We start from the raw sequence: 144,179 nt of genomic DNA on the forward strand, positions 1-144,179 counted from the left end.
ACGGATTTTACTTAAAATTAATAACAGTAAAGAAATTGGTATTTTCCCGAAAATCGCAAAATTTAAATCGTAGTTACGGAAAAACTGTATGATGTATTGATGTATGTATTTTTTGTATTGATGTATTTTTATTCTCTATTATGATCTTAATAAAACCCTTGATTATCACAAAAAATTCTGAAATTTGTTTAACAAAATTTTTAAAAATTTTAAAATAGAGATTGGAAACAGCCGTTAAAAAAATAAATTTTTTTGGTCATACCTGCGAATAGGTTAACGGTATCCTATAAAGACAAAAACTCATGCACAAGTAAATACGAATATATTTTAAATAAAAACTAGCTTTTATTTTAATTTTTCTGAAAATATGTACATTTTTTTCCTAAATTTCTTGTTGAATTGGCCTGAGACACGTTAATGGTCTATGGAATTTGTAATATCTTTAACATTTTTAACCAATTTTAGTCATTTATATCTTATTACAACGACAATTACGTACACATTTACATTATTTTGCATTCAATTGCGAAACTATTTATCTAGTAACAAAATTTTTTATAAATTTGCATTTTTTCCGAATTTTAACGTTATTACAGTTTTTGGGTCTTTTTGACCGAAAGGAGATACAGGGTTAATCTCCAAAAGATTTTTTTAATGTAATTTTCATTTGTATAAATAAAGCTACATATTTCTGTAACATAATACATTTCGATTATTTTCGAAAAAGAATCGAAATGTGTACATAAATTTCGTTATAATGAGATATAAAGGACAAAAAATGTTAAAGTTATTAAAAATTCCGCAGACCATTAACTCTTAGGGGTTAATTTCCATTTTTGCACTGTTATTGTAAATGATGAACTTTATGTTATATTTTTCTCAAGTTTCATTAAAATCGGCCCATTGATGATTTTTGGAAAAACAATTTTTTTTTAAATTTTTCTTTAGTAAGATTGAAGAAATATCTATCTATACTATTTGGGACACATTTTGCTAAAAACAATAGGTAATAAGTTACATGAACGAGAAAAAAACACCTGTTTGGAGAAAATGTAAAATTTTTACCCCCTCTAACTCAGAGAGTTCTTGACCGTTCTTATTGGAAAATTGTGTCAGAATTACTATCCAATAGGACCTTTGTGCAAATTTCATACCGATCGGAAGACATAGACTTCATGACATGAAATCCCTCTCATATCCCATACATCAAACACAAAAAAATTGCACCTACCTATGTCCGTTATAGACTTTGAAACCATCCAACGGATGTGCCCCAAACCGGTTTCATTAGAAAGGCAATTTTGTTAATATAGTTTTAGACACCTAAAACACTGCATTAGGTCCATTCGATCCATTTTCGAATTTTCCCATACAAAAATGTTTAACAATTTTGAACTTTTGAAAAGTTGAAAATTTGTATGTCTTCTAATTTTGGTTGTAGGCAACTCTCTCGATGTGAAGATTCACTAAGAAGGGATTTTTGGAAATTCGATTGTTAATGGGGCGAAATCGGTATCTCTACATATCCGGAACTAACACTTAATCTGATTTTATGCAAAAAATAAGTTGACAGGTGTGTGGTACTTTTTGATTTTTATACTTTTAAGGGAATAAAATGTTCGAAAACCGAGTCTGGGTACTTTTGGATTTTGCCACTTTTTTGGTACTTTTTGTTTAAAAAGTGAATTAATAAAGATATGTTACTTTTCTACAGACGGACAAAAATATGTACAAAAACGGATCAATTACGCATAGTGCGGTAATTTTTAGAAATATAATTGTTCCTACACTAATTTTCCTTGCTAATTCGAAAATGGTTTTATTTTAAACTGTCGAATGCGAAATTCGTCATATTAGTTTCGGTTTCAACTCAGACAAGTATATTTTTAATTTAGTAAAAGCTTAATTATGAAAATACGAAAACTTTAACTTTAATAGTATTTTTTTATTAAAAAATTTGACAATTTAGGATGGTTTGTTCATGATCTTTTGTTTACGAATATGACTTTGTTCGTATTTCTGTAAAAAAAATTAGAATTTCCCAGTTCCTATCAGTTAAATTATTCCAAAAAATTTCAAGTTTCAAGTCATTTTTTGCTTGAAAAAAAATCACTTTCCTTTAACATAGTAACAAAAAAATAAACAGAATTTAATTTTGTCCAACAATTAAACAAATGTGTTTATTTTTTTGAGCGTAGTAGTACATGCCATGTATCTGCTAATTTTAAATAAAAAACTTAAACGCTTTTTCTAAAAACATTAAAAATTAAATTCTTTTGAAGTAAATATTAACAACATCAATATTTACATTCGCTTTCGAATAGTAATATCTAAATCTCTTCGCTTTTTAAGGTTTTTTTATTGGATATTTAATTTTAAGTTTATAATTCATATGTACACATGTAAGTTTTTAAAGCAATATCATTATCAAACTCTATTATGAATTATTTCTTATTATTACCTTGAAAAACTCCTTCCAAAACTCCTTCCTTTATATTAACCAAACTGTCAAATTTGAATTTCTTATATTTGAGCAAAAAAACAGAAAGATGTATAATTTAATTTAGCTAATGTGTTTTTTAAGAAAATATTTACTATTTGTTTTTTAATTTGAATTATTTACAACAGGTTGTCCTGTCCGTTGGTCGTATTATCATATTTTATGCCACTTGTCACAAATAATAAAGTGCTTTTGAATGTAAAATAAAATAAAATCTTCATTATTACTTCCATGTTAGACAGACGACACACTTAAAGTGCGCATCAATTGCTTGTTTTTATTTGCCATAAAATGTTGCACTCTAATAAATCCAACTAAAACAAATGTGAAATGTGGACATTCATGAGTAAGTAGTAGTTCATTTGAATTCAGTTTAACACCTTTACATATGAATCATTTGGGGGGATTCAAACGGTCTGCTATTAAGTCATAATGTCCTAATATATTATGATAGTTTAAACAAATTGTTATTGTGCTTCAAACAAAAAAAGTGTTATTTTATGACAAAACAATAAACATATTTCAAAATGTCATATTAGTTTAGAACTTTTTTATTTGAAACACAACAAAAAATTTGTTTAAACTATCATAATATATTAGGACATTATGACAATATGACTTAATAGCAGAACGCATATTTTTCTCCTGCTGCATTAAGTTTGTGAATACAATGTCGCTTTTTTATTTAATTTTGAGTGAAATATATTAGCCTTTTCTTCGCTATTAATCCAGAAATTGTAGTACCTTTAAATCTTTCCTTCCGGAACCACTCATAAACAGCAAAATCTACTTTTGTATATGCTTCCGAATCATCGTATGCAATAGAGGGAATTCCCCTTTTTCGTTTTATTCACATTGTTCTTTTCCGGTTAATTGATGTTGCCGGTTAAACGAATCACGGATAATAGAGGCCTCACTGTAACTGTAATAAATGTTCAACTGAACACGACTGCAACCCCATTAAAAATTTCGTATTTGCGAAAAAGAATACCAGAATAAAAGACTTGTTTTACTAAAAATCTATATTTAACTGCATTTGTCAATGTATAACAAAAATACCTCAAACATGTTGAAGTCAAAATGTTATTAAAAGGGCAATTTTATTGTACTAGACTTCATAGTTTAACTACTTTCGGATAGAACTAAACTTGGATTTTAATAACATCAGTAGTCTCCACTTTATATCATAACATTTTTATGCTTAAGTTTCTGAACTTTTGGCTTCTTGTTTCTCTCATTATTGTTGTTAAGGCTTGTCGTCATTTGTCCCTAAAGATGGGGAATCAACGACTTTTGAGAAGCAGTCAGATCAATGTCTTCTATAATGATTTGTCCTACTTGGTTACTGTATAATATTTTATATCAGAATTTTCTGTCATTAGTCTATGCATTTGTTTAACATAAAATTATAGTAGAAAGAGAGATAAATTTAGATTTTTTTGTATCCCTAAAAATCTGTCATAAAATCTTATATCAATGTTAAGGAGTAAATAAATGCTAAGGAGTAATAAATGTACATATGTATGTACCTTTAAAAAAAGTTTTACAAAATAGTACAATAGGTGTCAATAATATGTATAAGAAATCAATCAATCATCAATCCATCGTTCATTGCTTTATAAACAGATTAAGTTTATGATGACAGAGAAAAAAGTACATATTTGTAATCTGTCAAAAATAAACCAAGAAATTTATTCATATATTAGAAATTGATTTTTTTAAAACAATATTTGGTAACTTGGTAACATGATATGATATAGAAATACAAATTTTAGTTACAGTTTTCAAATTAAAAGAAGTAAGTGCTGGTTCACACATATAGATGAGAGAGGATAGGAGGTTGGAAAGATTTTCCTCTTTTTCTTCCTCTCTCTTCTATAAAGTCAATATTTGATCAAGTAAACTTGACGTGTGGGAACCAGCATTAAGAGTATTATATTCGGCTGTGCGGCGAGGTACGGGGATGAATAGGTACGTCAACAAACAAAATTGTCGAATTTGGAACGATACCAATCCACATGAGATCCAAGAGCGTCCAATGCATCCCGAAAAAGTTACTGTATGCTGTGGTTTTGGGTCTGGCAGCGACATCGGTACATATTTCTTTGAGAACGACGTTGGTCAAGTCATCATCGTCAACGGCGAACGCTATAGGTCGATGATTACCAACTTTTTTGGCCTGAATTGGATGATATGGACATCAATGTGGTTTTAACAGGATGCTGCTACGTGCTACACAGCTCATGACACATTGGGCATTCTGCATGTGCTATTTGAGGGTATGGTCATCTCGAGTAAGGCATTGTGAATTGACCACCGAGATCATGTCATTTGATCTTGTTAGACTTTTTCTTAAGTCACAGGTCTATGCGAATAAGCCGCAGCGGCCCTCAAAGCCGACATAACCATGTCATCGGCAAATTCAGTCTGATTTATTCGCCAGTCATGGAAAATTGGACGATGTTATATTCCATAAATTATGGAATACAGTTTTTAAAAAGTTTCCATTGTATTGTCACTCACTGTTTGTTTATTATTTAAACTTGATAACCAATTTCCTTAAACAAATAACCATATTATTTAAAGAATTATTGTTGCTATAAATCAATGAATTTGAAAATTATCCAAAATGACATCTCAATATTAGTCATGTTATTTGATTTTATGTAAAAAAATAAATAAAAGAAAAAAGATAATTTAGAATTAATTTTACTTTTATGTTTCAGTTTTGTTTTTTTTTTATTTTGTGGCCATACGTTGTGATCCGATCTGATGTCGATGTGTATATGGATGTGGATGACAAATAAAAATGATTGTTAAATTATATGTTTTCATTTTATTTAGATTAAAAAGCCAACAAACAGCACTTTTGCACTTCATATACTTGATGGCAATTTGTCAACGCAATTTAATTTTTAATCAATAAGGACAGAAAAACAGCAAATGACAAATAAAAAAGCGTAAACATTTACACACCCAACTTTGACCATCATCGCCATGTAGTATATTTAAGTATAAAAATATTCTTACTGGCGCATATTCCCGGTTACACGGAGACAAAAAAATTTGATGAATGTATTAAATTACATTTATTTAATAATATATATTACGCGTATTTGTACACGTGAGAGAATTGTTTTGAAAATGGCTTAAAAATAGCACACATCATTACTACTGTGTCATCATAAAAATAAAGTTGTTACGTGTTAAAATTATTTTAAAATAGTTTACACTTTAAATTATGTTAAATACTTACGTAAATGCATAAAGCTTACTTTCATAGAAGGGTTAAAGATTCCCCTGGATTGTTTAAATGTAGACCATCAAAAATTTCTTATTTACAAAAGAAAAATAGAATATTAAATCAGTAGTTTCAAAAATTATAAAAAAAGTCGTGAGGCAGATAGGAAACTGCCTCGTGAAACTACTCGAAGATACATTAATAGCAAGAGAGTTTAAAAAAATTGACTACCAGGGATGTTATCAATAATCTAAAATTGGAAATCAATTCTATACCAGAGCAAATGAAGCTGGCATTTTTGGCTATCACCCAAGGCGAATTTATACCAGATGGTGGCAGTGGCGAATTCAGCAAATACGTGCGAATTCATTAAAAAAAAATTTCATTTCTAAACAAGTAAGAGAGCTGTGCCGAATCTTATATATCCTTCACCAAATTATACTTCAAAATAAAAATTTTAAATATTTTTAGATAAACATTTTTTTTTGAATTTTTTTTTGGAAACAAATTTTTCGAATTGTTTTTAAACATTTTTTTATTTTTTTTAAATTTTAATTTTTTTAAATTTAAAATTTTTTTTTTTGTTTTTTTCATTTTTTTTTAATATTTAGCGAAAAAAAGTTGGTAAAAAAAATTTGGGTTAAAAAATATTTTTTCCGATCTTGACCCATTGTAGGTCCAACTTATATACGTCGTTGCTAATATCTATCATTAGATATCCATATTGTCTATATTAATGACTTAGTAATCAAGATATATGTCAAAAATCGAGGTAGTCCTGCTTTTTTCCTTATATCTCAGCCATTTGTAGATCGATTTTCTCGATATTGATAGCAAAAATAGATATTGATGTATGAATCGTGTATGTAAGTAATTTGGAGGCTTCGGAAAATTGATTTCAACAGACAGACAGACGGACATGGCGTAATCGACTCCGCTATCTATAAGGATCCACAAATATATATACTTTATAGGGTCGGAAAATTATATTGTGGAAATTACAAACGGAATGACAAGCTTATACATTTATACCCTTTTCACGAAGGTGAAGGATATAAAAACCGTAGTGTTCGTATACAATTTGTCGAAAAACATTTGAACTAGACAAAATAGAATCTTTTCGGATAGGATAGGACATTTTTAAGACGGCCGAATGAAATGACACTTGACCCCAAGTACACATATAAGAAAGACAAGTTTGGCAAAGGCAATATTTTAGTATGCGGCTGTTTTTCAGGGACCAATTCATATCGTAAAAGTTACTATGACTGGAATCGGCAACAGATCCATTTTAAACGATGTTATGTATCCATACGCTAAGTAAAATATACCCCTAATTTGGTGATTCCGGCACCAGACAATGACCCCCAACACTCCTTTAGGGTTGTAACCGAGAGGTTCTGTATATAATACATTACATTTTTATACCAACCAGCAAAAATATGGGTGTATATTGATTTTGTCGAAATATTGGACGTAGTCGCACACAAGTATATACATACATATATCCTGGGTCCTTATAAAATTCTAAGACGATCCAGCTATGTCCTTTCAACAGTCAATTTAAAGGAGATGTAATGTTCCCCAAATATTCTCAGTTAACCAGAAAGTCTTGGTATTTTTATGTTTTTCTTTCTTGGACCATCACTCAGGGGATGACTCATACAATGCATTGTTTTGGAACTAGGAGAATTGGTTATGGGAGGGAGGAAAGTGAGAGTAGTGTTTGTAGACATTCGACTTGAACCTTCCTATATTGAAAATGACAGCAAAGACTTCAGCGGGAAGTTTGTTTCACATACGGACAGTAGGGCTAAAGAACGAGTTTAGCTGAGAACGAATCTTGATGAGAACGTGTATTGCGTAAAAATCTGCGGGTATCAAGAACAAGTTCCCTAATTCATCAGAACACATTCCATTGTCGTACCGATAGAACAGTGAAACGCAACCTACATTGAGAAAGTTCTCCAGAAAATAAATAGAGAGGTCGAAAATAGAAAATATACTTTGAAGTACCGGCCTATATATGGGATTTGTAGTCCATTTTCGGTCGGATATAAGAGGTGTAAATAGTGAGGAGATCAAATAGAGTCAAGTAATTCCTACAACGTTTCAGAAAACCGAAGCACTTGAATGCTTCTTTCTACACTTGAAAAATGTGTTTAGTCCAGCGGACATTGTATTCTTATGCCCAGAACATCAAGAGCGTCTGATTCCGCAATATTAACCCTTAAATGCATGATTTTTACTTTTATTTTTCTATAAAGTATCAAATATTTAGTTGATTTTAATTTATTATATTTCATTTAGCTTTAGTTTGATTTAGAATTTCGTTAGCTGAAACTTTTCGTATTCCATTTGATTTTTCTGAATTAGAATCTGAATTAGTATCAAGCTTATATTCGTCTAAAATTAAGTGGAACTGGAATGTAGACAATTGGCAACAATATGCATTAAAGGGTTAACACCACCAGTAGCGGATCCACATGCAATACTAAGTTTTGCGAACTGATTTTCGCACGACCCCATTCAGATATTGTCACAGTGGAAAATGTTGGTAAATTTCGGATCAAAAATCTGTAACATTTGAATGGATGTGGATTTTTGTAAGATTTTTTCTTTTGTTAAATAGTTGGGACTTTAAGCTTTAATATGCATTTTTATAACAAAAATCGAATTATTAAAAAAAAACGTTATGAACGGTTAAAAATACATTTTAGATTTTTTTGAGTTTTTGTATAAAAGTAATAGTACTCTAACTCACATATTTTTAGACCGATTTAAAAATTTTAAACAATTATGGAGAGACATCGAATTAATCTTTCATAAATGTCTGAATAGTTCATGAAATTATGTAAGTTTTTATAAAAAGTTTAGCATTTTTTTTTATTTTTTTCGTAATTTTTCAAATTCTACAATAGTTATTTTAATTTTTTCTATGAAAACCTATTTTTTTGCACATTGTTTTAAAGATAATGTTATATAGACAAAAATGAGCCATTACTTGTTAAAATCGGTTTATATTTCCAAAAGTTATTAAACATTTTCGAAAAAATTTACCTCGTAAATTAAAAATTGTACATATGCGATAAGGGTACAAATACTATAAAAGGTATTAATGAAAACTTTTACAATTTTCATCCGGTTAAAAAAATTAAAACACTGTTTTGTTAAGAACTAAATTTACTTTATATATAGTTATAAATTTGTATAACCTATCATAGCAAAATAAGCTATGAAAAGCAACTAAAATCAAAAGAAATTGATAATTTTTTTCTTAAATTTCTGAGTTGCTCAACATTTTTGAATGCCAGTTGTTTATAGGCAGCAAAAGGCAGCTAATTTTGATATATATTTTAGATAATAAGTTAAACTTTAATTCTATGTTTAAACTAGATCGGCTGCAAACGGCGCCAATAGTTTAAATCCTAGTCAAAGTTGCGTAGGTAAGCCCAAAAACATTATCAGCCCAATTATGAATAAAAAATTCCGCGGGAGTTTTTTCCCATTGAATTTGAATAGGAAAAATGAAGAAAGGGAAAAATTCCCGGGGAATTTTTATTTATAATTGGGCTGTATATATTTTAAATTAATAAATTTCAAATCCGCTAACAATATAAACAAAACTCTTTACAAATATAGAATCTGGACAAGATACACTTTCTAATAAGGTATAAAAATTCTGAAAAAAATAATTACAAATATTAAAAATACGCCCTTGCATAAGGTATAATTTTAACTCCCCAAATCTTTAAACTGGAAAGTAGCGTATTCTGTCGCCATTTTCCAATACTTCTGTTGACATAATAACTATAATTTCTGTAAATAATTATTGCTTGACATCTTAACTTTACGATACAAGTTGTTTTATGGTTAATTTCAATCATTTGCAAAAATCATTTATGAGATGCCCGATTTAGGGAATCATTAATTTTTTGCCTCATTGGCCCAATCTCCGACAGGATTGTTCTATAACTGAATGAATATGAATGCCAAATGTTGCTGTCATATGCAAGAGAATAGATAGGGTTAGAAGTTTAACGTAAAAGGTAGTTTACGAAAGTTAAGGCTGTAGTAATCTATGAGTTCCTAGGAGGCACTAGAACTTTATGTGAAACTTTATCAAATTTGTAACCATATGACATGAAAACTTGTCAGGGAAATGTAATTTAGTGTAATCCAACAATTGTACTACATAATTTAAAATTAAAATAAAAAAAGTCAACAAACTAAATTAATGACCCAATGAATATTTATTGCTAGGCATCATATAAATTTAGGCGCCTCAATAAAACTGTAAATAGCATCATTATTGGAAAACTTTGGCATTTGAACTGTTTTTTGGAAACTTTTAATAAGTAAAATCAATAAATCATCATAGTATTCATCACAATAGTGTATTTGTTTTTCACCAACCCAAAAATCCTATATTATTTATTTGTAATTTTCCTGAATATGGCAGACTCACAAATGAGTGAGTGATAAAAAACCAAATAAAATAAAAATTGTCTTTATGTTAATATGACATTTAAGTGTATGTTACCATGTTTTCAATCTAATACTTTTTGAACAGAAATAACGAATAATAACAATAACTACAGTAATAGTTTTTTTGTGTGTTTATTTTGCACTTCACTGGTAATAACACATATGTGCGCTTTTCCAATCATTGTTATTATTATCCCCGCCGAATCGGTCATTGAACACAGGGATGTCTTTGTTTACAGATGTAAACAAATGAATGACATCGACCAATATATGTTAGTACATAAGTACTCATATGCATACCCAACAAACAGGGAGGTCTGATGTGAAAATGAGAATTATTTTAAAACAAACTTCTGCTCAAATGTTGAGAATTATAGCATTCTCATCTCATTCATTTCCAATTTGGAAAATGTCTTGAAAACAATGTTTCGAAAACAAACACAAATTGCGATTCGTTTTGCTTGTCTGCAGATAATCCCAGAGTCTATCGTGGGAATCGAACCCGCTACCATCAAATTAATAGTCCAGCACACTATCGACTAGTCTATCGGAGCATCCAATTCACTAACATTTTCTGATTTTTACATGACGGAAAACAGTTGAAAATCACAAAAGCGTAAAATAAGAGCCACCCTAATCTACATAGATGTAAATGTTTACAACTTGTTATTGCCAGTCATGTGAAGATTAGTTTTACTAAATTGTATTTAATTGTTATTCTTTTATTAATGAATATAAAAGCTGCAATTATATGAATAAAAAGAGTGTCATTTGAAGGATATCAATTTACATACTTGAATAAAATCATTTATACAATTTAAATTAGTTTAAACTTGTAAAACATTTAACTGGCTCTCACCTTATACAAATATTCATAGTTTTATAAAAGATATCTTACTGATAATTAGCAAATGTGCTAAGTCCACAAAAAACTTTTTAAAATCCATTGTTTTAAATCTGTTAATACAGTTTTTTTACTTATTTGTTACGATTAATGGGTTTATGACTTAAAACTGCGGGGAATATTTCAAAATTTTAGCTTTTATTTTGAAACATTTGTATAATATAAATTTATTCAAAGTATTGGCCATTGTTAGCAATGACATTTTCCCATCTTTCTGGTAACATATGTATTCAGAGCCAAAAGAACTGCTAATCTTTTGAGGCCAAGAACGAATCAAGCCAATTTTGGATACTTTTTTCTGAAGTGAAGCGTATCTCAGAAAAAGTATTCTTCATCAATTGAAACGGTTTCATGTCTGAAGGCATATTTTGATAGTTTTTGGACATTGATCGCTTTTGGTACAGTAATGGTCTGGCCAAGTTTCAGCAGATCATAATAAGTAGGACGCTTTTTGAGGTGCATTTACAAGGGGAAAATATGCAATTTTTTAAAATTTTGCCATTAAATAATGACTTTTACAATTTAATTTAAAAGAATCGAAATGTGTACGTAATTGTCGTTATAATAAGATATAAAAGATAAAAATTGGTGAAAAAATTTTAAAGTTATTAAAAAATCGCCAGGCCATTAACGTGTCTCAGGCCACTAGAACAAGAAATTTATGAACAAAATTAACATATTTTGAGAAAAATTAAAATAAAAGCCTATTTTTACTTAAAATATATCCATATTTACTTGTATATGAGTTTTTGTCCTCGTAGGATACCGTTATCCTCGTAGGATACTTTAACCCTTACATCGTGAAGGCCAAAGGTCAATTTTTTCAATATTTGGAATTTCTTATGGAAAGATAGCGAAATATTATATATTTTTGGGCCGATTTTGATGAAACTTAAGAAAAATATAAAATGAAGTCTAGTATTCACAATAACAGTACAAAAATGGAAATTAACCCTTAATAGCACTTGGGGTCCAAATGACCCTCAACTTTTAAAATCACGAAAAACACATTAATTTTGACCCCAAGTACTCTTAAGGGTTAATTTCCATTTTTGTACTGTTATTGTTAATACTAGACTTCATTTTATATTTTTCTTAAGTTTCATCAAAATCGGCCCAAAAATATATAATATTTCGCTATCTTTCCATGAGAAATTCCAAATATTGAAAAAATTGACCTTTGACCTTTACGATTTAAGGGTTAAAGTTTTCCGATTTTAGTAAAACTTTCAGACTATATTTAAAATTACCTGGACTATATTATTGAATAGCTTTTACTTAAAAATCATTACAGTAAGTAAATTCTGGTCATTCCCCAAAATATGGCCAAAAAATTAGTTTTTCTCGAAAATCGCAAAATTTATATCGCAGGTACGGAAAAACTATAGAAGGTATTGACATACTTTTTTCACATTTTTATTCCCTATTATGTTGTCAATAAATCCCCATGTGATGATCAAAAAATTCTGAAATTTGTTTAAAAAAATTTTTAAAAATTTAAAATTGGAGTTTTGAAACTGCCGTTAAAAAAATTTAATTTTTTTAGTCATACCTGCGAATAGGTTAACGGTATCCTACGAGGACAAAAACTCATATACAAGTAAATATGGATATATTTTAAGGTAAAATAAGCTTTTAATTTAATATTTCTCAAAATATGTTAATTTTGTTCATAAATATCTTGTTCTAGTGGCCTGAGACACATTAATGGCCTGGCGATTTTTTAATAACTTTAACATTTTTTCACCAATTTTTGTTTTTTATATCTTATTATAACGACAATTACGTACACATTTCGATTCTTTTAAATTAAATTGTAAAAGTCATTATTTAATGGCAAAATTTTTACAAAAACTGAAAAAATTGCATATTTTCCCCTTGTAAATGCACCTCACAACTTCAGCGTCGTTGCGCCACCAGTTAACGTTATCCTATCATCCTAATATTTTACACAACGTGTTTCTACAATACATAGAACAATTCTAGAGGGGGGACGGCCTGTACCTAGAAAGTTTTTTTCGTCCATACAATCTTGGAGCACTCTACTGCACAATCAACTTTGCACGATATTTTGTGCAGGTAAGTTAAAAATGCAGTTAACCTCAATGCACTTACCTGCTCATTGATGCTGGTAAGTGCATTTACAGTTTATTGCCCAAAAAAGCAGCTAAAGGCAAATAATTTACATGAAGCTTTGTGATTTTTCCGTCTAAAAATAACATCAAATTGATATTTTAGCTACTTTTAAAATTATTAAGAAGTTTACAACATATTTTTTCATTCAAAATCGTATTTTTCTTATTTGTTTTGATTTAATTTTGTATTAGGCAGCTAAATTAATTTTTTTTCATGAAAACCAGTTATAGCTTCCAAAAGTATTATGCACTTATCTTAAATGTGCAGGTATGAACAATGCACTTAAATTAACGAATTTATATGGAGTTTGATAAATAAATATACAAAACACAAGTTTTGTGCACTTATATGCAAAATGCTGTATAGGAATTTTCCTGAACAAAAATATAAAATTTCAATCAATGTTTTGTTACGTTGGTTTATTTCCTTTAAATAAACCGGATACTTTTGATGGCAAATAAAAGCCGTTTAGTTGTTTGAAAATTGTAACAACTCTTTATTTATTTAAAATGTACAACAACAGAATTAAATAGTCACTCAATGTTTTTTATACACGTTTATAAATTCGCAGAAATACAGACACACTTTATAATGTACACGAATTCACTTGAAAAATACAGCACACTTTAAGGCACTCAGTTGATGTTTATTCGAAAAGCGTCTCTGATAAACTCACTAACGACTGCAACCTCTGCCACTATTTATAACACTGCCATCTGCATTCTAGATTGCTAAGATAAAGGGTTATACAAATATGGAGCTTTTTGGAGGATCGGTTTTTAGAATTTTTTTTAAATTGGCAAAGTTTGGAAAGGTCTGGGGACGACTAGGTTCGCTTAAGTGAGCAATTTTGTACTTTAAACGCTTTTGCTTTAAGTTATCCTTTCGGATCATATACAAATTTTATATAGTTCCGAAGAAAATTTTTTTCTACAAAAGAAAAAATAAATTAAAAACAAAGGAAAAAAGTTAAAAAATTAGTTTTTTTACATTTTCCAAATTTTGATGCATGAAACTTTTTCTACGTACAAGATAACTATTAGCAAATTATTTTGATTTTATTCAGGATTTTATAGCAAATATAGCTGATATTTTTGAAAAGAATTTCGACCCTCCATACGCCATAACTAAAAAACAAAAAATATAAATAGTTCTTCTAAGGACTATTTATATTTTAAATTTCAGCTCATTCGGATCATACTTGGATTTTTGGCGACTTTTTTAAAAATCGTGAGACCCGAGGTGGCGTGTAATTTTGCTAATGAAGCGTAAAGAGCTTTATTTACAACTTTGATCTCTTTAGTGACCTACACTGAAATTTTTCGTCAAAAATTTTCGTAGAATATTTTAGTCCTCAAATGTCCCTTTTGAAAGGACTTTTTTTGATTGTCTTGAAAAAAATGGCTCCCCTAAAGAGAGGAGCTAGAGGATTAATATCTTCCACAAAAATGATCCCCATAAAATTCGACAATATATTCTCTCAGACATTAACTTACAACACTTTTTGAAATAACTTATCAAAAAGTTTTAATGATGATCTTTGATTTTTTTGAGAAATTTCAGATCACTATTCTCACATGGCCAATTTTACCCAAATAATGTCCATAATCAAAACAAAGAATTCACAGTTCAAACTGAAAATTAATCAAAAATGTAAGAAATTGATATGAATTTTCTCAAAAAATTAGTGAAATCAATGATAGACCGTTTTTTATATTAATAAAAATTTGATCATCAATTCATTATTAAAAATAAGGGGCGTTTTCCTATAAATCATTCATGATTACAAAAACAATAAATGTACAACTGAAGTTTTAGTTAATAATTTTCAATGGGAATTCAACAAAGATTTATTAAACTAATTCGTAGCTCCTTAAATATTATTTAAACCAATTTTCATAAGTTGTTTCAAAATAGTGATGTGCGTTTTTAGAAATATTTAGCAGTGTATTACAATACAAATAAAATCAAACGACAAGCATTTACATACATACATATGTGTTTAATGATCGAATGAATGAATAATAAACACTCCATTTTAAATTATACTTTTACATATTTAATAACAATTTAATTGTTATCGATATGTTTGCTAAATGATTTGACAGTTGATCCATTAACACCTTAACACATTGACAATGAAAACATCAACAATGAAAACTACGTCAACGGCCACAACAGCCCCTACGACGACAACAGCAACAACAACGACAACTACAACTACAAAACGAGGAGACAATATAAATAAATCGAATGATACAAACACTCACACTAAATGCAATAATATGACAGCAAGCACTGCAAATAATTGCAAGGACATGATGATACAAAATGAACTTAATATGACAACAGCAACAATAGCACGAAATCATCATTATCACCATCATCATCATCTACAATTGCCACACCATCATCAGCACCAACAACAACAACACCATCAACAACAGCAACACCTGCAATTGCCTCAGCAGCAACAACATTGTCAACTAGATAAAATGTCGGTTCATTCGATTAGTTCAGAGGATATATCGACAACAGTTGGTGGTAAATGTTGCAGTGCCGCAGCACGTAATCCGGCCATAAAAACTGGACGTCGCATACAATTGATGCAGGTAATTATTCCACTATTTTTCAGCATAACACACAATAACAACAACAACATTATGCAAATGACTACGACAAAGACGATATGCGAACATTTGTAAGTTAGTTTTGAGGCAGGCACATATTGCTGTCATCATGTAGTTAATGCATACAAGTATTTTGCAAATTTCCATGCATCTTAGGAGAATTGTGAATAACAACAAGTAATTGGAAATTTATAGCTTAAATACAATATAATAATTCCAATATATTCTAAATAAATAGAGCAAACAGTTTGAATCATAAAGTATTTATTAGTGGTGAGTAAAGACTAGTTATTTTACTTACGTCAAGTAATCTAGAATCCGTCAACCATACCACAGTTTATATTATTAAATTATTAGAACTAGCATAACCCGGTGCACTTCGCTACCCCTAACCTAGTAAAATTAAAAAAAAATATGAATGGAAATACGAAAATAAGTATCTCTCAGTTCACTTGATATTCGAAAATAACTAACTAATTTTGTATGGGAGATACCACTCCACTGCTCTGATCGCACCGATTTTTAAACCTTTTATGTAAATATCAAGCTTAGCTAAACTTCGAACAGGGAATAAATTCGTTTTTAGCTAACCTCCGTAGAATGGATAAATTGATTGATACAGAGTTTAAATTCTTTTAGAATTATAAATAGTTCTCCAGATATTCAAAATTAATTATTTACTTTGTGCCACAACCACTAATGCAATCCCGACCATTTTCAGCCAATCTGTGTAAAATGGTAAGAGAGCTATGCGGACAAAGTTTGAAGAACCTTTCCTTTTCCGACCCCTCCTATTTTGGGTGCTATGCCCTCTAATCTAATTCCGTCTATATTCAGCTAAACTCCGCGCAGTAATAAGAAATTAATTCGCTAAAAGTTTAAACACTTTTACAATTATAGTTCTACAGATATTCGAAAGTAATTATATACTTTGTATATAATTCCAATCCCGAACAATTTCAATAGCCAAATAGCCTTTTAGACTAAGTTTGAAGAATCATGCAATTATAGTTCACAAAATATTTAGAAATAACTACTATGTACTTTGTATGGCAGACCACTCACCATTTTTTCCGACCCGTCCCATTTTCGATTAAAATTCATGCAGTGAGAAGTAATTGATTCGTATAAAGTTTGAAATCCGTCACAATTAAATATAGTTCTGCACATATTATAAAATAACTATGTATTTACTTGTATGTACAATTACATATTTAACCCCATATGCATAAACAGTTTTTAAATTTGTCAAAGGTTTATAAAACAAATTTTGAATGGAAATTTTGTTTTATAAACCTTTGATAGTTAGAAAATACAAAAAACACCTTCAAAATATATTTTTTAAGGCGACTTTAAATTACTAAGGTCTTCTTCTTTGTTTTCTATAACGACTCTCACTTAAAACAGAGCGAAATCAATCAACTGTTAAATTGTTTCTCTTATTTATTTACAACAACAAATTGGACAAACATGCATTGCTTTGTTTACTTTTTAGCTTAAGGTTCACATGTACACGTTTTTGCATATGTGTTAGTAACTTCTTTAAACGCTTATAACTCCTAAAAAACTGAACCGATTTCAATAAAATATATATTCTGCACTTCTGTGAATAAATCCCTTTAAAATGGTATATATCTTGCCGAAATTTAATGTATAATGTGAGCGTAAAAGGGGTCTAAAGAAATCGACTTGCCTATTAATATTATGATGATAACTGGTATTAACTCGAATAATAATAAAAACTATAAACATTTATTCGTAGACTATTTGATACCGGTTATTTGAATGTCATATTGTAGCTAATATATGGAAGATTGAAGCTAATCAAGTAACCAGTTAGGTGAGGCTAGTAAGGTAACTGAATCTATGTAAGCGGTAGGTATATTCCATGCTATGACTACTTTGGACCAGCTATCAGACAGACTCTTTGTAATTTAGGTTGGGTCACATACATGTTAAATGAACTAGTGCTGTTCCTAACTGATAGGTAAAATCACAAGTTCAGAACAGTCACCCAGAACTCCTAGGATGTATTTGGCACATATTTCATTACATTGATTTTTTTCTCTTTTTCATTATTTTTTATTTCAGATGATAATTCTACCTTTTATACCGATATTGGCATTAATCGTACAAACGTCCGTAATACTGCAGGAAATTCTTGACTATAGAGCTGAAGTGGCTGATATTGAAACACAGGTAAGTGTTTTTGGGGGCAGCATAATTCTGTTCATATAGTAGAACATATTTAAGTTAAATTACCTTTAGATGTCAATACTTCTCAGAAAGAGATGATAGTGCTGGCTCACACACGCAAAGTTTACTTGCACAAGTCTTTAGATGAGAGAGGTGAGGAGATTGAAAAGATGTTCCAGTCTCTTCTATAAACTCAAGACTAGCTCAAGTAAACTTGACGTGTGTGAACCAGCACTACACAGAAAAAAGAAATTCATAATTGGAATGAATTTTATAATAATTATTATTAATCGAACTTGAATTTTTTTTTTCCAAACTTTTTTCATTCAGTTTAAGAACATGTTCATAAATATTATAAAATTGTTCATGACGGAAATTTTTGCTTTTTTTTCATAAATTTAATTATATTTTATAATAAATTGCATTATAGTTGGATTATCTAATGAATTAATGTAAAAATATTTGCTTAGTAGCCATATATTGGCCAATATTTTAAGATGAATCAACAATATCTGAAACTTAAAAAATAATATCCATAAACATTAAGCATATCATCCCCTTAAAAAAATTTAATCAATTTCGCGCATATTTGCTCATTTTGTGGCTTAAAATCATAAAAATAAATAAAATATTTTCCAAGGAAAATTTCAAACATTTTTCAAAAACAAAAAAATATAAATGAAAATGAAATTATATTTTTCAAGCCTTCTAGATTTAATTTGAAAACATAAAATATGAAAAAATCTTAATATTTAAGAAATTATTTATAAATGTTAGGAATTGAAATCAATGAAATCAAATCATACTATTTATGTTGAAACTTTTTTCTGTGCATGCACGAGAGGTAAAACAGAACAAAATAGCAAGGTTGGCTACCGATCCGAAACGGTAATTCTAATTTGGATTATTTCGGTAACCATAGCTTAGTGGTAAAAGCAATTTCTCTCTGACATAAATGATTAATAAAGTTCATAATAGAAATGAACCTTTTGGTGCCACCAAATAAAGAGAATTGCCATAGCTGCATGGATATTTGGCTTTGGTGTCGATTCGGCTGGTTGGCCAGGCTTCACATACGATCTCTTACACTTCGGTTTATTGTAATGGATCAATTGGTCATCGCAATTAATTATTTGTTGCAAAAATAATTTTCTTTTATAGCATTCAAGCAGTATTACAAACATACAAAATCGCCTTTTAATTTCTCTCAGCTTCCATTCGTATGGTAACTAAGGTTTTTATCCCGGGAATTCTCGGTACAAATTTCCCGGGAATTTTGCCAATTTTTCATTACCCGATTCCCGGGACTTTTAGTCAGGGATCCCGGGAATTAAAAACTGACGAAAATACATAGAAAACAAGTTAGAACTCTATTTTTTCGTATGAAAATTTAAGAAGTGAATTTATTATTTATAGAATTTATTTCTTATTGAATCATTCTAATTTCTTTTTCAAATCCATAACAAAATAGCTTCAAAACTTTATTACAGTTTAAACAATGGCTTTGGAATGAATATAAAAAATTAAATATTAGGAATGGATTTATGGAATTAAGGCTGACATTCTTTAATTACGGATTAAGATTTTAGTGAATTAAGCTCAAATTTTATTAATTAATTCGAAGCTCTGATATTTAATAATTATAATACTAAGTTTATATATAAAATATTCCTAATTTACAGTAACATTATATATTTCGGGAATAGCCGGGTACCCGGGAATGTAGAAAAAAATTTCCCGATTCCCGGGAATCAAAAAAGGTCGGGAAATTAAAAACCCTAATGGTAACCAATGCTTTTGGATAAATCCTGCTGCTTGCAAATGTTTTGAAATTGCAGATTGAGTAGCTGCCAATGATTTTGCAAGCTCTAGTTGAGTTTGACAACAATCTTCATGGAGTAATGCCTCCAATTTTAGGTTTTCAGACCTTTTTGTCTGGCATGGGAGATCTTTGTCTTCCGTGTCAAAATCACCACTTCTGAACCGCCCAAACCTTCTCTTATACGTTTAAACCGATGAAACACATTCACCATAAGCTTCGGTGAGCAATCGTTGAGCTTCAGCGGCACTTTTTCCAATTTAAAGAAGTAAAGAAAAACTTCCCGCATATGACGCTTTGTTGGCACAAAATTTCGACATTTTCGAAGCAAAAAAACTTAGTTGTTTACACTATAATGTTCAATGATTAAGTAAGAATAAATGACAGATATGTACCCTTCAAAGTGACATATTAGTTATTAAAAACAAAAGCCGCGTTCAAAAGATACGCCATCTATTGTAAATCCTTCATTTTTAAGTCATTCACCCAATAAAATCAAAAATTTGTCTTTTTATAATTTAAAATTATTTACATAATAGCGGTAGGGGTATATAGAGGTAACGATATTTACGATTTTATCGGTAACAGTATTTTAGCGGTAACCGTATTTGCAGTTATCGAGTTGAAAGGGTATTTTAGGGGTAACGATAGGCAACCATAAAAAATAGTTACATACTAAGATTTAACTAGAATTCTAACAATGTAAATTCCTGACACTTGTGTTCAACGTAAGTAATTTAATAAAGTTTATTTAACAGGAACAATAAACGTATAATTAAGTATTTATGTAGTATGTTGTTTGTTGGTATTGCTGTCATTATAATCGTTCTTCTCTTTAACTCTTGCGATATATAGTAAACAGACCAGAGATAATAATAAACCCAATTAAAAGGTGTAAAGGATATCAACTAATATAAGTGCAAGTATCTATAGGATATCAACAACTCCAACCTATAGCTATTGTTGTTGATACAGTTAGTTAGTTAGTGGGTAATTAAAATATACCGCAGCAATTCAATCATATTAAACATACGCCTTAGGTGTCAATGAAAAGTTCAATGTAATAACTATTTTCTCATTCTTTTCTTTATCGGTTTCTTAAAGACTTGCAACACACACAATATATAAATATGTATGTTTCTAGGTATCTGTAGTTTATTTGGTTCGCTGAGTAGTAATTGTTCATTTTGTATTTTTCCCCTTCTAAGTAAATATTAACTAAGTGCAAAAAAAAAAGAGGAAAACTTCATAGCAAGTATCTATAAATATTTACACACACAGCGAATGAACAACATTCAGCAGTGAAAAGGTTGATGGTATGGAAAAGTAACAAAAGGTGTTCAAAAATGGACAATTTAAACACGTTTGTCCAATAAAACACAGCAGGCAACATACAATGTATCAAGTGTTGGACACTAGCAACAAACAAAAAAAGAAAAATAACATATTATGGAAAAGTCACAGGTTAGATCAACACATTTCTTTTAAAGGCTTTATTTGCACTTGCCATGGCCATATTTATGTACGTACGAGGAGTATAACAAATACATTTTAAAGTGTTGAAGAATTTGTCAATGTGTTTCTGAATTTTATGTATGTAAATGTTCATTATAGTGATGAGTTTTATAAAATATGTTCAGATCTTTTAACATAGCAATATATTGCAGTATTACATAGTTGGGAATATGTAGATAAGGGCGGCTCCAATAGAAAAGTTGTGGATGTTGCCAACTCAAATAAAATTTTGAAGGTTTTTAGGATATCTTTTAATATTTCTCTCAAAGGAAACATATCGTAGCTTAGTATGCAAAAATGTGCATACAAAATTTACAGGAGCTACAAAAAAAGTTCTAAAACTCTTGGTTTTAATTATTTTTGACATCTGTCAATGCAGTTTTATAACTTATTTAACCATTTAACCATAGAGAATTATACATAGAGACGAGACACTCCAATTTGTCAAACAAAACTACAACAAATTAAATGTTTGATACAACAACAAAATACATTGACTAGCATGTATTTTGTTGTTGCAAGAGTTAGGTTTGAAGACCTCTTGGTCTTCATACTTTTTTGGCATTACTTTGGAGGCATTACTCCATGAAAATTGTTTTCAAACTCAACAAAAACTTGCTAAATCATCAGGAGCTAGCTATTCAAGCAGCAATTGTTTGCGAGCAGCAGGATTCATCCAGAAGCAGGAAAATTAGGTACCATACGAATGGTCGAATTTTGTGTCATATGCGGAAAGTTTTGCTTTACTTCTTTAATTTGAAAAAAAGTGCTGCTGAAGCACACCATCACTTTGGAAGTGGTGTTTTTGACACCGAAGAATTGCAGGCATTACTCCATGAAGATTGTTGTCAAACTCTACAAGAACTTGCTAAATCATTGACAAAATCAATCAGCAATTTAAAAACGTTTGCAAGCAGTAGGATTCATACAAAAGCAGGGAAATTGGGTACCATACGAATTCAAACTGAGAGACTTTTAAAGACGATTTTTGTATGTCTGAAATGCTGCTTGAACACTATAAAAGAACACTATAAAATATACATTACAATAGCCCGATGCGTAAGAGATCGTATGTGAAGCCCGGCCAACCAGCCGAGTCGATACCAAAGCCATGGCGCAAAGGTAATTATCTGTATTTGGTGGGAGCAAAAGCTATCTATATAAGCTGCTGAAATCTGGCCAGATCATCACAGACCAACCTGCGCCGTACGGAACTGTTTCGTTTGAATTGAGAATTGGCCGAAAAACGCCCAAAATATGCGGCCAGACATGAAAACGGGATAACCTTCCATTTGGAACAGAGTATCCGAAATTTGCTTTATTCATTCTTGGCCTCAAAACATGAGCAGTTTTTTTGGCTCGGAATTCATATGTTGCCAGAAATATGGGAAAAGGTCATAGCTAAATTGTACAAATGTTTCAAAATAAAAGCTAAACAAATTTATTTACTACTGAATGTACCTTATATTTTTGTGTCATGTTTATATCCATATTGTTATATGGGAGAGAAAATAGGTTTCGAAAAATTCAAATAAAATTCGAAATAGATTCAATTTTAAAAGATAACATTTAAAGCGCCTTGAAAACCCTTTCACATGATATCAAAATTTCATATGTTGAGAAATGGTGTCCTCAAACTAAACATTCATTTTAGTTGGAAACATTGACACTTTATTTTGCCTACCTAATGTATATTAACTATATGTATGTATGTAGTATGTAGGTGGGGGTAAAGGTCAATAACATTATTGATTCGATTCTATAAATACTGATTGGAGTGGGCAATGTAACTGTAAGCTGGTATCATGTATCTCAGTATATTGATGTAATTCGTAACTTATTTGTATTTTTGTTGGTTTTCATTGTGTTACAATGACGGCAATAATTTCATGTAAACATTTCAAATAAAAACTTATTTTATTTTCGAAGCCTGCTGTTCATTGCACCAATTTGTAATTTTAACTAAGTTAGATTTAATGGCAATAACATTAACGGCTGCATTTCGGAGAAAAAAATGATTTGGTTAGCTTAGTGTGTAAACGTGCTAAGTCCCTTATGGCAAATTTCACAGGAGACACATAAAACTTTATAAAATTGTTTGTATAAAATCTTATAATTTAGTTTTTTTAAATTATTTGATATAAATCATATCAAATAATTTAAAAAAAATGATAAATAAGCACAGTTTACAATTAGTGCGATTTATGAGTCCTTTATATAATTTTTAACCAAGACGGACGGATAATAATAAAGTAACACATTTTGTTTTATTTAAATTTGAAGATAGCAAGAGCTTAATGAAATACCTTATATGTATATAATTTCAATTAAATGATAAACTAGGACACGTAAAACTATGATTTAATGCCCATAGTTAGATCAGCCGGTAAATGTTCTCCATCGTAAGAGTTAATTAAAAGCTTCTTTTTAATGTCAATCTTTTTTTTAACCACCATTATATTTTTAAACATCAGCAGTCACTAAATACTTGGAAACAATTGGACCCTTTTTTGCGCCTCTAAGATGATAAAACATTTTTGCTGTTATTTTAACAGTCGATTTAAGAAGTTGTCATGGTGAATAGAAATGTTTTATTGTCTTAAAAAAAATATACAAACTGACGGCTGACCACTTGTAACCACATTGCTAAGGGATGGGCACCGACATAATTTATTATTAGTCACGTGCAAACTTTTCATCTTAATTTGGTTGCTGTTATTGATTGTTTTAGAGAGTGTTTTTTTTTTTTTTGAACTGTGCTATCAAGGAGCAAAAAACATACAATATTCATATTAAATCCTTGTAAGCTGCTGTAGCACTTAATTATTTATGTTTATAGAACATAATAAAACAATTGAAAGACATTTATGGAAACAAAAACATATTCATACAATTGTATAAGTTTGAATAAATATAAAAAAAAATGTTTTTGAATTGTAGTTTTTAATCAGAGCTTTGAATTAGTTAATTCAATTTGAGCTTAATTCGGAATTTAAAAATTGCCAGCCATCCATTTCATAAATCCATTCACAACATCTAATTCGTTAGCTTCATTCAAAATCTATCATTGAAATAGAATTCATTAATCGTTGAATTAACTCATAATGTATTTAGTTGATAACAGAATTCATTCAACATTTGAAGGATTCCATTTTGGTTTTGTTTAGCTATCTATTAATCAATTACACAATTGGTCAATTCACAAGGTCTTTTATCAGTCATATTGTCATAATATCCTAATATATCACGACTCGGCAGCTCGGCTTAACCGAGTCTTAGGCATTCGGCTAAGGTCTCTGCTAATTGGTTACGATAACACAATAAACATAGCATACAAAGTAGTATTATTTTAGGACATTTTTTCTTGAAAAACAATAAAAACCATTGTGAAATATTAGGACATTATGACAATATGACATGATAAGAGACCTAGTGAATTGACCAAATAAATTTAAACCTTTTTCTAATAGATTTGTAATGAATTTGAATTCAAGAAAATTTTAATGATTTAATTAGGAATTAATTCTATAAAGAATGAATTCAATACATTTAAAGTACAAAGGAATTAAGCTTTTGAATATGGAATTAATAATTAATTCTATCCTAACATTGATTATAAATGTTATAACTTAAATTGTTTAAGGCCCTAATTTTGTAAATCACGTCACCAAAGTGATGTTTATGTGCAAAGCAAAAACAACATTTCACACATTTTAAAAATTTGTTTTTGTTTTGTGTACACAATTTTCAAATTATGAAAGGCAAATCAACGCTTGAATTTTTGTGCGTTTGTTTGGTTCACAATTTGTACATAAAACAAAAACAAATTTTTGAAATGTGTGAATTGTTGTTTTTGCTTTGCACATAAATATCACTTTGGTGACGTGATTTACAAAATTAGGGCCTAAATGTCTAATTTTTTATTTCATCTATTTTTAGGTGGCAATGGTGGCTGATTTAGGCAAAGTTGTTACACGTCTACAACTAGAACGCTCGGAAGTAGCATTTTATATTTTTACAAATGGCAGCAAAGAACGGTAAGTATAAAATTAGACAGTAATCCTTATATATTCCACCAAAAATGATAATCTGTGATCCCTTATATTTTCCACCAAAAATCGATTTTTATATGAAAAACCCAAAATCGACTGCAGTTCCAATCGCGAAAAGGATGATAATCTGTGATCCCTTATATTTTCCATCAAAAATCGATTTTTATATGAAATGCCTAAAATCGGCTCTAGTTCCTTTAAAAGAGCTCAAATCGAGAAAAGGATGATAATGTGTGATCCCTTATATTTTCTACCAAAAATCGATTTTGATCCCTTATATTTTCCACCAAAAATCGATTTTTATATGAAAAACCTAAAATCGGCTCTAGTTCCTTTAAAAGACCTCCAAGCGAGAAAAGGATGATAATCTGTGATCCCTTATATCGGCTCTAGTTCCTAAAAGAGCTCCAATCGAGAAAAGGATGATAATCTGTGATCCCTTATATTTTCCACCAAAAATCGATTTTTATATGAAAAACCTAAAATCGGCTCTAGTTCCTTTAAAGCAGCTCAGCAGCTCATCGAGAAAAGGATGATAATCTGTGATCCCTTATATTTTCCACCAAAAATCGATTTTTATATGAAAAACCTAAAATCGGCTCTAGTTCCTTTAATACAGCTCAAATCGAGAAAAGGATGAAAATCTGTGATCCCTTATATTTTTATGAAAGGCCTAAAATAGGCTCTAGTTCATTTAAAAGAGCTCCAATCGAGAAAAGGATGATAATCTGTGATCCCTTATATTTTCCACCAAAAATCGATTTTTATATGAAAAACATAAAATCGGCTCTAGTTCCTTTAAAACAGCTCAAATCGAGAAAAGGATGATAATCTGTGATCCCTTATATTTTCCACCAAAAATCGATTTTTATATGAAAAACCTAAAATCGGCTCTAGTTCCTTTAAAACAGCTCAAATCGAGAAAAGGATGAAAATCTGTGATCCTTTATATTTTCCATCAAAAATCGATTTTTATATGAAAAGTCTAAAATCGGTTCTAATTCCTTTAAAAGAGTTCCAAATCGATTTTTATATGAAAAACCTAAAATCGGCTCTAGCACCTTTAAAAGAGCTCCAATTGAGAAAAGGATGATAATCTGTGATCCCTTATATTTTCCACCAAAAATCGATTTTTATATGAAAAACATAAAATCGGCTCTAGTTCCTTTAAAAGAGCTCCAATTGAGAAAAGGATGATAATCTGTGATCCCTTATATTTTCCACCAAAAATCGATTTTTATAAGAAAAACCTAAAATCGGCTCTAGTTCCTTTAAAAGAGCTCCAATCGAGAAAAGGATGAAAATCTGTGTTCCCTTATATTTTCCACCAAAAATCGATTTTTATATGAAAAACATAAAATCGGCTCTAGTTCCTTTAAAAGAGCTCCAAGCGAGAAAGGGATGATAATCTGTGATCCCTTATATCGGCTCTAGTTCCTAAAAGAGCTCCAATCGAGAAAAGGATGATAATCTGTGATCCTTATATTTTCCACCAAAAATCGATTTTTATATGAAAAACCTAAAATCGGCTCTAGCACCTTTAAAAGAGCTCCAATTGAGAAAAGGATGATAATCTGTGATCCCTTATATTTTCCACCAAAAATCGATTTTTATAAGAAAAACCTAAAATCGGCTCTAGTTCCTTTAAAAGAGCTCCAATCGAGAAAAGGATGATAATCTGTGATCCCTTATATCGGCTCTAGCTCCAATCGAGAAAAGGATGATAATCTGTGATCCCTTATATTTTTCACCAAAAATCGATTTTTATATGAAAAACCTAAAATCGGCTCTAATTCCTTTAAAAGAGCTCCAATCGCGAAAAGGATGATAATCTGTGATCCCTTATATTTTTCACCAAAAATCGATTTTATATGAAAAATTTATAAAATTGGTTCTAGTTCCTTTAAAAGAGCTCCAATCGAGAAAAGGATGATAATCTGTGATCCCTTATATTTTTCACCAAAAATCGATTTATATAAAAATTTTAAAAATAACGTATCTTTAATTAAATTTCAAATATTAATGAGTTTACACATACATATGTACGTATGCGTATACTTAATATTCATGATGTTTTTTTTAATACGTTTGTTTGTCTTCTTTTTTAGTTCAAACTTGACACAACGTTTTGCAGTCACTGATCAGGCATTAAACAACATGACCACCTGGAGTGAGGTTAGTGTACCCACATCACCAGATGACGATGATTACGAGGTATTATTAAATCGTACCGAATTTCAAAGTCGTTTAAATGAGTTTAGGTAAATCCCTTTGATTTATATGTAAAAAAAAGAACTATGTGTATAAATATTTATTGTTCTATTAACAATGTTAAACATTGCCAACAAGTCATTAACATCATCAAGCATTTGAAACCATCAAATCATCAAACCATTTAAACATATTATATGGACACATTAATTAATATGTAAATTTTTAAAGCTGTCTTTATATTTTTAAATGTGTCCTCCCCTCCCATGCTTTTAGAGATAGAATACGCACAGAGCCGGAGGATAATTCGATTACAGATGTCATGAATTGGTATACATCGGTTAACAAAGCTTTGCTACAGCACTTGTCCGAACAAATTAAAGAGGCTGACAACAGTGGTGTTTGGAGGTAAATTTTAAAGGTTTGTGTTTTGTTAAATTATTTATTTCAATACTCATGTATTTGCAGATATTTGGTGGGCTTTAAAAATCTATTGAAAAGCATTGAATGCCAGAATATTGCCTCATCATTTGGCATCAAGTATTATGGTCGTGGCTATTTAAGTTCCGATGGTTTTGTTTCCTTTATACGTTATGAGTTTTTGGCGCGTGAACTTATTAACTCGACGCTAAATTATGTTCCAAGACTGACATCGATGTATAAGAATATTACAAAGACTGCGAAATACAAGAAAATGAAGAGAATGTAAGTGGGGATGGATGTGGCAGGGTCCATAGGGAAATTTTGTTTATTTTAAAATTATACAGTGGTGGACAAAATGCAAGAGTTGAATATCAGATGTAAAAAAAATATAAAAATTTCATTCAAAATTAGTTTGTACAACTTTAACTATAGAATAAAAACAATGAAGAGAAGGAGAAAGAAATAGCAATGAATAAAATTAACCCTCCGTTAGTCGCAATCATTTTCAATCGAGACTAGACGCAATGTATCAAATTAATATCAATCAAAAAAGGGGCGTTTGAAAATAATCTCTTCACTTTTTATTTCGAAAACATAAAAACAATATTATATACAAAGTATTTAAAAGAGTAATAAAAATAAAATTGCAGTAAAAATATTATTTTATCAAAAAATAGCTTAAAATTTAGGGTGTTTAAAAAATTTTACAATAAAAAAATATTTGCCTGTGTCAACCAGATCAGTTGCGAGTAACGGAGGGTTAAACAAAATTACTCTCTTTTCACACATATGGGCAATCAAGTACTTACCACAACTGCTTATAAAGTGATATAACTTAAACTAGTTACAAGTAATGACTTTAAGAACCCGCTAATTGTAAGAACTCATAGAAAACTCATGTTTTAGAAAAGTGATATTACGGAATATAGTTTTCAAAACTCTATTCTACTACTTCTAAGTAATGCAAACGGTATTTAGATTTTTTTATTCAGTAGTTGTTTGACATTACAAAGTGGGGCAGAATCAATTTTTTTAAATAAATCTGGCATTTCTAAACGGCTGGTCCGATCGGGATAAAATTTGACGTGGGGATAGCCAAGGAGTATTCGAGTGGCGGCGCTATAGTGGCTCAAAGTAGGGTACCTTCGACATGTAAAATATGCTATTTATCTCTTCTAATATCCGAGTATAGGCATTTCAAAATTGAAATGTTAAAATTTTGCCATACCTTGGTCCGCTTTTTAAAAAATATAGGACGTACTTTTGGACCGAATGGACTCGAATTTTTAATAATATTATAATATCCATTATGGATCCATAAATAAACGATTTTCAATTAAAAAATTGTATTTTTTCCTGTTTTTTGGGCGAAAAGGTGACTTAACTCCTTTTTTATTAAAAAAAAAAAACTCTAAAAGAACATTTAACAAATTTTATGTTTTTCTATAAGTTATATTTACGGAGAACATTCTGGAATAAAAAACATCCACAATTTTTGGAATATGTCGCCCCTACACCCTTCGAAATTTTACCTATTTTTATCAAAATTTCAACTTTGGGCCTCATGTTCTAAAATCCCAAAGCCGGGATCTGAAAACGGGAAGCAGCATTGAAAACCTTGATGTGTTCCCTATTTATCACCAAAGTATTTCCCCAGCCTCGAAGGAAATGTGGACCCTATAGGCAAAATTGTAAAAACTACCAGTTTTGAAACTTTCGTTTCAATTTTTAGGAATTGCGGGATTTCCTTTGACATTTTGTTATTTTGAATGATAAATTTAAAAAAAATTTAAAATTTCATTGAGTTTTGTTAATAAATAAAGATTTTATTACATATTTTTTTCAAGTTTTTAATAAGATTGCAAATATTAGTAAAGGTATTTATTTATAGACGACAATACTGAGTATTATCACTTTTCAAATTTAAAATATTATTGAAATCATTCGGTATTTCAAAAAATCGTTTCGAAAGAACATTTCTTGTTTACACGATAGTATTACAAATATTTTATTTCTTTGTTGATTGATATTTTTCTGAAAACTTTATTTTTATTTTATATTTTCTTGACATTTTTGTATGCCTTATTTGTATTTAAAAATATATACCCGATACATATGAAAAGAAAATGTTTTTGAATTGTTTCAAGCTAATTTTGAATACCGACCTTAAATCAAAAAAATCATTCGTATTATTTGAAAATCTAATACAAATTTTGTTTTGACGATGAAATTGTATTATGATACTTGACTTTTTGACAAATATTAATACTCAGTATTGCCGTCTATAAATACCTTAACAAATTGATCTACATTTAGTCCGAACTATTATTTTTTTTGTTTAGATAAGTTAATTTTTGGTTTTACAAAAGAAAATTTCAAGTCAATATCTCAATTTGATTAAAAAATATGCCACTTTAAATCACCGTCCTTCAAAAATATTACACTTTTTCATATTTTAGTATAAAATATGACTAAATCAGAACTTGTTGAATAAAATATTAAGAGAATTTATACAATTTTGTTATTATGAAAAATTGCAATATTTTTAAATGAAGGAGTTTTAAAATGGCATATTTTTGAATCTAATTGAGATATTGAGTTGAAATTTTTTTGTAAGGCCAAAAAATTTTGATTCTGCCCCACTGTGCATTACCTAGTTTTTGCTGTGGTACTTACTCACTGTTTACCGAACAATTTTTGAACAAATCAATTCAGCACTTTGTCCACCACTAACAAAACCATGCCAATAATTATTAAATTGAAATTAATGTCTTACAAATCCTTACAGGAGTGGCATAGTTTTAAAGAATAAACCAAATGTGTCCGATGAACGAAGTGCCATCGAATACTATGATTCCATGCACAATTACACCGACGATTTAAGAATTTTACAAAAGGATTTAAGACGTAAAATAAAGTAAGTAATTAAGGCAATAAACCACAGCAATTGCTAACACAAACAAAGTAATAGGTAAATTGATTAAAATTGAAACAAATCTTCATTCATATTTGCTTTAGGGAATATGTCGATGAACAGTTAAGAGATGCTGCCAAAAAGGAGGCTGTAGGTATAGGAATTTTAGTGGTGGTTTTGTGTGTATCACCAATTATAATTATATTAGTGAAAAATGCAGCGGCCACCATACAGGTTGGTATATAACAATGTTTGATATACTTATTTTAAAACTGTGCTTTCTCTGCTACAATATTTATTAGATGTATGCTTTAAATTTGGCCCAAAAAGCTAAGGAATTGAAACGGGAAAAGCGTAAAAGTGATTCCTTACTATTTCAAATGTTGCCACCCAGTGTGGCCATGCAATTAAAACATACACAACAGGTGGGTTAAGAAGAAATTATTAAAAGATTTACATTAAAACTGCACTTACTGTAACACCCTGTTAAAAAATTTATATCTTATTAAATTACAATTGTAATACAAATTTACATTCCCCTTTTTTCGTTTGTCTAAATGAAGGTACCAGCAGAACTCTATGAATCGGCTACAATTTATTTTAGTGATATTGTGGGTTTCACTGAAATTGCCGCCCGTTGCACCCCTTTGGAGGTTTGTATGTTTGCATTTCGCATTTAGTATGTTTATGTTTATGTAGGTCATCTTCATCTTATTTGTAAACATAAATAAATAAACAAACATAATCACACAAAACACTCTCTCCTTTCTCTATTTATCAAATATTCTCACATTGAATTACACTCTACAATAAATACTTACACACAAACATATACAATACGTAACGTAAATAATGCAAAACGGAAATTAATGTAAACATGCGAAAAAAAAAACAAAAATAAGAAACAACAAAAACTAAGAAACAAAATTACAACAACAAATATTAATAAAAACAAATTATTTTTCTATTGCTGTGTGCGTGCTTTGTTTTCTGGAACACGGTACATGTCTTCGCGTACTATTTTTTCCCACTCTGTGATGCATCGATGGATGATGGGTGCATATTGAGAAGGTGGTTACATTTTTAAATTCGATTTATCGTGTATTCGATGAACGCATTGAGTGTTATGATGTTTACAAAGTTGAAACTATTGGAGATTCTTATATGGTTGCTTCAGGATTGCCGGTGAAAAATGGTAAGTGAAAATGTCATTAAAAATGTTGATTCCACACTTAAAGAAAATCTACAACTCATTGGCAATTTCGTATAGCGTTTTTCTAAAATTTACAGGAAAATAAAAAAACATTCAGAATTCTTTCGAAAATTATAAAACGAAATTGCAAATTTCTATATATCTCTTTCCCTAGTGGTAAGGATTTAACATCTGAAACACATCCATTTTCAAAATTTTACAAATATTTAAATTACACAATAAGATTTTTTCTTTTAAGATTATTCTAAAAATAATAATTTGTTGAGATTTGCTATTTTAAATAAAAAAATATCAAATATCTACTCAGTTTACATTAATTATCAAGAAAATTTAAATTGCCTCTTCGGAGAATACATCATTGTCCTTTAATTATAGCTGTCTTCATTAAACTTAAAACTTTTTCTATTTCTGAATATCCCAATTTCAAATATAATTTAAAGTTTCAAAAAAAATTAATGTTGAAAAAACACATCCAATAAAACACAAGTAAGCTATATTCTGCTGTGGCGAATCTTTACCCAAATTATACTTTAAAATACAAATTTTAAATATTTTTAGGTAAACAAAATTTAAAAAAACAAGTAAGAGTGCTATATTCGGCTGTGCCGAATCTTATATACCCTTCACCAAATTATACTTCAAAATTTTAAATATTTTTAGGTAAACAAAATTTAATTTTTTTCCAGTTGTTTTTTTTTCATTTTTTGGAATTGCTATTGCTATTTTAAATTTTTTTTTTTAAATTTTAAAGTTTTTTTTAAAATTTAAAAAAAATTTTTTTTTGTTTTTTCAATTTTTTTTTTGTGAAAAAGGTCAAAAATCGAGGTTGTCTTGGTTTTTTCCTCATATCTCAGCCATTTGTGAACCGATTTTGAAGATTTTAAATAAAAAAATTCTCGAAAGCATGTTTGACAGAATTATTAAAGATTTGGATCCCGAAGATATCTGGGGTCTTCAGAAAATTGATTTCAACAGACAGACAGACGGACATGGCTTAATCGACTCCGTAATCTATAAGGATCCAGAATATATATACTTTATAGGGTCGGAAATGAAAAATGTAGAAATTACAAACGGAATGACAAACTTATATACATATACCCTTCTCACGAAGGTGTGTTGCAGTGCCCTTTAGCAAAATCCACTTGACATTACGCCTATGGGGATTAAAGAAAAATTTTGCGTGGGGGGTACTATCCCAGTTGGCCAGCAGTTCTGACTGCCTTGATCGTGGCCGTACCCTATTATGAGGAAAATTTTTGGGTTAATTCTAATGTTAGTATTTTTTTTGTTTTGGTTTGATGTTAGTTTTAGTTAGTTTCTATCTACAGATATTTATTGGCTCAGTGGCCTATTTGATAAGGGTTCCACCAGGAGAGTATGCGAGTGGTCAGCTCGCAGTGGAAACACCAACCTGGGAATGGTCTAAAAGTCATGTGGTGGAGTTAAGCCACAACCTTTCCCAAACTCAAATACCTGAAAAAAAAGAAGAAAAGAAACAAATTAGTAAAGATAATCCAATTAGGTTGAAACGATACAGTTTTACCAGCATTCCTGAAAAGAAAAGAAAATTTAATAACTATTAATTATAATATATTTTAATAAATACTTACCCTCAGCTTATGTTCTGTCTGCTTCTTTGTTGTCATTAATTAATGTTTTGTATCAAGTTCTCACATGTAATGAATTCGCCGCAAACATCTGTAGTAGTAAAAAGGGTTACCAGATGTGATATAATGAAAGTACTCAGACACAGTGTGAGAGAAATGTGTAGGTAGAATTTTATGAATGAATATAAATGTTGATAGTTCGTTAAATTCGAATAAGGCTATTCAATGTTTATAAACAAATTGTGGGAAAATTAGAAAAGGATGGTTGGGTAAGCGATGTGAGAATACGATGAATATATGATTTAAAGGAGCATAAATATAATAGGCCCAATTGGAATATAAATTCTTGGAACATATAGGGTATAAATATAAGTTTTTGCTCGGCCATCTTAAAGAGATAGAAGATAACCAACAGTCCCTGTGTATACCTACAATTTTTTTTAATAAATTAAATATTTGAAAAAAAAAAGAATAGAAATTTAAATTAAACAATAAGAAAAAAGGAAAACATCTAAATAGTGAATTTCAAATAAACTGTGAATTGAAAATAAACTTGCCAAATAAGTAAAGGTAAGATAAATTGTCTTAGCCTATTTGATAGATGAGTGCTGATTAATTTTATTACTTATAGCAGGTTAGATTCTGCAACAGGAAATTGAGGAAATCCCTGCACTATTCAACCAGACAATTAAAACTCTTAGTCCCCCATAACTGGAGCAGGGCCAGAATAAAAAAGGGGACTACAACATTTTTTTTGGGAGAAGTTACAAAACGCAACAACAGCACAACAAATTCTAATTATATGAGGTATTACATCACCAAAGGAAAACCCATTATAAACAGGGAAGTGATTAGAGTTAAGAAAACAATATTAATCTATCTCAGATCATTTTTAAATACATTTTTTTTAATAATCTTTATATATAAATCCCGATTAACGTCTTTAGTTTAAGCTTGTTAGTTTTAGTGTTTTTTGTTTGTTGTTATAGTTAGTCATTAGGCACCCTAGCTCTTCGATGAATACCTGACTTTTTTTTTTATTCCATAAAATTTAGTTATTATCCCAGTTTTAGTGTTCTCATCAAATCCGGTAGAAAAATTTTAAATCAGGCATAAATAAGCCAGAAAGAAAATCGTTTAAGTGAGCTCTCTTAGGCTGATATTAGGTTAGGTTTAAAAGTGAATCCCCTAACAAATTGCTGGGGCATAAGTTGATGAGGAAACTAATATATAAAGGGATTTGTTTTGTTGTGATTTTTGAAAATTTAATTGTTCTAGTTTCGGTATTTGTTGAGGCAGGAATTAATTAGTTTAAGAATTATTGTTAAGCATTTGTTTTGTTATATAAATATATATTAAAGTTCGATTTATAGTTATTTTTTTTAAATAGAGTTAATAATATTAGTTCACCTTTTATAATAAAAGAAACATGTTATGATTAAGTTATTCACTTAAAATGCGGGAATAATCTTATTTAGCAGAGTGGTTTATTAAAGGTAAGTGGTGTGGTTTGAGAAAAAAAAGGGATCCCCGTAAATATGAAGGTATGGGAGATTATGGAAGGGAAAGGGCAAAATGGAGTGAACATCTAACTCCACTTCATAGGTGTTCCATTTGATTTTAATATTTAGATAGAATGATTGATAATTTATTGTGACAGTTCTTTGGGCCATAACGAAGGGAGGTTCTCGCACCGTGAGTAAGATGCTTGCATGTGAGCTGGTGGGCAACTAATTCGTTATGGTGCCGTTTCGGGACTCGTAACAGGTGAAGGGTATAAAATTTGTTTTCAAAATTTTTTTTTTTATTTAATAGTGAAAAAATGTATGACAAATTTCTTTTTTCATTTTTTGAATTGCAATTCAAATGAATGAAATCAAAAAAAAAGAGCAGATCTAGGGGAAATGAAAAATAAAAATTTAAGTTTCTTTTATCAAATAAACTAAATTTTTTCCATTTTCATAAGATTTTCGCCGATACAATTCCTATTCTGCCACTACCTGACAATATATCATGGGAATTTCAAATCTAAAAATTTTTTGTCATTGGATTGTACTAGGTGAATACAAAACGACAGTGATTACTTTAAAAAACAATTAAAATTTCAATCAATTCAATGAATTGCTGTTTATTTTTTCTAATTTATTTGATTTAATTAATTCAAATTCAATTCAAATGAACTGGAAATTATACATGCACTGAATTAGCAAATTTTTAATTAATTCGTTTCATACAAAAAATGAATTGAATGAAATTTGAGTCAATTCAAATTAATTTGATAAAAATTAATTGCAATGCATTTACAATTTAAATGAATTTGTCAAATGAATTGCTACGTTTCTAATTCAAATGAATTTGTCAAATTTCATTCAATTCATTTTTTGTGAGAAAAGAATTAATTCAAAATTTGCTAATTCAGTGCATGAATAATTCGATAGGTGAAATCATGGACATCGGTCCATTTTCAATACCAAACAAACCTTATCAACAGAGAGCATTTGTTGTCAGCCCGCTAGTTCCTTTCGTTTGGGCCCTATCATGTTTTCAACAGACAGACGGCCATAGCTAGCTTGTCTTAGAATCTTATGGGGACCCAGGATATACATATATACATTTTGGTTCTATGACCAATATTTCGATATATTTTTTAATGGTGGGTATAATAATGTTTATATTTAATAGATTTCTAAATATAAAATACATCGTAACTAGGGTTTTTAATTTCCCGATCTTTTTTGATTCCCTGGAATTTGGAAATTATTTTCTACATTCCCGGGTACCCGGCTATTCCCGAAATATATAATAAATATATTATAAATTTCATATAAAAACTTAGTATATCTGAGCTGCGAATTAATTAATATAATTTCAGCGTAATTCACTAAAATCTTAATCCGTAATTAAAAAATGTCAGCCCTTCATTCCATAAATCCATTCCTAATATTTAATTTTTTAGATTCATTCCAAAGCCTTTGTTTAAACTGAATTAATTTTAAAGTTGATGAATAACAGAATTTATTCAATCTTTGAATGATTAAATTTTTGTTAAATCAAATCATTTACAAAATTAATTGAAAAAATTGTCTTAAGCCTTTTTGTACAAGATTTGAATTGAAGAAAAATTTAATCATTTAATACATTTTTGAAGCTATTTTGTTATGGATTTGAAGAAGAAATTTAAAGAAATTAGAATGATTCAATAAGAAATAAATTCTATAAATAATGAATTCTCTTTTTAAATTTTCATACGAAAAACCCCAAATAAATAATAGTAAGCGAGATATAGGCAAAAAACTGTAAAAAACATTTCACTGTTTTTTTGTGAAAACAATAGAGTTCTAACTTGTTTTCTATGTATTTTCTTCAGTTTTTAATTCCCGGGATTCCCGACTAAAAATCCCGGGAATCGGGTAGTGAAAAATTGGCAAAATTCCCGGGAAATTTGTACCGGGAATTCTCGGAATAAAAAACCCTAATCGTAACCCATTATAATTTTATACCAAAAAGAATAATAATAATTCTATCTCAAATCCGAAATATTGTTAAAACAGAATTTCCAAAAAAAAATATCATCGATTCTAATAAACGCTAAATTTTAACAGCTGTACCTAATTTGAGTTAGCGTGGGGGCCGATTTGAAATTGTCGGATTTCAAAGAAATTTATATTTTGGTCAAAAATTTGTTAACATTTTTTTTTAGAATATAGAACACACATTTCTAGGACATTTTTAACCCTTTTATATCTGGGTTCAAATAGGAAAGTTATCACTATGTATAATTTTATTGGGTTGCTAATTTACGATTTTGTAATTATAATTTTCTAGGGCATTATTAACCCCTTTATAGCTGGGTTCAAAATTATTCAAGTTTTTAAAAAAATTAACCCTTTACTGCGTGAAATTAGTTTTTACATGGAATAGGTTATAAAGTTAATGAAGTCCAAATAAAAAAATATTTTATTTTTTTAATAGTTATGGTCCAACAGAGTGAACAAATTTATCTTAGCTAATAAATTTCATCTATTTGATAACTTTAATGTCTTGGACAATTTTGACCCCAGATATAAAAGGGTTAATAATGCATATTTTTTATTATTTAACAGGAATGGAAACATTTCAGCAAATTAGGAACCCTAAATGCAGCTCAAACTTTTTACTTATAACGGAAAAATTTAAAAACTTAATTTTCAAAAAGAAAATCTGTTTAAATCATTTTACTAATACAAAATTAAAACCTACACATACAAGAATCTCGTATTTTTCCAATGGAATATTTTGTAATGTGTAGTATATTATTTTTGTTATTTTTTAATTTTTTGTTTTTAAATGATTTCATTTAGGCCACAAACATATTAGTGAAATTGCAACAATGGCACTTGATTTGCTGGATGCATCGTCCTTTTTCAAAATACCACGTTCCATAGAAACACTGCAGATACGTTGTGGCGTTCATACCGGACCTGTGGTGGCTGGCATTGTTGGAACAAAAATGCCACGTTACTGTCTGTTTGGCGATACCGTCAATACAGCATCACGTATGGAATCGACGGGTGAGGCTCACAAAATACACATCACCGAAGAAATGAACCAGGCTCTAATGAAAGTGGGTGGTTTTAAAACAGAACATCGTGGCCTCATAGATGTTAAAGTGAGTGCAAAACATAATAATGAGCACGTAATTTTGTTAAATAAAAAAAATACTTAGTTGATTTATTTATTATTTCTTGTATAACTTTTTACTTTTTATTTCATATTTTTTTTTTAGGGCAAAGGACTCATGAATACCTACTGGCTGACGTGCAAAGATGGTCCGGTTAAAGTGCGTGAAGAAATCTCTTGGTTTGCCGATATGCAACCTGTTTTCCTGGAAAATCTTAAATTGGAACCGGCCTATAAAAGTAGCAAACAGAAAAAATGAAATTCCATCAATCATCATGTTGTGTTTCCTGTAAACTCATACTCCTACCACCTAAATCACCACAAACCCACCAACAAATATGTACTTAAATACAATTAATAAATAGTAATAGTAATATGTTGTAGTAGTAAGTGAATGTTGTATGTAGTATTAATATAATAAATATATTTACTTAAATAGTTAGAAACATGTGTATGTAGGTATGTATGATGATGATGTATTTATCATCGACATTTGTAATGCCATCACTAACATCTGTCTAATGATTAGTTTGTTCACTTGGCCAGACAACATACGACGGTTACAAACTTATGTTCAAACATTCCCATATATATGTGGACATTAGGGTGGTCCCAACTAAAATAAAAGTTTAATCATTCCAAGATACCATTTTTCAAAATGTTTTGACCTGGGTTAAGTATTTGGTGAGCTGCAACAAAGGATCAAAATTTCATTTTTTCCTATTTCTCTCAAAGAAAGCATATGAAATATTGATATCGTGTGAAAGGTATTTTTCAATGTCATATCTAAAATTATCATGTTGGTCCAAAAATATTCAAACTTTTGTAAATATTTTTCAAAAAGTTAATTTTTTTTTTTAAATTTTGACAGAAAATTATTTAAAGTAATTTGTTTAAATTAATAAGCCTCAAATAATTTCAACTAAACTGATTTTTCCGTTTTTCGAAATTTAATCTAGTTCGAATTTTATTTGAATTTTTGGAAACCTAGTTTTCTCCGATCTATTTTGCAATTCACTAACTATTAACAATCCGACAATCGTAAGTATTGTGTGATTCTCTAACTTCTTTTAAACAATAGTAGGCAATTCGTAGTTGACAAGGAACAATATGTTTCGAAACGTCAAACTCAAGTGACAATTGTAAAGAACAAAACAATAATTGTCGTTTGATTAGCTAACAAAAACTTACTTCACGATAGCGATTATCGTATAAAAATGTTACTGAATAACAATTTCGTTAAATATGCCGATAACGCTTATTCTATCCATAGAACCTTTATCCACATTGTGATTGTCTTGAACATATAGCTAAAATCAGATCGGAGAGCAAATGGGTTTCGAAGAATTCAAATAAAATTCGAACTAGATTGAATTTCGAAAAACGGATAAAACTGTTTCGGTGAATTTATATGAGGTTTATAACGTACGTGGGCGGTTCAATAAGTCTTTTTGAATGAAACACAGGTTTTTGGATATAAAATTATTTTATTTTTCAACACAGTAGTCTCCTTTAAACTCCAAAGTTTCTCCAATATTTGTATTAACGTTGGAGTCAAATCTCGATCTGCCGAGCTATTTCTTTAGGTTTGGAAACAATAAATAGTCACTCGGGGCTAAATCCGGAGAATAGGGCGGATGAGGAAGAAATTCGTAGCCTTATTAATGGATTTTAGCCAACTGAGCACCCTTTCATGGTCTTGATGAAAAATAACTCTTTTCTTGACCAAATGCGGTCGTTTTTTTCAAATCCTAATTAAATCGTCTCAATTAGTTGGCATAACATTCGTTTTGCCCTTTTGAAGATAGTGAATTTGGATTATACCACGTGCATCACTAAAAATAGTCGACATGAATTTATTGGCTGACAAATTCACCTTGGCTTTCTTTAGCAGATTCACCCCGAGAAACCCACTGTTGTGACTGATGTTTGGTCTCTGGCGTGTTGAGATGGATCCACGTTTCGTCCACGGTTATGAAACGGTGCAAAGACTCGTCCATATTGCGGTTGAACAACGCCTAACCCTCCTGCGAAGTTGTCGCACGATTGCTTTTGTGGTCGATTGTAAGCAAACGTGACACCCATCTTGTGGAAAGCTTTCTCATAGCCAAGCGATCATTAAAAATTTAAACTAAGTCATGAAAGATGCCTATGTCTTCTACAATCTCACGTTCTTTCGATCGGTCGGGTTTTTCGGGTGTAGAGACCTCAACGTTCGGCATATTCCATGTTACGAAACGAAATTCAGAAAACCACTTTTTTACAATTGAAATCGATGGTACAGAGCTCCCATAGTATTTATCAAGCAAAGCCTTGGTTTGAATGAAGGCTTTTTTTCTCAAATTCACTTTTTTCCTATCAATGGTAGTCGAACACAAGCAAAATAACGCAGCTTGTTCAAATTTTGACAGGAGTCAACTGACAGATGCTTTTTGGCGGGAAATTCAAAAAGTCACAAACTTGTTGACCCTGTTCTCGTATTAATTTAAACTAATTCTTTATATAATAAGACTATTTCAAAATTTAAAATTTTTTGCCAAAACTTTGAATATTTTTGGAATTGCACTGGAATTTAGATACTGCATTGAAAGAACCTTTCAAACCCCTTTCACATGATAGCAATATTTCATGTTTCCTTTGCGAGAAATAGGAAAACAATCATAAAAACCTTAAAAAAGGCAATACCAAATACTGGCAGAAACATTTCAGAAATTTCTCGTCATCTTATTTTTCTCCATACAAACGGGACCACCCTAATTTACATAGATACAAATGTATGTATGTATGTAATAGGTATGTACATTCCTAACTTGCCACAGTAATTGACTGCAGCCATATGAATTATTTGCTGACAACAAACGACCTTCATTTTTTCATCTCCAGTTATATGATTATCTTAAAAATATAACTTTTATTTTATATACAAACACATTCATACATGATAAAGTCAGTGCAAAAAGTAACGAACAAAAGAAATATTGAATCACTCAGAAAAAAAAAAACTAATCAATTTGAACAAATTTGTTCTATGATAGTGTCAGCCAGCTATGGCTATAAAATATTTTGAAATATCTGTTATTATTTAAGAAGTTAAACAATTCTAAATTAAGTTTATAATAGAATAATATAGAAAAATTCGAATATATGTAATAGTTTTTAAATTTTTTGTTAGATACTGATAATAGCTTAAAACCAGCTATTATGAAAACATGCAGCCCAATTATGAATAAAAATTCCCCGGGAGTTTTTCCCCTTCTCTCATTATTCCCATTCAAATTCAATAGGAAAAACTTCCCGGGGAACAAACTGCCGCGGAATTTTTTATTCATAATTGGGCTGATGGTGTTTGAAGTTTGTTTCTTCAAGAAGAACTGATTTTTATTTTGAAATACGCTGAACGACAAAACACATTCAAGAAGCAATTAATAATTTTTGAAATTTTGTGACCCAACGACAAACTTAGAACTATCTTCCACAAATAATCAAAAATTAGGAAAAATAACCATGTATGTAATGCTTGCTGTCTTTTACATACAAAATTAGTTAAATGACAAAACGATTTACTTACAATATCAATTCAAATTTCAATCAATTCAAATGAGTTGGAAATGAATTCAATTCAAATGAATTGCTAGTTCTTTTTTCTAATTCATTTGAATTAATACAAAATCAATTCAATTGGAAACGAATTGCAATTCATTTTTACCAAACTCATTTGAATTAATTCAAAATCAATTAAATTCAAATGAATTGAAAACGAATTGTAATTCATTTTTACCAAATTCAGTTGAATTAATTCAAATTTCATTCAATTAATTTTTTTGTGTGAATGATTCGCGAATTAATTAAAAAATTAATGATTCATTTACAGCTCTGATACATAAATACCTACAAAACTTTCCAAACATACGAAAACAACTAAAAAAAATAATAATTTTCATTTTCAAAACAAATATTAGAAGAAATTAAAATTCTAATTATTTTTTAGAAGTTTCTAATTATGTATATTTAAAAGTTTCTGAACTACAAATGAAATATATGTAATTGGAATTACTGATATATGTATGTATAGTTAATATATTGTGAAATATAATTAGAAACTTCTGCAAATGTGATAAAAATTTAAGGAAAAGTATAAAATTGGAATTTTAACAACACACAAAACGAAAGTAATAAATTATTCACTCACTTTTTCGGTTTCAAAATCGATTTCCATCACATATGTATTTGAATACTATATTGAAAAACAAAAAATAGCTGGCCAACTAGATTTGTAATTGTTGTTTCACAAACAAAACAGAGAATATTTCAATTGTTTTTAACACATATCGTCACCTGAAATGCAAAAGGGCGTAACAACCAATAGATTCAAAATTGAGTTTTAAATGGATATTGGTAAAGCGCATCAAGGCACACGTCTTTAAAAAGTTTTAACTTTCTATTTTTAAAAATAACGACTTTATTAAATAAAGAAATTCATATTTGTAACTACAACACTTTTATGTTTTTTTGTCTCTCCAGTAAAATTTTCAAAAGTGATGATGTGATTGCATTTTAGGTGACGATTAAAAATTTTAATAGAAAATAAGTTTAAATTAATTAGTTATAAGAAATAATGTAATTTGTTATTAAAAAAAAACATATAGAGGGTTTATATTCAAAAAGTTATAAGCCCTCAATATACATAATAACAATTGTAGAATGAATAAAATTTGTTTCAAATATTGCGAATGTTTTTGATAAGTAATTGAATGTTTTAACGTTAAATTTGCCACGAAACTATTATTTATTTTGTTGAACTGTTTTCATTTGTTGTTTGTTGCTTTCACACCAAAAAATCAAATGTATTCTTAAATAAAATAAAATATTACACAGTGATTCGTAGACAAAATAAATTATACATTTTTTTAATGTTACAATAGGGCGTTTATTAAGAAAATTTACTTTAAGACAAACAATGTCGTAGATGTGATACAGTTTTTTAATTGTTTCATTATTTTATTTATTATAGTAACACATTAAACCATAGACGAGACACTCCGTTTTGTCAAACAAAAATAAAACAAATCATATGTCTGATATAACAATTATAACATTGCTAACACAAGGCGTATGGACTAACATATATTTTGGTGTTGCAAGAGTTAGACCCCTTTCACACTAGGCAATTTAGTTGCGCAAGTCTCTTGTGTTTGTAGATGACAGAGGAAATGTCGGGTTAAGGAGAAGAAAATTTTAAATGCTGTTTTGTTGTTGGGCAAGAGACTTGCGCAACTAAATTGCCTAGTGTGAAAGGGGTCTTAGGTTTTTTTTGACAATCACTTTTCGTCTCTATTTTTGTTTATAGTTTAATACATAGGGTAACAATGTATTCGGAGTATAATCCAATCATTGTCGGAATCGGTTTTGAAAACAACAGAAAAAGTACATTGGTCTCGTGAAATTGAAAGTTATTGGTTTTATATTCGATCTAGAATTAAATTCCTTATTGATTAAACAAAAAATTACATTGGATTTCATAAGTCAAATGTACCTTTTTTGTCGTTTTCTATAAACAAAATTGAACTAAACCCAGATTTAGAAAAATTAGGAAACATATTTTACACCACATGAACAACGTAGCGTATGAGAAATATTTATCAATGTTAATCGTAGCAAGTATACATTATGGTGACCCTTATATTAGACTTCTTAGATTCTTGGTGATCCCAAGAAAGGGTAATACACAATTGTCCTCTGACATTCAAAAACCAAATGCTGAAAAACTTTGCATAATCGGAAAAAGTTTAGATGTTGCATATGGGCAATTCCACGAGAATCGCTACCACTACTGAAAAAACGAAAACCCTTGAAACTTTTTTTCAATATGATTTGAATAGAAGAAAATAATAAAATGTTACTATGTGAAAGTATTTATATCATATTATAACATTTTAAAGACAAAAATAATAGTTTAAACTGATTATATTTAAATAATTAATGTTTTAGGCAAAATTGCGGCAAAAACTAGGCTCCCAATTAGCTTGTAGTATGAAATGAATTTGACTCTGGTTTTTTTTAGATATTCAGGTATGTTCTGCAAATCACATTTTATAAAAGTGGTTTGAAATCACATAAATGGTGTTCTGAGCACATAATTTTGTGATTTTAAAACGTTCAACAAAGTCACTAATGTTTTCAAATCACTTGGTTATTTCTGCGGCTATTGAATGGAAAATATTAAAATAAATTATTTAAATAAATTAAACAATATGTCCTTTATTAATTTTCTTATAGAATTACTTGTTTTATTAAAAAAACACCTACAATTTAATAAAAATCTAGAGACACCTTTTCTGCTGTAATAAGTTTATTTGCTTTTGTGATTTCTTTTGTGGTTTCAGGTTTGTTTTCAGTTGTCAACTGTTTATGATTTTCGAAAATATGTACATGGAAGCTTGCCGGACTAAAATTTTTTAATGTTTGTCTAAAATATGTTCAATATCTTTAAATTAATTATAGAATTCGTCATAAAATTTATAATATTTGTTAGATTATATTATAAGTTATCAATATGCGTTAAGTTTTTTGCGCAAATTGGAAAAAAAAATGCAACAAAGTTGAAGCAAGTGGTAACCAAAAGCAATTGTGTACTGTGGCAGCTTTACTGTTCTGTTTTCCTTTTTGACATAGTGGTTGAGCTTGCGCCATAGTTTTTGCAAAATTTTTATAAAATGTAGTTCCATTCTTTTTAATTCCATTAAAGATATAACAGAAGCTCCAGGCATTTTTTTATTTTCACTTTAATATTTCTACAAAATTATTAGTAAAACAAAACATTTAAAATAAACGAATCAGCTGTTTTCTTGTGCTTTCGAAAATTTAAAATCACACCGAAAAATATAATAACAGTGTGATTTACAGAACAGGCACAAATCACATGTGTGATTTTAAAACGGTATGTGATTTGAAATCACGTGGATTACAGAACATACCTGATTGTCAAATTATTTATTGAAACCGAATGTATATTTTCTATTCACTTTTTTAGTTTTTGTATACATACATATATTTACAGAATATACATTGTTTTATTATAAGAGAAAAATCTGTCACGTACGATATTAAATTTTATTTATTATAAAATCATCCAAAGATTGTTTTTATTTAAATATGACGGATTGTAACGGAAAAATATTTCGTTTAGTGTAAGAAATTTAAAGAAAACGTAACGCATCTCACGATTCGAATATTTTCGCATATTTCTACATGTACCTCAAAATGAGTTCCGTTTTATATTATCGTACGTGACATAAAACGGAACCCTTATTTCGCTCAATATTTTGGACAAAAATAGTTCGAAAGAACTTTTTATTATTTTAAAATATAGTACGCTCTGAATGGAATATAAAGACAAAATTATTTTTCAGATACTCTTATTTTTGCAAAATCTATTCCACTGTATAGGCGTACAAATGTCACGTACGATGTTATGGAATTGCCCATATTTTATTTGAAATTTAGAGATTTGTGTCAAAGTAGGAAGTTTAAAAAAAAAAATTTAAATTAAAAGCTGAAAAAAATACAGTTAAAATTGTTTTAAATATAGAACATACAAATTATCTGACCAAACTTCAAACCACTTCATTCATAACCCAAAACCCAAAATTTACATTTTTAAAAATTTTTTAAACGAATTTAAAAAAAACAAGTAAGAGTGCTATATTCGGCTGTGCCGAATCTTATATACCCTTCACCAAATTATACTTCAAAATTTTAAATATTTTTAGGTAAACAAAATTAAATTTTTTTTCCAGTTGTTTTTTTAATTTTTTGGAAAAAAAATTTTTCGATTGTTATTTTAAATTTTTTTTTTTAAATTTAAAAATTTTTTTTTTTTGTTTTTTCAATTTTTTTTTTTTTAAAAATTCGGGTTAAAATTTTTTGCGATTTTGACCCATTGTAGGTCCAACTTACTATGGTCTTATATACGTCGTTGCAAATGTCTTTGAAATATCTATCATTAGATATCCATATTGTCTATATTAATGTCTTAGTAATCCAGATATACATAGGTCAAAAATAGGTCAAAAATCGAGGTTGTCTTGGTTTTTTCCTCATATCTCAGCCATTTGTGGACCGATTTTGCTGATTTTAAGTAGCAAAATTCTCGAAAGCATGTCTGACAGAAATTGGAAATTTCATATACATATCGCTCATTTGCTGCAACAGCGTCATAACTCAAAATCCAGGTGTTTTGAACTTAGTAATACAATTTTTGGACAATATTTTTAATTTTTTTTTTTTAAATAGATCTTTAATTTTTTTCAAAATTTTTATTTTAATTTTTTAGTGAAAAAATATTTATGACAAAAAAAATTTTTTTGATGAAAAGAAAATTCGGTTAAAAAATATTTTTCCCGATTTTGACCCATTGTAGGTCCAACTTACTTTGGCCAAAGGACTTTGAAATATCTATCATTAGATATCCATATTGTCTATATTAATGACTTAGTAATCCCGATATAGATCAAAAATAGCCAAAAATCGAGGTTGTCCTGATTTTTTCCTTATATCCTTGTTTCTCGATTTTAAATAGCAACCGAACCGGGTCTATAGCGGAAATATTGATGTATGAATCATGTATGTAAGTTATTTGTATAATATAGTACTATTACTTGTTTAAACTCACTTTGTTAATTGAGTTTTTTTTTGTAAATAAGTCTCTTCATGTAATTCCTATAATTTCTTTATTAAATAAAGTTTAATAAAAAAAAGAAAATTTATGTTTTCGTTCGTTCATGATATATTGAAATAAGATAGGAATGTTTTTGTGACAATTTTTAAAACTGCTCTTAAGTTAAGATTCGGTCAAAAGCGTACTCAATATTTTATTTAAGACAAAATAGACAGCAATATGTAATATAAAGATGGTAGAACATAAACTACAGATAAACATAAAAATTGTCTGTACGCTGAAGATTTTATTAAGTTATTGAAGCATTGAGTTATGTATTTGATGATTTGGAAAGGTGTAATGAATTTCGATCGATTTCAAGAATAACTTTTAAACCAATTCCTGCTAATTATAAAAATTGAATACGAGTAACGATTTGAATTTAAAATGGAACTCACATTTCGCTACCTTAACTAAGTTTTTCCTTACTTTACAACTTAATAAAACATAAAGTTCTGTAGTTGCGATTTTTTTTTAACGCAGATTTCTGTGAAGATCTTCAACCAATTTATTTTTATTCTATCGAAACGAATTAGGTCCTTTCTATATTAAGGTATATTGGTGTTCTGTCAATTCAGTCCACATTTTATTAATTTGTTTTATTTACGATTAAATAAAAACATGTTTCAATGTACAAAATCGTGCGAATTGCAGAACATCAATTTGTCAATTATTTGTTTATGAAAACACTCGATTTACACAACAGGGGCGGTCGTCTATTATTAAGTACAAAAATATTTTTTTTTTCTTCTATTGAAACTATGCTAATTTATAAAAAACACTTTATTTAAATTGAATTTATATTTTGTATTTGTTAAATTTCTTCACTCATTATTATATTAAATGTTTATTTTACTATGTGCGTAAAATATTCCGTTATGAAATTTCTAAAAAAAATTCTAAATTTTTTTTATTATTTTATTTTCTTTATCAAATATAATAAAATATTCTCATATACATACACAATATATTTGAATATAATAATTTGTTTAATGTTTTTCCTTTTTTTTGTTTGCATTACTTAACATACGTAATTGAGAAAAATCTGTTAACAATAATAATATTATATAGACGATTTTGTTTTTTTTTTACATAATGTGTACATTATTTAATTAATCATAATTATCTCATCATCTATAACAAATTCGAATGCACTACATCATCATTTAGTGTTATTAAATATTACAATATATATAATAAAAATTATACAAAATAGAAAATAGAAAATATATAGAACAAAATTTATAAAAAAGAAAATGTATGTTGGTTTTTTGCTAAATATTTATAATAATATATCATTAATAATAATAATAAACATGAACATGATAGATGATAATAAAAAAAAAGAAAATATGTAATAATAATAATATTAATATTAATAATTAATTAATTAAATAGATTTATATATAATAATAATATTTGTATGTTGTTTAAATGTGTAATGATTTTTAATAACATAATAATGTATGTGTGTATGTGTTTAAAAAAAAAATAAGAACAAGATAGAAATAAATTGAAAATATTTTCAACCAAATTCACTGGCTTTTATTTACTCTAGTTGTTTGTTGTTTTTTTGCTTAAAATATATAGAAGTGGTATGTACAACTTGTTTGTACATAAAGAAAATATATATGTATTTTGAATATCTAGTATATTAACTTATCATTGTTATAATTAAATAATGTAGTGCATTAACTAAATAGAAATAATTGTTGTTATTATTTAATACACTACTATTGTGATTGTGTTTTACTTTAAATATAGTGTATTTTATATATATATATATGTATATTATATACTTTTTTCTTAACATAAAAAACAAAATATTAACTAAAAAAATGTTTGTTGCGAAACTGGAGAATCAATTTGAAATTTTATTTAATTCATCCATTTTCGACAATTGGGGGCACCACACATACAGGGTATTTTACTACCTTCGTCTTCCAAGTCAAATTTGTAATCATAAGAAAGCTGTGGTTGGATAATTTTAAATGTGTTAGTTTATGCTTTTTGGCTACATTTTGTTTTTTTTAACTCACCTCTTCACCACGATTAATTCTTCGTTTAGCAAATATTATTATGCGTAATTCACGATCAACTTCAACAATTTCTGTAACACAATTCGGATTGCAAGAGTGATTTATGTAACGAGCCAAGCCACCAGATAATGTTGCATCAACCACACGATCTTCATCCAAACGAAACATATATATGCCACGATTCTAAAAAGAATACGAAGAAAAATACATATTTTTTGTATAGAAAATTACACTAGTTTTCTAGGTCTTTGTTCAAAGATATTATGGGTATTCATTTCAAAAAAAGGAAAATTACACTCAAATTTTTTTACACTTTTACATAACAAAAACATGAACAAAATTCCACAAACAAATTATATTTTTTTTTGGATTTTTTTTCTTGTGTTTGTTGTTTAAAAGTGTAAAAAAATCAGAGTGTCATTTTCCATTTTTTTGAAATGAATACCCTCATTATAATTAAGAAAGAAATTTATATTAAAAGTAATTTTTCTGAAATTGTTGAAAATTCTTAAATTCTTTCTCAAAAATATACATTTGTTTGTATAGAAATTGACCACTAATTTCACTTACCCTAGCTTCATATTGTTTTTCACGTATTTCAGAAACTTCCGAACGTATTACTTCGCCAATATATTCAATAATCATAGTATGACGTTCCATATCACGAGCAGCGTATAAACCCAAACCTTGAATTTTCGATCTAAAATACACAACCAAAAAAAAATATTTTTGCAAATTCATAATTCAACTTTCCGAGAGCATGTTTAGCGTTAGAAAGCAATCTTACCGAGCCAGATAAACATTGTTACGCCATTCTTGTTTCATTTTCTTATACTGCGAACTCTTTGAATGTACAAACTGTTTACTGTAGGGACACGAAACTTCGCCGGCAGCTGCCACCGTATTCATACTACCTTGATGGCCCAGGGAATTGACATTACTGCAGGTTCTTTGCGGATGATGTTTCTTCCAACCCATGAGGTGTCTAAGCTTTGGTTCTGTACGAGCTGCCCCAGAGGGATTTAAGGCTAATGGTAAATCTAATAAAGGATTACGGCCATATTTAAAGCGATAATTTGTTAGGGTCTCTACACCCGGTAGACTTTCAATAATGCGCACAATGGAGGGCTCCGTTAGACCGAACAAATCTTCGCCGCTTATAAACTCGGGATAGAGTTTCACCAAGTTGTGAGTTTTGCGCATTTCAGCCACAGGCTGTAAAACACGTTGCCACACCGCTTTCGGTGTAATGTCACGCAACTCAACATCTGGTTTCGCTAATTCTTGGACAACAATGCGAAATTCCGGACGACCCGCTACCTCAGCAATGGAACATATGTAACGACAACGTTTGTTCGGACGATTCATAGACCAATAGAAACGTATCTTTTGTTGACAAAAAGAAAGGAAAAATCAAAAAAAAATCAGAAAATTAACAAACACTGAAACAGAGCTTCGAATTAATCAATTATAGAGCTTAATTCACAAAAATCTTAATTCGGAATTAAAAAAATGTCGAGACTTCATTCCATAAATAAATCCATTCACAAGTATAATTCTTTAGCTTTTATCTAAATAGAATTCATTCATCGCTGAATTAATTCATAATGATTAATATTATTAATTATTTAGACTCAAGTTCATTAAATTTATTTCCTTAGAATTCATAATGAAATTAATTCAAATCTTCATCCGGTTTTGTTTTTGTTAAGCTAGTAATCATTTACAAAATGAATTTGAAAAAATTTACTTAAGACTTTTTGTAATAGATTTGAATTGAAGAACAATTTAACCATACAATCACCCTTATCGTGGTTGGCGTATGTGTTTTACGCCTACGACAGTTTCGTACTAGATTAAAGAAGCAGGTTACATTTTATCTTTAATCTAGTACAAAACTGTCGTAGTCGTAAAACACATACGCCAACCACGATAAGAGTGAATATATTTTTAAAGTTATTTTGTAATGGATTTTAATTCATGAAAATTTTAATGAGAATGAATTTGAAGTACAAAGGAATTAAGCCTATGTAAAGAATCCATAATGAATTCATTAACGAAATGGTTAGGGGGGCAAATACTTACGATTTTAAAACCAATTGGATATATATAATTTGGTGTATGAAATGCTTCCAACTGATGGGGCAACAATTGTCCCACATTTAAAAATATTAAACTGCCAACACGCATTAAATTCATCATTTCGGAATGATGCATTATGGCGGCCACCTGCCGATTTTCATCTCTTTCAACAAACACTCTACGAGGCACTGACAACGTTATCAGCTCCTTGTCTTTGTCGTTACGTGAAGCATGTGCCTGACAGTGTATGGTTTTATTTTGATAGAACACACACTGATCTCTGATGGCACAGGGCAAATGAAAGACAGCGCCACAGCGTGTTTTGTAACATTTAACGGTGGCTCCCAGCTGTTGGCAAGTATTGCAACTTTGATTAAGACCGTTTTGTAGAGCCGATGGAAAGTTAACCAGACCTCCACTTATGGTCTCATACACTTCAGTGGACCATAAAGCACAATTTAAATGCACCCATTTGTCGACATCGAAATTTAAGAGACGCGAAGGACCATCGGCTACACCATCACCCATTTGAGTGCATAACACACACTGGCGTCGATCCTCGATGGGATGATGGGTACCGGGCTCTCCGACATTACACTGTGCTGTGGTTACGGACATGGTTATATCCATTTTAAATAATAAATCTCGTATTTCTTTCTCCGACATACGCTTGGCAGGTGTGGTAGTTTGAAAACATTTCGAACTGAAGTACCGAAAGGGAATTTTCTTGGGTTTTGGCACTGCTTCCGCCACCGATTTGTCTTCCTTTATCATGGTCGCTATGGCACCGACACCGGCTACGGCTACGGCTCCCGCTGCCACTGCTGTTGTGGTAGTGTTTGTTGATGAAGTAGATGAAGTTTTGTCTGTTTGTTGTATTGTGCCCAGCAACGCTTTCAAACTATCCTTATCGTCTGTTAGCCTATCCAAATCGCTTTCTTTTGCTGCTTCTACAGCTGCTTCGAGGGCAGAATCGGCGCTCTTGGAGTCTAATACTGATTTTAGATCCGGCGTAGATGTTTTCTTTTCAATCGACCAACGGAATTGTACATAACATCCTTTATTACAGAAATATCTTGGCTGTGTTGGCTGCAATAATGTTGCATGGAATCTTGTCTTTGTAAAATCGTCTGTATTTTTAATACAACGACCTTTGATGGCCTTGCCACAATGACGACACATTTTAAACTTGCCATTCAGTATATTTTGTATGGAGAGATGTTTTAAGGCCATTTCCCGATCGACCGCTGTTAGGGAAGAACTTTCCATTTTCTGCTCACAATCAGCCTCAGCATCACCGTTGTTGTCCACAACTTTATACGGAATCGGTGTAGATAATTGCAAAAGATTGGCCAGATTTTTCAAAACATCCAACAAACGTTCTGCCGACGATGTGGGCAATGACAATATAACATTCTGGTTGTTAAGACTGCTTTTAATGCTAAAAGTGTATTTATAAGCAAATATTTTAGCAATTTGCAAGTTACAAAATTTAAAGTTTTTACTTACCCCACTTTATTATCCAATAAATCATCTTGATGATGGTCCTTCATATATAAACCATTGGCAGCTGCATCGTTTTCCAAAGGTTTTAGTGGTGTTTTCTTGCGCTTTGTAATTAAAGCCATCGAATTCACAAACGGTATCACAGGCGACATGCGACCCAACTTTTGCTGGGTGCTACTCATTAAGATTAGACCAGGAAATGTTTCTTGCTGCAACATATTCAAACGCATGGTTTTAACCGGATCTACGGGCATCAGCAATTTATTGCTGACCACTTCAGGGGACTCCACTGCTCTTTCTCGATACACTTTAACCCAGCTGGACAATTTTTCTGGTTCTGTTTTATACGTGAACGACGTAAATTCTTGGTCGTAATAGTTATTCTGGATATTAGACGAATTCGAATCATCTTTTGTCTTTAGCTCCATAAAATTCTTAGGGTCATAAAAAGGCACTTTATTGGGCAAATAGGCAGCACCGTATTCACCTTCCAGTTCTTGTTCGAACATATGGGATCGTTCATTTTGCTGGCTTTCTTTGATGGGCGATGTAGCGTTTGAGTTTGAATTCGAGTTCGAATTGTTTAAAAAATTACGCCAGCCATAAATGTTGCAAACGCCGTAATTAACATTGAGTTGAGGTTCCAGCACTTGCAAGGGTTGCATTTGACGCATGTGTGACAGTAGATTATCGATGAAACCATCGTAGTCCTCCTCAAGCTTAAGCGACTTACGTGAACGTTTTTTAGCATTGGCGGCATTCGAAGTGCTGGCTAATGCGGGTGAACTATTTGTGGCACTGTCTTTGGTGTTGCCAATTAATTGTCTACGCTGTTTCTGTTGATCACGTTTGCGTTTCTTGCGATCGGCGTCTTTAGTTGCTGAATTCGGGGCTGCTGTCGATGCTGATGCTGATGTTGTAGTCGTCGTGTTGGCTGTTGTTGCGGCAGCATTTAACAACGAAGATGCTGTAACATTTTGATTGGGATGAACTAAGTGTTGCTGATGCGGTTGTTGATGAGTTGTTTGCATATGCTGTGGTTGCTGTTGTTTGTGATTCAAGTTTAAGAGCGAGGGTGCCTCATTGGTTGGTGTCGAAGCTACCGAATTTGTAGGTGTCGTAGACATGGAACTGGTCAAAGTGTTATGCAATGATGATGTAGATGCAACTCTAAAGGATTGTTGCTGCTGCTGTTGTTGTTGTAATTGCGTGTGTTGCATTTGTTGAAATGGTGTTGTTTCATCTACTTCCAGTTTTATAGTTTGTTTTGCTTGATCATGTTGCTGCTGTTGTTGTTGCTGCTGTTGCTGTTGTTGCTGCTGCTGTTGTTGCATATGTTGCATAAGAATCTGATTTTGACTCTGCTGCGGATGATGAAGATGAAGTTGTTGTTGTGGTTGATGTGTTGTCTGCTGTTGTATGATCGTTGATGGAGTCGTTGTTGCTTGACTATCCACCACTTTGGTTTGATTATTGCTTTCAGCTTGTCCACCTTCATTTGTACCACTGAAGGATTTGTTTTGCTGTACGGTCCCCACAAATTGCTGATGACTTTGACTTTGGCTCACATTTACATTGAGATTTACATTCATCGATGTGTTGGATGATGACGACGATGATGTATTTACGGTTTGTTGATTGCCATGTGTATTAAGAATAACATTGCCACTAATCCTATCAAAATAAAATTCATTAAATATACATATTCAAACAATACTTAAAGATCGTTTTTTAATCCACTACAAGTGGATTTTTTAAACAAAATTAAATTTTGTTTCCAATTATTTTTTTAGTTTATTAAAAAAAATAATTTTTAAATTTATTACACCCATTAACACGAACCCTGGTTATGGCCTATCTAATAGTTATACTGTCGGTTAAAAATATTTTTGTATGAAAACTATCTGTTTAACTATTATTTAATACATAACCTGACTTCGTTTTACTGGGGTTAGTGAAAAAAAATTGAGAAAAATTTTTTTTGCTAAAAAAAGGTTCGGTTTAATAAATATTTTTATCGATTTTGACCCATTGTAGGTCCAACTTAATATAGGCTTATATACATCGCTGCAATGGATTTTGAAATATCTATCATTAGATATTCATATTGTCTATATTAATGACTTAGTAATAGATAAAAAATAGGCCAAAAATCGAGGTTGTGGACCGAATTCCCGGTATATTGATGTATCATTTCAAGTTGTTGGGATCTTCGTAATGTCTATAATATACTCAGAAAGGTTTAACAGCAGAAATAATTTTCGCTCATATTTCTGTTTCAAAATTTCTAACAAATTTATGTCATTTCTTACACATTTCTTATTGTAACTGAAAAGTTTTTAATTAATAATGTTAACTAGAGTTTCCAAAAAATCAACAATATTCAAAACCGCGGTTTCGGTTTTCAAAAATTTAAAACATATCGGTCCTTTGCCTAGCATACAAAATTCAGAAGCAATTATTGAAAAACAAATACATTATCGACTCTGTAAGGTCTGTTTTTTTCCATGCAAATAGATAGATGATAATGTAATAACTAGTTTGTTTTCCAATTCAATATTTTGACTTTTTCTGTTGAAAAGAATGAAACCGATAACGATAATAGAATAATTGTGGGTTTTCGATTATGAGCCATCAAAAACCGCGTTTAAGGTTTCGATTAAAACTGAACCTAAAACTCCAATATGTACTTACTTTTCTTTACTTAAAGCAGAAACATTTCCAATAGAGCTTGGCGTACTAAAGCTTCGGCTAACTGACATTGGTTGATTTTGCTGATGTTGTTGTTGTTGCAATTGCTGTTGCTGCTGCTGTTGCAAATGATGTTGCTGTAAAAGCTGTTGTTGCTGTTGTTCAGCGGCAGCTTTTTTAACATCTTGTACATATTTCGTAATTTTTGTTGTTAAAGAGGCTTGATTTTGATTTGTTTGATTCGCTTGTATGAATTGTTTAAACGATTGCTGACCACTGCTGATAATATTGTTACTTATATGTACAGGCACCGATGTGGTTGAAGACAAAGAATCCGTTTGTGGCTTTTGTTGCTGATGTTGATGTTGGTGTTGTTCTGATTTCAATATAGATTCTCCCGGATGCAACGATTGTTGCAAAGAAAATATCTCAATGTTTTGTTCAGAATGTTCTTTATTCAAAGTCTGTGTAGGCGTCGAATGTGGCGGCGGCGGCGGCGGTGGTGGTGTTGGCTTGGATACAAATGAAGTTTCCTTCGATATAAGAGGGGACGAAGAAAGTTTTGTTTTATCCGAATGCTGAGTTAAATTGGATTTTGTTGTCGAAATTATTAGGGAAGGAGTATTCGTATTCACACTACTACTGGGAACAGGTGTTAATGAGTGAGGAGGTGTTGGAACCGGAGACCGGGCACTCTGTTGATTCGCCGCTTTTAAACTGTCATTCAATAGTTTCATGGATTGTGATGTATTGGTGGGTGGGGTTTGAGAAACCGATACCGGTGTCGTAGAAGATTCACTAGCAGGTACTGGTGGTATAACAGGTCTAGCCAATTGGGCTTCCAAGGAACTAACCAAACCCAAACTAGGTGCACGTACATTGATTACTTTGCGCGCTGATAAAACAGTAGTTGAGGACGAGGCGGATGTGCCTACGCCAGAACGAGAATTGTTTTGATTTTGGTTACTGGGAGTGGAGTTGGAATTTTGTAACAATTGTTTGAGTAGAACATTATTGCTTTCCTCTGCTTTTGGCAAGCTGATTGTGGTCTGCTGTGGTGATGGATCACTGTTGGAGTTTATATTTGTTTGTGTTGGTGTTGTTACTGTAGTGTTGCCGGTCGCATTTGAATGATGGTTGTATTGAGAAGAGTGTGCTTGGTTTAAGGAAAACTTGGATACTGTTGCTGCAGCTGCTGTTGTTGTTATTGACTCAGTTGGATGATTTTCGGTAGTTGATAGTGTATTGGAACTATTAGTTGAATCATGTGCTTGTTGTTGATTTAATAACTGCTGCTGTTGATGCTGCTGCTGTTGTTGTTGCTGCTGCTGTTGTTGTTTTTGCAACTGCTGCATTTGCTGTTTATGTAATAACTGCTGTCTGTGTTGTTGTATCTGCTGTTGTCGGGCGTTTTGTAACTGTTGTATATGAATTTGTTGTGGATGATTTTGTTGCTGTTGGATTTGCATATGGATTTGTTGTTGCTGCTGTTGTTGTGGAACATGATTTTGCTGCTGCTGTTGTTGTGTAGTTTGTTGCTGTTGTTGTATTTGTAGCTGTATATGTTGAGTTTGTTGTGGCGGATGATGTTGATGCTGCATCTGTTGTGTCTGCGGCTGTTGTTGCTGCTGCTGCTGCTTTTGGTGCTGTTCCAATATTTCCACCTTTTTCTTATCTTCATCATCTTGTGGCGGTTTGTTTTTTGTGATCTTCACATAACTTCCATCGCTACTGCTGTATAAACCTGGCAAAACCTGAATGATTTTACGATTTTGCGTTATATGGGTAGTTTGTTGCTGTACATTTGTTCCAGTCCCTGATTCATTACCACCCGTAGAATCCATTGTTGCGGTCCCACTCGATGAATCTATGTCGTTTTGTGAATTAGCAGGAGCAGATATTGGAGTCGCTGAATTGATCACATTTGGTTGTATGTTGAGATTGAGACGCGTACCACTACTAATTTTATTATTTCCGGCTGCTGTTGTAACGCACAGCGTATTTTTAGACCCAGATGTTGTGAACACTTGCTGAGAGGCTGAACTTTTGGCCAACATTAAGGAAATGTTACGAGGAAAATTTGAAGTCATTGTATTGCCGATAGAGGCAGAAACATTTGCCGCACTGACATTGGCAAACTGTGATTTGGTTAAAATAAGTTTCTGTTGGCCGCTTACGGCATCCGCCATACTCAGTGAGACAGTTGAAACATTTCCTGACGTTGTAACCAGTTGCGGAGAGTTTTGTCTTACTATACTGATCGTGGGACAAATGTTTATTCTCTGCTGTTGTGGCTGCTGCGGTTGTTGCATTCCTGCGTTACCCTGCTGCTCCATATTCTCCATTTGCGTGGCCAATGTGGTACGTATGTTGGAGGCGTTTATATGTTGCTGTGCCCCAGATGTGTGAACAACTTTTACGCTGGTTGGCAAGTATTCAGTGGCTATAATTGACGAATTTGTAGACGAGTCCCCTTGTGTATTAACCTTTACCAGCTGTGGCGACTTTTCCAAAATTTTAATGGTTGAATCACCAGCGAGCTTTGTAGAACCTTGTTCGCCCGTCGAGTTGTTGCCGGAATTTGACGAAGTGGCATCTTCTATATTGGCGGTAGATGTTGTTTTTATTATGGCGCCAGTGGGTATTTCTTTGACAAAACTTAACTGTTGTTTCTTTTGAGGCGAAGGCAAAATATGACCCTGTATTGTCTGCTGTTGTTGTTGCATATTATGAGGATCCGGTTTGGTCGAGGTAATGGTAACTACCCCAGAGGTTTGCTGTAGTAACGTAGACTTGTTCGTCTGTACGGCCTGTATTTGCAGTGGTATCTTTTTACTTACCACTTTGGCTTGGACAATTTTAGCGGTTGACACCGGTTTAATTTGCAGTTGGGAAAATGACACATAAGTCGGTTGTGTCACTTTTTGGCCACGCTTTATATTAAGTATTTTACTTAATTGAGTCTGCGACGATGTATTGCCTCCAGTCTGAATGGTATGTATAACACTTTTTGTACCTTCTGCAGAACCTCCTTGGCCGGAATTACCACTACCAGTTTGTATGATTTGTGTGGAGCTTAAAGGCTTTAATAAAGGCACTGATATGGTTGTATTGCCAATTGAAACTTTGGCAGTCGTTTGAGTTACTTCGGGTAATAACTTTTTGGACGAAACCATTAATGACTGATTCTTCACCGCACCTTGTAAACTCTTTATATTAACGGCCTCTCCCGTTTGACCGGATACATTGCTGACGGAGCATACTCGACTATATGTGAACGTATTTTGAGGATTTATGGTTGTGTTGGAGGCAGAGATAAGTATTTGTTCTGGTTTTTTATCTCCGGCTACCATGGAAATCTTACTTGCGCCTTGACCTTCGCTGGTGGTAATTAATTTTAGGTCGATACTGTCACCTAAGGACTTTTTTGCCTCCGCCATTCCGATTTGTAAACGTTTAGGAGGCGGCTTGGTGCTCATGGCAGTTATATATGAAGTGGCAGCATTACCACCGGGGTCACCTTCTATATGGATAATGCGCTCATCCACACAGCCATCATTATTTAAATTTCCCGCAGATGTATCACTTTTATTAGTAACATGTTTGCGAATAAACATTAATTCCTCACCAGCAGTCGTTGTTGTCGTAAATGTTTTTCCACCAGATTCACAGCTCTCCTCACTCATGGTGCCCGTAGTTGTGGCGTCTTCTACTATTAATGAATACCCTGCTGCCGCTGAGGATGACGCTGTTGTTGTCGATGCACTTGTTTCACTTAATTTCATTCTTGACTTTAGTTTTTTACTATTTATTTCTGCTGCGGCAGCCGCCATAACATTGTTGCTGGTTATTAGATGTGTGGCAGGATTTGCTGCACCTGCAACATTAGTTAAAACACTCCCACTCTTTTCCAATTTCAGCTTTTTACTTTCATCATCGTGGCTTTCATTGGATGTTCGTTTCACTGTTTGTCCTGTTGTTATTTTAAATGTTGTAAATTTGTCAAAATCCGCTGTCGTGGGTTGATGTGACATTCTATACGCTTTTCGCTTTCTTATTTAATATTATTAATTTTTGTACAAAAAAAATTTAAAAGAAAATTATAAAAAAATTATAATTTTTTCTTTTTTTTTTCTTCTCAACACAAAATTGTAGGAATACTTTTGCTTCTTGTCAGTGGTGGTAATATAGCGTTTTTAACTTTAAATCTAGCTATTTTGAAACCATTTTAGCGGGTAAAATTTTTTTCCAATAAGTGTCAATTTTAGCGATTTTGTAGGTGAGAACTTAAAAACAGGACAAGTAATTTTCTGTTATGATTATGTTTTACAATTAAAAATAATTAACATTTTGATAAACTAAAATATAATCATAAAGTCATTAAATAAGTGTGCTGTATTTCTATAGCGAACGAATGCTATGAGTGGACGTTTTACATGTATTTTGTTACAATAACAAAACACATGTTAAATTTCCACTCAAAATACTCGTTCGCTATAGAAAAACTGCACATAGATAAACTATAGCATTCGGAATCCTCATTTTGAGTGTGTTTGGAGAGCCGATACCGATATCTGATTTTAAATTTAAATACGCATACAATTAATTAAATGTTTTGTGTATTATTAACAGTTTCTACCAATTGTTACTATTAAAAATTTAAATTTTTACTATTTTAGTTCAAAACTAAGTTAACGTTTCTGTAATCAATTTACGCCACCGCAATATTAGAAATTTCACCTATTTTTGTAACCGTAAACTGGACCGATTAAATTTATTTTTTGGATTTTATCTTTTGGAGACTCCCTAACATTTTACATATCGTTAGCTAAAATGCAAAAAGGCGTAAGTAACAAAATTATAATTTTACAGGAGAATCAAATAACTTTGTAAAATGAAAACATTTTTAACAAAGTTTTTTCTACAACAAATAATGTTAAACATATAGTTGAAGTATTTTATAAAATATAAAATGTCTATCTATCAAAAACTCGATTTTGAATTTTTTGTTAGTTACGCCTTTTTGCATTTTACGATATACTAATTCTCAAACAGAAGATAATTATTAGTGTTCTTTTAGTTTATTCAGATTTTTGGCAAAATATTAATTGCAACCGTCCAGTGGCCGATATCTTTGACACATATTTAGAAACCGTTAATGTTACCGTAAACCAATGTTATTGAAAAATTACAATTATTATTAAATGATTTGTATAATTTGTTATGATTTTAATTTGGAAGTTTTGTCAAAAATGTGGTAAAATTTCCTATGGTGTACCGCAGGGTAATTCAAAATCATTTATTTTATTTCTTTATTGAAATTCATAATAATATAAAAAGTCCAAAATAACTTATGTACATAGCATATAAAAACTGATCATCTGTAGCTCTCCAGTCAAAAACTAAAATAATTTTTATGAATTAAATTATCCCATTTGGACTGTTTTTGCTTATTGTCAAAAATAAAATACTATCAATCTGGCAACTATACTCCTCCTCCGGCTCAACGTGAGCGGCTCACATGCCCATGTCCATAGGGTATGTCTGTTGTCAAAAACCTATCTCTGGCAACAACAAAATACATGCTAGTCAATGTATTTTGTTGTTGTATCAGACATATGATTTGTTGTATTTTTGTTTGACATATCGGAGTGTCTCGTCTCTATGTATAATTCTCTATGCCCATGCCTGTGTATTTCTTATGGGATTGATTGGTTGCCATAGAGAATAGACATAGAGCGGAAACTCTCCTATCAAAGACCTAACTCAGTTGTCAGAAACCTAAGTGGTGAGAATGTATTAGTAGAAAAAACTATGTGAAAACAAAAACAACACTCGTATGTGTGATTATTCTGAGTAATTTTTTTTCTAGTTTCCGTTCTATGTTTCTCTATGCCCTATGCCCCCCAAATCAAGCTACGAAAAACTCAATATAAAAAATGGTTTTGCTCAACATGAGCAAAATTTAATTATTTTTATGTGCTGTTTTTCTAAAGCGAATGAGCGTTTTGAGTGGACGTTTTACGTGTATTTTGTTTTTGTTACAATAACAAAACACATGTTAAATTTCCACTCAAAGTACTCGTTCGCCATAGAAAAACAGCACATTAATTTAAATTTTTTTTAAATTTTATGACAAAAATAAATTTTTTTTTGGTGAAAAATATTCGGTTTAAAAAATATTTTTGCCGATTTTTTTGACCCATTGTAGGAGGTCGGACTTACTATGGCGTATATACGACGTTTCAAAGTTCATTGAATCATATTTGGCCCTTAGGGCTTGATTCTTAATGAAATAAATAAAAATAAATATGTATCCATATTGTCTATATTAATTACTTTGTAATCAATATATATGTATATCAAAAATAGGCCAAAAATCGAGGTTGTCCTGTTTTTTTCCCTTCACCTTCGTGAGAAGAGTATATATAAGTTTGTCATTCCGTTTGTAATTTCCACAATATAATTTTCCGACCATATATACACTTATAGATAGCGGAGGGCGGAAATCAACTTTCAGAAGCCTCCAAATAACTAACATACTCGATTCATACATTAATATCTCCGGAATTCTTCCGGCTCGGTTGCTATTTAAAATCGAGAAAATCGGTCCAACCTCGATTTTTGACCTATATCTGGATTACTAAGAGCTAGTTTCTGGGATAGAGATAATCTACATTATTCGCTTAAACCTAAATTAAACTAAAAATTGTGTTTCTCACTTATTGTTTATATGCTATATAATCTAGGTTTAACTGAGCATCATTGGTGAGTTAAACCTAAGTATAAAACGCCAAAGCACAAACAGATGAAAAATAAAATAAACAATTCAGCACAGCAGCTCTTTGTTTTCATTTGCTTTATTAACATCAATATAATTTTTAATATACATTTTATATACTTTAATGTCACTTTTTCTTTTAGAAAGTTAAAATTTACAAAAAAAGTTATGTAACGCGGTTGCTTTTTCTTATAAAATCTATAGTATTGCCATATTTATATGAAAAAAACTGAAGAATAAACATGTGATTTGACTGAAAAGTATGGCAATGCTAACAAAATTAATCCACTAGTGAGAAACACAATCATTAGTTAAATTCCGGCAAAATATGTTTCAGGATTAATATAACAGCGTGTTAAGCTGAGTTTAACTGACAAGTAAGAAACTAGCTCTAAGTCATTAATATACGTATATTGCTACACTGCGTTTAATACATCGGCCGGTTTATTCGTATTAATATTGGGTGACCATATGAAAACGAGTATTCAAAAAATTTGCAATCTCCCAAAGACTAATCTGTATCTGATTTTTAATCTTAAAATACAATTTGGTACATTTATTCAAAATCGGAGGGTTCTCTACATTTGTTTCCACTTCATCGGCGTCATCGTCTTTTGTATTATCCGCCACTATCTCACCATCTTCCATATTTTATAGCTAAATCTTCAATGCCGGTCTACGGGAGTTAATGTCGTCAGCTGCCGCTCATATAATATTTGGCACAGCCGAATATAGCTCTCTTGTTATTTTTTTTTAATTTCAGTTATTTGAAAGAATTATAATTTGTTATTCAAAAATTCAGTTTTCTTTATTTGGTTTCACTTAAATAAACGTTTACTCCAAAAAAATTATTTATATATACGTTAAAATAAATTACAAATTTTTGTTATTGGTTGAATTATTGGTTGGTTTTTAACAGGATTTTTAGTTTGGTAAAATTTACCATGGAATTGTGATGCTAAAAAAAAATCTATACTACTTAGTCTCCTTTAAGACGTTTTATGAATTCGACTTGTTGCATTTCTTTCCATTCTTTTTTAGGTTTCATACGCTTAAGTTGGCCGTCCCATACTAGATCGACCAGACCACCTTGTTTGGCAATTACACTTTTAACACGATTCGCAAAATCAATGGCAGATTCACCCTGTTGTCGGTACATGGGCGGTAAATACCAAACATCACAGACGATGGCCCACGATGTCATCATCATGTAAAGATATTGAAGCATCGAATACTTTGAACTATTCCAGAAGGCATCTCCAAAACGTGGGTCATATCTAAAATGTTAATTATATTTATTTACAAAGTCTTATTTGAATTTATAACAATTAATACTCACTTAATCGCTACGGGATAGATAACGCCACCTACTTCAAAACTGCCTTTTTTAAACTGCATTACGGAAGTGTTATTGATACATGTTCCCTCGGGGAAGATAAGAATTGGCGGGTTGTTGGGATCGGAAACGTGCTGTTTTAAACGTTCTGCCACAGCATGTCTGTCTTTGGCTTCACCTCGTTCAAACCAAATATGTGGTGACGCTCTGGCTAGTGCTCTTTGTAAAATACCCAAGAAACCCCCATGACGTTGACCAATCTATTTAATAAATAATAAATTTTGTTTTTAAAAAGTCTTTAATAATTCTAAGATGTTTCGTAGAAAGTATACTTTGTTAACTATTAAAGATTTTTCGCATTTTAAATGTATGCATACATATTAATTAAACTTTCTAAGAAACATCAAGTAAATATGGATATTTATATGATCCTATCCCATTTTACAATTTGCAGAACATAAAATAATGCCAATTTATTAATAATAATTAAAAAGACCCACAAGCATGCATTAATTCATACTTACCAGAGAATATGTGGTGTCGCACATCAGCACCAGCACATCAATAGGACTGGTGTGATTGGCCACACAAATTCCCGTATTGGGACGATTTTCTTCATTATGATAATTGATAACAGCCGATATGGCACTAGACAGCACTGAGAAGCAATGCCTAAGGATATTGTTGACCACATGACGTTTACGTTCTCCATCGGGCATGTAGCCAACAACAGCTGTACAAACAGTAAGCCATACTACCTAATATTACAACAGTATATGGAGAGAGAAAGACATGGAAACAACACAAAAAAATGAGGCACATAAGATGATGGACATACACAAAACATACACACATAAACACGTTAGAGATTTTGGAGCACAACAAGACAGCATTGAAATTAACAATAAAATATGTATCCCAAAAATTGTTTAATATATAATTTGAAACCCATGGTAACGAAATAAACGTTTAGTCATAAAGCCTTAATTTCATACAAACATATCGAGGCGAATTATTGTGGGGTCAACTGTTTTAAGGAATACGAATGAATTTTTAACATTGATATTAAGCAAGCAATATTTTAGTATAACCCAAACGTTTCTCACCAAGGAAAAGGTACAATCAGTTGATAAAATGGCCACATCAAGTGGCGATGTATGATTTGCCACACAAAAGCCAGTCGACTTTGGTTTATACTGAGTATTATGGAAATTTATTACTGCCGACAAGCAGCAGACAATTAAACGAAATGTTAATTTAAAGGCAAGATCAGCCAAAAAGTGGCGCACTATTTTAATCGGTATCAGGGCCACTAAACTATTTGAACTTACAGCAAATACCACCTAAGAAATAAAATTCAAATTTAATATTGTAATTGAAGTACTTCATGACGTTTCAATCGGACAAACCAGCCAGGTCTTTATTGTAGACCAGCCAAATTCTCTCTTTGGTTATGTTTCTGTTGTTTGTTTGTTTTTGAAAAGTGGTATGTATACATTATTATTATATGTATTACAAGCCAACTTTGGCATACTTACACCTATAAAGCATACTAGTACACGCAGTGGCATTAATATTGTATAGCGCACTACAAAACCAACTACCCAGATGAGTGTGATTTTCCAATTGATAAACTCATACTGACGATTTGTGCGTGTCAATAGATTCCAACTTTTCAATTGTTCTGCCTCAAAGCGTGATGTTACCTCATCTTCGATTATAGCCTCTACACCAGCCTTAATATAGTCCAGACATCCTTCAAAATGAAAACTTATAGTTTCCTAAAAAAAAAATTGTTTTTAATTACTACAAGAAATTACATACATATAAAACAAGTAAGAAATTATATTCGACTGTGTCGAATCGTATATACCCTTCACAAAAGCATACTTTAAGATTGAAAAAATATTTTGTGATAATTTTTTTTAAGAATTTTTGTTATGTTCCAATTTTCCCGATTTTAAATAGCAAACAAACTTAAGCGGGACTATACCGGATATATTAATGTATCAATCATATATGTATGTAAGAGATTTGGGGGCTTCGGAAACTTGATTTTCAACAGACAGGCGGAAATACTTAAGAGTGAAAAAAAATATTTTGTAAAAATTTTTTTTTTAATTTTTGTTGAATATATTTTTTTGGGAAAAATATTTGTGGGCAAAAAAATGATTTATAGTGAAAATAAAATTTTGGTTGAAAAAAATTCTAGTTAAATTATTTTTTACGATTTTGACCCATGTCGGTCAACATTCGTATTTGGCAGCTTCGGAAACCTGATTTCAACAGACAAGCGGAAATGGCTATAACTACATATGTATATGGCAAATGAAAAATATGGAAATTACAATTAAAAAAAAAAATGTTAACCCAACAATTGTTTGGGTATAAATATTTATCTAATCATTTCCTTTTCGATTATCTGGCATAATTTAATAAAACAATTTAATATCAATTAACAGAAATAAAAACAATACTGGAGGTAAAAGTTTATAATAGAAGCGTACCAACTAATACAAATAACGTTACTACACAATTTTTCATTGAAGTTAAGAAAATTCCAATGAATTTGAGAAAATTCGAAATTAATTGAGAAATTTCGAAAAAATTTTAAATTAAGAAAATTTCAAATAAAATTGAGAATTTTTAATTAAATTGAGAATTTCAAAATAAAATAAGAAAATTTCACATGAAATTTAGAAAATTCTGAATAATTTCGCAATTTTATTTAGATTTTCACAATTTCTTACAAATTATTTTAAATTAAAAACAATCTTGAAATTCCACAGGAAATATATACAGCCCAATTATGAAAACAAATTCCCTGGGAGTTTTTTCCCTTTTATCATTTTTTTACTATTCAAATTCTATGTTAAAAAAAGAAAAGGGAAAAAACTCCCGGGGAATTTTTTTTATAATTGGGCTGATAAGAAACATTTATAACAACCTGCTGTAATTGAATTACTTCAGTCATGTTTCATTTATATGCAACCAATTTCCATGAATTCTCAAATTAATAAAGATAAACGTTAATAAAATTATCGAATATATCAGATCTGAAAATCGGGTGATCTGAATAGGCGAGACCAACATTCATTTATTTTGTCGTAGAACACATGCTTGATCTCGTGTTGGATCCCCAACAATGCTTCAAATTACTTATTACTTCCCGTGGCCCCAATGTGTATTATTTATGTAGAGTAAAATACAAATTATTTAAATAAAAATTTTCTCAATTTCATTTAAATTATTCTTAATTTCAATTGGAGTTTTCTCCATTTCATATTGAAATTCTCCATTTCATATGGAGTTTTATCAATTTTAAATAGAAATTCTAATTTCATTTAGATTTTTCATAATTTCAATTGGAATTTTTTCAATTTCAAATTGAAATTCTCAATTTCATTTTAATTTTTCACAATTTAAAATTTAAATTCTTTTAATTTGAAATTGTTAATTTTATTTAAAATTTTCTTAATATCATGTTCTCAATTTCCATTAAAAATGGTATAGAATGAATAGTTCGATGTTCTATTTCCCTCTTATATATTAACAAGTTAATTTCAAATTAAACTCCCTGTAATGTACTTAATTGTATATTAATTAATTTTGCAATCTATTTACAATTTACAAACATAATCGTTCATGTTCAAAAATAATAATGTTTATAACTCATTTGCTATAGGTGATAAAAACATCAAAGATAAAAAAAACTTTTATTTTTTATAAGTTAAATAAAAAACAAAAGTATTTATTTGTGAGAATATTTTCTTGCTTATACAAAGAAAATGGTAAACTAATCGTACTATCATAAATTGATAAAAAAAAAACAATTGAAAATACCCGCAAGTAAAGAAGTTGCCAACATTTATGTATGAGTATTTTACCAATCGCATTGGATCGTTTATAATACCGATCAATGGTCAACCAAATAATTATGTATTAATAACACTAGTACAACAATATTATTTCGTTGTGTGTTTGTTATCATAGTTTGATATTAAAACAATAAAAAAAGATCGCTAGCTAGCACATGAATTTTATATTATACATATACAAACTGCACTAAGTAAAATAAATTTGTCGTTGGAATATAATAATCGTACAAAAATATATAAAAATAGTTAAAATTACTCATGCATTTACACATGTACAATGTACATATGCGCGTAGTAGCTACTTTTTGAGTAAATGTTATAAATCTGATCTTGAGTATTTTGAATTTTGCTTTATCACACATGAAAACATATGTACATACATTTATGTTTTATCAAAAATATTTTTAACATTGAAAGAACGGATTTATATTTACAAAATTAAAAAGTTCTATTAACTATTAAATAATATCTTAGGTTAAGAGGTAGTATATGAACGTATGTAATTAAATTTTACACAGAAAATTCAAGTTTTATGTACATTCTGGATTACTAAACCAAAGGTCATCGTTATTAAATTTAAATAATTTTAAATAAATACCTTTATTAAAAACAAATATACTACAATACATACATATATACATGTTCATTAGGGTGATTACATTTAAAGTAATACATATTTGCAAATATCTGTTATTATCAACTAATATGGTTTAATGCATGATACAACAAGATAATAAAAAAAATAATTTCGAGTTTTTAAAAAATAAACGTGTTAAATGTATCAAATATCGCGAAAACAACGTAAAAAAGTGAAGAGTTAAATTCATGTTTGACGTTTTAGGAATAAATATTAGAAACTCTGCCTAATGTACTACCTTTTAAATTATATGCAATGAAGACTTAAATCGATGCAGTTCCAAATTTATGTTTTTCACCAATAATTTGATGGATTATAACATCAAATTAAATATATATGTACATCTATTAAATGCTTTTCCTCTACAAAAATCAAAACAGCGGCAAATTTTTAGCCACTAAAATAAAAAATTCCATTATAATGGTTCGTATGATTTGGTTGATATTTTGTTTATAAGCAAACATACATACATACATTTATTTGTACCTACAATTCAACTTTTTCAAAGATAATCGAATAGAAAACATACACAATAAATAAGTTTCGTTTGCACAAGAAAGAACATTTTAACTATATAATTAATTATTTTTTGATTCTAACTAAAACCTTTTGCAATAAACAGAAAAAGCAAATGACAATTTCCCATGGACGTAACTTCGAAAAATTGTATATTTATAAATTGAATATGTAGGTATGTTCATATATGGTAATATTTTATTTATAAATTTAACATGTTCATATGTAAAGTAAGTACATATATTGCATTATGCTTATTTCTTTAAATAACAAAAAAACATTATTGAGTCTTTAACGTGATTTTGCTAATATCCGAATAGATGATTTTGTACTTTGTTATCGGTTGAAAATCATATTTTCTTATCAAATGACTAAAATGTTCACTTCTGACGTAACTTTGTGGTATTTTAAAAGTTTTTAAGAAACTGCTTTTGGAATTTTCTTATAGTATAATAAATTTTTTTTATATTTCTATTATAGTCAAAGAATTGCCACACACTGAGCTGAGTGTTCATAATTTCGATACACAAACTATGAAGTGTGATGACCATAAAATCAAAAATGGAACTTATAACACCTGTTGAGCAAACCAGCAAGTATTTTGGGAATCTTGCTATTGTTTATAGGTATCATTCATATAGACACGAAGATAGCATAATTCTACAATTCATATATTGAATGATCTATTGAACTCTCCCATACTACAGATATCACCCCACACTGATGTTATCAATCGTACAAACACCCACACACATAAGTATACAATAGAATTGATGTTATTTTTTATAATTTTGCCTATGAAAATACTTACATCTTTTATATTTTCTTTTAATTTATCCTTATTGTAATTTGTATCATTTGAGGTGGGCAGCAATACATTGTCCCTGTTAATTAAGGTGTTGCCATTGGCAGATATGACCTTTTCTGATTTGTCTTCATCGTCATCTACCTCCTCTTGTAGTTGTTGTATTTTACTAGTTGTACTAGATTTATCACATTTATGTTGCTTAGCATCATCATCACTATCTCCGATTGTTGCTAAATAAAGCTGCCTCTGTTTTAGTTCCTCCAGTTCTTCCCTTCTAGCAGATCCCTGACGTTCCTTGTGGGCTGTTTCTATACTGACACGTCCATACTTAAAAAAACAAACAACAGTGAAATTAACAAATCACATCACACAAGAATGACTCGTTTAAATTTTGGTGGACGACAGACACACCACAATCACACTGTTATTTACCTCGAATATCCTTAACAATAGTTGCACGTAGAAACGTCGTACACCAATTGACTTGTTGATGGCCGACAAGAGAATTAAAAACACAATAAATAAACCAGAAGAAATCCAGACTGTGTCAATAATCGATATGAAAACCATTTTACAATTTGCAACTTTTCTTAGTTTTTGGGTAAACAAATCTCCTCGTTCGAATTGAGAATGACATATAACCTTCAATGGTTTTTGTTGTTGTTTTATTTATTTATTTATCAAATATTTTTATGTTATTTTCACGTAACTGGCAATTATAAATTGGGAACGTATTTAGTGCGCGTTGGCCGCTTAAATCACTGAGGGTTTTTGACTCTCGTTAAAAACATCTTTTGTCTTGGGAACGTACGCTACAAATGTTTTTCACTGGACAGTCTGAGTAACAAAAAACCTTTGAGCTGTTAGCGATGTTAAAGCACCGATACCATTGAGTTGATAGTGACGTATTAATTCGATAACTATTGGAGATGATTGAAAGAAGATAAATCGTTAGAGGCAGTGATGGTAACTGTTCCATCAAAATATAACGAATGTATACCAAAAACACTATAAAATAATCAAATCTCAAGCCCTGTTCACACGTGCAATTAAAATTTTTATAGCAAATTCTGATGCTGATGCTTTGTTGAATATTATGTATTTAAACGTTTATTTTGAACTGAAGTTCAGCTTCCTTTGTTTTATTTAATAAAACAAAAGTAATTGTGTTATAAAAGAAAACTAAGAAAAAAACAAATATGACAACATATATAACATTTATTCTGCCGATGTTTTTGCTAAAAAAAAATTAATATTTCGTGTTCGCTCTTATAAAAAATATAAATTAAAGACATTTCTTTTCTCATGGGGTAAATCTTGAGAATGTTATATTCTTGTTCGAACAACGTTCATCATCGACATCAAATGTAATTTTCAAACAAAAATACACCTTTTTTAAAAATTTTCCCCGCACATAAGAACATGAACAAATTTGTGTTTTCAAATTCGGCCGGCGTTTTGTTCTTGGCGGTGTTTGTTCATAAAGTAAGCGATGTTTTACAAAATTAAATATTTGTTTTCTTACAAATTTTTTATTTTTATAAGATATTGTTAGGGTTTTTATTTTCCCGACCTTTTTTGATTCCCGGGAATCGTGAAAATTTGTTTCTACATTCCCGGCTATTCCAGGATATAGTTATAGTCTCCATTTATTAGTAATTAGCTTTGTTATCCCCTGTCTATACTTGACAAATATTTATTATAACAATATATGACGTTTGTTGTTAAGACAAAGTTGTCTGAGCAAAAGCACTAACAATTTTGTAATTTTCATTGGGTGAATGAAAATGGACCAATAATAAAATTCATAATAAAATATCACAGAGAACAATTTTTTTACTAAAACACGTATTTTTTATTCAAAATATTTTTTACCCAAAAAATAAAAAGCTTGATACTAAGTCCCCTTTTTCAATGCAGAAATTGAAAGGCAGACATTTTTCTCATTCTCTTTTGAACTAACCTAAACTTGTGTAATACACACCCTACCTCTTGAACCCTTCGCCCACAAACTTCGTCTGTCTGCCTTTCAATTTTTACATTGTAAAAGGGGACTTAGAGTTCAGAACCAGTGTTCGGTTTGTGTGTACCTCATGTGTTTTCGAAGCAAAACACTTATGTTCACAACTTTTGGATAAATCCGAGTTTGTGAGCCAAACCGTCATCAAAATATAGTAAACGGCATCAGTCGGTGTAATCTTCTTACAATGGCTTTAATTTGACTGTGTTTCGCCAATTTTGGCCGTCATAATATTTATTTATTCACAGTAATATAAATTTTGTTTTCAGCAAAATCTTCTTTATTCTGTAAATTAATTACAACACCAAAAGGAATTCCATGAAGCTATTTATTTAGCATTTTTTAAGATAGATTGTTCTGTTTAAAATAAATAGTTTATACTCTGTATGTCATTTATGGGACAGTAATATTCTGCTAACATTTTTTACATTCTTACGGTGAAAATTATTAAACTTCGTGATAATCATCTTTATATTATATTTATTCCTAATCTTGTAAAACACACGAAAAACTTGGTCATGCCAATATTATTGAACCATTGACCGTTGATATCATTTTTATCAGTAAAAAAAAACTGACATAATGGAAGTATTGTCACAGAGTATACTTTGTGGTATTGTGTGCTTTTACTCAAATGTGAACTTAAACAATAAATGAACATTTTTACCAGTAAAATAAATTCTAGAATTGAAAGACATTGCGAGAAAAAACTCAAAAAATTCTCTTTAGTTTGACGTTGGTTTGTCTCACAAGGTTATCATTATCCAAAACACTATAAAGCATTATGAACGCGACCTTTTATAAAATTGTATTTTATCAATTAAATGTCATTCCCAAATATATCACCGAATTGTTGCCAACCCTGCAAAAAGCTGGTAACAGTGTACCACAGTACAAATACAACACTGTGGTTGCGAACAAACATGTGCTTGAATAAATGCTTGATCATTGTTCATGTTTAAACGGATATATTTTTTTTGTAGCAGGGTCTTTTTGTTTCGCCTCTTTTTTGGTTACGACAACCTTAAAATCACATGTGAGTATTTTAAATAAATTTGTTAAAAGAATTAACAAAAAATACCGGAAAATTAAAGGTGAAAATATAAAAACATGAAAATACACAACAAATGCCACAAAATCAATGTGTTAAATGGTGAAAATTGATAAAAGTGTAACGAAAATCGGCAACAATAAAAATGCGTGTACGGAAGAAAGCATTTTCTTAGCAGCCGAGTCGCAATGGGGAGACAGATTTTTTTTTTCGCAAACATGCATGATTCAGTTGTATTCAGTGCGGTCGCTTTTGTATATTTCTTTTTTTTTGCATAGAAATACTAAGAAGGTATACACGTCGGTAGTTTTATTTAATAATTGGTGAAAAAAAGGAATTGTAATTAAAATAAAAACTTTTTTTAACTTTGTTTGCATAAATAAATAAGTTTAATTTGCAATTGTTCTTCCAATAATCTTTGTTAAGTGAGAAATGATGATTGTATTGTGTAGGAATGAAAAAATCATTAAATGAGTTTTTTTCTTTGAATTTTAGCAAATGTTAAATGTCATTAATAAAAAAATTATAAAATATAACAAAATTATAAAAAATAAATTTGTCTATAAAGAGGTTATGACGTTGTCGGTGGGTCAGTCTGTTTGAGTTATTTTTTTTTGTTTTTCTGTCTGCAGCAGAAGTCTGTATCTGTATTGTTGTTGTAGTATTGGTGGTGTGGTGGTAAATTTGCACTTCTATACTTAAAAAAGCGTGTGTGCAAAATATTTTATATAGTATTTTATTTTATATTTGAATGTATGCATGTTTGTTGATTATAAAGACCAAAAATGTCTCAAAAACGAATAAGAAATTAGCAAAAAAAAAAAAAATAATAAAAACAAAAGTTCTCTCCATCTTTCTAAATTTCGAGAAAGTAATAAATAAAAGGCGTGGCATTTTGTCAACAATAACAATATTTATATTTAAAAAACAAAACAATTTATTTTTGGTTTATGCTTATCTTATAAATAATAATGCAATTTGTTTTCTATTTTCAGATATATATTCCTTATTACCAGGGTCTTAACTTGAACTTTAATAAAAGTATTTTATAAAAATGGCTGAAATTGAAGAACATCATTTCGAAACCGGAGATTCTGGTGCTTCACAAACTTATCCTATGCAATGTTCCGCATTGCGTAAAAACGGTTTTGTTTTGATCAAGGGTAGACCCTGTAAGATTGTTGAAATGTCAACTTCCAAAACTGGCAAGCACGGTCACGCTAAAGTTCACATGGTTGGCATTGATATTTTCTCCAATAAGAAGTAAGTAAAATAAACAGTAACATTCATATTTAAATCCATAAATTAGGCCAGTTTAGGACTAGTTAAAAAATGTATGAGTCACTTCTTTTTTATATACCTACAACCTTGAATGTTTTGTTTGAACATTTTTTCTTATGGTTCGAAGGCATTATAATATAAATAATTTTTATATTAACTTAATCTTAATCTTTGTTTTCCAAAATTCAATAGATAACAGTTTTGTTTCAGTATTTACATATATGTCGTGTTGTTTAGATTTATTAATAGCTATACTATGCTATTAATAATTGTTTTCATTAAAATAAGAAAATTCATATAAAATATTTCACATACGTTCTTCCTATATCGAATTTTATTCAGATTGTATTACATTAATTTACATATAAGATCTCTAGCGTTATTAAATATTTAAAAGTGAAAAAGTAGCTTTTATTTAAAAATGATTTCAGTGTTGAAGTGTGTTAATTCCAAATAGATTTAATAATACAGTTTTCTTGATTTTAATTTTGCAACGTTTTGTCCAGGTTTTTGTAAAACAATTTAGAAATAATATTGAATTCACTAAAAGTGATTTGATTCCAAATAATATGATTGTTTTACTTAATCGGAAGAAGCAAAATACATATATCTCCATCAACAAATCTGTCATCTATCCTAACTTTAATTAATTTTGTTTAATATTTATTTTCCTTCCAGATATGAAGATATCTGTCCATCTACTCACAACATGGATGTTCCCCATGTAAAGAGAGAGGACTTCCAATTGACCGACATCAGTGATGACGGTTATTTGACCTTGATGTCCGACAATGGTGACATCAGAGAAGATCTTAAATTGCCAGAAGGTGATTTGGGTACCTCTTTGAGAGCCGATTTCGATAACGGCAAAGAACTTTTGGTAAGTCCATTAAAAATTCTACATGACTTACAATATTGTATATTAATTTTCATCTTACGTTTCCTTACAGTGTACTGTCCTCAAGTCTTGCGGCGAAGAATGCGTTATTGCTGTTAAGACTAATACTGCTCTTGACAAGTAGAGTGGCGTTAGTGTGTCTTAAGAAGAGTTCTTTTTTTTACGAATAATAAAAAATTATAATAAAAATATGTTGTGTTTTTACCATCTATATAACATCAACAGCTCTAACAATGTAACAAACAACATTATTCAAATTAGAAGATTGAAGAAATAGAAAAAAGGATTTGTTATAATAATAAAAAAAACTCTAGTTGCTGCAAATTTCTTTTGCATTTAAATGTATAAACAAAACATACAATTTGAAGTATATTTTTAAAATAGTCTGTTTTTATAATAACTTTATAATATGATCCTCATATATAATATAAAGGAGTTATCTTTAGTTTTTTTTTTCCAAAAAATGTCAAACACTTCAACCAACCAACTATTATTATAATAATAAGAGTCGCTGTTGTTTTTGTTGTCGTCAGATTATTCCAACTTATTATTTTTTATACATATATCCTAAAAAAAAACAAAAAATATACTTCGTCAAGAATTTATTTTAATAAAAAGAAAAACAAAACAGAATTCTCAATATTTAAATGCAAAACAAGCGTCATCATCTAGGCGAATCAAAACAATTTGAATAGACATTAAAGAAATGCGTTTTAAACACACTCCAAACAAAAATCATACAAATAAAGATGAAAAACCTTAATTAAAAAAGTAAAACAAAATAAACAAAATTTTTGCCAATAAAAATTTTATACTTTAATAAAAAAAAAAAAAAATTAAACAATTTCCAACCTTTAAATATTTTTATTTCAAATCCCCCTCTTCATTTATTTTTTAAAACGAAATTCTACAAATACCAGTCAGTTTTTTAGTTTTCCAACATGTTCTGCTTTTTTACACCTTCATATAATTATATTATCCATATTTTATAAATTGTGGCAGCTTAAATAAGAAAAAAACAAAAATGCTTTGAATTTAAATACTACTACTGTATCTTATAAAAAAGAAATCAAAGAACTTTAAACATAATGAAAAAATCTTGTAATCATCCACTTAAAGATGCCTAAAACGAATGAAACAAAAAAAAAATATACTTAAGAAAATCTTAATACGTTTATCAATTAAGACGGAGGAGAATGGGTCTGAATTAATAGGGCTTTGTATTTATTATCAACAAGAAGTTTGTGTGTGTACTTGCGAGAGAGCGAGAGAAAAGTTATCTCAAGGTTAATTTTTGTTTAAAGGTCAATGACTTTTGCCAACAACAATGTGTCTTGACTTTTGTTTTTCGCATGCATACAGTTTTGTCTACCAGGTGGTTGTTTTCAAGTACAATTTTATATTGACATTTTAAATACTACCACTGTATCTAATCGATGTTGTTTTAATTTGGGAAAATATGGAATTTCTGTAGTCATTTGCATGAAATTTAAAAGATGCCCATGGTGCGCATTAATTATTCCACTTTAGAGATTACATCAGTTACTGATATCAGGAAATATCATTATTTTATACAAATAGACCCGAAATAACTGCTGCAGTTATGATAGATAGGATTATGATAAATCAATTTCCACTGCTAAAACCCCAATAAGTAGATGATTCTTTTTAGAGATTTTCTCATTATGGTCCAGCTTTAAGAGAATGGAATATTTTTAAAGTGTATACCTATCTCTTAAAGACGTACAAAAGGATTTGTCCAAAACATTCCTTCGCGGTAAGTTCTTGAAAAAATATTTCAAAAAATAAATATAACGTCTGGTCGTAATTTAGAAATCAACTCTAGTTTATCATAGTTGTATTTTTAATAGCATACTATTGTGCCAATGACAGCAATATGTCATTATTAACGGTTACAAATTTAAAAGTTTTGAAGTAATGAATGTAATATACGTCTGTACTGGGGGGTTACTACTCCCTAATTAGATTCGAAAGGAAATCGTTTCGAATTACAATGTATTTTGTACACAATTTCGGACATTTCCGTTTTCGGATTGAGTTACACAGTAAACCCCTGGTGTCATTTGATGTGGCTAAAGCATTTATGTTTTTATTTGGCTTTAGTAAAAATTATTTAATTAGAATTATATATTATTTCTACTCTAGACTTACATATACAGTGGTGGTCAAAACATATGCAACCAGCAACAGAATATTACAAAAGTGATTTAAACTACTTTAAGATGTAAACAAAAATATTCATTTGCTTATAATATTTTTTAATTAATGCTTTAAAAATAAGAATATGAAATTTAATTCAGAATTTTTTGCATTAAAAAGAAAAAAAATTTAAAAAACTACGTATGGGTTGATATTTCATTGGCCAAAACATATGCAACTAATTGCTTTTAAAACATTTCTGTCTATAAAACTTAATATTTCGTGGCAAATCCTATATTTCCAATGACGGCCTTACATCGGCAAGGCTGTGAAGCTATCAAATTGGCAATAAAATTTGCAGGAATAGCGTTCCAAGCATCTACCAATCCTTGAAACATAATATCTGAATTAGTGCAATTTTCGGTGTCGATTCTTTGATTAACGATTGCCCAAATGTTCTCAATGGGATTTAGATCTGGTAATTGTGGTGGCCATTCCATTACCGAAACTCTTTCTTGTGCTAACAACGATTTAACCCGGCAATTCCCAGTGTCACCTACAGGTGACAAAGATTAACGGTAGTTTTAAACATAGAAACAGATATCACTGATAAATATTGATATTATTTATATACAGATAAGATCCTGTTTTATATTAGATTTTATTTTGGCAACGCTAGAATTTTATTAACTAGGGGATTTTTAAAAATCTTTAAGCAGTGTTTTTGATTTTAACATACTGGTGTGTGTCTTATGATAAATAAGTTGTTATAAAAATGCCAAACGGTTAAGTATCACAATATTTTTTTTTAATAAATACTGCTATATATTCAGGCTAATAATATCAGCAAGTATTTTTAGAAAATTATTTTTTCTCTGCCCAGTGTCACCTATTGGTGACCCCGCTATAAAATCGCAACTAGCTACTTTTTTTTTATTTTAAACTTATTTATAGTGTAAACTAGACGTATATTTACTATTTTTAATAAAAACAAACTGTTTCTCCCTTTGGCGAGGGTATGGAAATTGCCGGGTTAACAACATGTGAAGAGTGCTTGGGGTCGTTATAGTGCTGAATAACTCATCCAAGAGGCTTATTATCCTCAGAATTTGGAAGCATTACTCTTTCCAAGATGTCTATATAGATAAATCCATCCATTATTTCATTAATTTAGAGCGATTGGCCAACTCCAGCATCAGAAAAACTGCCCCCATACCATTACGTTGCATCCTCCATGTTTCAGTGTCCTTTTGCATTATGTGCTTGAAGCCGCGTGTTAAGTGGTCGTCTTACGTAACACATGAAATCACTTCCGATGATATTAAATTCGGATTCGTCGCTAAATAGGACAGTAGTCCATTTGTTTTCTGGCCAATTTAAATACTCCATAGCAAACTTCAAACGTTTCTTTTAATATAAGCGGTTTTTGCGCGTAGGGAAATCGTCGGTGAAGCTTGCAGGATGCAACGTAATGGTATGGGGGTTGTTTTTCTGCTGCTGGAGTTGGCCCATCGCTCTAAATTAATGAAATAATGGATGGATTTATCTATAGAGACATCTTAGAAAGAGTAATGTTTCCAAATTCTGAGGATAATAAGCCTCTTCGATGAGTTATTCAGCACGATAACGACCCCAAGCACTCTTCACATGTTGTTAAATCGTGGTTAGCACAAGAAACAGTTTCGGTAATGGAATGGCCACCACAATTACCAGATCTAAATCCCATTGAGAACATTTGCGCAATCGTTAATCAAAGAATCGACACCGAAAATTGCACTAATTCAATATTATTAATAATATTATGTTTCAAGGATTGGTTATGCTTGGAACGCTATTCCTGCAAATTTTATTGCCAATTTGATAGCTTCACAGCCTTGCCGATGTAAGGCCGTCATTGAAAATATAGGATTTGCCACGAAATATTAAGTTTTATAGACAGAAATGTTTTAAAAGCAATTAGTTGCATATGTTTTGGCCAATGAAATATCAACCCATACGTAGTTTTTTAAATTTTTTTTCTTTTCAATGCAAAAAATTCTGAATTAAATTTCATATTCTTATTTTTAAAGCATAAATTAAAAAATATTATAAGCAAATGAATATTTTTGTTTACATCTTAAAGTAGTTTAAACCACTTTTGTAAAATTCTGTTGCTGGTTGCATATGTTTTGACCACCACTGTATATTAATTCTACTGTAGAATTATATATTAGGATGTGTTCGTAAATTCAGTATGATTGCATCACTGCAACAAATTAAAATTTTACCGTTCGAAAAAGCATATTTGCGATTATTGCTTTACGTCAAACGTTTTTTAATGCAAATTGTTGGCAGTGATGCTGCAAATTTGTGCAACCAATGTATCATTAAGTTATATGTTGCAAAAGTTTGCAGGTCGTGGCACCAGTGATTCACAAATTTACTGCATTTACAATTCATTGTCTATTGACTAATCCAAGTATTTGGAATTTATTTTTTATTTATTTATTATATATGTACACATTACATCTATTCTCTTAATGATTTTGCAGTTCAACATACATATTTTCAAAATATAAAAAAACGCTAGCATAAATTGATTGAATTAAAATTGAAAGTACATCCTTAATATTTTTATACTCGTATAGAATTTGTTTTAGACTATCAGTGGAGACACACCCTTTGCGTTGTTATTTGCGGAATTGCTGATGGTTTTAAAACGGATCTTATTGTTGGTGGTTATTCCGTTATGTACATATGTTGATCAACTAACATCATTTATGTAGTAAGACTTCAAGGATTCTGCTTAAACTTTATTCTGCCGGTTATTTTTTTGATTAGATGCCGTTTGGGACATTCTTTTTTGATGCCTATATTAATGGGACAAAGTTCACCATAGAACATTCTAGAAAAAAGATAATTTTCAAATTCCTTAGTTCAAAAAACTCGAAAGGAATGTTCACGAATTAAGAAATAAATTTTGTGGGTTTAAAACTATATAAAGTGCAAAAAAAAAGAAATTTAGTTTAATTGATACAAATTATTCGGTTTATTTGTTATTTGAAAATCGTAAATTTTAAATTATTCGAACAGTTAACCGACCAAAATTAATCGGTTAATCGATTGAATACCCTAATGCCTATATATTGCATTGTCTTGAGTTCTATTGGGCACTTTTTCATATGTTTTTCTAGATTGGACAAAATTGTATAGGCGGGAAAAGTTCATTAGAAGTGAGATACTTTGTTTTTAATTTTTACGCGTTCTTTTAGAACGCACAGATTTTGATCACTAGGATTAATTTCGGATTATATGACCGATATTTTATAGTGCAAATTGTACGGTATTGGAATTATTTGCCTTTAGAACTCAGAGTTTTCTCCCATTCTAATAATCCATTACGAGAAAAACTAACCAATTTCAATTTTTGTTTTAATTATGTGGAAAATTAAATATATTCTGGTTTACTGTTTTATATACATTAAGGCCCTAATTTTGTAAATCACGTCACCAAAGTGATATTTATATGGAAATCAAAAACAAAATTTCAAAAATTTTAAAAAATTGTTTTTGTTTTATATACAAAATGTTCGAATGTTCGAATTATGAAAGGCAAATCAACATTTGAATTTTGGTGCGTTTGTTCTGTTAAGAATTTGTATATAAAACAAAAACAAATTTTTAAAATTTTTGAAATTTTGTTTTTGATTTCCATATAAATATCACTTTGTGAAGTGATTTACAAAATTAGGGCCTAAATGTTGCTTTTTATATTACTATGTATTATAATACATGTTATTATAATAACATAAAACTTAAAAAATAGATATATGTATAATATATTGAAGCATATCTCTTTAGTGAATATTTTGATCTAAGCTTTGAGAAAATAAATTCAACATAATTAAAATGTATGTCTTTTTAAAAGGTCTGCAAACCGAATCTGTAACGTGTAACGTTTTATTTTTTAAAATATATTAACATATTTTGGTGTTTTGTCTGTAAAAAATCGTTCGATTTGCAAAATATTTTTTGAAATTTTGTTTGAAATTCACTCGTTTTTAAAACTATTTGATTGACAAAACTTCTATAAATAATAAAGTTAATTTTTTTTATATGACATTTTACATTTTATTTTTTACACCTTGACCTACATAGATATTTATGTAAAATTAATAATTATAAATTATTAATAGTTAATTATTAATTCTTTATCAGCGTAGCGGCGATATGAACATTTCATTGAATAATACATGTGGCATCATTGTTTTTTTTTGGGTCACCAGATGCTATCAGATTTATAACAAACAGGCTTTGGTATGGCATCTCTTGGCAAAAATAGTTTAGTTGTCACAAATTAAGTTATTTATAAAAATTATAGCTTTGCCACACACAAATTGTTTTAATTAAAGAAAAATACAAATCAAATAACTACTCTGTATAAATAAAATAAGGTATTAAAGAAGTATAGCAAAATCTATCATTAAATAAACACAACAAGGTAAGTGTTCAGTCAGTTGTTTACGTAGCCGAAGCAGATCTAACTTACGCGCTAATTGCATAGTAGTACAGTTGCATTATTGATACAACAATATTTCTAATTTTTTTTCAGGAGAAAAAAAGTGTTCAACTTTGTTTGAAAATTATGAAAAAGGTCGCACGTATGCGTTTGTCACCTAACAACAACATGAATGAAGAAATATCAAATCAGAATATTTCGACACAATCTCAAAGTTCAAATAGCGAACCCATAGTTCGCACAACAGGACGTATTAAAAAACCAAAAGCTGTATTTGATCCCTCCGACAATTATCTGCCACGCGCTCAACGTTCATTGAATGTAGGGGCAGTTTCAGCTCTGCATCAGAACACTTCTTCTACGTTGGAGAGGCGTGCTAGCTACACAAAGGCTTCTACTGTATCGCCGGTCGCCCAAGTTGAAACTAAAGATGCCTGCGTTGTTTGCAAGAAAAAGGAGTCTAAGCGTCCAACGTTTGCCATTAAAAATCCCCTAATTACTTGTCAAGACTGTCAGCGCAAAATTCATAAACTTTGTTTAAAGGTTGATTTTGAAGATTTCGAAAGTGTACAACGTAACTACAAATGTGACCAATGTTGTGCCTGCAGAATATGTAATGATACATTTAATAATCCTGAAGAGGAACTGATCACTTGTTCAAAATGTACAAAATCATTTCACCTGGTTTGCTTTCCCACAAAAATTATTAAAACTGATAATCAACGAAATTGGAAGTGTAACAAGTGTCAGGTATATAATCAAATAACTAATGGTACCACGCTACCAGTTAAGAAAATACGCGAAATTATTGGAGGTGGAGAACCATCTGCCCCAACTACTCCCGTGAAATCTGATAACTCGACAATTGAGAAAACCTCTCCTGACGAAAAATCCAATAATGAGGATATGATACAAAGTTCCACTTCTCCATCAGTACAAAAAAGATCATCCGTGGACCATTATAAACAAGATGCTTCAAAAATTGAGGAAGCACTTACCAATGAAATCACTCCTCCACCTGAAAAACGTGCAAAGGCTTCGGATCAATCAACTGATACCATTAGTGTGGAAACAGCTTCACTGAATACGCCTTTGAAATCAGATTCAACAGCCCTTTCCTATACGCCAAACGAACATTTCGATGATATTCCCGATGTGAAAGAATGGTCGGTCGATCAGGTGTATGAGTATTTTTTCAAACACTTTCCCAAAGAAGCTCACGTATTCAAGGAGGAGGAAATTGATGGTCGTTCTCTGTTACTGCTTAAACGCAGCGACGTTGTTAAGAAACTGCCCATCAAGTTGGGGCCATCTTTACGTATTTACAGTCTTATTTTGAAGATACAAGCTCAATTAAATGATCCCACATTAGGTTGGAATTGTGGTTTGTAATAAAAAAATTTTTTATTTGAAATGGTAAATCTACTGGGTAGACTAACAGATTTTCATATTTATATTTTTTTCATTCAATGTAATATTTATCCTTACAAAATATTGAATTTTTTTATTTTTAGTTTTGGAAATATAAATTTCATTTAATATACATATATAATTTAATTTTTTCTTAAACAATGTAGTTAAACGATTGTTATTGATAAAATTGTTCTTTTTCTTCAAAAAATATTTTAAATAAATATTAAAAATTAAATAATATACCTATATAGTTTTTATTAAAATATATTTCAGAGCCGCCTAATTAATAAGATTATTGTTAAGGGAATAGATAAATTGTAGGTATGTACATTTTTTTAGGAAAAATAATATGTATACTATTTTTCCATAAAATTTATAAATTTTTTCTATAAGTTCGAATATTTATATTGAGAAAGTGGTTCCAAGGCATATTATTCATTTTGTTAAAAATCCCAACTGTCAAAAAATTATGAAAAAAGCATTATAATACATATAAAAAATGAGTATTTCGTCAAATTTTTACACGATATTTTGCATTATTTTACATTTTTTAATTTTTTCACTTTCCAATATTATCAAACATAAACACAAATTTTAACAGTTGGTGTGTAAACAGCTGATAATCAGGTATGCTAACGACTAAACCTTATTAAATATACGTTGGGTCATTCTAAAATGTAATGTATAAATTTAATTAAAAATCGGATTAATATATATTTACAATCCCTTAAATATTGGGATTAAGATCGCAGAATATGGCAACATTATAATTTATTACACTCCACAAAAATACAACTATGAACAAAATGTTTACTTATTGTCAGTGTGGCTAATTTTTCTCAATCAAAGCCCGCTAAATGTGTTTTAAATATTTGTTTACGTTGATACTTTAAAACAAAATGCCATAATTCCTTATTTTTAAAATTTTAAACAAATATATTACATTTTCTTAAAATAAAAGCCTTTATTGATAAAAAAGTGGAAGTAAAAGTTTTGATTTAGAAGTTATAAGCTATAAATACAGAAGTTCTACGTTATAAATTGTGACGGTCACTTGGAAATAAATACAATTTGTATTTTCCTTTTTTTTATTTTAATTTTCTAAATTTTATTTCACCAAAACACTGACAAATCTTTCCAAAGCTGTTTAGATATTTATTAATTGTTTTTGTTTTGATCATTGATATTCGCCAATGGTTCTAAAAGCAAATATGTATGTTTGCCCCGTGACACCAGAGGGCAGATATGTCCTGTGGTAAGATGATAGTCATTCACAATAAACATACAGTATAAGACTAAAAAATGAAACCACTGACAATGACCTTACCATGAACTTGACATACCAACGTAAAACAACAAATATACGTAGCTTGTAACGTTCGTATTCTGTGGTCATGATAGGAAAATATCGTATGATCGCTTTAATGACTACACACAAATACTTTATAGTTTAAACATTAAAAGAACTCCTAAGGGAAAGGAAGTAAATAGTGGTATAGTGTGTTAAAATACAATTAAATGATAAAAAAATAATTTAATAGAAGTAAAACTGAAATAATTTAATAGAAGTTCAAACTACATTAAATTTTATAGGATTTTTAATACATACAAGGTAAGAAAAGTGTGAGAAACGTTAAAAGTTATGGAAAATTTCGATTATAATAAAACAGAATTTTACATAATTTGTCTTCAGAAACCTGCTTTCAATATAATATTTAAAGAATCTAAAGAATACATAATTTACTTAATGTAAAATATTGATTGCAAGATAATGAAGAAGTTAATGTGTTAAAATTCTGTGTTTTATTATAAGTTTATAAAGCACAATTGTAGTTAAATTCAATCCTTACAGAACAGGATTAGAATTAAATTATAATTGCGGCTTTATATAGAGGAAATTGTTTCAATAAGAAAATAAGGTATTTATATTCAGAACGTTGTTTTTCAGTAAATAGGCAGAAACAAAAGGAAATGAAGGCAATGCCATCTATTGAGGAAAAACTTAAGCTATAATTGGTCAGTGAAGACACTCACCGAACCTAAAAGAATGTCTGGTCACAATAGAGGGTCTGCTAAAACTATACCGTAAGAGGAACTTGAACGCTGAGTAAAAGATAAGTCAGGTCTGGGTAAGCCAATATAGACAAATAGGACATTGAGCTAAAAAACACCAATATACCACTGATTATATATATATATATATATTTAGCTTATTAAAATTTATTACAAAATATCGTCTCTAACCTGTGACTAAATGAATTACCTATATTTGACCTTGACACTACTCAAATTACATACTTGAATTAACCTGCATAAGAAAGAAAAACTAAAATAACCTATTTGTCCTTCAAATTAAGAAATTATTGGTCTAATGTTTCATTGTTAATATCTGTGAATATTTATAAGAAAAGAACTAAAATACAAATCTATGTCATCTAATTGTTAGTATTATATAACTTATTTATGATATACGTACTAAATTAAAATAATTATCTATGTATATGCATTGACATCTTTTTCTCTGTATAAAAATCTAAGATCAGTTTCTTTTCTAAAACATTTTATTTATGAATTGTGAAAAGAGATTCTAAATTGTTATACATTTTACAAACAAACAAAAACAGAGATATCAATGCATGTACATATAAAAAAAATAAGAATAATATAAAATAAAAGTAACGTAAATTCCACAATTAAACTATACATAATTAATCTATTTCGTACAAATACTTTAAAAATTTATATAATAACTTATTAAACTAAAAACAAAATTAATAATAATCATCAAAATATTAAGTATTTTCTCATATATGTTTATGATGATAATAATATATACTTCGTTTTCATTATATTTTAACATTTCTTTTGTAAATTGTAAACAGAATTAAGAAAACATCTTAATTAGAAAATAATTTACAAATAATGTTTAACTTTGTTTTATGTTTGAAATAAGATAATAATCCAAATAAAAACCTTTATTATCTAATTTCGAAATAAATAAATAAATAAATAAATAAATAAATAAATAAATAAATAAATAAATAAATAAATAAATAAATAAATAAATAAATAAATAAATAAATAAATAAATAAATAAATAAATAAATAAATAAATAAATAAATAAATAAATAAATAAATAAATAAATAAATAAATAAATAAATAAATAAATAAATAAATAAATAAATAAATAAATAAATAAATAAATAAATAAATAAATAAATAAATAAATAAATAAATAAATAAATAAATAAATAAATAAATAAATAAATAAATAAATAAATAAATAAATAAATAAATAAATAAATAAATAAATAAATAAATAAATAAATAAATAAATAAATAAATAAATAAATAAATAAATAAATAAATAAATAAATAAATAAATAAATAAATAAATAAATAAATAAATAAATAAATAAATAAATAAATAAATAAATAAATAAATAAATAAATAAATAAATAAATAAATAAATAAATAAATAAATAAATAAATAAATAAATAAATAAATAAATAAATAAATAAATAAATAAATAAATAAATAAATAAATAAATAAATAAATAAATAAATAAATAAATAAATAAATAAATAAATAAATAAATAAATAAATAAATAAATAAATAAATAAATAAATAAATAAATAAATAAATAAATAAATAAATAAATAAATAAATAAATAAATAAATAAATAAATAAATAAATAAATAAATAAATAAATAAATAAATAAATAAATAAATAAATAAATAAATAAATAAATAAATAAATAAATAAATAAATAAATAAATAAATAAATAAATAAATAAATAAATAAATAAATAAATAAATAAATAAATAAATAAATAAATAAATAAATAAATAAATAAATAAATAAATAAATAAATAAATAAATAAATAAATAAATAAATAAATAAATAAATAAATAAATAAATAAATAAATAAATAAATAAATAAATAAATAAATAAATAAATAAATAAATAAATAAATAAATAAATAAATAAATAAATAAATAAATAAATAAATAAATAAATAAATAAATAAATAAATAAATAAATAAATAAATAAATAAATAAATAAATAAATAAATAAATAAATAAATAAATAAATAAATAAATAAATAAATAAATAAATAAATAAATAAATAAATAAATAAATAAATAAATAAATAAATAAATAAATAAATAAATAAATAAATAAATAAATAAATAAATAAATAAATAAATAAATAAATAAATAAATAAATAAATAAATAAATAAATAAATAAATAAATAAATAAATAAATAAATAAATAAATAAATAAATAAATAAATAAATAAATAAATAAATAAATAAATAAATAAATAAATAAATAAATAAATAAATAAATAAATAAATAAATAAATAAATAAATAAATAAATAAATAAATAAATAAATAAATAAATAAATAAATAAATAAATAAATAAATAAATAAATAAATAAATAAATAAATAAATAAATAAATAAATAAATAAATAAATAAATAAATAAATAAATAAATAAATAAATAAATAAATAAATAAATAAATAAATAAATAAATAAATAAATAAATAAATAAATAAATAAATAAATAAATAAATAAATAAATAAATAAATAAATAAATAAATAAATAAATAAATAAATAAATAAATAAATAAATAAATAAATAAATAAATAAATAAATAAATAAATAAATAAATAAATAAATAAATAAATAAATAAATAAATAAATAAATAAATAAATAAATAAATAAATAAATAAATAAATAAATAAATAAATAAATAAATAAATAAATAAATAAATAAATAAATAAATAAATAAATAAATAAATAAATAAATAAATAAATAAATAAATAAATAAATAAATAAATAAATAAATAAATAAATAAATAAATAAATAAATAAATAAATAAATAAATAAATAAATAAATAAATAAATAAATAAATAAATAAATAAATAAATAAATAAATAAATAAATAAATAAATAAATAAATAAATAAATAAATAAATAAATAAATAAATAAATAAATAAATAAATAAATAAATAAATAAATAAATAAATAAATAAATAAATAAATAAATAAATAAATAAATAAATAAATAAATAAATAAATAAATAAATAAATAAATAAATAAATAAATAAATAAATAAATAAATAAATAAATAAATAAATAAATAAATAAATAAATAAATAAATAAATAAATAAATAAATAAATAAATAAATAAATAAATAAATAAATAAATAAATAAATAAATAAATAAATAAATAAATAAATAAATAAATAAATAAATAAATAAATAAATAAATAAATAAATAAATAAATAAATAAATAAATAAATAAATAAATAAATAAATAAATAAATAAATAAATAAATAAATAAATAAATAAATAAATAAATAAATAAATAAATAAATAAATAAATAAATAAATAAATAAATAAATAAATAAATAAATAAATAAATAAATAAATAAATAAATAAATAAATAAATAAATAAATAAATAAATAAATAAATAAATAAATAAATAAATAAATAAATAAATAAATAAATAAATAAATAAATAAATAAATAAATAAATAAATAAATAAATAAATAAATAAATAAATAAATAAATAAATAAATAAATAAATAAATAAATAAATAAATAAATAAATAAATAAATAAATAAATAAATAAATAAATAAATAAATAAATAAATAAATAAATAAATAAATAAATAAATAAATAAATAAATAAATAAATAAATAAATAAATAAATAAATAAATAAATAAATAAATAAATAAATAAATAAATAAATAAATAAATAAATAAATAAATAAATAAATAAATAAATAAATAAATAAATAAATAAATAAATAAATAAATAAATAAATAAATAAATAAATAAATAAATAAATAAATAAATAAATAAATAAATAAATAAATAAATAAATAAATAAATAAATAAATAAATAAATAAATAAATAAATAAATAAATAAATAAATAAATAAATAAATAAATAAATAAATAAATAAATAAATAAATAAATAAATAAATAAATAAATAAATAAATAAATAAATAAATAAATAAATAAATAAATAAATAAATAAATAAATAAATAAATAAATAAATAAATAAATAAATAAATAAATAAATAAATAAATAAATAAATAAATAAATAAATAAATAAATAAATAAATAAATAAATAAATAAATAAATAAATAAATAAATAAATAAATAAATAAATAAATAAATAAATAAATAAATAAATAAATAAATAAATAAATAAATAAATAAATAAATAAATAAATAAATAAATAAATAAATAAATAAATAAATAAATAAATAAATAAATAAATAAATAAATAAATAAATAAATAAATAAATAAATAAATAAATAAATAAATAAATAAATAAATAAATAAATAAATAAATAAATAAATAAATAAATAAATAAATAAATAAATAAATAAATAAATAAATAAATAAATAAATAAATAAATAAATAAATAAATAAATAAATAAATAAATAAATAAATAAATAAATAAATAAATAAATAAATAAATAAATAAATAAATAAATAAATAAATAAATAAATAAATAAATAAATAAATAAATAAATAAATAAATAAATAAATAAATAAATAAATAAATAAATAAATAAATAAATAAATAAATAAATAAATAAATAAATAAATAAATAAATAAATAAATAAATAAATAAATAAATAAATAAATAAATAAATAAATAAATAAATAAATAAATAAATAAATAAATAAATAAATAAATAAATAAATAAATAAATAAATAAATAAATAAATAAATAAATAAATAAATAAATAAATAAATAAATAAATAAATAAATAAATAAATAAATAAATAAATAAATAAATAAATAAATAAATAAATAAATAAATAAATAAATAAATAAATAAATAAATAAATAAATAAATAAATAAATAAATAAATAAATAAATAAATAAATAAATAAATAAATAAATAAATAAATAAATAAATAAATAAATAAATAAATAAATAAATAAATAAATAAATAAATAAATAAATAAATAAATAAATAAATAAATAAATAAATAAATAAATAAATAAATAAATAAATAAATAAATAAATAAATAAATAAATAAATAAATAAATAAATAAATAAATAAATAAATAAATAAATAAATAAATAAATAAATAAATAAATAAATAAATAAATAAATAAATAAATAAATAAATAAATAAATAAATAAATAAATAAATAAATAAATAAATAAATAAATAAATAAATAAATAAATAAATAAATAAATAAATAAATAAATAAATAAATAAATAAATAAATAAATAAATAAATAAATAAATAAATAAATAAATAAATAAATAAATAAATAAATAAATAAATAAATAAATAAATAAATAAATAAATAAATAAATAAATAAATAAATAAATAAATAAATAAATAAATAAATAAATAAATAAATAAATAAATAAATAAATAAATAAATAAATAAATAAATAAATAAATAAATAAATAAATAAATAAATAAATAAATAAATAAATAAATAAATAAATAAATAAATAAATAAATAAATAAATAAATAAATAAATAAATAAATAAATAAATAAATAAATAAATAAATAAATAAATAAATAAATAAATAAATAAATAAATAAATAAATAAATAAATAAATAAATAAATAAATAAATAAATAAATAAATAAATAAATAAATAAATAAATAAATAAATAAATAAATAAATAAATAAATAAATAAATAAATAAATAAATAAATAAATAAATAAATAAATAAATAAATAAATAAATAAATAAATAAATAAATAAATAAATAAATAAATAAATAAATAAATAAATAAATAAATAAATAAATAAATAAATAAATAAATAAATAAATAAATAAATAAATAAATAAATAAATAAATAAATAAATAAATAAATAAATAAATAAATAAATAAATAAATAAATAAATAAATAAATAAATAAATAAATAAATAAATAAATAAATAAATAAATAAATAAATAAATAAATAAATAAATAAATAAATAAATAAATAAATAAATAAATAAATAAATAAATAAATAAATAAATAAATAAATAAATAAATAAATAAATAAATAAATAAATAAATAAATAAATAAATAAATAAATAAATAAATAAATAAATAAATAAATAAATAAATAAATAAATAAATAAATAAATAACAAAATAAATAACGAAATACAAATAAACAAAATAATATCAAATTAATCAATTTACAGAAAACAATTCTAAATGCTAAATTTATGAAATAAAATAAACACTTACAAACTTGTTTAAGAACTTATTGAACATATATATAAATTAATGCTAAACTCAGCTTATATATAGTTCAATGAATACTTAAACTAAGGAAATTCTAGATATATAATTAAAAACAAATATAAATAATAATTCTATATTTGATAATGAAATAGTAAAACAAATATAAAAAAAGAAAACAAATATTTACATCTTAATATCACTTACAACTAAATTTTATAATTAATTTCAATTCATCATTAACGTGTTTGATTATAATTTTGTTAACATAACAATAAAATTATAACAATTATCGTTAAATTATAAATATTATTTCTTTTTGATTATTATTTGCTTTTAAAATTATTATCAATTAATTATTAATATTTAGGATTTTTGCTAATATATTTTTTGTTAATATGCTTTTGTTTATATTTTTGATAATATATGGTTGTTAATATAATTTTGGTTATATTTTTGTTAATATACTTTTGTTATTAATTGTTTGTTAATATATTTTTTGTTATCATATTATTGTTATAATATTATTATTATATTATTATTATATTATTGTTATTATATCATTGTTATATTATTATATTATTGTCATTACATTGTTGTTATTATATTATTGTTTATATGATTAGGAAAATAAAAGTCATGTTTATATATATATTTGAAATTTGAAAATGATATTGTATGTAGTCATGGAGGAGTAAACAAAACCAACAGGTAATGATGTGAATTAAAAGAAAAGGCAATGTAAGTGTGAAATAGGGGCTACTAGAATGGAAAGTGAAGGTGACCAGAAGCCAAGGTTGGCTGAAATAGTGCCATAATAGGGGAGGGCAACCTTCGAAGACAATCCCGACCAAGTCTTCACTGGAAAACGCAACTTCCTACCATATGATTACAAAACCATGTCGCATGTCCGTCTGATATACTAGGTATTGCAACTCGTACTGTACTGTCCAATGTTAAATGTTACTTTTTGATGGCACGAAAATCTATTAAATGTTGGCGAACTGAGTGGACAAGAACCTATCCCACATCCGACGAGCTAATGCTGTGCGACCACCAGCGTGCCAGATCCACTCTCTGTCAAGGTTCGTCACATTTTGGCGCCCAACGTATGAGCATTTTTTGAAAATGCCATACTTCTCAGTATTGAAATTCTTTTGAATACAACGCATGTCCCGGAAGATGTTAAATAAACAACATCATGCCTGTGTAGCGGCGTTTGTTTTCAGAAAGATTCCAATATTGAAGAACTGAGTAGATCAAATCGATTTGCATCCATTGGAGTAAGTCATAAACTTTCAGACTAAAAAGTCAATAGTTTATTTGCGACTCTAATAGATACAAGGAGAGGAGGTCTATGAAGTTCAATAAATGTAGTATCGTCCCGTGTTTTGACTAAGTTTTGCGTCCGTACAAATACAATTTGTAAATTGAATTAAAAACATCTTATTCACATATGAGAAAACTTTATTTAGTTTCCTGAAAAGAAAACAAAAACGTTATAAGTTTGTTTGATACAAAGAAAACTATTTAAACATTGCATTTAACTTATGATTAAATTCATAGAGACTTAAAATGCTTAAAATATTTAGTTATGTTTGTAGAAATGGAGGTTACCAGCGTAAACCACACCTTACTAAGTCCTTTGCCGATTCACATCAAACCTGTATCCTAAAAATAGAAAATCAAGAAAAACAATTAAATAATATATTTGTTATATTTGAATATTATTTAAATTCCTAAAACTATATACATATCTAAATAACTTAACTAATAATTTTTCAAAATATTTACTAATATATATACATTGTTTTGTTTACATATTGTGCATGTTAACTAATATTCTAAAACACTAAATTCGTTATTTTGTACAAGTACAATTGGACACACGTATTCATACTTATAAACTGCATATATAGGAACTGAATTTGAGTCATGAAAACATCATATCTGTATAGGAACCAAATTCGAATATTGTCCAAACATAATTTTTGTCTTTTTATCTAAATGATTTTAGTTCTTTTTTAGGATAATCTAGAATTCGAGTATAGTAAAATCTCAAGCCAAATTAGTTTATATTTGAAACGAATTGAGTGGTAATGATTATTAGAACAGCAGCTATACTAAATAGAATACACATTTCAGATTTGATTGAAAGTTCTTATTCACTTTCTATAGGAAAATACAGCGAAGATAAAGAGAATTGCGACCGTTTTCAAGATTAGTTATAGAAAGGATACCTACTCTCAATAGAACTTAGTTACTATGGGATCTGAACATGATAGTGTTGTCATTATAATTCAGTACAATAGGAAAGCTATTAGGTCATGAAAAGTACTTAACTTTACTCACTTGAATGTAGATTAAACTCAGGCTAGACATATTTCCCATATGGTTGAATATATTTATCCGTTGGTAATTGTTGATGTATACACGAAGCCAGGTGAGTATTGAAGAGTTTGACATGAAACACCGAACACTATTTGTTTTGTTACAATATCTTTAAGTTTTTTTTAATGCAACTGCACCCACGGCAAAATCAGTCATTTAAATGTCAAGATTGAATCTGAAAATATATAAATTTAGTTTAAAATATATCAAAATAGCAAATTTTAAAATTTGGTCAAATACTTACAGCGTGTTGTTAGCCTTTTGTTTATTTTCATATACGTTTTTTTTTGTTTTGTTTCTCAACCTTGAAACATATAAACAGATGCTTTTTGTTTACGAAATATTTCAAGTTCAAGGTCAGCATTACATTTTTTTTCATCTCGTTCATTGTAAACAAACGTTCCCGGACTTCGTTTAGTTCCCTATTTTTGTCTCTCCACAGGCTCTGATACAAAAACAGGCTTTGTGACGGTCACTTGGAAATAAATACAATTTGTATTTTCCTTTTTTTTATTTTAATTTTCTAAATTTTATTTCACCAAAACACTGACAAATCTTTCCAAAGCTGTTTAGATATTTATTAATTGTTTTTGTTTTGATCATTGATATTCGCCAATGGTTCTAAAAGCAAATATGTATGTTTGCCCCGTGACACCAGAGGGCAGATATGTCCTGTGGTAAGATGATAGTCATTCACAATAAACATACAGTATAAGACTAAAAAATGAAACCACTGACAATGACCTTACCATGAACTTGACATACCAACGTAAAACAACAAATATACGTAGCTTGTAACGTTCGTATTCTGTGGTCATGATAGGAAAATATCGTATGATCGCTTTAATGACTACACACAAATACTTTATAGTTTAAACATTAAAAGAACTCCTAAGGGAAAGGAAGTAAATAGTGGTATAGTGTGTTAAAATACAATTAAATGATAAAAAAATAATTTAATAGAAGTAAAACTGAAATAATTTAATAGAAGTTCAAACTACATTAAATTTTATAGGATTTTTAATACATACAAGGTAAGAAAAGTGTGAGAAACGTTAAAAGTTATGGAAAATTTCGATTATAATAAAACAGAATTTTACATAATTTGTCTTCAGAAACCTGCTTTCAATATAATATTTAAAGAATCTAAAGAATACATAATTTACTTAATGTAAAATATTGATTGCAAGATAATGAAGAAGTTAATGTGTTAAAATTCTGTGTTTTATTATAAGTTTATAAAGCACAATTGTAGTTAAATTCAATCCTTACAGAACAGGATTAGAATTAAATTATAATTGCGGCTTTATATAGAGGAAATTGTTTCAATAAGAAAATAAGGTATTTATATTCAGAACGTTGTTTTTCAGTAAATAGGCAGAAACAAAAGGAAATGAAGGCAATGCCATCTATTGAGGAAAAACTTAAGCTATAATTGGTCAGTGAAGACACTCACCGAACCTAAAAGAATGTCTGGTCACAATAGAGGGTCTGCTAAAACTATACCGTAAGAGGAACTTGAACGCTGAGTAAAAGATAAGTCAGGTCTGGGTAAGCCAATATAGACAAATAGGACATTGAGCTAAAAAACACCAATATACCACTGATTATATATATATATATATATATATTTAGCTTATTAAAATTTATTACAAAATATCGTCTCTAACCTGTGACTAAATGAATTACCTATATTTGACCTTGACACTACTCAAATTACATACTTGAATTAACCTGCATAAGAAAGAAAAACTAAAATAACCTATTTGTCCTTCAAATTAAGAAATTATTGGTCTAATGTTTCATTGTTAATATCTGTGAATATTTATAAGAAAAGAACTAAAATACAAATCTATGTCATCTAATTGTTAGTATTATATAACTTATTTATGATATACGTACTAAATTAAAATAATTATCTATGTATATGCATTGACATCTTTTTCTCTGTATAAAAATCTAAGATCAGTTTCTTTTCTAAAACATTTTATTTATGAATTGTGAAAAGAGATTCTAAATTGTTATACATTTTACAAACAAACAAAAACAGAGATATCAATGCATGTACATATAAAAAAAATAAGAATAATATAAAATAAAAGTAACGTAAATTCCACAATTAAACTATACATAATTAATCTATTTCGTACAAATACTTTAAAAATTTATATAATAACTTATTAAACTAAAAACAAAATTAATAATAATCATCAAAATATTAAGTATTTATTTTCTCATATATGTTTATGATGATAATAATATATACTTCGTTTTCATTATATTTTAACATTTCTTTTGTAAATTGTAAACAGAATTAAGAAAACATCTTAATTAGAAAATAATTTACAAATAATGTTTAACTTTGTTTTATGTTTGAAATAAGATAATAATCCAAATAAAAACCTTTATTATCTAATTTCGAAATAAATAAATAAATAAATAAATAAATAAATAAATAAATAAATAAATAAATAAATAAATAAATAAATAAATAAATAAATAAATAAATAAATAAATAAATAAATAAATAAATAAATAAATAAATAAATAAATAAATAAATAAATAAATAAATAAATAAATAAATAAATAAATAAATAAATAAATAAATAAATAAATAAATAAATAAATAAATAAATAAATAAATAAATAAATAAATAAATAAATAAATAAATAAATAAATAAATAAATAAATAAATAAATAAATAAATAAATAAATAAATAAATAAATAAATAAATAAATAAATAAATAAATAAATAAATAAATAAATAAATAAATAAATAAATAAATAAATAAATAAATAAATAAATAAATAAATAAATAAATAAATAAATAAATAAATAAATAAATAAATAAATAAATAAATAAATAAATAAATAAATAAATAAATAAATAAATAAATAAATAAATAAATAAATAAATAAATAAATAAATAAATAAATAAATAAATAAATAAATAAATAAATAAATAAATAAATAAATAAATAAATAAATAAATAAATAAATAAATAAATAAATAAATAAATAAATAAATAAATAAATAAATAAATAAATAAATAAATAAATAAATAAATAAATAAATAAATAAATAAATAAATAAATAAATAAATAAATAAATAAATAAATAAATAAATAAATAAATAAATAAATAAATAAATAAATAAATAAATAAATAAATAAATAAATAAATAAATAAATAAATAAATAAATAAATAAATAAATAAATAAATAAATAAATAAATAAATAAATAAATAAATAAATAAATAAATAAATAAATAAATAAATAAATAAATAAATAAATAAATAAATAAATAAATAAATAAATAAATAAATAAATAAATAAATAAATAAATAAATAAATAAATAAATAAATAAATAAATAAATAAATAAATAAATAAATAAATAAATAAATAAATAAATAAATAAATAAATAAATAAATAAATAAATAAATAAATAAATAAATAAATAAATAAATAAATAAATAAATAAATAAATAAATAAATAAATAAATAAATAAATAAATAAATAAATAAATAAATAAATAAATAAATAAATAAATAAATAAATAAATAAATAAATAAATAAATAAATAAATAAATAAATAAATAAATAAATAAATAAATAAATAAATAAATAAATAAATAAATAAATAAATAAATAAATAAATAAATAAATAAATAAATAAATAAATAAATAAATAAATAAATAAATAAATAAATAAATAAATAAATAAATAAATAAATAAATAAATAAATAAATAAATAAATAAATAAATAAATAAATAAATAAATAAATAAATAAATAAATAAATAAATAAATAAATAAATAAATAAATAAATAAATAAATAAATAAATAAATAAATAAATAAATAAATAAATAAATAAATAAATAAATAAATAAATAAATAAATAAATAAATAAATAAATAAATAAATAAATAAATAAATAAATAAATAAATAAATAAATAAATAAATAAATAAATAAATAAATAAATAAATAAATAAATAAATAAATAAATAAATAAATAAATAAATAAATAAATAAATAAATAAATAAATAAATAAATAAATAAATAAATAAATAAATAAATAAATAAATAAATAAATAAATAAATAAATAAATAAATAAATAAATAAATAAATAAATAAATAAATAAATAAATAAATAAATAAATAAATAAATAAATAAATAAATAAATAAATAAATAAATAAATAAATAAATAAATAAATAAATAAATAAATAAATAAATAAATAAATAAATAAATAAATAAATAAATAAATAAATAAATAAATAAATAAATAAATAAATAAATAAATAAATAAATAAATAAATAAATAAATAAATAAATAAATAAATAAATAAATAAATAAATAAATAAATAAATAAATAAATAAATAAATAAATAAATAAATAAATAAATAAATAAATAAATAAATAAATAAATAAATAAATAAATAAATAAATAAATAAATAAATAAATAAATAAATAAATAAATAAATAAATAAATAAATAAATAAATAAATAAATAAATAAATAAATAAATAAATAAATAAATAAATAAATAAATAAATAAATAAATAAATAAATAAATAAATAAATAAATAAATAAATAAATAAATAAATAAATAAATAAATAAATAAATAAATAAATAAATAAATAAATAAATAAATAAATAAATAAATAAATAAATAAATAAATAAATAAATAAATAAATAAATAAATAAATAAATAAATAAATAAATAAATAAATAAATAAATAAATAAATAAATAAATAAATAAATAAATAAATAAATAAATAAATAAATAAATAAATAAATAAATAAATAAATAAATAAATAAATAAATAAATAAATAAATAAATAAATAAATAAATAAATAAATAAATAAATAAATAAATAAATAAATAAATAAATAAATAAATAAATAAATAAATAAATAAATAAATAAATAAATAAATAAATAAATAAATAAATAAATAAATAAATAAATAAATAAATAAATAAATAAATAAATAAATAAATAAATAAATAAATAAATAAATAAATAAATAAATAAATAAATAAATAAATAAATAAATAAATAAATAAATAAATAAATAAATAAATAAATAAATAAATAAATAAATAAATAAATAAATAAATAAATAAATAAATAAATAAATAAATAAATAAATAAATAAATAAATAAATAAATAAATAAATAAATAAATAAATAAATAAATAAATAAATAAATAAATAAATAAATAAATAAATAAATAAATAAATAAATAAATAAATAAATAAATAAATAAATAAATAAATAAATAAATAAATAAATAAATAAATAAATAAATAAATAAATAAATAAATAAATAAATAAATAAATAAATAAATAAATAAATAAATAAATAAATAAATAAATAAATAAATAAATAAATAAATAAATAAATAAATAAATAAATAAATAAATAAATAAATAAATAAATAAATAAATAAATAAATAAATAAATAAATAAATAAATAAATAAATAAATAAATAAATAAATAAATAAATAAATAAATAAATAAATAAATAAATAAATAAATAAATAAATAAATAAATAAATAAATAAATAAATAAATAAATAAATAAATAAATAAATAAATAAATAAATAAATAAATAAATAAATAAATAAATAAATAAATAAATAAATAAATAAATAAATAAATAAATAAATAAATAAATAAATAAATAAATAAATAAATAAATAAATAAATAAATAAATAAATAAATAAATAAATAAATAAATAAATAAATAAATAAATAAATAAATAAATAAATAAATAAATAAATAAATAAATAAATAAATAAATAAATAAATAAATAAATAAATAAATAAATAAATAAATAAATAAATAAATAAATAAATAAATAAATAAATAAATAAATAAATAAATAAATAAATAAATAAATAAATAAATAAATAAATAAATAAATAAATAAATAAATAAATAAATAAATAAATAAATAAATAAATAAATAAATAAATAAATAAATAAATAAATAAATAAATAAATAAATAAATAAATAAATAAATAAATAAATAAATAAATAAATAAATAAATAAATAAATAAATAAATAAATAAATAAATAAATAAATAAATAAATAAATAAATAAATAAATAAATAAATAAATAAATAAATAAATAAATAAATAAATAAATAAATAAATAAATAAATAAATAAATAAATAAATAAATAAATAAATAAATAAATAAATAAATAAATAAATAAATAAATAAATAAATAAATAAATAAATAAATAAATAAATAAATAAATAAATAAATAAATAAATAAATAAATAAATAAATAAATAAATAAATAAATAAATAAATAAATAAATAAATAAATAAATAAATAAATAAATAAATAAATAAATAAATAAATAAATAAATAAATAAATAAATAAATAAATAAATAAATAAATAAATAAATAAATAAATAAATAAATAAATAAATAAATAAATAAATAAATAAATAAATAAATAAATAAATAAATAAATAAATAAATAAATAAATAAATAAATAAATAAATAAATAAATAAATAAATAAATAAATAAATAAATAAATAAATAAATAAATAAATAAATAAATAAATAAATAAATAAATAAATAAATAAATAAATAAATAAATAAATAAATAAATAAATAAATAAATAAATAAATAAATAAATAAATAAATAAATAAATAAATAAATAAATAAATAAATAAATAAATAAATAAATAAATAAATAAATAAATAAATAAATAAATAAATAAATAAATAAATAAATAAATAAATAAATAAATAAATAAATAAATAAATAAATAAATAAATAAATAAATAAATAAATAAATAAATAAATAAATAAATAAATAAATAAATAAATAAATAAATAAATAAATAAATAAATAAATAAATAAATAAATAAATAAATAAATAAATAAATAAATAAATAAATAAATAAATAAATAAATAAATAAATAAATAAATAAATAAATAAATAAATAAATAAATAAATAAATAAATAAATAAATAAATAAATAAATAAATAAATAAATAAATAAATAAATAAATAAATAAATAAATAAATAAATAAATAAATAAATAAATAAATAAATAAATAAATAAATAAATAAATAAATAAATAAATAAATAAATAAATAAATAAATAAATAAATAAATAAATAAATAAATAAATAAATAAATAAATAAATAAATAAATAAATAAATAAATAAATAAATAAATAAATAAATAAATAAATAAATAAATAAATAAATAAATAAATAAATAAATAAATAAATAAATAAATAAATAAATAAATAAATAAATAAATAAATAAATAAATAAATAAATAAATAAATAAATAAATAAATAAATAAATAAATAAATAAATAAATAAATAAATAAATAAATAAATAAATAAATAAATAAATAAATAAATAAATAAATAAATAAATAAATAAATAAATAAATAAATAAATAAATAAATAAATAAATAAATAAATAAATAAATAAATAAATAAATAAATAAATAAATAAATAAATAAATAAATAAATAAATAAATAAATAAATAAATAAATAAATAAATAAATAAATAAATAAATAAATAAATAAATAAATAAATAAATAAATAAATAAATAAATAAATAAATAAATAAATAAATAAATAAATAAATAAATAAATAAATAAATAAATAAATAAATAAATAAATAAATAAATAAATAAATAAATAAATAAATAAATAAATAAATAAATAAATAAATAAATAAATAAATAAATAAATAAATAAATAAATAAATAAATAAATAAATAAATAAATAAATAAATAAATAAATAAATAAATAAATAAATAAATAAATAAATAAATAAATAAATAAATAAATAAATAAATAAATAAATAAATAAATAAATAAATAAATAAATAAATAAATAAATAAATAAATAAATAAATAAATAAATAAATAAATAAATAAATAAATAAATAAATAAATAAATAAATAAATAAATAAATAAATAAATAAATAAATAAATAAATAAATAAATAAATAAATAAATAAATAAATAAATAAATAAATAAATAAATAAATAAATAAATAAATAAATAAATAAATAAATAAATAAATAAATAAATAAATAAATAAATAAATAAATAAATAAATAAATAAATAAATAAATAAATAAATAAATAAATAAATAAATAAATAAATAAATAAATAAATAAATAAATAAATAAATAAATAAATAAATAAATAAATAAATAAATAAATAAATAAATAAATAAATAAATAAATAAATAAATAAATAAATAAATAAATAAATAAATAAATAAATAAATAAATAAATAAATAAATAAATAAATAAATAAATAAATAAATAAATAAATAAATAAATAAATAAATAAATAAATAAATAAATAAATAAATAAATAAATAAATAAATAAATAAATAAATAAATAAATAAATAAATAAATAAATAAATAAATAAATAAATAAATAAATAAATAAATAAATAAATAAATAAATAAATAAATAAATAAATAAATAAATAAATAAATAAATAAATAAATAAATAAATAAATAAATAAATAAATAAATAAATAAATAAATAAATAAATAAATAAATAAATAAATAAATAAATAAATAAATAAATAAATAAATAAATAAATAAATAAATAAATAAATAAATAAATAAATAAATAAATAAATAAATAAATAAATAAATAAATAAATAAATAAATAAATAAATAAATAAATAAATAAATAAATAAATAAATAAATAAATAAATAAATAAATAAATAAATAAATAAATAAATAAATAAATAAATAAATAAATAAATAAATAAATAAATAAATAAATAAATAAATAAATAAATAAATAAATAAATAAATAAATAAATAAATAAATAAATAAATAAATAAATAAATAAATAAATAAATAAATAAATAAATAAATAAATAAATAAATAAATAAATAAATAAATAAATAAATAAATAAATAAATAAATAAATAAATAAATAAATAAATAAATAAATAAATAAATAAATAAATAAATAAATAAATAAATAAATAAATAAATAAATAAATAAATAAATAAATAAATAAATAAATAAATAAATAAATAAATAAATAAATAAATAAATAAATAAATAAATAAATAAATAAATAAATAAATAAATAAATAAATAAATAAATAAATAAATAAATAAATAAATAAATAAATAAATAAATAAATAAATAAATAAATAAATAAATAAATAAATAAATAAATAAATAAATAAATAAATAAATAAATAAATAAATAAATAAATAAATAAATAAATAAATAAATAAATAAATAAATAAATAAATAACAAAATAAATAACGAAATACAAATAAACAAAATAATATCAAATTAATCAATTTACAGAAAACAATTCTAAATGCTAAATTTATGAAATAAAATAAACACTTACAAACTTGTTTAAGAACTTATTGAACATATATATAAATTAATGCTAAACTCAGCTTATATATAGTTCAATGAATACTTAAACTAAGGAAATTCTAGATATATAATTAAAAACAAATATAAATAATAATTCTATATTTGATAATGAAATAGTAAAACAAATATAAAAAAAGAAAACAAATATTTACATCTTAATATCACTTACAACTAAATTTTATAATTAATTTCAATTCATCATTAACGTGTTTGATTATAATTTTGTTAACATAACAATAAAATTATAACAATTATCGTTAAATTATAAATATTATTTCTTTTTGATTATTATTTGCTTTTAAAATTATTATCAATTAATTATTAATATTTAGGATTTTTGCTAATATATTTTTTGTTAATATGCTTTTGTTTATATTTTTGATAATATATGGTTGTTAATATAATTTTGGTTATATTTTTGTTAATATACTTTTGTTATTAATTGTTTGTTAATATATTTTTTGTTATCATATTATTGTTATAATATTATTATTATATTATTATTATATTATTGTTATTATATCATTGTTATATTATTATATTATTGTCATTACATTGTTGTTATTATATTATTGTTTATATGATTAGGAAAATAAAAGTCATGTTTATATATATATTTGAAATTTGAAAATGATATTGTATGTAGTCATGGAGGAGTAAACAAAACCAACAGGTAATGATGTGAATTAAAAGAAAAGGCAATGTAAGTGTGAAATAGGGGCTACTAGAATGGAAAGTGAAGGTGACCAGAAGCCAAGGTTGGCTGAAATAGTGCCATAATAGGGGAGGGCAACCTTCGAAGACAATCCCGACCAAGTCTTCACTGGAAAACGCAACTTCCTACCATATGATTACAAAACCATGTCGCATGTCCGTCTGATATACTAGGTATTGCAACTCGTACTGTACTGTCCAATGTTAAATGTTACTTTTTGATGGCACGAAAATCTATTAAATGTTGGCGAACTGAGTGGACAAGAACCTATCCCACATCCGACGAGCTAATGCTGTGCGACCACCAGCGTGCCAGATCCACTCTCTGTCAAGGTTCGTCACAAAATATACGATTATAAACGGCTTCAGATTCTAATAAGGGTATACATTTTTTTCCTGTTCTGTGGTAGAATTTAAACATAGCTGGTATTCTCCGACACATGCAATAACTTAATAGTTATTGCATGTGTCGGAGAATACCAGCTATTGATATAGAATATTGAATTCCTTTTGCTATTTGGTTTCTTCAAATTGATTTTAAATAAATAACACTAATTATATTGTAATATAATTTAAATTGGATTTAAATCATGACTTTGCTTAATTATAGCAAGCTGTATTATTACAAACAATTAGTATTGTTAAATAATGGTTTAATGTTTTATAAAGCTTTTGAGGATGTTATAAAGTATCCTTGGTCCAGATAACTTTTTATACAGTTTTTATTCCGGTTAAAATATATATGAACATTGAAACGAAAACCCTTTTGCCAATTTAAAATATTTGGTCAGATTCGTTATCAGCGTGTTTAAATATACTATTTATAAAGATAGCGGATTTTGCAATCAGAAAAATAATTTTTTTAAGATAAAAAATTACTTGAATCTAAAATAGTGGATTTTTTGAATATAGTCCCTCGATAAGTTCATTTATATTTTTTTTAAATCGCTGGATTTGATTTAAAAAATTTTTAAATTGCCATCACTGTCCATTGTTTACATTTAACAATATTAACCCGTTCAACACAGCTGTCACACTTTTGTGTATTGGCATTTTTTAACCCATTTTCTGAGAGACTGTGTAAAATTTAATAACTGATGATGAGTTTTACGATTGACGATTCTATATTGGCTAATATAAAGACACAACAAGATAGCGATGAAGATGATGTAGGAACATCAGATCGTTTGGGTGGTGAGGCATTTATGGAAGTAATGGGCGGTTTTGGTGGAAACATTAGTGATGCAAATGTAAGCTACGAGGAACGTATCGAGGATCCTCTACAGGAAGGATATGATGAAAAAGAAATTGAGTTGAAAGAATTTCCATGGTATTGTGTGGAAAATGATTTTCTAAAACCCTACCTATACGATGAAGACGAAGCAGTTGATGTAAAAGTTGGCAGAAGTAAAAAGGCAAAACTGGAAACGGAATTGAGAGCTGCTAATGGTCAAATATGGAGTAAAGTGCCTTTGGCACCGCCCATTGCCGACGATTTACCAGAGTTCTTGGCCGTTGGGAAAGGCCCCGCTAAAAGTGTAACAAATCCACTGGAGGCTTGGCATTTGTTAATTGATGTTTCCATGTTAAATATGATAGTGAAGAGTACAAATGAAGTTATTAAGGCCACAAAAAAGAAAGAACCCCACCAAAAAAGATTAACAGACTTGACGGAATTGCGTGCTTGGTTGGGTTTAAACTACTTGTGTGGTGTTTTGCGTAATTCTATACAACCCGGACCAGTTGAAGAGCTTTGGACATTGGAACTGGGCAATGCTATATTTCGTGCCACCATGTCATTTAAACGTTTTGAGTTTTTATCCGAATGTATACGTTGTGCTGATCAATCAGCATCTACTACACAATTACCATTGGATGAAATTGCCAACTTTTGGGAAAAGTTGGTCATAAATTGTAGATCTTATTATGCGCCCAGTGGTTTCTGTATGATTGATGAGCATATATTGGATTTTTCCCAATTGGAGAATAATCCCTTTAATCATATATTGCCCCATCAATTTGGTTTAAATGGGCTGCGCTTCATTACCATGTGTGATGCCAAAACGATGTACATCTGTAATGCGTTAGTGGCGAACGATGTCCAACCACTCGATGAGGAAGTTTATCAATTGGTCAGTGATGTAAAGGGCACTCGTCGCTGCCTTTGCCTAAACGAACGCTTTACAAATATGGGACTGTTGCAAAAATTAAAACAAAATCAACTTCAGGTTGTGGGAGCTCTGCCAGCCAACGCTAAGGAGATACCAGTCGAACTTTATGGTGGTTCCCAGTTGCCTCATGTTTGGTATACTAAAGATGATTGCACTTTAGTATCGGGATTAAGTGAGACCGAGAGTCCAACAGGTTATTTGGTGACTAATGGTCTGTCCACGCGCATTAACTCTGTTAAACTATATAAGACCATTTGCGTAAGCAATCAAAATGCTTATCAGTACATGCGAATCTATGGCACACATTATGGACGATTAAGTAAAAATAGTCGTTGGAATTTGGAATACTTGTTTTTCATGCTAGATGTGGCCGTTTATAATGCCTGGACATTGTACCGGCTTTCGGAAAATGGTGACGCTGGCATCGAACAACGCGATTTTCAACGTCAACTGGGACTCTATCTAACGCAACAGCAACTTAAACAGCGTATTCATTTAAATATCAAACTTCCTCTGCCGCTTAAATTACAAATTGCCGAAATTTTGGGCGAAAATGTAGAGGCTCTACTAAACGGAGCTTCCAAAAAGGTAGTTGAAGCCTCAAAATTGGGTACAATTTCGAAAGAAAAAGCAATTGTTCCCGATGGCATTATTTTGCAATCTCGAGAAAATGATTCTCGTAGAAGATGCAGAGGCTGTAAAAGCCGGAATGGATCCAAAACAAAAACACGTTGTCAACAGTGTTTGCAGTCCTTCTGTATGCGTCACTTGATAAGCCGCTGTGAATCGTGTTCCGGTTACGAATTGCTGGACTCTCCACAGCAGCAGGACGATAAAAGTGATGAAACAAAACAACAACAAAAAGACCAAGAAGAAACAGTACAGCAAGATGAAGAAGAAGGTCAAGTTGAAGAATCTGACCTCTAGAATAGTAGTTATTAAAGAAGTAAACATATATTTATTTGTAAAAAATAAAAATAATTAAATTTTAGTTTTATAAAAAACCCACAATATATAGCAATGTCATTCATTAATTCAGTCCCGCTCTGACTATTATTTTCAACCAAAATATTTGTTTACCAAAAAAAGTTTTTTCTACAAACCAAAGTATACCCTATATTTTTTTCAATGTTTAACTTAAAGTATACTTTGGCGGAGGTATATAACCTTCGGCACAACCGAACTCGGTACTTGTTTTTATTAAAACTATTGAATTTAAATAATATGATGCCATTTTTTATTTAATATTTTGATGGGATAACGTCTGTATAATTCCATCTACTAAAAGACAACGTAACAGTTTACAACAAATTTGTGCTTACATGCAATAAATAAATGATTGTTTTAAGTGTTCAAATTTACCATTAAGCCGAAATGTTTTACAAGTTAGAGAGGACTAGATAGATTTTAAAAGGAGCTTCTTGTAAAAATCATTTCGCTTAAGTAAACTTTTTCGGATCACGAAAGTAATGATATTATTTAACATACATATTTGTATTTCACTTTAAAATCAATCTCATTTCAAACAAAAGTGGTGCCATAGAGAGATGATAAAATAATTCACACGACCATATATAATAATAAATCCATCCTTAAAATTTGTATTGAAATTCTTTTTGCGATTTTTGAGCAGGTTTGCTGCGCACAACTGGGCCACTGTCTTTGTTGTCGTTTTCATTGAGAAACAAACTGAGGAACTGTTCATTTTGTACTTCATTTAATGGCATTTCCAGCTCACTGCATGACTTGATAATTTCTGCACAGGCTCGCAAATCTTTACGATTATCTGTAAAGTAAGGAAAATTAATTAAGTATAATATAAATATATAGAGGTAGGTAATTTGTGAAATATGAAGAATTACATTGATAGTTGAATAATAAACTGAGACAGTTGGAGCATGCTTCACGTTGTTTATATTGCAAAAATACTTCGATAAGACGATGAACCGCATCCACATTATTGCGACTTAAAAACGAGGCGCACAAAGAACTGGATCTAAAATTAAATAAAGTGGATTTTTTTTCATAATTGGCTGATAATGGAAAATAAATTTTTCGTTATTTATTAGTTTTTCTGTAAATAAAATTTCAAGAGATTATTAGAATAATACAAAAATTAATTAAAAATCTGATTTAACAAACTTTTCAAGAACAAGGAATTTTTAACAAAAAATTTATATTTAGAAATATTTTTCATCTAAACGCGATTTTTAATAAAAAAACACAATTAAATAAAATGAAAAAAAAATCAATAAAAAAAAATTTTGGTAAAAAATAAAAATTTTGTAGGTAACAAATTTTGTGAAAAAATGGAAAAAAAATTGTAAAAAGCTTAATGATTCCACTAACATTTCGCACTCGTTCAACAATTACTGTATTAACTCAAAATTTTTAAAAATTCACTTTTTGCAAGAAATCAACTAAGAAGATCAATATCTATCTACTGTAAAAATTTCAACGTACTCCGATTACTCTTTCATCTCGAAAACCACATTTGAGACCATTTTCGTAATAATTGTGACTACCTTGTATCAACAAAAAGGTATTATTTTGAATTGAGCCTTTATTCATTCAAATTAAAAATAATCAAATTATTTTATTTAAATTTGGTTTATTCTGAGTTGATACTTACTTACATAGATTTATTTTGCAATAATTGCAAAAGTTTTAAAAAATCAATGTAAAATATATTTTCAAATGGAATTTGCTTAATATGATGTTATCGGATTTTCAAATTCTCTTAAAATGTAATCACAAACAGTAGAGGGTAATACTAAACATTTTAAAATTTTGAGTTAATACATATTATTGAACGAGTGCGATATGTTTTTAATCTTGCGGCTTATTTTTAAGGAAAAAGGAAGATGACTTTTTTGAGATAGATATATGATATCCTCTATCTTGTTTTGATGAGAAATGGATTGGAGAAATGGATGATATGCCATATTATTTCGTTCTATTGAAATTTGGGTGTTTTGTTTGTCTGTCCAATTTGTATAAACTTATTTATTTTATATTATTTTACTCCTTGAATGATTTTTATTCTATAAGGAAGGATATCTTGACATTTATGTCTTTAAATTTTGTGAAAAACATGCCACCAAATGTGGCATTGAAAGTAAGGAAAATTGTAAAACGGATAAACGGTTAAAAAGTTATATACAATTAATTAATTGAAATTAAGCGATTTTACTAACACCATTCTTACTTATAAAATTTTAACTTTGAACCACGATAAAAGACAAAAAACAAAGCGTATTTTTTGAACAACTAAAAAGAACCTGTGTACCAAGTTTTAATAAATTTGGAAAAATGCTTCGTCAACAATTTTTGTTTCCTCCTAAAATCGTTTTAAAAAAAATAATATTTCACCAAAATCCAATTTTTATCTTTATCAAAAATGTTATATTTATTTACCTACATAAAAAAACCTATGATTTTTTTTGTATCACAAAATAAAAAGTGCAATAATTGTATGGAGTTGAGAGAGAGAGAGTTAGATAGATTTTGTTGAATCATAGATTTGTGGAAAACGAAATAATTAATAGTTTTCTTTAAAAATATGGTGGATTTTCATGTCAAGTGAACCAACTTTTGAATCGATGTCTCTTCTTCCAATCGGGATGAAATTTGCACCAAGGTTTTTTTTATTGGATAGTAATTCAGACAAGATCGGTGGTGAACTAACTCTCTGAATTAGAAGGGGTCAAAAATTGACATTTTGGCCAAGCAGGTGGTTTTTTCTCATCCATCCATTACATCGATTCAAAAGTTAGTTCATTTGACAATAAATAATTCCCCATAAAAATACCCGATATTAGGTGGAAGGAGATAGATTAATAGAGTTTTTGTGAATGTTTTATGAATACACACTGCTTACTGCCTTGTTTTCTTTGACCTAATAATAATTAAATAAAAACTAATAATTAAATATTTATTAAGGACAATGTAATTATTTTCGTTCTATACAAATGATTCTCTTTCCCTATCGCATGTTTATCTATTTATTTTCTTGTAAAATGTTTATAGTTACCCCCTTCCTAAGTCCAGAATATTATTTATTTTGAGTTATGACCAACACCCTGCACAGATATTCAAATTTATATTACTTACCTTTTCACCACCAATTGCTGCAATTCCTCATAATGCTCGAACAAATCAGTGGCCGTTTTCTGGTCACAAAACCAATCACTTACAAAACATTGCTTCCACACACAGGCCACAACGAAAATATCTTTGTGAGTGTTGTATATAGATCTAGCCACCTCCATTAGCGACACTAAAACAGCCTCACTTTTCTGAGCCAAAGTTTCCTCGGCTATCGTGCGAAAAGCTGCTCTCATCATACGCTTACCATCTTCGGTGGCTGCACCAGACTCGTAGCCACGATGTAGAGTCACTAAAGCAATATCGGCGCCACCACTGCGCCACAAAGCCATTGCTTTAAAAGGTGCCAAATCCGCATATATTTTCGATAAGGGATTGCTCTGTTTCTTACAAATCTCTGCAAACGATTCGATTTGTTGTATACGAGACAAGCTCGAAAGATACTTGAGACACGATATCAACACTTCATGGGAGGGCAATTGCTGCCAACGTATACATTGGCGTACCAAATATAAAAAGTCTATTTTATTTTTAATTTCCAATGTGGACATGAGCAAATTGTCTAGTTGAGCTTGTGATAAAGAACGTATATCGAGACCCAACTCGGGCGAACGTAACGCATGCAGATCATTTATAACTGCCTTGGACATTAGACCTAAACTCTGTGTGAAGCTGCCGGTGGTGGTGGATGCTACACTACTACCTTTTGCTTTTGTTTGGGATGATTGCTGACTAGCGGCTAAAGTTGGGACTCCTCCTCCAGCTTCTTTATTTTTCAATAGAGTTTCTCTCATCTCTTCCCACTTTTTGCTCTTGCGCTGAACTAGCTCATTGGTGAAACATTCGATGGCATCGACTTGTGTAGACTTTCGTTGAACATTATTAGTACCTCCTCTACCACCGGAGTGCAAAGCTGGCCATAGAAAAGCTACACAGTTTTGAAAACGTTGCAATGCTTTTGGGGAACCTGGAGCTGCCACAGCAGCAGTGGTTGCTCCACTACTTGTTAAACGGGTAAGCATTGCCATTGTTTTTGAGTCGGTCTATATTTCTTTGTTGGTTTTTAAAATATGCACCTCGTCCACTCCACTGCTATCTATTTATCACAGTTTGATGGAATTAACAACACATTTTATTTTAAATCTAAACGAAAAATAACAATTACTATTTATTTGTCGAATGTGGTGTAATCACCAACAACCACAATCGATTAAAAAAAAACTACAAAAGAAGAAGAAAATGTCAAAAAATGGAATAAATAAACAAAGAAGAAAACAAAAAAACAGCAGTGAAGATTCCAGTTGTACCAAAAAGTGTACCATAGTGTCATCCCCGATGGGTTGCCATATTTTGAGAAATCAAGTCGATAGTACCGTACCCGAAAATTCACCACTGGTAATACAGTTTCGTCGGTAAATGAAAAACTCACCACGGATAATGCAGTTTTTATTGATAAAACGGTTCGTTTCGTCTCCGTCATTTTCGTGTCGGTAATGCAGTTTTTTACGAATAACGGTTTTTGTGGTGAGTTTCTGAAATTCACCACTTTAAGTGTGGTGAGTTTCTATTTCACCACTCTAGGTGTGGTGAGTTTCGGAAACTCACCACGGCGAACTTTTTTTGAGAGAAAAAAATAAATTGAGAGGAAGGAGGAGGGGTGTGTGGTGAAATTTATTTTTTTTAAGAGAAATTTTTTTTTTTCTCTTAATTTTTTTTTCTCTCTCTTTTTTTTTAAAAGAGAAAAAAAAAATTAAGAGAAAAAAAAATTTTTCTCTTAAAACCAAAAAAAGACGGAAAACAAACACAACTAACTACTCCTCCGGCCGGCGGAAGGGATTCACTCAAAGCAAGCTCCCTCCCTCCCCCACGCACGGGTCGATCGGGTTCGTCGTCCGTCGTCAACAACAAAAATTGTTGTATGGGAAAACCGTACTTTTTTTTTTCTTTTATGCTATTTTTTTTATAAACCGTTTGGGAATTTTTTGTAAATTTTTTTTCGCCCCAAATTCATCCAGGACACAAACCAGGCAGGCCCCCAAAAAAACATTTTCCAAAAATATGGCAACAACAAAAACAACAATGTTAGTGCGGACACAAACCACTTATCCAATACAACAACAACAAAAACACCAACCAAAAAGGATTTTATTCTACGAAAGACAGACAGACGGACGGACGCCCGTTTACTAATAATAACTGTAAAAACTGTGTTTTTTTTGGCGGAAAGAACGTATGTTATTGGAGAGAGTGAGTAGTGAGGTACACACACTTTAACCGTCCCTACTCTCTCCTCAATCACTCACGACAGACACCAACACCCAACCCCCACACACCCTCCATCATCCATCCCCCCCCCATCATGATCGAGCCATTCGGGGCTTCTTTTCTTTCTTATCTAGTCTTTCGATATGCTGTTCGAGGGGTCTCTGAAGAAGACGCATTTTATTTGCTGAAGCCGTGATTATTGCCCGTTCTCTTTCTTTCTTCTGTTTACGCTTCTCTCTCTCTAGATAGATATCCTTTCTCTTGATTTTCCTGAAGCATGTTTCTTTCGCGTTCCACACACAGCTGTTTTGTTTGTTTGTATGTTCCCAAAGTATGGCAAATTTGACTGACGGACTGACCCTTAAATCCGTCCTACATAACAAGGAGATGACCGACCCTTAAATCCGACTGACCCTTAAATCCATCCGTCCGTAGATTCCCGGACGGAATATTTCGAAATTAGTTAGTTATTAGGTGGCGAATAGGAGAGGTGGTTGTTTATTTGTTTAACCTCCCCGTCCCTATCTAATTAAATATAGTCCAGATCCACGATCCATCCATCCCTGGCCTGGCCAGTTATCTGTTATCTATCTCTGTTCTAGAATAAGAAAGAACGAACCCCCCCTCCCAAGTGCTGCCTGGAATATTTTTTTATTCTCTACTACAGGAAGGAAGGACGACCCTCTTGTAACGTGCAGACATCCAGGGTCCAGCTTGACTTATGTGGAATAATAAATACAACAAGTATATATCTATCATCACAGTAATCAATCAATCAGATGTCCACCAACCCAGGTGGCGTAATAAACAAACCTCTACCCTACCACCAACCCAACCCTATTTTGTTAATAGATATCTATCTATTTATTTTTGTCTGCCATTCACTGATTGATTGACAAGAGACGTGGGGGTTTATTTAAAACTTAGAAAAATATCTTCGGTCTTTTGACTTCATATTCGTCTGTGTGTGTGTGTGTGTGTCATTTTGATGTCCTCCATTCATCTATATTATAATCCGGTTTGAGTGCCAGATCATTCATGATTGCCATCAGTGAAAACTGCACCCCCATCCGTTCCTACCACGTTCCTACCGCCTTAAGACTCCACTCTTAAGGATTGATTGATTGGAAGGAGGAGAGGAAGGACTCTTCATATTCTTTCTGTGTGTGTCATTTTTATTATATTCCGGTTCGAGTGTCATATTGATTGATGATTGCCATCAGTGAAAACTGCACCCCATCGGCTGTTCAGATCCAACCCACCCACTTTCCTACCGTCGTTACTCAACAATGGTCCGAAATCCCAGTGGGGATGGATATTAATTAACCAACTAAAAATTTTCCTTCCTTACCTTACACCACTTTGTTTGTTTGGTCTGTCTTTCTTATCAGAAGAACAAATTAAGCTAGTTTCTTCACTTGCCACAGAGTCCTCAATTGGTAGTATTAAAGATATATCCAATGCTGCCCCTGAGGTTGGTTGTTCTCCGTTATGCCAATGGAAGAAAGCACATCTCTCTCTGGAACTTCCTTCCCTATAACTACTTTTTTTTTCTCACTCACCAAACCGTGTAACCAACCATAATAAGTAAAATGGGCCTTATTACTACCTACAACCTATGTCCTTGTCAAGTCCGTGGGCTTCCAGATCGCTAGGGTCTGCCTGAATGAGTTTATGACTGACACATTGATTCTCTCTCATCCACTAACTACATAAACACTCGGGCTCCCGTGCCAGATTCCATCTTGGTTGGACCGACCCATTAGTAAAATCCAAGCCGCTTCAAACAACTGTCCATCCAGATCCAACCCAACAAACATCCATTCCTACTTGGGAAACAAACACAATAAATTGAGGTGAATCTAAATGTCCGAAAAATCCCAGTAGGGTTGGTTATATATATTTTAGCCTGAACAGTTCATACATCTACAACAAACATCGTTGTCTTCTTACCAGAGAAGACTTAATAAAGAGTAGTTCCTTCATAGCCGCCACACTTTCAGCATAGGTGTAGGTAGGTTAGGTTGATAGGAGAATGTATATACATTAAATCCGAAGAAATACACCTAGTAGGCAGGCCATTCACTATATCGGTCCTGGAGTATGGAAAATGTTTGTTGGTCAAACAAAATTATCCTCTGATGTTCAGAAACTCGTTTTTCCCGTAATAATTAATATTAATTCCTAAGAATTTTCCTTACAATCTGTGTTCCTCGTGAGGGATTATTTTATTATTATATATATATATCCGAAATAATAATCGCTCCCAAGATCTAATTTCGACGAAAGCCTGGCTGGCAACGACAAAGAAAGTGCTCAAGAGTTTCGCTGTCCTCTACACATGCTCTACTACATTCGTCTGAATTCGAATGTCCAACGTATATATATAGTTGCCCGTAATCCTGGGGGAATACGTACATACATACCATCATACTAACCTTGGAATTGCTCATTCTGAGGAGGCTTCTCGTTAGGGTTACCCCATAATATTTTTGTGGTTCTTTCTACCCACCGTTTCATTATGCCATGGTTTTCACTCGCCCATATTTTTAATTCAGTCAGCCCTCGTTGCGTCGAACGGTTTTGCGTTCGTCCAGAGTTAACTACATCGAGTTATTTAGTTCCTTCCCTTCCCTTAAAAGCAAGTGGTATGTATCCATATGATGCAAAGCTTATTACTTCTTGGAGAGAGAGTATTCGGTCAAAGAAAGAAGCTCTTTTAACATCCAATACGGTCTTAGATTTAACCTTATCATCTGATATCGCCCTAAATTAATTGCCTTCTTTGTTTGTGGCTGTCGGTAAAAATATGTTCACCTCTCTCCCTCCATTAGGCGCCATTTATTCGAATCCAATTTTTACACATTCCATTATTGCACGGACTTCTTTTCTGCCTGGAAGCTAGTGTTGTTATTATGTAGACGGTAGGTAGGTAGTATATTTCTGTTTCTGTCCTCCAGTTTAGTTAGAGCCACCCGTATAGGAAGGAACGGATTATTCCTAGGATATTTGCTCTAATGTTCCGTTTGACCATGATATTCTATCTGGGATCAGTGGTTTCAAAGTTCCCGATTATTCTGCGTTTGGCATACAATCGGGCACGTCCGATGTTTGTGCATATATCCTTCCAATGTATGTGTCCAGTATACATTGATGATGTATGTGTCTATCTATAACCGCCTTTGGTCAGTTCGCCTAAATTTAAGAGCATTTCTTAATTATGTTTAATTAAATAGGATCTTCTTTCTAACAAACAACGTTTGCAGAGCCCTTGGTTGACGTAGTGCTCATTGCACCACTTATACCCCAAAGCAGCATGTACGCTGAACTAGTAGTTGTTTTATTTATATTACACTTTTCGTCCAAAGAAGGCCACCAAATTATTGAAGCATAATAAGGCACGAAATGGGTCCTTAGTCCTACTATGACACACTGGCTTTATAATGTGATTAGACGAAATCTAGCTTATGCGCTTCAATATAAGATAAGGATTATATATATATCCAATGCTTCCTGTGTGTGCTACCGATGACACCCGTTATGCCAATTGAACTTTATCTTATTATTATAACTACTTTTTCTCATAGTCTCCCACCAAAAACCATACAACCAAAAAGTAGTAATAAATATGTGCCTTACTTACAACCGATGTGTAAATCAGATTACCCATGCTGGTCGTTCGTAGTCAGTCCCCAATGTAAATATAAATAAAGATGAATGAAAAAACAAAGACTAATTAAATTTTTAGCGAAAGAAAGTCAGCCAGTGTGTGTGTCTTCGTTTATTTCCTTCTTTTGTCAATTTTGGGAATGAATAGCTGCTTTTTAGAGATATTTGAATTGTCAAATTCCATTATTTAGCTTTAATGGGGAAGAACTATATCTATCACCCATAATAACATGGGGATTCTGGATGGTTGGATAAATTCTACTTTATTTCACTAAAAATCTTCGTAGCAACAAAACATCCTTCCTTTATTTCAGCCTGGGAAGTGATATTCATTAGGGCATATCAAGAGACTCTGCTGATTGATGATTCAGAGAGACAGACAGAAGTCATTCCTTTAAATAATATAGGTTGGATTCGATTGCCAAAAGGGGTTAGAATTTTGCTAAGCTGACATGAATGAGATTCTTTTTGCGACTATCACGGTAGGTAGCTGCCACAATTTGTTATTATAGCTCATGAAACGTGTGTTTATTTCGTTACGTAAGGGTAGCTAGAGCTCCGAGTTCCACCATGGAGAGGGAAGGAAGCTTATTATGATGTATTTATATTTTTTCCTTTGAATTGAACAGAAAACTTCGAAAGTTTTTCAACCTTTAGTTTTTTCCTCTATTATTTCAAGACCCATCGATGAGTCTTCAACAAACTGGTATGTATTCATAATAGTATCTCAATGATCCATCCATCCCTATAAACTTGAACAAACTTCTTTGGTTCCTAAAATGTGTCTTTCTTTCTTTTCTGTCAAATTCTGAAGTCATATCTAATTTCGAAGATAATCAATCCAATAAAAAAATGAGGTTCGAGAAAGATCTTTTGTTGCATAGCCTTCACCTATCAACGATACCTTCCTTCCTTAGTACTCCTTCTTCCCTCACATCCATTTATTTAGTTGTCCGAACTCAGAAAAAATATGAAATTTATTGAGTTCACTGCTATCCCAGATTGAATGCCTGGCATTGGCATCGCAGCCCAGGATTATGAGAACAGACAGACAGAGTCAGTCCAGGAGAGCACACTTTCGGCTTGTGGGAGGGTTCACTTCTCATGTACCATAAGCTTGAGCTACGGACATAATAAAGAAGCTCTCGTCGTTATTCGGTAACTTACCCTTTGCAACTTTCGGTCTGGCTTAATTTTAATTCCTTAAGATGCGTACTTACTTACTTAATGCAGTTTTTTATAGCAATTATAAGAGACATGAACGTAGGCCTACCATTACTCTCGCATAGAGAATGATTTTGTATACTGAGGCTGTGTCAACAAAGCCAATATCCAGGTTGTCGGAATTTATTGGGGGTGTTAGGTTCTGAAGCTCGGCTGAACGCGATTCGCTGATGGCGAGCGAGGTTTCTCGCATAGAGGATGAGTTTGTATACTGGGACTAGAAATAACTCCTTTTTCTGAGTCTGAATTCCAGGTTCCTGATCCAGAGGTTCTCTGCTAGAGTACCCTTCCTTACGTAATTCTTTCTTCTTAGATTAATATGCAACACTCGAAATGTGAAGAATTTATCTCTGCACGATGATCATCTATGTTAAGCGCTATTTTCTGAATTTGTTGGGGGTTCGGAGTGCTTCTTTTTTCTTTAGTTGGCAATTTCAACATCATCTGCTTCATTCACCCATCGCTCATTGTCGATCTTGTGGGCCGGAACACAGGCTAAAAAGCCCACCTTCTCAAGCTCGCTAATGGCGAGCGAGATTAGGCATGTGCGACCGTCGACTTTTGTTCAGTGAGGATGATAGAACTAACTATATAAATGTTGTGGTTTTGAAGCTTCAAGACATTCCAACATCATCTGCTCTTGGTAGCCATTTTCGGGTAACCATATTCTTGCACGTGGTGGTTGTCGTAATTATATCAGCAGGGAGGGATCAGCTTAATGATTTGATCACCTAAAGCTCATCAGAGTTAGCGAGCAAAGTAAGTGTGTTGTTTATAACAGCTAGTTTGGATTCGATAGGAACCATTTTCTGTTACGATTAATGGATATTAGACGACGATGATCCTTTTTCCATCACCTCATTGAAGATCGTTTGGCGAATGTAATTAATTTAATCGTGGTTATTGTGGGTCCAGGAATGGCTGTTTTAACGGCAACGTTTCTATTTTTAGGCGACATTCTCCCTCAAAGTGATTACGCTAGATAGAGACCTTTCAGTTCCTTTCGGATGTTGCCTTTTAGATGTGCTGGGTACCAGAATCCATAAATGATTTTCGGTTCTTCATCTACCACAGCTTGTTTGATTTCTCGATTTAAGGATATTTTTTGTTGTGATGATTATTTGAGATAGATGATGATCACAGTAGACGAAAAAAAAAAGTACATACATACTCTGTCTGGCACTTACATACAGAATTTTTACAAAATTTTAAGGATATTTATACTTTTTAATTAAATATATTATTAACTAAGTATTTGTTAAACGATAGATAGATACCACTCCTCATCCTACTTTGCTTTTTGATCTCTTTTGGATAAAATAGAGTTCTACGGTTTTGTGTACCAACCAACAACACCTAAGTTTTCCAAAAAGTTTTTAAAGTTTGCTGCAATTTAATAATTTTATATACACAGAGAATAAAAATTCATAATTGGAATGAATTTTGTAAATAATTGTATTATATAATGAATTAGTTAGTGCAAGAATATTTGCATAATAGCCATATATTGGCCAATATTTTAAGATAAAAAGGAGAATATCTGAAGCTTAAAAATTATCATTAAACATAATAAAACATTCAAAATATAAAAGCATTTCATCCTCTTAAATCAATTTAATCATTTTCGCGCTTTTTATATCATTTTGTAGCTGAAAATCATAAAAAAACTAAAAATTTTCCATGAAAAATTTCAAACATTTTTGAACAACATAAAAATAAAAATGAAATTGAAATTATATTTTTCAAGCCTTCTAGATTTTATTTCAAAACATAAAATATTAAAAAAATCATACTATTTAAGAAATTATTTATAAATGTTATGAATTGAAATAATCAATGAATTCGAATCATAATATTTATTATGTTGAAACTTTTTTCTGTGTATTATATCCTTGTGTTTTTGGATTTTTTTATGTGCATTTTTTATTCTATTTTCTATTATCATTGTAATAATATTTCAGTTTCAAATGTGTTGACACCTATGTAATAATAACATGCAAAAATAATAAGGATTTGAGGAGTAAAAAAAAAGTACATGTTAATAATATTCTTATTTTATCCAACAAGTGGGTACAAAAAAAAGTCAATTCTGTCATCGACTAATAGAAAAATGTTGGAGCGTGAGTGTTGTTAAGTTAATAATTTTTGGCTTAAAAAAGCTCCTGAAAATGCACGTAAAATATTAGACGAAGAACGACTGTCGACAGCGTCGTGTTCGTATAAAAAACAACCAAATTGAAATATTATTAGTATTACATAAACAAATAAATAAGGAAAAAAAACATTTATTTTAATAAAAAAAAACGAAATATTATTATGTTTTTATGGTATTTTTTTAGGTTATTTTTTATATTTATATTTGTATTATTCACTGCAATACTAAATAATACATACACATACATACAATGATAATAATATAACCAAATTAAAATCGGATTAAGTTGTTATCCTTTCTTTTTCCTTTTCTTTTATTCAAAAACTCTAGGAAATTTGCGATTAAGGAGTTAAGGATGGTTTTAAGCATAAAGAAGAGACTATTTTTAACAAAGATTTTTTTAAATTCACATTCATTTATGTGTACATTATTCATAACAACATGCATCATAATATATGTATTAAAGGCCTGCACAAGACAACATTTTGTAGAAAAATGTCTTACTTCAAAATTTGATGCTTTGTTTTGTTGTGTCGACGCGCACATCATGTTGTTCAATGTCATCGCGCCGCAAAAACCATGTTGTACCATGTCTTCGCGCCGCGAAAACCGTGTTGTGCCATGTCATGTCTATAACTATTGATGATGCTGTTGTTATGTGTGGTAGCTTAAATTGAATTGATGTTAACAAGTGTCGCATTGTTAGGCAGAATAAAATTGCATAGCAGAATGAAATTGTACATAACTGCTGAACTGTGAAAATCTGAGAACTGTTATTATTTAGCATTATATATATTTTTTTAAATATTTAGAACAAATAATATAAGGATTTTTAAAAAATATAAATAATAAAGTGTAACACAGGAAAAAGAAATTCATAATTGGAATGAATTTTTTAATAAATATTATTAATCGAACATGAATTTTTTCCAAACTTTTTTCGTTCAGAATAAGAACATGTTCATAAATATTATTAATTTGTACATGAAGGAAATTTTTAATTTTTTTACACAAATTTGTTGCTATTTTATAATAAATTGCATTATGTATAGTTCAAATATTTTTGTATAATATCCCAATATTGGCCAATATTTTTAAATGTATAGAAAAGTCTGAAACGTATACATATTTTCTCATTGTATAGCTGAAAATCATAAAAAAATTAAATATTTTCCAAGAAAAATTTCAAACATTTTTGAATAACATAAAAATATACTAGAAAATTTAAATAATTTTGTTCAAGCCTTCTAGATTTTATTTGAAAACAAAAAATAGGAAAACAAATTCTGTGAAGTTACGCAATAAATGCCCTACACTTTTTCTTCAAATCGTTGGGCAGTTGCTTTTGTTCCATTGGATCATTTTCGTAGATTTATATTTTTGTAGCAATTATGCCGCGAACGATTCAGAGACACTTCATTAAATTTAAACACGTTTTTACAACGAGTATAATAAACACGTTTGTCTTTAATATTATATTATAATATATTATAAACTTCACCGTTAAGGATTTATACATTAATTTAATTTTCTTTAATTAAACACCGTCTAATAGGCCAATTGGCTTTGTTCATGAAGTTTTATTTTATTTAGCAATGTAATTATTAAATGTCCCGTTAATAATATTCGAGCCGTTGTACCTAAGTCAGGTAGTATTTAAAATATGTATGTGAAACACATTACATTTTTAATTCCATGAAAATTATTGGCATTTTATGGCTTATATTCCTTCCACGTATTAATTTTTAAGTAATAATATAACAGGTAATATTACTAAATATTGTAAAATTTTCCAAAACAACATTGAAAAACCCATTGGTGTACTTTCGTATTTTTATATATAAATTTCAGTTGTATTTTTATAGTCAACTAGCTTGACTCGGTGCGCTTCGCTAGCCCTGTCGTAGTAAAAAAATATATAGCCTATTGACGCTTCCCAGTAAGGATCTATCTACGTTCCAAATTTCAATAAAATCGGTTCAGCCGTTTAGGCGTGATGCTCAAACAAATAAACAAACCAACAAACTTACAAAGACATTTATATTAATATAGATTTTTTCTTATTGCACACAATAAATACTACAAGTGAATTGAAATCATCTCATACAAAAAAGGCCTCATACATGATTTAAATGACTTGAAATTATTTTCCATGTCATCCATGCATCTGTTAATTTTTTTAATGTTGTGTGTGTTATGATGTTGTTAAAATGATGCTGCGTTTGTTTTTTGTTTTGATATACATTGCCTTTGCGTGTTGCTGTTAAGTAGGTAAAAGAACATAACATGACATGACAAAAGCATCATGTGGCAATTGTCTTCGTGTTAAACAATGCAGCTTGTGCAGGTCTTTAATATGTATATTACAATGTGTATTTAGTTAGTTTTTACTTACTAACAACAGTGAGTGACAGACAGGCAGTACTACAATTTTTCTTTTTTATGTAATTCGGTCAAGTAAATAATATAAGTAGTAAGTGACTTTGATGGCAAATAATCGTCAGCATAAGAATCGAACCCGCAACTCCCAGATTGGTTCTTTAGGAACTCACTCTAGTTAGTGTGAGTTCCAAATAATTGGTTCTTCTAGGTAACACAAAAGCTTTTTCAAAATCTAGGATTACAATTCCAAAAATTAGTGATAACTGGCATGAGCAAACCTGTTGGATCCTGGAGATTTATTAAGCTTGAAAGTAGTTTATTGCATTGCGTATTTCTTTCTGTGTGTCTCAAATATGTTGAATATGTGAGACACACTACATAATTCGCGGATTGTTAGAAAGAAGGAGATGATAATATCATCATATCCGAATAAAATTGTCCCAGATGTTACTAGTTCTCCAGTGTGTCATTCTTGGTGGGTTTCCCTGGGGGATTTTGCATGTTTGGTTGGTTAGTTATTTTCTTTGCAGCAAGAAAGATATACAAGGTGGCGCAAAAGTAATAATCCTATCAGAAAATGCTATAAATTTTGCGATTGGTCCCTAATGTCAGTTCTGTTTTGACATTTGTGTAGTAAACACATGCGAAATACACGTTTAATAAACAATGTTACGCTACACTGCTCCAGAACGCGGAATATTGCTGACTATTTATTTGACCTTTATCACCACCAAGAGGAAGATGATTTTTCATCAAAAATAATCATGAGTGATGAGGCCCATTTCCATCTTAGCGGATACGTAAATAAGCAAAATTGACGTTTCTGGGGCACTGAAAATCCGCGTGTAACCCACGAAGAGCCATTACACCCGCTCAAAGTCACTGTATGGTGTGCTGTTTTCGCTGGAGGAGTCATCGGACCTTTTTTCTTCGAAGACGTCGCGGGCCAAACGGTTACTGTGAATGGTGAGCGCTACAGAGCAATAATCAACGAGTTCTTTTTGCCGCAACTTGATGAATTGGGATTGGAAAATATGTGGTTGGTACCAACGGGACGGTGCAACGGCACACACTGCACGTGCCACAACCGATATGCTGAAGGATCCATTTCCCGGGCGCCTGATTTGACCGCTCCAGACTTCTTTTTGTTTGGCTTTTTGAATTCGCGGGTTTATGTCAACAAGCCTCAGACTCTCGCAGCTCTTAAAGACAATCAATATATGTCAAGAATGTGAGGACCTATCGCCGAAAGTTTTGGCCAAAGTGATGGAAAATGCCATAAAAAGGGCTCAAATGACAATCAACTGTGGCGGCGGTCATTTACATGACATCATATTCTCGACTTGATTGATGTAAATAAAAATTAAAAGACCAAATAAAAATAATCCCCAAGAAGAGAATCAAAGTTTTTCATTTTTTTTTAATTACAGCCAAAAAACATCGGAAGTTTACTTTTGCGCCACCTTGTACATATATCACAAGTTCTATTGTTTCGGCAGCCGCTGTGATTATTTATTATTGGTACTTCAGGTATCTCCCCATTTTCCGAAAGAACAATATTGTTTGTCCTTCCTTATATTTTCAACATTTGAGTTAATTGCGTCCATTATTTGGGCGTTGAAGTCATCCATCATTATGGCAATATCAATCACTTTTATGTATGCTGGGCCTACACCTTGTCGAGGAGATCGTAAAACTGGTGTTTCTTTGATAGATCGATATGGGACGCTCCTGTTGACACATAAATTGAACTATAGTCATTTTATGAATCTGTCTCATAGCTGTGTTATTTATTAATTAATTAGTTTATCTGAATACGGTTTCCAGTTAATTAGATAGTTAGTTGGCTTGTTGGAGAGTAAGAAAGATTCCATCCAACGCTACTGGATTTTGGAGTGATATATTTGCCGCTTTTCACAGAGTACAGAAAGTGATTGAGAGACCGCTTGTTGTAGAAAATTCAACTGATTTACTTTATCGTTCCTAGTTCAGTTCGTAAGTAACTTCATGACAAGATCGTCAGTTTTATTTAAATCGTGTTTATTAGAAATATCAATTCTTCTATTTTCAGTAATAAATAAATATAGTAGGGTTTAAGACGGACCTATGGTATATTTTTACAAGTTTTGTCCTGTACTGACTGTATGGAGTATGAAGAAAAATAGACCAAACCACCCACCCCACCAAGGCAAAAGGAATAGTTTTATTAGTTAACAAGTATTTTTTGCAATTTTATAACAAGCGGTTTGTTTGGTTGTTAGTTAATGCTGTCATCTTTGTTGTGGCTTTTTCGTTATGTGTGTCTTCCTTCCTTCCATCATCGTCTGTATGTACAAAATTATGCCATGAACATGTGGACGCAACAACCGGACTGACTGACCGACCAGCATCACATCATTTTCTAAAAAAACGCATAAATAAATACTATGGCATGCATGCATGTATGATGTATGTATGACAGTCAAGTTTTTCAAAAAATAAAAAAAAATTTACAAGAATTATATAAATGTTATTTTTTTGCGCATAACCAAAGCGTAAAACCTAATTTTAGTTGTTGTAATTCTTACCTGGTGACTAACAAGATGACACATTTTTTTTAAATTTTAATAGTTAGTTTATTTTCGTGAATGATTTTCGGAAGTTAAAATTGAGGCTCTTCTCTCTCTCTCATAAATATTAGTTACATACAAGATATCCAAATCAAATTCAGCCCGAACAAGTTTTATTTAAGCCGAACTCGCACCACAAAATGTTGTGACAATTGGTCCATAATTAGATAGCTCCCACATAAGGCCCACTTCCGAAAATCAATTCAATACAAATAAGTTATTTGTTGATATACAAAAAAGTCATGTCACCAAATTTTATAACGATGGCTCCACAATTAATTAGTCATAGGTTCCGATATAAATTTTAAAAGAAAAGAGTTTATTATAATCATATTCTTGGTGTAGGGTATATATCATACTTGTTTTAATTGTTACACAGACAGATCAATATCAAAAGGTATATAGAAAGATTAAACACATTTCAGTATCTCTTAACTGAAAGGGCATCATCTATCTGACAGTTGACTGACTACTCTCAAAATTTGAACATGTTGCGTCATTTTGTTTGTGTTTGACTGCCAAACCGGGTGACTTGAGAATATAATGGAAAAAAGTGAATTAATGAGGCTAAAAAAAACTTGATAAATAATTAAATACCTTCAAATAGTTTTATTTTAATAACTTCGCTGAAGTGTCACATATGCTGCAATTGTACCATGGATCCCAACTGAACATAATTAAGAAGAATTTTAAAATAATAAAAATTCTAAGCACGCTAAAGACTTTATACAGACTGAATGAACAACTCAACAAACAACTTAAACATTTCCTAATATTAACTACTTACACTCACAAAAATAACTTTATAAGAAAATTAAAAAATATATATTTGACTATCTATCATTCATATTCCACCGTACTACATCACAAACCGATTATGTTCGGTAAAAGCATAGTCATTAGAGATATTATTTGCAATATTAATTTTTGGAAAAACTAATTCGTATTTAATGAAGTTGATGTCAGTCGGATTAAGATGTATATTTTGAAGGATAATTCTTCTTTAGAAATATATTTTTTTGCATGTTCTTTTATTTTTTTTTAAAAAAACCTAGCCAAAAACAGTATTTTTTGCTTTAGTTAGGGAGCAAGAAGCACCTAACTAAACAATTTCATTTCTACTTTAATCAAGGTTAGTATTATAAAAAGTAAGAAAAAATTAATCAAAACATGAAAAAAACACTCCATTTCATGTTTTTTGTGGAGTGAAGTGGTTAGTTTACTAACCACCGTATCGGTTGGCATTAAAAAAATAAACTATGATAAAAATTTTTGTTTCGTATAAAGTTTATGGAAATCGAATATTTTTGACTAAATTTTCTGACCAAACAAAAAACAACCGAAATAAATATCAAAGTAACACTGAATTCGATGAACAATAAAAAACACTCTGGTGCTTCTATTATTTATTGAATGCGTGAAAGAAAGTCTCTTAAAAAAACTGATTTTTACAATATTTTCAAATAAATATTTTATTTATCTAACCAGATCCTGACGGAAAAGTTTTGCAAAAAATCATAAACCGATGACTTCAAAAAATATAATTGTTTAGCAAACTGACAATAGATGCCAATAAACGATGTTTTAAAGACTATAGAAAATGTGGTTAGTAAACTGACCACCTAACCGCAAAGTTAAAGTTAAAGACATAAAAAAACAAAATCAATAATTTTAAAATTAGTTTCAAAAGAACTACCGTTATTTAACCAAAACGAAGTGATCGAGAAAAACTAAAAGTGTTTCCTTCTTTCCGCACTCTATGAACTTCAAAAAACAGATTTGCCACATGAGAACGAACACCTACCTGCATATTTTTTTCGTTAACTTTTGAATCACCACTGTGCTAGCTTTCAAATGCAATCAACAATTAAATAAATAAATATAAACGAAAATAGCTTTTAAAAATCGTGATTTTTTTATTTAAAAGAATAAAATGGAAATGTCCTTCCAAAGGATACTGAATATTGTAAAAATCGGAAGACCCAAAGTCTAAAACTTATTTTTTCTTTGTCTGTGTTCGATGGAGGAATTCAAGATATAAAATTTAAGTGCTTCTTTCTTTCTAATTAAGTTTTTAATAACTTTATTATTATTAGTTAGTTAGGAATTTAATACTTCAGTCAAATTATAAATTATTTTCTTCAAGTGTAGTGTGAGTGAGTAAATAACAAATAATCATCACATCAAAAGTTAGTTATATTTATTTTGAAGGCTTCCTCTATCTTACCTTATCTGTTGTTGTATTTTTAGTTTGTTGTATTTTTTAGTTTGCTTATACTCTTTCTTGTCCATCCACAAGTAAGTAAGAAAGAGTAAATATTAGAATGAAAGAGGTAGTTTATCAGCTTCACATCAACAACCCCAACATCATTATTAACGGTAATTCTTGGTAAATCCCTGAAAACTTGCAATCCATTGAAGTTGTGACATTATCATGAATTTTGTTGCCGTTTTATGCAGTTTGTTAATAATGTCTGTCTGTCTACACTTTAAGATAGTTGTTGCAACAAACAATATATATAAAAATGGATGTTGTGGTCCACAACAGCATAAGCAAAACTGCAACATAAATAGCCAACAAAGCCTTATATCTTAATACATACATTAATTATTAAGCAACATTAATATATATATTTATACTCATTATATATAGCTGCTCTATTTTCACTATTCCACACTCTCTAATAATCTGCTTCTCTACACGCAGAGAAAAAATATAATTGGGCATGGTTACTGTAACCATTTACATGATTGTGGTAACCATAATATGGTTAATTTATGATTCACATGATTGTATCAACCATATATATGGTTACAGTAAAAAATATATGTTTGTGGTATTTACACTTAAAGTGAGTTTCGTTGCTGATGCAGCTTACAACAGCAGCATCTCTCTCTAGAGTTAATACAGCTCCATTTTTTTTTTGCCGATTTTGCCATTGGTGATAAATATATAACTTCCTTTGGAAGGGCTTTAAACCAATTTACTTTTATTCTCTCTAATTCGCTTTCTCTGTTAGTTTTTGATGCTTTTTTCCAAGTGTTATTTAATGAATCCATTTATAATTTTTTCACGTTGACACTAAGTGTTTTTTTGTTGTTATTATTATAATCTAACTTATGGTTTTTGTATTTATTTGCTCAAAGAATGTATCTCTGTATATCTACTTTGTTGTCTCAAAAATATGTTAACAATTTAAGAAATAAGGGGAAACACATTAGAGTAAGTATTGAATGAATTGTGGTGAATTGATGTTTTTTTTTAATCGATTTAATCCGTACTTTTCTATTAATTTAAAATTTTAATAATTTTATTAAAAACTTGAAAATTTGTGATTTAAAACTAATAAACAACATATGGGGCAGAAGGGTAACCATTCGCCATAGGAGTGGATCTGCCAACATCGATTAAGTTAAAAAAATATTACATATGATCGATCGAAGACAAAATTACAAAAAATCGATTTTAATATAAAAATCTCAAAAAATCTTAAATCGTCTATATATTTGTTAATAAGCGTTTAATAAAGAAAATGAGCTCCATATCTGTGATCACTTATATTTCTGACCAAAAACTCTATTTTTATATGAAAATCGAAAAGAATCTTAAATCATCTATATCTTTGAAAATAAGCATTCAATAGATAGATCATTGATCACTCATATTTCTACCAAAAATCGTTTTTTATATGAAAATCTCAAACAATCTTAAATCGTCTATATCTTTGTAAATAAGCTTTTAATAAAGAAAAGGAGCTCGATCCATGATCACTCATATTTCTAAACTAAAATCGATTTTTATATGAAAATCGTAAATCGTCTATATCTTCGTAAATAAAAGAGTTTAATACATAAAAGGAGCTCGATTCGTGATCACTCATATTTTTGACCTAAAATCGATTTTTATATGAAAATTTAAAAAAATCTTAAATCGTTATATCTTTGTAAAAAAGCGTTTGACAGAAAAAAAGAGATCGATCGGTGATCACTTGTATTTCTGACCAAAAGTCGATTTTTAAATGAAAATTTCAAAAAAACTTAAATCGTCTATATCTTCGTAAATTACCGTTTAATAGAGAAAAGTACCTCGATTGGTGATCACTCATATTTCTGTCCAAAAATCGAGTTTTATGTGAAAATCTCAAAAAATCTTAGATCGCCTATATCTTTGTAAATAAGCGTTCAATAGAGAAAAGAGCCCGATCGGTGAACACTCATATTTCTGAGAAAAAATAGATTTTTATATGAAAATATAAAAAAATCATAAATCTTCAATATTTTTGTAAATAAGCGTTTAATAAAGAAAAGGAGCTCAATCCATGATCACTCATATTTGTGAACTAAAATCAATTTTTATATAAAAATCTTCAAAAATGTTAAATTGTCTATATATAGACAAGGAGCTCGATCGGTGATCAATCACTCATACTTCTGTCCAAAAATCGAGTTTATTATGAAAATCTCCAAAAATCTTAGATCATCTATATCTTTGTAAATAAGCGTTCAATAGAGAAAAGAAGCTCGATCGGTGATCGCTCATATTTCTTACAAAAAATCGATTTTTATATGAAAATCTCAAAAAATCTTAAATTGTCTTTATATTTGTGAATAAACATTTAATATAGAAAAGGAGCTCGATCGAATCTCAAAAAATCTTAAATCGTTTCATAACACAAATTAGCATTTTTATACCCTACACCACCATAGTGGGGAGGGTATAATGCGTTTGTGCAGATGCTTGTAACGCCCAAAAATATTAGTCTAACACCCACCTTAAAGTATACCGATCGACTTAGAATCACTTTCTGAGTCGATTAAATATTAAATAGTGTAACAAGATTTTTAACAATATTATAGTCACAGTAACTATTTACATGATTGTGGTAACCATAATATGGTTAATTTACGATTAACATGATTGTATCAACCATATGTATGGTTACAGTAAACAAATATATGTTTGTGGCAACCATATTTATGATGAATAATTTTATCATAATATGTTGTTCTCAGATTATGATAAGCCTTAAGCCGAGAGCAACATAATATGATAAGTTCTTCATCATATGAATGGTTGTCACAAACATATATTTGTTTACTGTAACCATATATATGGTTGATACAATCATGTTAATCGTAAATTAACAATATTATGGTTACCACAATCATGTAAATGGTTACTGTGACTATAATATAGTTAAAAAACTTGTAAAAATATTGAAATAGTTACAGTAGCCATGCCCAACTATATTTATACCCTACACCACCATAGTGGGGAGGGTATTATGCGTTTGTGCAGATGTTTGTAACGCCCTAAAATATTAATCTCGATTTGTATACTTTAAGGTTTGTGTTTGAATTTTTCATGTAAAAATAAATCAATCGACTTAAAATCACTTTCTGAGTCGATTAAGCGATGTCCGTCCGTCTGGCTGGCTGGTTGTCTGCCCATGTAAACTTTGTGCGCAAAGTACTACAGGTCGCAATTTTGCAGATATTTCTATAAAATTTGGTATATATAATTTTTTTGCCTCAAGGACTAACTAAGCCTATTGAAGCTGGCTGAAATCGGGCCATTATTTCACCTAGCTCCCATACAAAGTCCTCCCGAAATTGGACTTTATCGGTCATAAATGTTTAATTTATATAAGTATCTACACAAATTTCGCTCCAAATATGTTTCATATATATGAAATTCATGTCACCAAATTTTGTTACGATCGGTCCATAATTAGTCTTAGCTCCCATATAGACCCGCTTCCGAAAATCACTTTAACGTGCATAAATCTCTTAAAATTTTTGGTATACACACAAAATTCAACATAAATAACTTCCATATAGACATAAATCACACGACCTAATTTCATGGTGATCGGTCCACCATATAAGGCCCACTTCCGAAAATCAGTAACAAATATAAATTATTGATATTTTAAAAGAAAAATGTTTTTGCACATTTAATTAGTGTAGGGTATTATATGGTCGGGCTTGGCCGAAACTTTCTTACTTGTTAATAATGTATATGTACTACTTAATTTTAACATTTCAAAAAATTGTATTTAACAAGTGATTCTATATGCAGGTATGCGTATACGTAATATTTTATTAAATTACATTTAAAATATCACTTATACGTCTGCAAAGTTAAATAAATCAAACATACTACTAACTACATGGACGATGCATCGCGATGTGCGTATGTAAGTAATAATGGATGTTATAAAAAAACGCCCATCTTTTTATTGTTGTATAAAGTGTAAAATATAAATGTTTCTTCGTTTTATTAAAATTTACTACAAATTTAATAATATTGTTTTTATGTTAAAAACAAGTGAACTTGTAATGTGTGTGCTAGTGTATGAATGTTTATATTATAATATGTTAAAAAACCAACTCTCTTTTTTGTCTTAACAGAAAAAAGAAAGAAAAGAAAAAAAACGGAAAAATATCGTAAACGTTGATATTTGCCGCATTTGACCCTGCATCCCCAGAGTGTTATGTACACGAACAACAAGAAGAGTCAGCAGTAATAACATCAACAATACAGTTGAAAGTAAATAAAAATTGCATGCAACAGCGGCACACAACCAACATAAGCAAGCAACTATTTACAAAAACAAAATATACTACAATATATGTAAGTAATACTATTTTTTACTTTTAATATCAGAACAACACGTTTGCATATACATATATATTAGGGTAGCCCTGTTTGTAGGGAGGATTTTATAAAAAATTTTGTTCTGGATTCAGTACTTTGTGATAAAAAGGTAATTTCTTAAGGTTTTTGCAATTTATTTTCATATTTCTTGCAGTGGGAACATATGACGACATATTGGTATAAATAATGTAACAAATATTTGAATATTGGGCTTAAAAACATTAATAAAAGCCTTAAAAAGGGCCTATTTACTCTTTGGTCCAGCTTACCCTTACTGAACCCAGTACAATAATGTGGAGAATCAGTATCTCTTATCTTTAGTTTTAGTTGGAAAGAAACATTTATAACATTTTTTGGGGCCTCCCTAATATACATTCATATGTAAGTATGTACGTTTGTTTGTTTGTGTGTAGTAACAAAACAATGAAATCAACTTGTATCTGTATTAAAAGCAATAACAAAAACCATTAACATACAGAGACAGGTGAGCAGACAGGCGTGAAAAGTATTTGCAGCTGGTTTTAAAGCTGTTTGTTTCTTCTTGAAATATGCTTTAACAAGTTAGAAGGCTTTATAATAAGCAACTGTAACGAATCTTATATACCCTACATCTAAAGCTAATATTATATAATTTACAGAAATTTGTCAAACTCCTCAAAAATCTTGAGTTACGGATGAATAACCATTCCTTTTTTTACTTACTTAAAATCTAATAACTTAAGTGAAGATCAACTGATTTCAAGTTTCTAAGCGGATCTAGAAAGAAGAAAATAAGGCCTTTCGAATAGTGAATATGATATTGAGAAATCTGTGTAATTTATACAAAAATTTAAAAAAAAAATAATTTTGTTGGATAAATAGACAGATTTTTTTCAAGGTTACTGAGAAACTTAAAATCAGTTTATATTCAACTAAGTTACTGGCTTATAAGTGTAAAATTACTAAATTTTTACCCTTAAATCAAGATTTTGGACGTGCAATCCATATTAAAGATCCATAATATATGAATATGTATAGATGTTACACACGAAATGACCAGCTAATTATACCATCCTTTCCACACTTGTGGTATGCCTGCGAGTGTGTACGAGTATTTTATTTGTAAACAGACACAGTCATGTTTTATTTTACATACGCTGTTTCAGTCACATTTTTGGATTTTTTTTCTCTCTCTCTCTTTATCCCCTCTCTCAATATGTGGAAACTCGCATGTAAATGTTTTATCTACTTGTATGATTTTTTTACATACAAATTGCATGCAAATAGAATTTGACCACATGGTAATGTTGTGTTATTGTTGTTGTTGCTATAACTGCAACTGTTGTTTTGTTTACTTGTTGTAATTTCTCTCTTATTGTTTTGTGATGCCTTTTGTTATTGTTTTGTTGTAAAATGATATTTGAAAAATGCCGTATTAGTAACGATGAATGTTTTTACTAATACGATCGTATATCATTTTTATACATAAATTATTTATACAGTATTTTATTTTATACGTATTGATTTCACGCAATTTGAAAAGAAGTAAAAAATATTATGTGTGTTAGTTATTATAACCAGAGAAGACAAAAAAGTCAAACAAAAATTGCTGTTTAAAGCAAAAAAAAAAAATCAGAAAAATAGCAACAAATTAATTTTAAAGTTTTATTAAAATGTTTATTCCAAATTATTAAATGATAAATTTCTTCGTCTTTTATACATCAACAGATGTGGCGCAAATTTAAATACTTTTTTAATTGGTTTATGATTTCTAATACAAATTTACAAATGACATTATTTGTAGTAGGGAATCTTTCGAATTTGAATACATACAAATACAATTTTTAAAATCGGCGAAACATAAATTTTTGAAAAACTTAATTCACGTAATGAGAAACAACATGCATTTGCATATAGACTAATTATCTATACGAATTGCATCGATTTGTCAGTGCATATTTTTCCATATTTTATTGATAATGCATATTTATTATGCATATTATTCAAGTTTTATAATAAAAATATAATTTTTTGTCTTCAATGGGCAACATATTTTGTCGAATTTGTTATAGAAATAGATAGCAATATCGAGAAACTGGCATTAAGTTCTTCATTTCTCTATCAGCAATTGAAAATTTTCATTTCAAAAAATTTTGCTTCAAAAAAGTTTATCGGAAACACTCATATATATTAGTTTTCATTGCAATTTAGATTTATTAGAGCTTCTAGTAGACTTCACATTAGAGTGCTCCAAAAAAATATAATTGCAAATTTTGACCATCCTCCCTCCTCTAGAATGGTTCTATGTATTGTAGAAACAATATTAGGATGATAGGAAAACGTTAACTGGTGCCGCAACGACGCTGAAGTTTTGAGGGAAAAAAATGCAATTTTTTCAGTTTTTGTAAAAATTTTGCCATTAAATAATTACTTTTGCAATTTAAGAATCGAAATGTGTACGTAATTGTCTTTCTAATGAGATATAAAAGACAAAAATTGGTTAAAAACTTTTAAAGTTATTAAAAAATCACCAGGTTAACTAATGTGTCTTAGGCAACTAGAACAAGAAATGTAAGAACAAACAAAATTAACACATATATTGAGATATATTACAATAAAAGCTTATTTTTACTTAAAATATATCTGTTTAAAATATATGAGTTTTTGTCTTCGTAGGATACCGATATTCGCAGGTATGACCAAAAAAATAAAATTTGTTTAACGGCAGTTTCAAAACTCCATTTTCAAATTTTTAAAAATTTTGTTAAACCAATTTCAGAATTTTTTGATCATCTCATTGGGATTTATTAAGAATATAGTAGGGAATAAAAATGTGAAAAAAGTATGACAATACCTCCTATACTTTTTCCGTACCTGCGATTTAAATTTTGCGATTTTCGAGAAAAAATAATTTTTTGGCCATATTTTGGCGAATGAGCCGATTTTCCTTACTGTTCTGATTTTTAAGTAAAAGCTATTCAGAATATTATAGTCAAGGTAATTTTAAATATAGTCTAAAAGTTTTACTAAAATCGAAAAACCCTTAAATCGTGAAGGTCAAAGGTAAATTTTTTCAATATTTGGAATTTCTCATGGAAAGATAGCGAAACTTAAGAAAAATATAACACAGAGTCTTGTATTTACAAAAACAGAAGAAAAATTTAAATTAACCCTTAATTGCACTTAAGGTTAAAATGACCCCAAACTTCTAAAACCATAAAAAATTTTCAATTTCAATAGTGCTGATCAAAAATTGCTTTTTATAGGAAAAAAACTTTAAAATATTGTATTATGTATTAGAAAATATTAAAAAACCATTTTGAAAAATGTTCACAATTTTGTTCAATTTTGACAACACATTTTTCTTACGGCAAAATATTGTATTTGTACCTACCTGATTTTTGCTTTAATAACGTAATTAATATTTAGTTTTGGATTTTTGAATAATAAAATTGATTTTAACCCTTTAGTGTGTGTACACTTTTTATTTATTAAATTTAAAAAATAACTCGAATGATTCAGTTTATTTAATTCTGAAAAACATTAAAGTTAGCACCATATTCATATTGAATGTGATTTTAAAAGTTGAGGGTCATTTTAACCCCAAGTGCTATTAAGGGCTAATTTTAATTTTTCTACTGTTTTTGTAAATACAAGACTTTGTGTTAACAATATATTCATGGAGTAATGCCACCAATTATTGGTCTTCAAACTTTTTTGGATGGCCTGGGAGATCTTTGTCTTCAGTGTCAAAATCACAAACATTCTTAATAAATGCGAAATTAACCCTATAGTTATATGTTTATGAGCCTCACTATATATAACTACATTAATTTCACCTCCCTTTATATTTATTTCCCATCTTTATGTATTAATTTTCTTTATTTACTTTTTGTCCTAATTTGTTAATTATTCTTATTTTACTATATTACATTTTATCAACTATTTTCTTTACATTATTGTTATTATCTTTACTTTTAATTTAATCATTATCAACTATTTTCTTTTCATTGTTTAATTGTTATTTCTTGCATTATTTAAAACTAGTCTTACCGTTACTTTTTCTATGATATAAAAGAGCCAAATATTGTGTGTTGAGGTTAGATCATAAGTATCAATTGAAAAGAATAAAAAATAGTTGACTTTTTAAAAAATAAATAAATTGTTCTTAAAATAAAACACTTTTGTTTTAATAAAATAATTCTATGCTCTCTTTTGTTATGTCTTATTTCTGACTTTCTGGTTGAATTTTCCGTTTTGATGTATTCAGGGACTTATAGTAAAATTTCACGGATAATATTTTTGCGGATTATTTTAACCCCTTAAATCCCTGTTTTAATGGTGTTTGTTGCTCTTTTTTAAATGAAGGACAAAAAAGACCCATACCTTGAGGATTTAGAGGGTTAACATATTCTACAAAAATATTCTCCGTAACATTTTACATAAATTTGCTAAATACATTTTATATCTAAAATGTTCTTTAAAATTAAATTCTTAATAAATGCGAAATGATCCCTTTTGCTCTCTTTTGTTATGTCTTATTTCTGACTTTCTGATTGAATTTTTCGTTTTGATGTATTCAGGGACTTATAGTAAAATTTTACGTATAATTTTTTTGCAGAACATTTTAACCCCTTAAATCCCTGTTTTAATGGTGGTTTTTGCACATTTTTAAATGAAGGACAAAAAGACCTATGTCTTGAGGATTTAGAGGGTTAACATATTCTACAAAAATATTCTACGTAACCTTTTACATAACTTTGCTGAACACATTTTATACCTAAAATGTAAGGATCATATGGTTTCTTATGAAGATTAACAATACGAATGTGCCAGAGTTGGGAAACTTTAACCCCCCTCAAATGAAATTCAGATATAAACTGTAAAAACGCCGATACACGTGTCTTTCTTTTTGTCTCCTCTATCAAAATTTATTGGTCAGACCTTGTAATTTTGGAAATAATTTGATTTTGTTGTATAGTGTAATCAGTTAGGTAACTGAATCTATGAAAACTAGAATGTAAATTATAATGCGTGGAATACTTTGGAACATCTATCAGACAATATCTTTTCGAAGGGTGTAGGATCAATTGGAACTGGGAAGCATTTTATGCCCCAGAAATCTTTAAACAATATTCAATACTACTTTTCTTATAAAAAATATTTACACTTAAAAACAATTTACTTTAATAGATATTTCTTTTTTTATTCTTCCCATAAAACTGAAATACATAGATATCAAGTGCCTGTTAACGCCTAATCAACTTTAAAACATACTGGTACTTTCTATAACAATAAAATATTATACAATATTGCTGCCATAAATATTTCAATAGAAACAATTTAATATAAAATCTATTTCATATAAATATGTATAAGAGAGAGAAGACTTTATTCTTTTGACAATAAACTATACAATTTAACTAAAAATATTTGAAAATATCTACTATAAAAAAAATATATTCTGCTTTTAAATTAGCTTTCATGTTCAGTTTCAAACAAGAAAAAAAACAGAACCCTTAAAGAAATTTGTTTCCATTTACACATTTTACAAGTGTCTATGATGATGTTTCTTCTTTCTTTTTGTCGTCAATATCAGGTTAGGGGATGGGTGTAAGTAAAATCAATTTCAAACATATTTTCATATACTAAGATCAAGTGTGACTTAAAAACGGGGGGTGGGGGTGGTTTGTGTTAAAAGGGTTAAAACGTAAATTTAAAATTTTATATTTTGAGCATAAAGACAACTTGTATTGCTTTGTAGCGGCTAAAATAAAATGAAACTGGTAAGGAAGTGTATCAAATAAAAGTTCGCTTTAGCAATGACTTCAATATTCTATAATATTTACACATGTATGTAACAATTTCATTTGCGGAACGAGGACATTCTGGCAAATTTTTCTTTCAACATACTCTGGGTAACCATAATATTTGTACGCTCATGGAAAAATTTACAAATTAATAGGCAGGTATTGTTTTAAAAATATCCATCCTACCTAATTTAGTATATTCAAAGGGTAAACCAAAAACTTGGTTTTAGGAATTTTAATAAATTTCTATGTAGCAAGCAATATACAAAATTGCTTTAAATTGAAACATTTTTTTACGAGTGTTTAGTTTTTGTATGCGTGAACTTTGCTATTTTTATTCTACTGAAATTTCATAAATTTTGGTGGTTGATAGAGAAACCGATAGACAGCCAGATACACACAGTCAGACACTTGTTACAAACAGACATAATATGACAAGTATATTTTATTTTTTGGTTTTGTCATTGTAGTTACTAGTTGTACATTAGGATGGCACTTATTCTCCGTCATTTAAATACCAAATGCTGAACATTTTTCAATGGGACTTACCATCTACCTAATTGGGAGCTAATTGACCTCAAATAGTCAGTTAAAAATACATCTCATTCATACACAGTCAATAACCGATTGCTTATTAAAAATCTTCCTCCGTCAACTCTCCAATAGATTGCTTTATAAAGTGTACAAAATAAGCTTTTAAAGTAACTACACTCTGGGTTACATAGAGACACTAAAGTGACAATTGTCTTCAAGCTAGATTACATGGGATGTATAAAGTAACCAATTGACTATCTCTGCACTAAATTGCGCAGCAATTGTTAGACTTATTTCGGGAAAATAACAACAAAGCAACACCCAGCAGTTAAGCACAGAGAAGCCAATTGGTTACTTTATACGTCCCAGGTAATCTAGCGTGAAGTCAATTGCCATTTAAGTATCTCTAAGTAATCTAGAGTTTAAAAATGTATGTTGTACTCCATTTTTCTGTGATTAATTTGTACAAATTTGTTGCTATAATTCTAATCCGTTTATTGTCTTTTTGATTAAGTATTTAGTGTCTCTAAGTAACCTAGAATGTAGCCACTTTAAAAGTTTATTATGTACTGCACTTTAGATATATTGAATAGATATCGGAGGAAGGTTTGTTTATAAACAATCGGTTATTGTATTATCTATGAGATGTCGTTTTACTAATCATTTTAGATCAATGAGCACCAATACACGTTAAAATAACTAGTTATGTAGCTGACCAGTTAAGCTGGGTTTCCGCATACACCGTAATCGGCTGAAACTGAAAAACGTTGGTGTTCGTCAACGTCTCGTTTCCGAATTGTTTTCGTTTCAGTTGGGTGCGTTAAAAAAGAAACGAAATTATTTTTTTAATTTTGAATGTCGCACATTAAATAGAATTTCATTATTTTTGACAAAATATATTATATTTTCCTCTTCCAATAAAGAAAATTTATTTTTTTTATTCATTTTGATTTTCTTTAAATTTGAAATAAAAAATAATTAAAATAATTTCGTTCCTACAGCACCGAAAACAACCTACTTGAAGTTGTTTTCGTTCCGACCCAAAATGACATTTTCGTTACTGATCGGTGCCGTTTCGTACCCAATTTTCGTTGCCGATTTCAGAAACGAACTTTTTTTCGGTGCAATTGTATGGAATTTCATTTTCGGTGCCGATTACGGTGTATGCGGAAACGTAGCTTTAGGTAGCTAGTAGGGTAACTGACGCTATGTAGCCAGTATGTGAATCCAATGCGTTGACTACTTTGGAGCTGCTATCAGACATTCTCGAGCCAAAAGGATCAATTGACTCCTTGCTTAGGACTAGTCGCGTAGCTAGCTATGTAACTATTTGTCATCCTAAATGATAGGTAAAAATCAGCAGTTCGGGACAGTCTCCTAGAACTTCTGGGCAACCAACCATTCATGATCGAAAGCCACACAAGCGAGTTTACAGTGTACGTGTATCGACGCACAGTAACGCCATTTGAGTTTTTCGTTGCAAACTTATAGGTTAGCAAAGTTGAAATTTGTGGAAAAATCAATTTTATGGGAAGAAAAATAAAATATTTTTTAAAATTTTTAAATTTTTTATGTTTTAAAGACTTTTATGATTTAAAATTATTCCAGAAAAGATTAAAAATTTTTTTTTAAAAAAAAAATTTTTTTGGTTGGTTTTCCATTTTTCAAAATTTTACCTCTAGCAAAAATGGGGCAAGAACGGGCAGCTGGAAATTTTTGCATTAGGTAAAGGAATAATCAAGTAACTTATTTTGAAAATATGGCAAATATAGAAATTGATAGTTTTTTTTTTATTTTCCTTCAAAGTTGAGAAATATTGAAAAAATGGAAAATTGGTAAATATTGATTTACCTGGACAAATACAACAGTACAATTTTAGTTTATTCTTTTCTTAATAAATATATCTATCAAGAGAATCAAAAATAATGACGATGAGTTAGTGTTCTATATATTGTATCTGAAAGCGGACCAAATTACCTAAAAATTGCTGTTTTTTTGAAAACTGAAAGTCAGTCAACTTTGAGGGGATATATCTTCTGAACCAAAAATCTGATTGTAATAAGAGTAGCATTTTTGAAATCGTTGGACAATTTACTGTAAAAGAGGTTTATTCAATATTTTTTAGGGGCACATGAAATTTTGATTTTTGTAACCTCATTTTGTTACATTTTAACCTTTTTAAAACGTTGATTTATTTCTTTTAAATAAACCGGATACTTTTGATTGCAAATAAAAGCAGTTTAGTAGTTTAAAATTGTAACAACTCTTTATTTATTCAAATGTACAACAGAATTAAACAGTTAATCAGTATTTTTATACACGTTATAAATTCGCAGAATTGCAGACACATTTTATAATGTAAAGACAGTTGATGTTAACTCTAACAGCGCTTATAATCATAGCTGTAACTTGTGAATAAAATACATAATATAAATATTTTTTATATTATTTTAGTTTTTGTTTCCAATTATAAATATTTATTTTCAAAATTATTTATTAGTTAAATAAAGTATTTGTCTAATTTATTAATAATATTTACAGTTAAATTTATGCATATTTATATCTTTTAAAACCAAATAAATTATAAATAAAATCATTTTATATTAGTTTAATTAAATTATATTGATATTTTTTTAGAAAATAGTAATATTTTTTATATTCAAATAAAACAAAGTTGAATAAAATTTAAATTTATTTCATTTTGATACAAACAAAATCAACTAATTTCTTTGGAATATTTATTTAAACAAAATACAAAAAACTAAAATTATTCAAACAAAAAATTATTGAATAGAAATAATTCTAATAAAACTTTAGAAATATTTTTATTTCTCACAAATTTGAAACAAATAAATTTATTTTTCCAAAAATTACTGAATAAAAATAATTCTAATAAATGTTAAAGAATATTTTTATTTCACAATAATAAAATGTCTTCTGATTGCATTCTGAGTTGAAAAAGTTATTTCCGAAACGAATTACAATTTTTTTTTCAGATTTAACTTGTTTTTTCTTAGTTTGGGAATGGAAAAATTCCGGGAAATTGGAACCCTAGTTCTCTGATATATAATATTCTATTTTTAAAAACTACTACTTAATCATTAATTATCACTAGAATATGGATACAGATTAATGGTTTCAATTGGAGGTTTATTATTAATTTAAATTGTGAAGAACAAAATTCATGAATTATTTTTAAAAACTGATTTTAAAGTAACTAGTTGTTCAAAATGATCGTCTTACATGGCATTCCTCCTAGGGCTATTTAATAACCCTGCAAGTGAAATTAGACGTTCAAAATATCGTTGAATTATTTTTGAGCATTGTTTTTGTTTATTTATAGCAAACGAAGGATTTTCTTCATAATCATCGAAAGAAAAATCTTCATCGTCCGAGCTCATTTTCACATACAAAAATATTTTTTTATAAAATTGTTCAAAAATTTGTTGTTAAAATATTTGACTTTATTTTCACAAATAAAATTATTCAAAGAAAATTTCTATGAATAAAAGTATTCTAAAATTTTTTGTTGAATATTTAAATATTTTTCTTTTTTTGGAGAAATAAAATTATTCAAAGAAAATAGCTTTGAATAAAATCTATCAACAAATTTTCGAATAAGTAAAATAATATTTTATTCATAACTAGTTGAATAAACTAAATTAATATTTAATTTTTACTATAAAAATATAATTTGAAAATAATTACATGTTTTCATATTGATTAGAATATTTTAAAATCTATTCATTATATAATAAATAAAATACAACTTATTGTTACTAAAATACAAATACTATTAGTATAATTTTATAAATGTTTATTCAAAACTTTTAAGTAGAATTTATTTAATATTGTATTCTATTGAAATCAAATAATATTTAATGCTTTATATTCTAAATAGATATATATTATTTAGTATCCTATTTTGAATAATATAGAATGATTTCAATATAAATTTATTTATTTAAATATAACTAAAATTCAAAAATAATTAAGTTTTTGGAAATATTTTGAATAAAAAAAGCTAATATGACGGCGATTATTATAACAGTACGCGTACTTCCGTTTCCGTTTAAAATTCAACTTTCCTACAAACATCAGAGTAGCAGCAACAACATCGAGAGTATCGCCTGCACTAACCAACCCATAGACAGCGATTTCGAATATATTTTTATATTGTGTGTGGAAATTTTTGAATATTTTTATTTTTTTTTATATTTTGTTTGCTTTTGTACTTGTTTCTTTGTATGTATGTTGATAGAATTAAATTAAAAGTTATTGAAAAATTGCTAAAATTCCTTGCAATACAAACTGAAAACTCATACAAGTAGTAGACCAGCAAACACTCAGGTTTGATCTTTAATTGAGAATGATTTGAAAACAAAGGCTTTTTCAAAGGTTTTAAGGCATTGAGAATGAATTGCTAGTATTTAAAAATAATAACCTTCTTAATATTTATGATTTTCAATTCTAAAATGTTCTTTTAAAATTACATTTCTTAATTTGAAATAAAAAAAGCCATAATTTTAAAGGTTTGTTTGGCATTGTGTTTGCTGGGTTACATATTCAGCAACATGTGTACAATACATACAAATGTAGACAAATGCGTTATTTTCATTGTTGTTGGTTGTTTGCATACGCATTAATAGAGAAAAATACTTGTTATAACCCAGCAGTTTTACAGCAGTCCAATATATTGCCTTTAGATAGTAATTATCACTAGTGTCTAATAATTACTTGGCTAACTCTAATTAATATTGTTACGATTTTACCTTTTAAAAATGGTGGTTTTAGTTCCTTTAAAATTAACCATATTCTTTTAATTGCTAATAAAAGTGATAAGAAGATTAAAATGTTTAACAACTTTTTATTTATTTAAACCAGCTATATTACAAACTCTTTGTAACCTATGTAGGGTCAATTGTTTTCCGCTTTGCAAAGACATATGTTAAAATAAGTAGTCACATAGCTATAGGTAAATCGCTAGTCCGGGACTATCACCCAGTGCTGCTGGGAATTTTTGAATACTCATGCATGTGTGTAAATATATTTGTGTATCTAAAATATTTATATTATTTAAATGAATAGTTTTGCAGCAAAAATTGCATAGATTTTTATACAAGTGTAAATATTATACATTAAAAATGTCAATATAAAGAAACATTTTTAGAATTTTTTTACTGACAATACCCTTTATATCGTTAATATTGTAGCAACTAAACACCCTTATAAATACAATTTCCAACTAATGTCTAGTCTGACACCAATTTATGTATATATTGTTAGTTGTATGGTATGTATGGATCCTTTGTAGTATAAAGAAAAGTCAATACATTACATATCATAAGTAATCTAGCGTAGATTCAATTGTAACTTGTGTGCCTCCGAAGTAATCTATAGCGAAGACCATTAATTCCTCTAATTGTCCTTTTTTGTAGTCCGTAGCGCAGTCTAGCATCCATTAGGGGTCAATTATCTTCCTATTAGGACGTAAAAAATCCTAAAAAGAAAAGATCTAAGATTTATTTTGAGAAAAGAGGGCCCATTTTGAAAAAAATTTAAAAATAGTTTTTCATTTTGCAAAAAAATCAAAAATTTTTTTTTTTTTTCTTAAGATTTCTACACTATTTGGGAAAATTTTTGCTAAGAACAATAGATAATAAGTTACATTTATGAGAAAAAAAGCCTGTTTGGGCCAAATGTCAAATTTTCACCCCTCTAACTTAGAGAGTTCTTGACCGATCTTGTTGAAAAATTTGTGTCTAAATTACTATCCCCATTTGTTATACCAATAAAACAGACCAATTAACAATTTCGTACATTTTGGAATATTTTACTAAAGGGGTAAAAATTTTACTTTTTTAGTACCTATTTTTATACAAAATATTTTTCTATACTTTGATATAAACATATCAATATTTTATTATGTTGTCTTAAGCTACGTTTCCGCATACACCGAAAACGAAATTCCATACATTTGCACCGTTTCAGAAATCGGCAACGAAAATTGGGAACGAAACGGCACCGATCAGTAACGAAAAACATATCATTTGGGGCCGGAACGAAAACAACTTCAAGTAGGTTGTTTTCGGTGCTATAGGAACGAAATTATTTTAATTATATTTTTATTTCAAATTTATAGAAAATCAAAATGAATTAAAAAATAAATTTTCTTTATTGGAAGAGGATAAAATAATAGATGTTGTCAAAAATAATGAAATTCTATTTAAAGACGAACACCAACGTTTTTCAGTTTCAGTTTTCGTTATCGGCGCTGATTACGGTGTATGTATGCGGAAATTCAGCTTAAGCCGTAAAAAAGTTGTTATTTGAAACTCAAAACCGAAGGTATAAAAAAGTCCCAAATACGGGTAAACAACAGTTTTAAACAACTATTTAAAACCTATTTATTCTTAAGCACATTTGAATGGTCTGCTTTACTAAAACTTCAACAAAATTGAAGATTTTGAAATTGTAAACTTAGCTAATAAATATGCTTCTGAGTGAAGTAAAAATCAATGATACTAATGATACCACGGTTTAATTGTACCAAAAAAGCCAGACCTAATGGTACTTTTTCGTTCTTCAAATGGTACTTTTTGAACTTTCTATTATAATAAACCTTGAAACGTAAGTGTTCAAGGGGGAAAGCCTTAAATTCTAAACAGTTTCTTGTAATGATACTTTTTTAATATTTTGAATTTTAGAAATTACCAACAAAAATGCTGGTAGATTAATAGTATAGGTCATCTAATGGTACTTTTACGTTCTTCTGAAAGTAACATTAGGTAGGTTAGATTAAATTGAGAATCCAGTGGGGAATATATGAGGAGTCGCAGAACAAAAGGTACTTTTTCGAATTTTTTTACA

The 144,179-nt window shown here is 27.5% G+C and overlaps 7 protein-coding genes across 9 annotated transcripts; 4 read left to right on the forward strand and 3 right to left on the reverse strand.

The window, feature by feature from the left end:
* The first annotated feature begins 15,510 nt into the window (after window positions 1-15,510).
* LOC135961912 (uncharacterized) lies at window positions 15,511-38,850 on the forward strand. Its single transcript, XM_065513559.1, has 13 exons — window positions 15,511-15,881; window positions 17,991-18,098; window positions 25,369-25,466; window positions 27,590-27,742; window positions 27,969-28,100; window positions 28,161-28,397; window positions 30,904-31,032; window positions 31,134-31,263; window positions 31,332-31,454; window positions 31,593-31,682; window positions 32,101-32,224; window positions 38,193-38,500; window positions 38,618-38,850. The coding sequence occupies exons 1-13, from the start codon at window positions 15,555-15,557 to the stop codon at window positions 38,768-38,770; spliced, it is 2,112 nt and encodes a 703-aa protein (XP_065369631.1). The 5' UTR covers window positions 15,511-15,554; the 3' UTR covers window positions 38,771-38,850.
* A 9,876-nt stretch (window positions 38,851-48,726) lies between these two features.
* trr (trithorax-related) lies at window positions 48,727-59,710 on the reverse strand. Its single transcript, XM_065511309.1, has 7 exons — window positions 55,549-59,710; window positions 52,858-54,528; window positions 51,352-52,789; window positions 50,054-50,652; window positions 49,837-49,966; window positions 49,267-49,449; window positions 48,727-49,198 (listed from the first exon to the last, which is right to left on the reverse strand). Exons 1-7 carry the CDS (start codon window positions 59,577-59,579, stop codon window positions 49,106-49,108), a joined length of 8,145 nt encoding a protein of 2,714 aa, XP_065367381.1. The 5' UTR covers window positions 59,580-59,710; the 3' UTR covers window positions 48,727-49,105.
* A 3,398-nt stretch (window positions 59,711-63,108) lies between these two features.
* Gpat4 (Glycerol-3-phosphate acyltransferase 4) lies at window positions 63,109-70,336 on the reverse strand. 3 transcript variants are annotated; one of them, XM_065511175.1, is made up of 7 exons: window positions 69,934-70,336; window positions 69,505-69,828; window positions 65,201-65,443; window positions 64,769-65,005; window positions 64,187-64,420; window positions 63,666-63,922; window positions 63,109-63,603 (listed from the first exon to the last, which is right to left on the reverse strand). In XM_065511175.1, the coding sequence occupies exons 1-7, from the start codon at window positions 70,069-70,071 to the stop codon at window positions 63,306-63,308; spliced, it is 1,731 nt and encodes a 576-aa protein (XP_065367247.1). In that variant the 5' UTR covers window positions 70,072-70,336; the 3' UTR covers window positions 63,109-63,305. The 3 variants fall into 3 exon arrangements, with proteins under 3 accessions (XP_065367247.1, XP_065367246.1, XP_065367245.1); XM_065511174.1 differs by lacking the exon at window positions 64,769-65,005 and having other exon boundaries at window positions 69,934-70,334; XM_065511173.1 differs by lacking the exon at window positions 64,187-64,420 and having other exon boundaries at window positions 69,934-70,334.
* Window positions 70,337-72,452: 2,116 nt separating this feature from the next.
* eEF5 (eukaryotic translation elongation factor 5) lies at window positions 72,453-75,384 on the forward strand. Its single transcript, XM_065510888.1, has 4 exons — window positions 72,453-72,555; window positions 73,568-73,835; window positions 74,532-74,733; window positions 74,804-75,384. The coding sequence occupies exons 2-4, from the start codon at window positions 73,627-73,629 to the stop codon at window positions 74,873-74,875; spliced, it is 483 nt and encodes a 160-aa protein (XP_065366960.1). The 5' UTR covers window positions 72,453-72,555; window positions 73,568-73,626; the 3' UTR covers window positions 74,876-75,384.
* A 6,128-nt stretch (window positions 75,385-81,512) lies between these two features.
* Lint-O (L(3)mbt interactor in ovarian somatic cells) lies at window positions 81,513-83,062 on the forward strand. The gene has a single exon (XM_065511402.1). It carries the CDS (start codon window positions 81,536-81,538, stop codon window positions 82,799-82,801), a length of 1,266 nt encoding a protein of 421 aa, XP_065367474.1. The 5' UTR covers window positions 81,513-81,535; the 3' UTR covers window positions 82,802-83,062.
* Window positions 83,063-104,754: 21,692 nt separating this feature from the next.
* Window positions 104,755-106,925, forward strand: LOC135961925 (uncharacterized). The gene has a single exon (XM_065513573.1). The coding sequence runs from the start codon at window positions 104,841-104,843 to the stop codon at window positions 106,839-106,841; it is 2,001 nt and encodes a 666-aa protein (XP_065369645.1). The 5' UTR covers window positions 104,755-104,840; the 3' UTR covers window positions 106,842-106,925.
* A 203-nt stretch (window positions 106,926-107,128) lies between these two features.
* On the reverse strand, window positions 107,129-111,200 carry LOC135961620 (uncharacterized). The gene is made up of 3 exons (XM_065513149.1): window positions 110,028-111,200; window positions 107,777-107,910; window positions 107,129-107,700 (listed from the first exon to the last, which is right to left on the reverse strand). The coding sequence occupies exons 1-3, from the start codon at window positions 111,047-111,049 to the stop codon at window positions 107,507-107,509; spliced, it is 1,350 nt and encodes a 449-aa protein (XP_065369221.1). The 5' UTR covers window positions 111,050-111,200; the 3' UTR covers window positions 107,129-107,506.
* Between the last annotated feature and the right edge of the window lie 32,979 nt (window positions 111,201-144,179).

This window comes from Calliphora vicina, chromosome 5 (assembly GCF_958450345.1).
Source record: "Calliphora vicina chromosome 5, idCalVici1.1, whole genome shotgun sequence".
NCBI lineage: Eukaryota > Metazoa > Arthropoda > Insecta > Diptera > Calliphoridae > Calliphora > Calliphora vicina.

Bases quoted from the DNA above. Each gene is read 5' to 3' on its own strand.
- LOC135961925 (XM_065513573.1), top strand. From the start codon at position 104,841: ATGATGAGTTTTACGATTGACGATTCTATATTGGCTAATATAAAGACA.
- LOC135961620 (XM_065513149.1), bottom strand. From the start codon at position 111,049: ATGGCAATGCTTACCCGTTTAACAAGTAGTGGAGCAACCACTGCTGCT. The intron at 107,911-110,027 runs GTAAGTAATATA...ATTTAATTTTAG, and splicing joins CAGCAATTGGTGGTGAAAAG to ATCCAGTTCTTTGTGCGCCT. The intron at 107,701-107,776 runs GTAATTCTTCAT...CTTACTTTACAG, and splicing joins TTTATTATTCAACTATCAAT to ATAATCGTAAAGATTTGCGA.
- Gpat4 (XM_065511175.1), bottom strand. From the start codon at position 70,071: ATGGTTTTCATATCGATTATTGACACAGTCTGGATTTCTTCTGGTTTA. The intron at 69,829-69,933 runs GTAAATAACAGT...TGTTTTTTTAAG, and splicing joins TATTGTTAAGGATATTCGAG to TATGGACGTGTCAGTATAGA. The intron at 64,421-64,768 runs GTGAGAAACGTT...TTGTAATATTAG, and splicing joins CTGATTGTACCTTTTCCTTG to GTAGTATGGCTTACTGTTTG.
- eEF5 (XM_065510888.1), top strand. From the start codon at position 73,627: ATGGCTGAAATTGAAGAACATCATTTCGAAACCGGAGATTCTGGTGCT. The intron at 73,836-74,531 runs GTAAGTAAAATA...TTTTCCTTCCAG, and splicing joins GATATTTTCTCCAATAAGAA to ATATGAAGATATCTGTCCAT. The intron at 74,734-74,803 runs GTAAGTCCATTA...GTTTCCTTACAG, and splicing joins ATAACGGCAAAGAACTTTTG to TGTACTGTCCTCAAGTCTTG.
- trr (XM_065511309.1), bottom strand. From the start codon at position 59,579: ATGTCACATCAACCCACGACAGCGGATTTTGACAAATTTACAACATTT. The intron at 52,790-52,857 runs GTAAGTAAAAAC...ATACACTTTTAG, and splicing joins TTATTGGATAATAAAGTGGG to CATTAAAAGCAGTCTTAACA. The intron at 50,653-51,351 runs GTAAGTATTTGC...TGTCAACAAAAG, and splicing joins ATCCAATTGGTTTTAAAATC to ATACGTTTCTATTGGTCTAT.
- LOC135961912 (XM_065513559.1), top strand. From the start codon at position 15,555: ATGACAGCAAGCACTGCAAATAATTGCAAGGACATGATGATACAAAAT. The intron at 25,467-27,589 runs GTAAGTATAAAA...CTTCTTTTTTAG, and splicing joins ACAAATGGCAGCAAAGAACG to TTCAAACTTGACACAACGTT. The intron at 32,225-38,192 runs GTAAGTGAAAAT...GATTTCATTTAG, and splicing joins AGGATTGCCGGTGAAAAATG to GCCACAAACATATTAGTGAA.
- Lint-O (XM_065511402.1), top strand. From the start codon at position 81,536: ATGAAAAAGGTCGCACGTATGCGTTTGTCACCTAACAACAACATGAAT.